The sequence below is a fragment of the Gymnodraco acuticeps genome, unplaced genomic scaffold, assembly GCF_902827175.1.
Source record: "Gymnodraco acuticeps unplaced genomic scaffold, fGymAcu1.1, whole genome shotgun sequence".
NCBI lineage: Eukaryota > Metazoa > Chordata > Actinopteri > Perciformes > Bathydraconidae > Gymnodraco > Gymnodraco acuticeps.
In genome coordinates this window covers 118,908-247,421 of record NW_022991861.1, presented here as the reverse complement: position 1 = coordinate 247,421, position 128,514 = coordinate 118,908, and the positions used below count along the sequence as shown (strand labels likewise).

The following is a 128,514-nucleotide window of genomic DNA, read 5'->3' as shown; positions in this document are numbered from 1 at the left end:
TTTAAAAAATTCTCGAAAAACGTGCCAACGGGTGAGGGGGTCAACCCTTTCGGCGCTTCGGGCGGAAGCCCCGGAGACATTTCCACTGACCCGTTGCACTTTTCACCGTTAGAGGGGAATTGAGACCTCCCCTCCTCCGTTACAATTTTCATTCATCTTTTCCAAGCTACCTTCTGCACGAAATCGGAAACCCGATTTTTGAGAGCACTTAGAAAAAAACGGCCTATTTCTCATGATGGGGAAATCATGGAGGAATGCGTCCGATGAGTGAGCACTTTGGATCGGACACAATTGTTGCCCGGAGGACCCCCAATCACGGGTCTTACAAAACTTTACGTTTTTTGAACTGGCCTCTGGAGGAATGCAAGGGAGTTGCGAACGGAATAACGAGACCACTATTTTCGGACACATTTTCACCATTTAACCCCTTTCTCTGGTTCTTCCAAAAGTTAACTTTAACTTTTTCTGACTCTGGAGGAATGCAAGGGGAGTTTCCAGGGGACTCTACCTGCATTATGAGGCACTATTTCCGGACACATTTTCACCCCTTTTCTGCGGTTCTTCCAAAAGTTAACTTTAACTTTTTCTGACTCTGGAGGAATGCAAGGGGAGTTGCCAGGGGACTCTACCTGCATTATGAGGCACTATTTCCGGACACCTTTTCACCAATTTCACCCCTTTCTCTGGTTCTTCCAAAAGTTAACTTTAACTTTTTCTGACTCTGGAGGAATGCAAGGGGAGTTGCCAGGGGACTCTACCTGCATTATGAGGCACTATTTCCGGACACATTTTCACCATTTTCACCCCTTTTCTGCGGTTCTTCCAAAAGTTAACTTTAACTTTTTCTGACTCTGGAGGAATGCAAGGGGAGTTGCCAGGGGACTCTACCTGCATTATGAGGCACTATTTCCGGACACATTTTCACCATTTTCAACCCTTTCTCTGGTTCTTCCAAAAGTTCACTTATACTTATTTAGCCTGTGGAGGAATGCAAGGGGAGTTGCCAGGGGACTCTACCTGCATTATGAGGCACTATTTCCGGACACCTTTTCACCAATTTCACCCCTTTTCTGCGGTTCTTCCAAAAGTTAACTTTAACTTTTTCTGACTCTGGAGGAATGCAAGGGGAGTTGCCAGGGGACTCTACCTGCATTATGAGGCACTATTTCCGGACACATTTTCACCCCTTTTCTGCGGTTCTTCCAAAAGTTAACTTTAACTTTTTCTGACTCTGGAGGAATGCAAGGGGAGTTGCCAGGGGACTCTACCTGCATTATGAGGCACTATTTCCGGACACATTTTCAACATTTTCACCCCTTTTCTGCGGTTCTTCCAAAAGTTAACTTTAACTTTTTCTGACTCTGGAGGAATGTAGGGTGAGTTGTCAGGGGACTCTACCCGCCTTAGGAGGCACTATTCCCGGATACATTTTATCCATTTTAACCTCTTTCTCTGGTTCTCTGGTTGCATCCGTCTCTGGATCATGTAAGAATGCATCCGCTGCATGAGGACTTTGGATCGGATACAATTGTTGCCTGGATGACCCCCAATCATGGTTCTTACCAAACTTAACGTTTTGAACTGGTCTCCGGAAGAAAGTAAGGGGAGTTGCCAGGGGACTCGACCCGCCTTAGGAGGCACTATTTCACCCAGTTTTGGCTCCCGCCTTGCCTGGATGATAGGACCGATAGATGACAGGGATCTCTGCCCGCCTAACGAGTGCCTAAATGGGACACCTTTCGCACGATGATGCAAATGGGTTATTTATTGAAAATAAACCGGAGAGATTTGACATGGGGTCTTTCTAGTTCGCTGAGTGCAACTTTCTTATTTTCACCTATCCTTCTTTGTCCCCCCCGGTTCTATACATTATACTGGTGACACTTCCCGGTACCGAAAAGCTCAGGCATACAAAAATGATGGCGATCGGTTGTCCTATCTGTAATAGTCCCTACCGTGCCCTGAGCAAGCACCTGCTGAGGAACCATAGTGTGCGTAATTTAGTGGAAAGAAGAATTCTGCTGTTGTTGGTGAAAGGACGGATAAACATTAGGCTCCATCCCTGCATTATTGCAGGATGCGAGTACAACTGGACAAGGCTGGACCGCCACTTGTACAGAAACCATGTTGAGCTGTCCCGGCAGGAATTACATGTGGTTTTAACTAAACTAAAAATGAAAGTGGCCACGAAGAAGATTTATTAACTCAGTTTGACAAACCCCACAGTAGCAATGATTACCTCTTGGGATGTGGACACTGTGGGTGATGATGTCCTGTCACAACCTCCACCCTTGTCCCCAGTGATTAAATGTGACAACCCGGACTGTAAGGAATGGAGGATGGATGCAAACAGAATGAAGGCTCAGAGGGACATATATGCTGCTGAGGTGAAATCCCTGCGCTGCATGCTGCAGCAGAGGATTAAACGTAACCGAAAGAGGATGAACCAGAGGGCCGAGGACCAAGAGCGGGTGTTTCTAAGGAAACGATCCCGAACAGAGTCAACACCAAAGAGGCTGTCCAAGTCCAAAGGTCCCTCCTGCAGGAAGTCCCCCATTGCCTCTCACACACCTGTATCCAGCTCCTCAGAACCTGCATCCATAGATACCGAGGCCTCGTCATCTTCCCCTCCCATACATTCCCCCTGGTTCAGCGGCAGGGGCCGGGGGAATCGAATGCGGGACATTACATTCCCACGCATCATGGAGAAGTATCTGCAAGGCTAGCCGGGACCATTATGAGGGCATCGATCCAACAGTGAGGCTCCAAGAAAACGCAGTCTCCAAAATAAGCAGAGTCAAATCATTGCTAAGCTTCATGGCACACGGTTTCAATCGCCTGTCTGACTGGCTCTTTTTGAGGGATCTGAAGAGGATACGTGGGTGGTCCCGGAGCCTGATAAAGTCAAGCCTACAGGTCACGACATCTGACTTCTATATCAAAAATATATCACACTTTCTCAAATACATGAATGAAACACCATGCAAGGGGAGCAGGCTCAACCAGAATGACATGATTTTAATCACACGGGAAGTTGCTGCCATCCTGAAGTCCATGAGAAAGAAGGTGTTTATCCACCAGATGCAGGTGAAGCGGGACAAGATGGAAGGTCTGCCAAGCCATAAAGACATCATGGCATGTTTGACTGCGGCCAAAACTCGCATCCCTCAGCTCCTGGACGTGATGACCAGCAATCCGACTCACGCAACCCGGAGCCTGCTCTATGGGTACATGACCCTCAATTGGAGCTGCATTTATGGGCACCGTCCGGGGGTCTACTCCAACATGACCAACACGGAGGTCCTAAAGGCGGAGATAACTGGCACTGCCTTTGGCCACCTCATCCACGTGAGTGAGCTATTAAAATATGTGTTTATTCTGGCAGTGATACAAATGTTGTGGATGATTGATACTTGTATTGACGCTCTCTAACTCTGTCATAACAGGTAAGCAACCACAAGACGGCCAACGCGTTCGGGGAAGCGCAGATGTACCTCACCATAGAAGAATTTGGATGGATGAAGAGATGGCTGGAAATCAAGGGGACGCTGACCGGCACCAACAACCGCTACTTCCTCTGCATAGCGGGGAAGAACCCATAGAGGAACCTTGCCACCTTCCTGAGGTTGGCATGGGCTGATGTTGGACTAAAAGGTCCCATTAACTTCACCGACCTCCGCACAGTCCACGCCGATAATGCGAAGAGGTTTCAGGACATAAGCAACCGCCAAAGAGTGAGTGATTTCATGTGTCACAACACTGCAACTGCAGACACATTTTATGCCAAGAATCCTTCTTTGAAGGAGGCTGCGGACATACGAATGCTCTTCACAGAGTCACTGCAAGCAGCGGCCGCAGCAGCATCAGGGGTGAGTGAAGACAATTTGGGGGACATTGACATCCACAGTGACCGTGACAGCTCTGGAGAGGAGCATAGCCCTACTCCCTACCAAGACTCCACCGATACCGAGACGTCAGATGAATTATACAAAGACTTCAACGCTTGGAGAGCGGCGAAGAGGGAACAGTCAATGGCCGAACACAGTCCCTCAGACACGGGTGAAGAGAGGGTGCCAGCCTCTGCACCAACTTCACCCGATACGGACAATGTTGCCAGGGACCAACTTGTAAATATGCAATGTTTTGTTGTACTCAGTCCGCTTGTGCTGGATGAGTTAATAATGTTATAATGTTATAAAGTGTCAATGTATATATTTCTGTAAATAAAGTTTGTTAAAATTACTTAATTTGTCCTCTTTTTTATAACCCAATATGGGTGTTTCCCCATTAAGATCCCCAGGGGCACGAGGTTCTGGTGGTGTGCATGAAGGGGTTTAGTCCACGTGAGGAGTGCTCAAATGTGGGAGGATGTGTAAGGCAGCGGAGGGTAAAACAAGTTAAAGTGTGAACCTCCAGCAGGGCAGGTGGTGCTGCTGTGAATAAGGCCGACTATGGAGTCCGATGGGCGGACTGTAAAGCACCGCGAAATAGACCCCCTGATAGGTAACCAGGGCCATGAGAACATCCTCCATAGGAGGGTGGGTGCTGCTGCTGTGAATAAGTCCGACTATGGAGTCCGATGGGCGGACTGTAAAGCACCGCAAAATAGACCCCCTGATAGGTAACCAGGGCCATGAGAACATCCTCCATAGGAGGGAGGGTGCTGCTGCTGTGAATAAGTCCGACTATGGAGTCCGATGGGCGGACTGTAAAGCACCGTAAAATAGACCCCCTTATAGATTACCAGGGCCATGAGAACATCCTCCATAGGAGGGTGGGTGGTGCTGCTGTGAATAAGTCCGACTATGGTGTCCGATGGGCGGACTGTAAAGCACCGCAAAATAGACCCCCTTATAGGTTACCAGGGGCACGAGTTTCTTGAGGGTGTAATCATCTGGGTTTAGTCCGTGGGGGAGTGCTTAAGTTCGGGGGCCCGGGGTCCCAAGGTGCGCGAGGTTATGGAAGTACGCATGTCAGGTAGATATGCTGGAGGTCTGTAGTCCGTGTTTTGGGTCTCTGTGAGCGGCCAAAGTGAGGTGGTTTTCCCGGTGTATGTCATGGAAGTCTGACATAGCCTGTGTCCTGTGAAATAGCCTGTTTGCCCATGTCAAATCTTATTATGAGGCACTATTTTGGGATACATTTTATCCATTTTAACCCCTTTCTCTGGTTCTTCCAAAAGTTAACTTTAACTTATTTAGCCTCTGGAGGAATGCAAGGGGAGTTGCCAGGGGAGTCTACCTGCATTATGATGCACTATTCCCGGGTACATTTTATCCATTTTAACCCCTTTCTCTGGTTCTTCCAAAAGTGAACTTTAACTTATTTAGCCTGTGGAGGAATGCAAGGGTAGTTATCATGGGACTCTACCTGCATTATGAGGCACTATTTTGGGATACATTTTATCCATTCTGTACATTTGGCTTACCGCGACTGGTAGTTAATGTCGCTACGGGGGACGCGTATATCCCTAAGGTATGTAAGGGAAATTGTGTGTGCGTTCATTACAGCTGCTATATATGATGTGAAAGACTTGTACTCGTTGGAGCATTACCACTATTGACTGCTTGTGTGCAAGGTAATGTTTCCTCATTATTATTGATTGTTGTACAACAAAATAGTAATTAATCAACTATATCTGTGTTTTATTGATTCCTCTCCGTTTTATTATTTCCTTCTGTGAGTGCTGAATTGCCACAACAACACAGTCAGAACAAATTGTCTAATTATGTTGGCTCAATTCACCTCATGTAGCCCAGCCCCTTTCCACTTACCGTTAAAAATGAAAAAGGGTTTTTTCTTCCGGTTTAGCACTAGCCGCAATGTAAACAATGAATTGTATTTGGGATTGTTCACAGATACACTACGCCAGGGCTATTCAATTAGTTTGGAATGGGGACCGGTTGATGAAAAAGATCCAAAGCAAGGGGCCGGGGAAAAGATGGCTTAAAATATGAGCAATCATTTTTTCTGACTCTGGAGGAATGCAAGGGGAGTTGCCAGGGGACTCTACCTGCATTATGAGGCACTATTTCCGGACACCTTTTCACCAATTTCACCCCTTTCTCTGGTTCTTCCAAAAGTTAACTTTAACTTTTTCTGACTCTGGAGGAATGCAAGGGGAGTTGCCAGGGGACTCTACCTGCATTATGAGGCACTATTTCCGGACACATTTTCAACATTTTCACCCCTTTTCTGCGGTTCTTCCAAAAGTTAACTTTAACTTTTTCTGACTCTGGAGGAATGTAGGGTGAGTTGTCAGGGGACTCTACCCGCCTTAGGAGGCACTATTCCCGGATACATTTTATCCATTTTAACCTCTTTCTCTGGTTCTCTGGTTGCATCCGTCTCTGGATCATGTAAGAATGCATCCGCTGCATGAGGACTTTGGATCGGATACAATTGTTGCCTGGATGACCCCCAATCATGGTTCTTACCAAACTTAACGTTTTGAACTGGTCTCCGGAAGAAAGTAAGGGGAGTTGCCAGGGGACTCGACCCGCCTTAGGAGGCACTATTTCACCCAGTTTTGGCTCCCGCCTTGCCTGGATGATAGGACCGATAGATGACAGGGATCTCTGCCCGCCTAACGAGTGCCTAAATGGGACACCTTTCGCACGATGATGCAAATGGGTTATTTATTGAAAATAAACCGGAGAGATTTGACATGGGGTCTTTCTAGTTCGCTGAGTGCAACTTTCTTATTTTCACCTATCCTTCTTTGTCCCCCCCGGTTCTATACATTATACTGGTGACACTTCCCGGTACCGAAAAGCTCAGGCATACAAAAATGATGGCGATCGGTTGTCCTATCTGTAATAGTCCCTACCGTGCCCTGAGCAAGCACCTGCTGAGGAACCATAGTGTGCGTAATTTAGTGGAAAGAAGAATTCTGCTGTTGTTGGCGAAAGGACGGATAAACATTAGGCTCCATCCCTGCATTATTGCAGGATGCGAGTACAACGGGACAAGGCTGGACCGCCACTTGTACAGAAACCATGTTGAGCTGTCCCGGCAGGAATTACATGTGGTTTTAACTAAACTAAAAATGAAAGTGGCCACGAAGAAGATTTATTAACTCAGTTTGACAAACCCCACAGTAGCAATGATTACCTCTTGGGATGTGGACACTGTGGGTGATGATGTCCTGTCACAACCTCCACCCTTGTCCCCAGTGATTAAATGTGACAACCCGGACTGTAAGGAATGGAGGATGGATGCAAACAGAATGAAGGCTCAGAGGGACATATATGCTGCTGAGGTGAAATCCCTGCGCTGCATGCTGCAGCAGAGGATTAAACGTAACCGAAAGAGGATGAACCAGAGGGCCGAGGACCAAGAGCGGGTGTTTCTAAGGAAACGATCCCGAACAGAGTCAACACCAAAGAGGCTGTCCAAGTCCAAAGGTCCCTCCTGCAGGAAGTCCCCCATTGCCTCTCACACACCTGTATCCAGCTCCTCAGAACCTGCATCCATAGATACCGAGGCCTCGTCATCTTCCCCTCCCATACATTCCCCCTGGTTCAGCGGCAGGGGCCGGGGGAATCGAATGCGGGACATTACATTCCCACGCATCATGGAGAAGTATCTGCAAGGCTACCGGGACCATTATGAGGGCATCGATCCAACAGTGAGGCTCCAAGAAAACGCAGTCTCCAAAATAAGCAGAGTCAAATCATTCCTAAGCTTCATGGCACACGGTTTCAATCGCCTGTCTGACTGGCTCTTTTTGAGGGATCTGAAGAGGATACGTGGGTGGTCCCGGAGCCTGATAAAGTCAAGCCTACAGGTCACGACATCTGACTTCTATATCAAAAATATATCACACTTTCTCAAATACATGAATGAAACACCATGCAAGGGGAGCAGGCTCAACCAGAATGACATGATTTTAATCACACGGGAAGTTGCTGCCATCCTGAAGTCCATGAGAAAGAAGGTGTTTATCCACCAGATGCAGGTGAAGCGGGACAAGATGGAAGGTCTGCCAAGCCATAAAGACATCATGGCATGTTTGACTGCGGCCAAAACTCGCATCCCTCAGCTCCTGGACGTGATGACCAGCAATCCGACTCACGCAACCCGGAGCCTGCTCTATGGGTACATGACCCTCAATTGGAGCTGCATTTATGGGCACCGTCCGGGGGTCTACTCCAACATGACCAACACGGAGGTCCTAAAGGCGGAGATAACTGGCACTGCCTTTGGCCACCTCATCCACGTGAGTGAGCTATTAAAATATGTGTTTATTCTGGCAGTGATACACATGTTGTGGATGATTGATACTTGTATTGACGCTCTCTAACTCTGTCATAACAGGTAAGCAACCACAAGACGGCCAACGCGTTCGGGGAAGCGCAGATGTACCTCACCATAGAAGAATTTGGATGGATGAAGAGATGGCTGGAAATCAAGGGGACGCTGACCGGCACCAACAACCGCTACTTCCTCTGCATAGCGGGGAAGAACCCATAGAGGAACCTTGCCACCTTCCTGAGGTTGGCATGGGCTGATGTTGGACTAAAAGGTCCCATTAACTTCACCGACCTCCGCACAGTCCACGCCGATAATGCGAAGAGGTTTCAGGACATAAGCAACCGCCAAAGAGTGAGTGATTTCATGTGTCACAACACTACAACTGCAGACACATTTTATGCCAAGAATCCTTCTTTGAAGGAGGCTGCGGACATACGAATGCTCTTCACAGAGTCACTGCAAGCAGCGGCCGCAGCAGCATCAGGGGTGAGTGAAGACAATTTGGGGGACATTGACATCCACAGTGACCGTGACAGCTCTGGAGAGGAGCATAGCCCTACTCCCTACCAAGACTCCACCGATACCGAGACGTCAGATGAATTATACAAAGACTTCAACGCTTGGAGAGCGGCGAAGAGGGAACAGTCAATGGCCGAACACAGTCCCTCAGACACGGGTGAAGAGAGGGTGCCAGCCTCTGCACCAACTTCACCCGATACGGACAATGTTGCCAGGGACCAACTTGTAAATATGCAATGTTTTGTTGTACTCAGTCCGCTTGTGCTGGATGAGTTAATAATGTTATAATGTTATAAAGTGTCAATGTATATATTTCTGTAAATAAAGTTTGTTAAAATTACTTAATTTGTCCTCTTTTTTATAACCCAATATGGGTGTTTCCCCATTAAGATCCCCAGGGGCACGAGGTTCTGGTGGTGTGCATGAAGGGGTTTAGTCCACGTGAGGAGTGCTCAAATGTGGGAGGATGTGTAAGGCAGCGGAGGGTAAAACAAGTTAAAGTGTGAACCTCCAGCAGGGCAGGTGGTGCTGCTGTGAATAAGGCCGACTATGGAGTCCGATGGGCGGACTGTAAAGCACCGCGAAATAGACCCCCTGATAGGTAACCAGGGCCATGAGAACATCCTCCATAGGAGGGTGGGTGCTGCTGCTGTGAATAAGTCCGACTATGGAGTCCGATGGGCGGACTGTAAAGCACCGCAAAATAGACCCCCTGATAGGTAACCAGGGCCATGAGAACATCCTCCATAGGAGGGAGGGTGCTGCTGCTGTGAATAAGTCCGACTATGGAGTCCGATGGGCGGACTGTAAAGCACCGCAAAATAGACCCCCTGATAGGTAACCAGGGCCATGAGAACATCCTCCATAGGAGGGTGGGTGCTGCTGCTGTGAATAAGTCCGACTATGGAGTCCGATGGGCGGACTGTAAAGCACCGCAAAATAGACCCCCTTATAGGTTACCAGGGCCATGAGAACATCCTCCATAGGAGGGTGGGTGCTGCTGCTGTGAATAAGTCCGACTATGGTGTCCGATGGGCGGACTGTAAAGCACCGCAAAATAGACCCCCTTATAGGTTACCAGGGGCACGAGTTTCTTGAGGGTGTAATCATCTGGGTTTAGTCCGTGGGGGAGTGCTTAAGTTCGGGGGCCCGGGGTCCCAAGGTGCGCGAGGTTATGGAAGTACGCATGTCAGGTAGATATGCTGGAGGTCTGTAGTCCGTGTTTTGGGTCTCTGTGAGCGGCCAAAGTGAGGTGGTTTTCCCGGTGTATGTCATGGAAGTCTGACATAGCCTGTGTCCTGTGAAATAGCCTGTTTGCCCATGTCAAATCTTATTATGAGGCACTATTTTGGGATACATTTTATCCATTTTAACCCCTTTCTCTGGTTCTTCCAAAAGTTAACTTTAACTTATTTAGCCTCTGGAGGAATGCAAGGGGAGTTGCCAGGGGAGTCTACCTGCATTATGATGCACTATTCCCGGGTACATTTTATCCATTTTAACCCCTTTCTCTGGTTCTTCCAAAAGTGAACTTTAACTTATTTAGCCTGTGGAGGAATGCAAGGGTAGTTATCATGGGACTCTACCTGCATTATGAGGCACTATTTTGGGATACATTTTATCCATTCTGTACATTTGGCTTACCGCGACTGGTAGTTAATGTCGCTACGGGGGACGCGTATATCCCTAAGGTATGTAAGGGAAATTTCCTCTCCGTTTTATTATTTCCTTCTGTGAGTGCTGAATTGCCACAACAACACAGTCAGAACAAATTGTCTAATTATGTTGGCTCAATTCACCTCATGTAGCCCAGCCCCTTTCCACTTACCGTTGAAAATGAAAAAGGGTTTTTTCTTCCGGTTTAGCACTAGCCGCAATGTAAACAATGAATTGTATTTGGGATTGTTCACAGATACACTACGCCAGGGCTATTCAATTAGTTTGGAATGGGGACCGGTTGATGAAAATGATCCAAAGCAAGGGGCCGGGAAAAAGATGGCTTAAAATATGAGCAATCATATTAAGATCTTCAGATACAGTACAACAGCTTAGTGGAGTGCATATATTGTGTTTAATTCAATCAAACAACATAGCCCCAAGGCCTTTGTTGATCTAAATGCTAAGTTGTGTAACGCAAGACACATTGAGAGCATCATTGCGAAAGGGAATGCAGCAAAATAATCGTTTTTTTTCCAATTACATTGTTTTCATAATCGTTGCAAGCCAAAATCGTAATAGAGATTAAAATACGATTAATTGCACAGCCCTAATTCAAACCTTATTTAAGTAAAAGTATGCAAGTATTATCAGAACATTTTATGGCACCCTCTTATGTCATAGTAATGATGGTGCTGTTGAGATCTTCATAGTATCAAGTGAATACTTAAAACGAAAGTTAGTTATAATCAAATATGATCAATCACATTCTTGTATAAACCCATAATGAAAATGCTTCTTGATGGCTTTTGAATATGCATGTATGTTTACGATTTTATCTGTTGCTGTGTTGATAACTTTGCATTTTAAAAAGAGGGTGTTGAGATCTTCATAGTATCAAGTGAATACTTAAAACGAAAGTTAGTTATAATCAAATATAATCAATTATATTCTTATATAACCCACGATGAAAATGCTTCATATTTTATGATTTTCTATATTTACAGTATAAACAAAAAACAAGTAGTTTGTTAAGTTGAGTGTGTAAGGCCTATAATGGTTTCACTGATAAGGGAGAGACAGTTTCTTCCCTCTTCCCTCACAGCAGTACACAGGGAGGGGGGCTCCTGACTTAAGGAGAAAAAGACAGAGGCCCCAAAAAGGCGGTTATGTCATAGCCATAGAACAGGGGTCGGCAACCTTTTTGATATGAAGTGCCATTCAAAAAAATACATTTTATCAGCGTGCTGACGATCGTGAATTATCAAGGGGGGGGGGGGGGGCGGGGGCGAAGAGCTCGGCGCTCGTGAACTGTCAACAGGAGGGCGGGGGGAGCCTCGCTGCGAGGAAGCAGTGTGTGGACCTGTCAGGGATGCTCTGATCGGATCGAGTGGGCGGGCCTATGGGGATCTTCCATTTAAAGTTATGTTTAAAACTCAGTTAATGGGGCTCATTCATCACTGGCGCTTCCACCAACAACAACCAACATAATTGTTACATTCAAATGAAGTACATCATTCAAGTTTACATTAACTTTGGATAATAACATGGGAGAAATGAGCGGAAGCGCTCTCTTTTCCTCTCTCCCCCTCTCTCTCCTGACAGCCTATCAGTATCTCATGCAGCTCACTGATCCAGTAATGAGTGACCCGAAATTGAAGAATAAATATATGTATAACTAGTTTAGCTTGTTCCAGAGGTAGATCAAATAGCCAAGTGTGTTAGGTCTAACGGCCCCTACACACGGCGGCGTGCGTTGCCGCTTCAACGCTTCTGCCCATCCACTTTGAATGGGGTAACGTCACGATTCACCGAACTGCATTGTGGGAGCAAAGCGTAGCTTCTCTCGCGGTGCTCGCTGCAAAAGTAGAGCAATGTTCTACTTTTGACGCCTCGACGGAGGCGTCAGCCAATCAAATCATATGCCAGTATAAGCTCTAGCCAATCAAACCGCGGGCTTGTGTGTCTGGGGTGGGAGATTCATGTGTTTGGTTGTTGGTCGAGTTTCAGCCTCCCCCGCCGGTAAGCGACAACGCACGCCACCGTGTGTAGGGGCCGATACTCTTGTGCGTTTTGCTCCGCTCACCGGTCCGTCACAGCGGGTGGAGCTGCTGGATTTCTGCTTCACACACATTGCATTCCGCTATTTTATTGTCATTTTCGGACACTTTAAAATACTGCCAGACCGGTGAAGCCATTTTGGAGAGAATGTTTTGCCGCACACAGAGAAAAGTGTCATGTATTTTACGTCATGCGATCGGCTCTCGCGATCTGCATTTTCAGAGAGCACCGATCGATCGGCAGAGAGTGAGTATCGGTCGATATCGTTCGGTGGCCGATCGATCGGAGCATCCTTAACTTACATGATGCCGAATTTAACAAACAAATTTAAATAATTTGTTTAAACAGCATAATAATAAGGACGATCGTCCGTTCTGTGATTCTCCAGAACACACATGGCCAGTCCGCCCCTTTGTAGCATATTATTTCAATGAGAGATGAGCAGATCGCCACTGGGCTTTCAACTAAAGACACAGCCACGCAAAAACTGCGGAATTTGTACAGCTCCTTATGGGTACTGCAATTTGTGAAGTGCTTTCCTCTGTGGTGAAACGATCAGCACTGCACCACGGAAGAAAGCGGCAGAAAGTCACCTGGAGTTAAAGAGAGCGGGCTGCGTTGCGTGCATGGCTTCCTTCTGCAGGTAACGGGGAGACGCACTCTGGCGGCGGTCTCGTTCAGGATCCGAAAATAAAATGTTAATGTTTTGCACACTTATTTAACTTATTCCTAGTGTGCAACTGGTTACGGTGCCGCGTGCCAGGGGTTGCCGACCCCTGCCACAGAATATGTCTGGTCATGTCCAGTCCTGTACATCAGAGGCCATGCCCAGTTTCCACAAATATGGGTGTGGAGGAGTTGTCTTATGTTCTATCCTGTTTTTGACCATAAAGACACTGGCGGATGGGGAGGAACTTTTTTTTTTGGAGCGAGCGAGAGAGAGGAGGGGGGGGGGGTTCCCCTGGTATGCTCTGTCCCTCAGAGCTGGGTCTTTGCTCTCGGTAAGGTTCTCTCAAACTTGGTAAATATCTCTCAAATGTATTGGTTGAATGCTGAGTGAATTACTTTGTTTAATGAGTGGAATGAATTGAGATGTGTTTGTGAGTATTAGTAACCGCCACCTATGATGATCTTCCTCCGAATACCTGCGGGAGATAGGTATGTGTTTGTGAATGTTAGTACCCGCCATCTGTGTCGGAGAGGAGTGTGTTTGTGAGTTATTAGTAACTGCTACCTGTGAGGATCTTCCTCCGAATACCTGCGGGAGATAGGTATGTGTTTGTGGATATTAGTACCAGCCATCTGTGTCTGATAGGAGTGTGCTTGTGAGTATTAGTAACCACTACCTGTGAGGATCTTCCTCCAAATACATGCGGGAGATAGGTATGTGTTTGTGGATGTTAGTACCCGCCATCTGTGTCGGATAGGAGTGTGTTTGTGAGTTATTAGTAACTGCTACCTGTGAGGATCTGAAAAAAGGTATGGAATTGATGTGAATTGATTTGGTGAATGAAAAGTTGAATGTGCTTTTTATTATCACCGGTCTTTTATGAGGAAATGTCTCTAAATTCTATTGGGAGATTTAAAAATCACAACTGAATTGGGCAGTTGAAATTACAATTTTGGTAATAAATGTAAAACTGTGAATAAAAGTTTCATATTTGAACATGATCACAGCATGATAGGTTTAGTATGATTATAATGTTGTAACGAGAGAAGGTAAAAACCCTGTATTAGTTTGGACCTATTTTTCTTCAAATAAACTGATCCCACCTTTTGGACTGGGACAACTTAAAAGACATCTGCGCTCTCCTCTCCTGCTTCAAAGGTAAGATTGCACCCTGCCACACTCACACTTAGGTAGGGCCACACCTCATTTACTGATATCAAAATCCTTCGGGATCGCTTAAACAGATTTAAGAGAGTCGTCTGAATTGAAACAGAAGTTAATGGAACCTGGTTCTTCAGGAGTTAATAGAGGTGAGATCTTGCTGAAGTTGGTGGATCTGAGCCAAGCAGTAAACGTACATAGACTCAATAACTTCGGTTAGGTTAATTAGTAGGTCTGAGTAATTTGCTGGAATAAATTATCAGCTCCGCACCAACCCTGTCAGTGTTTCATTTATGATGTTTCTTGATTATTTTGTATGTTGCATTTTACTGCAGTAAATGTTTAAAGTTGCGCTTGTATAGATGATTATAGATGAGGGAACCTGCTAAATATTAAAATATGTGTGTTCTTTATATACAGTACCAGTCAAAAGTTTAGACACACCTTCTCATTCAATGGTTTTTGTTTATTTTTTATTTGTTTCTACTTTGTAGATTAATACTGAAGACCTCAAAACTATGAAAGAACACATATGGAATTATCTAGTTAACAAAAAAGTGTGATTTTTATTCTAGATTCTTCAAAGCAGCCCCCTTTTGCTTTGCACACAGCTAGTGCAATTAATGGCTCACCAACATTAACATTAACACAGATATGGTTGAGATTAATCAATATTCAGTTGCACAACAACAAATAATAATATTGGAATACATCACCTTGCTTCAACAGCAACCAATCGCGGAAATGCCCCAACGAGTAGCAGTTTTACACAGGCATATATAGCTACTGTAATGAACACACACACACACATTTTCCCCTATGGAAGCCATACTTGTATATGTTTCAGATGTGGAAATGTCACTATCTCATGACGTCTTTAACTAACAAAGACTTAACTGTATTATAACCTGAGGCTCTACCGACTGAGCTATGGAGCCTCTTTGTACTTCCGCTCACCCCTAATAATTACGGGGGAGACGATGGGGCCTCTTCTCTGGAAATGTAACTCAATAAACACATTTGTCTTAACTAACCATGTGACTAGGCATACGACTGATATAACAAGACGATGGGGCCTCTCTGACCTGTGTGACCTTAATGAATAAGCAAGAAATACGCTGTAATAAGGAATCTCCCATAACAAGGTCGTCACCTGGAATGGTTTTCCATTAACACATGTGCCTTGTCAAGAGTCGATTTGTGGAATTACTTGCTTTCTTAATGTGTTTGAGGTAGGGTTAGTGCACAGTGGAGAGCCCTATTTGACTACTGTTGAAATCCATATTATGGCAAGACCCACTCAACTCAGTGAAGAGAAACTACCGTCCATCATCACTTAAAGAAATGAAGGCCAGTCGATCCGGAACATTTCAACAACTTTGAATGTATCCTCAAGTGCACTCACAAAAACCACAGAACGCTATAATAATTCCATATGTGTTGTTTTATAGTTTTGATGTCTTCAGTATTAATCTACAATGTAGAACCAATTTAAATAAATAAAAAACTTCGAATGAGAAGATGTGTCCAAGCTTTTGACTGCATCTAATACTAGTGTATATACGGAGCCACAAAGGTTCATGGAGAGAGAAAAAAAGACGCTGTCAGCACGCTTCTCCATGTTTGTGATTGGTCAAATGTTGCTAACCCCGTCCCTTTCACATGAACGCGCTCTCAGCCGGACAGAGAAACCCTGGTTGATTTACTGAGTTGATCACACAGATGTGAGCCACCTAGAAGGCCCAGGCAACTATATAAGGATGCTGTTTGTTGATTTTAGCTCAGCTTTTAACACCATCATACCTGACATACTCGTGGAAAAACTGTCACGCCTAGGTTTCCCATCCATCTTATGCGCCTGGATAAATCATTTCCTTACAGACCGTCCTCAGACAGTAAAAATAGGCCCTTATTGCTCCTCCACCCGCACCCTCAGCACTGGCTCCCCGCAGGACTGCGTGCTGAGCCCTCTACACACTCTACACACACGACTGGTCTCCCATTCACCCCTCCAACTCCATTATAAAATGTGCAGATGACACCACTATGGTCAGCCAAATATATAAGGGAGACGACGAGTCGGCATACAGAGACGAGATCCTGAAGCTGTTTGCGTGGTGTTCAGCTAACAACATACATCTGAACACAAGCAAAACAAAATAAATCATCATAGACTTCAGAAAGCACCGTCCAGAACCCACCCCCCTTCACCTCAATGGAGAGAGAGTGGAGAGGGTCTCCACCTTTAAGTTCCTGGGGGTTCACATTTCAGAGAGCCTCAGCTGGACAGCACAAACCACTGCAGCAGTTAAGAAGGACCAGCAGCGACTACACTTCCTGAGAGTGCTACGGAGGAACCGACTGAACAAGAAGCTGCTGGTGTCCTTCTACCGAGCGACCATCAAGAGCGGGCTGTCATACTCCATCTCGGGGTGGTATGCAGGATGTTCAGCTGCGGACAAGAAAGCCCTGCAGAGAGTTATACGGATGGCAGAGAAAACCATCGGCTGCCCCCTGCCCTCTCTGGAACACATCTCCACCTCCCGCTGCCGCAGCAGAGCTAACACAATCATAAAGGACAGCTCTCACCCAGGTCACAGACTGTTCTCTCTCTCCTGCCTTCTGGGAGGAGAGACAGGAGCTTCAAGTCACGGACAAACAGACTCAAAAACAGTTTCTACCCCTGGGCCATCAGGCTGCTCAACCACCACACATAATGCAATAACCGTAACCATTCTCACACATACACACACTTTGAATGCACTTTATTTACTGTTTTTATATCAATATTTTAAACTATTTATCCCCCCGTATGATTGTTTATGTTGTCTGTCCTATTGCCGTGTTTTTTAGTGTTATGTACGTGTTTGTATTTGTTGCACTCCGGGACAGAGTTGCACTCTGAATCTCGTTATACTCTGTGTATAATGACAATAAAAGGCTTTAACTTAACTTTAACTTTGATAACCAGCTTCGTAGGAATCTGAGAAGAGCAGCAACAGCTGCAAAGAGAGAGAGATTCCGGAGCTAAGAGGCGGCGTCGCTTACGTCTCTCTTACGTCGAGGCGTGCAGGAAACTAAACCCACATCCCCTGAACATGGGTCGACTGAAGAGTCTCGTCATGCCTGCCTACAAGCAGTAGTGCTGAGCAAAGTGACTAGAAGTCAACCACACACTTATAATATTGTATATAATATTATAAGGCATAATGCCCCTTTCACAGATTCTGCGTCATCATGCCCTGCCCCTGCATCTTCTATTTCAATCTTTTTTGCAGATTTAGCGTTTTTAGTGAGAAAGAATTCCGAGATACTTTGTTGTGCCGATGTAACAGAGTTATAACGGTTGGTGTAAAATCCTGGTTAAATTGGAGAATTACGCCATCTGGTGTTACAAACGTGGGCCTGCATTACTGTAGCTTTGTTACCGCAATGGATTGTGGGAGATTCTCATACCACGTGAGTATCTCTTGAGAGTAAGGTGCATGGATGCATAATAAGAACTGGATACAGCGTGGGAGGCGGGGCCTCATTAATTCCTATGAGAGTTGCTCATTGGCACATGATGATAAAATGGCCCAACTTTTGAGAGAGCGAAACGTCACAGATTTTCATTTCAAACCTTTATTTATACAGATAAATCCCATTGAGATCATTGATCTCTTTTTCAAGGGAGACCTGCTCAAGTAGTTCCACATGAAACATAAAAACATAAATAGAACAACAAAAGGACATCATACAGCATCATTTACATAATTATCCACATAAACAGGTACCAATAGCTTCCGATTGACTAGCATCCAACCGAGCTTTAAAAACATTTAGTGGCACCAGATTGCTCAGTTTCCATTTAATTTGCAGACTATTCAAAGACAGAGGAGCTGCGCATCGAAAAGCTGTCTTCCCTAAGACAGTCCTAGCAGTTGGCACATTTAATAAAACCACAGCATTCGATCTCAGGCAGTAGCCACTTACAATTTTCCGTGAGATCAGGGAGCAGATATAAGATGGAAGTTTCCCTAACATGGCTTTGTATATACAAATGTACCAGTGACTGAGCCTCCGTACAGTTAGTGAAAGCAAACCAGCACTTGCATACAGGGTACAGTGATGGGTTAATGCTTTACAGTGTGTCACAAATCTCAGTGCGCTGTGATACGCAGCATCTAACTTGACCAGGCAATTGGCAGGTGCATTCATATACATCAAATAACCATAGTCCAGCACAGGTCAAAAGGTCACAGTGACTAGCCTTTTCCTGGCTTCAAGCAAGAAACAGGACTTGTTCCTGTAGAAGAAACCTAGCCTAACCCTGCTTTCTGAAGCCTGACTGATGTTTAGACAGGATGTCATTTGTACATAAAAACACCTTTACCTGTTCACTCACTAAGCGTTCAAGAACCTTAGCCAGAACTGACAACTTAGAGATTGGCCTATAGTTATTTAATAAGGTGGCCTCCCCTCCTTTTAGCAAAGGCAGGACATACGCTGACTTCCACAATTTTGGAATTGTGTTAGTGCTGACGGAGAGGTTAAAAAGAGTAGTGAGAGGTGGATCAATACAATCTGCAGCTATCTTTAAAAAGAAAGGTTCTACGTTGTCCGGGCCGGCCGGTTTCTTAGGATCTAACTTGGTTAAAGCTTCACGAACAACATCAACAGTAAAAGGGGTAAAACTAAAAGGGTTTTCCAACACACGTTTTTCAGAATCACAGACTGTGGTGTTCACAGAAGCAGAGTTAGTGACAGAATCAAATAGAGAACCACAGGACACAAAATGCTCATTAAAGCAATTTAGCATAGTGAGCCTGTCCGATATAGAGCCAGATGCTGTGGTAATGCACGGAGGTAGCTCATTACGGATATCGCCGGTGGATAACGATTTAATGGCTTTCCAAAATGTTCCAGGATTATTCAGATTCTTTGTGGTTACTGACAGATAGTACTTTGATTTACATTACATTACCTTACATTGCATTTAGATGACGCTTTTATCCAAAGCGACTCACAATAAGTGCATTCGACCAGGAAGACACAACCTTGAAGAAAACAGAATCATATAAGTACATCAGGTTTCATAGAGCCAAACATTTCAAGTGCTACTCAACTGGCTTTAGATAAGCCAGTCCTTTATTAGTATATAAGTGCTTAATTAATAGTTCTATCGCTCGAAGTGGAGTCGAAAGAGATGAGTTTTCAGTTTGCGCCGGAAGATGTGCAAGCTATCTGCCGTCCTGATGTCAATGGGGAGCTCATTCCACCATCCTGGAGCCAGGACAGCAAACCCACGTGTTTTCGCCGATGGGAACTTGGGTCCCCCTCGCAGCGAGGGTGCAGCGAGTCGTTTGGCTGATGCAGAGCGTAGTGCACGCGCTGGGGTGTACGGTTTAACCATGTCCTGGATGTAGGAAGGGCCAGATCCATTCGCAGCATGGTAAGCAAGTACCAGTGTCTTGAAGTGGATTCTAGCAGTTACCGGAAGCCAGTGAAGGGAGCGGAGGAGCGGAGTGGTGTGGGAGAATTTAGGAAGGTTGAAGACCAGATGAGCCGCTGCATTCTGGATGAGCTGCAGAGGTCGGATGGCACATGCAGGTAGACCAGCCAGGAGGGAGTTGCAGTAGTCTAGGCGTGAGATGACGAGAGCCTGGACCAGAACCTGAGTCGCTTTCTGTGTCAGCTGGGGACGTATCTTCCTGATGTTGTAAAGCGTGTATCTGCAGCAACGGGATTTAGCACTTTTGATTTGCGATGTGAAGCTATTCCTTAGCTGCCTAAAATGCAGCCATTCTACCTCTGAGCCTGATTTCCTAGCCTTTGCCCAGGCCTTGTTTCTCTCATGAAGGAGACTGGACAGATTAGCAGAAAACCAAGGATTGTCTCGTCCCTTTACTCTAAATGTACGCAGGGGTGCATGTCTATCAATGATCTCCATAAAACCAAGATAAAAATAAGACCATGCGGTTTCTACATCAGCACACAGATCGATGTTACCCCAATCAAAATCAAACAGGTCATGCACAAAACCCTGCTCCACAAAATGTTTTTTGTCTCTCTTAATGATAATGCGAGGTTTAACCTTTTGGACCTTAGTGTCCCTAATTGTGGCTACAGCACAGTGGTCACTCACATCATTTGCAAATACTGCCACAGATGAATATTTATGGGGAACATTAGTTCAAATGAGATCAATTAGCGAGTATCTATTAGGGGACTTAATGTTAGGGAGAGTAGGACTGTCCACAATCTGAGTAACATTTAAAGAGATACAAAGGTTTTTAAAATCCTCTGACTGCAGTTAACCAGTCCCAGTTAAAATCTCCAAGTAGCACTATTTCCTTGTAGTCTTTGTGATAAAAGATTTGCTAGTGAAGACAAGGAGTCTTTGACAGCTGAAACAACTCACTACCATGACCTGTTGACCCTTTGCCACTTCTATATTTATAGCTAAAAATTCAAATTGCTTACTGATCGATTTGGAAACTAATGTGGTTACACTGAACTTATTCTTAACATAAATGGCAACGCCAGCACCTTTATTAGGCCGGTCGGTACGATACACATTAAAACCATTTAAGGCAATGTCAGAGGCCAACATAGATTTGTTTAGCCATGTTTCTGATAAAACAATGACGTCAGCGTCAGTTGAGCTCACCCAGATACGGACAAAATCTAGTTTACATAACAGACTGCGCACATTCAAGTGGATGAAACCCAACCCAGACCTAGCTTTAAAATCAGCAGGAGTAGCGATCTGACTACTACTACTGGGCGGACCAGGGTTAGGTTGTACATTTCCTGACAGTAATAACAACAACAAAAAACAGGCATCTTTTCCTCTTAAACGACACAAATACATTGTCATCTAATTTAGAAACACCGGAAAAGTCTGCGAGAGTGTGATTTGAGCTTAAGAAGCAGTCCTGAAGAACCATCATCGCAGGAAAACAAAAAAGACAAACATATTTTGTCGAGCAGATTGTCTGTGACAAGGCAACCGGTAATTGTTTGAGCAACACATCCGAACCTTTGCAGGGGATGCCCACTGCGGGTGGCAGAACAGACCTGAATCCAGTAGACTTCTCAGAATGACTAGAGATCTTCTCATAGTCCAAAACAGTTAACAGGCACAGCAGAATCCCGATATGGGCCATTTTCCCAGACCAGCACACAGTATCCGCGATGTTCCTGGAGCAAAATCAGCACAGCAGCAAAGGACAGGCGAAAGCAGCAGCGTGGAAGTGCTCCGGTCCCTCCATGATATCCCCGACTGAAAGCAGGCCTCTGCAACAGCAGAACCAGGACCGGTGGAAAGCAGGCCCCAGCGGTGGTAAAATCCTCCTCCGTACAGCAGCACACGCCCGGTGGAAGCAGGCCAAGCCCGAAGCGTGGATCCTCTCCGTCTCTCCGCAACGACTCCGGGGTAAAAACCTCTCCAGTACAGCCGTATTCTACAGGTGGGATCAGGCCTCCGTAGATCGCAGATCGCAGGCAGCAACAGGTGGAGCCGCTCCGTCTCTTCGCGACGTCTCCGGAGGAAAAAACACCTCAATACAGCCGTACTCGACAGGTGGGAGTAGGCCTCGGCAGATCGCAGACTAGTGATGGCAGTTTGACACTGAAGCTTCGAACGGAGCTTCAACCCTGGACTTCCTATTCCATAGAATTACCCAGCATGCCTGAGAAGTACTTTAACCAAAATGCTCGTTCACATCAAGCACGTCAATTTGCGTACACGTAACAGCACCGCGCGTTCATGACAGCATGGTAATGATTTGTTATTATGATGAATTTGATATTAACGAGGCGGCAGTTAGCAGCTAGCGGCTAGCTAGTAATTATGCTAATGTGAACATCAATCGTTATGTACTTATATTACGCTGTAACAGGATCTAGTGATATCCAACAGAGCTTCATTTAGCATGAAATAATTATTACACTGTGTATATATATATACAAAGTGCAATAAGCTTCTTAGTGCAATAAGAAGCTACAGGGACGTTAATCTAACGTCGGTAATATTAACTTTATTTAATACTACATTTACGGTAGAAGATTTAAATCATACAGCCCATGTAGTATAATAATGAATTACAGCAAACATGTGCAATATATCCATTATTACAGCTCCGTGGGCAGTAAGGCGATATGGGTCCGTTCTTATTGTGCATCCATGGGTAAAGATAAACACATGTAGTGCTGCACACGTAACTTGAACGTGCCGGGCAGCGCGGTACCGTGGGATAGATGCACGTTCATAATGCAGAGGGAAATAACTCTTAGAATAACGTTATTAGCACATTTCTACAACTTGAGGAAGGAATGTTTTTAATAAGGGCTATACAAGTGTTCATACTGGGTAGTTTATTTAGTTTAAAAAAAAGTATCCAACGATTTACAGACCACTCTTTCCCCACGTAAGTCAATGGGATAAAGTGTGTCCGGGCCTGGCAACCAAACGGAAGTGTAGTACCGCCGTTTGGCCACCACGAATATTTTCATCTGAGTCCAGCGCACTTCCTGGGGGCTTGGTAAGGTGCTATTGTATTATGTCAGTGGACAAAATGTATGCTATTATTTTATTAGGACAATAACGTTCTGTTGTGTTTGTTTAGTTTAATGATAGTCGTTTAATGCTCACAGCAACATGTTTGTTGTGTGATTGGCTATTTGTGTTATATGATTTATTAATGTGACCATGAATAGAGAACCGCAGTGACGCATCCTAAAACCCGGAAGTAAACTCCTACCGGTTCCTTCTTCAAAAACGCAATGCAATGTCTCCATAGGATTTAGGAAAATAGCTGGAAATAAGGTCTGTGGTTGAAACACATTTAAGAGACGGGTCACGTTTTGTTCAGCCGGATAATATCCACATGTCTACCCTACTTTTATCAATAAATCTAGTTGCCAGAAGCAAAATGCTAACGTTATGCTATGAACAGTTTGCAGGAGGCAGGGACTTGCTTTCAAGCAGAACAGGGCAAACAAACTTACCGGGAGTGTTTTACGTGTTCGGTTTAATGACGTAAAACGGCCTGGACAACTTCTGTAGTCCTATTCAGCCACTTGGTAACAACCATCGTTTTTCAGACACGTAAACTCTTCAAAAATCACCAGCGGGGTCACTGCTGATGGATTTAATGTCGTAGAATAAAACGTGATGTGTCTCTTCAATTTGTGTCAAACACAGACCTTATTTGGAGCTATTTTCCAAAATCCTATGGAGAAATTGCATTGCTTTTTATCGAAGGAACCCGAAGTGGTAAAAATGCTAACTTACTTCCGGGTTTTAGGACGCGTCCCTGCGGTTCTCTATAGCTAATTTGAGCTAATAGGCTAACGTGAGCGTGGTGCTATCTCTCCAACATAACGCAGCTCAGGTGTCCATTTTATGTTGTCCATTGAAATGCAGGTATGTGAGTTTTGTACACCAGTTTGTTTATGTTTAATGTTTCACATGTTTTATACTACCACTATACGATCATTGTTGTGTTGTTGATTATTGGACACTTATTTTGTAAAGGAGATTTTCATACCGCGTGAGGATCTCTTGAGAAACGCAGCTCACGTGTCCAACTAAAAAAACATTTTTAATTTTTCTTCCCTGAAGCTAAATAATTTATTTTATAGTTTAAAAGTATCATTTGAATAATAATATATAATATAAAATATATCTCAGGCACAATGAAATGTAATCAAAAAATATATATCAAAAACATTTACAAATTCAAATGTGCAGGCAGAGGAGCTCCGCCTGCCTGACGCTAGGGGGTGCTGAAGCGCCCTCAGCACCCCCCTTCCAGCGCCCCTGGTCTAAAGTGTTATTAATGTGATAATAAAGTGTTACTGAAGAGTTTAAAGTGTTAATGAGTCCATTCAGAGGTTTATCCAGACACACGGATGATGGATCAGTAGAGCTGGAGCTCACACACACTTTCTCAGGAACACAAGAGAGAACCGGAGCGACGAGACGCCACATGCAGGGCTCGAGTTAAGTGTGAGCCAATGGAAGCTGAGCTCCCACAAGGAGGGGCAGGGCTCGAGTTATGTGTGAGCCAATGGGAGCTGAGCTCCGACAAGGAGGTATGATGTCACTGCTTCCGTGGGAGCTCAGACCTTTAGGCGCATTCACACTGCCTCCAACGAGACAGACATGGAGTTGGCAGGACCCCCAGCGGAACCTCCAACGGACCAGGACATTGGGTAGGGACTTGAGACGTGACTCAAGTAGGGACTCGAGAGGAGACTCGAGGGGAACTCGAGAGGGGAACCAAGGGGGAACTCGAGAGGGGACTCGAGAGGAGACCCGAGAGGGGAACTAGAGAGGGGACTCCAGAGGGGACTAGAGGAGAGAGGAGGGACTAGAGGAGGGACTAGAGGAGGGGACTCGAGAGGGGACTGGAGAGGGGACTCCAGAGGGGACTAGAGGAGAGACTAGAGGAGGGGCTAGAGGAGGGGCTAGAGGAGGGACTCGAGAGGGGACTGTGGCGGCTGGGGCCGGGACCATGGCTGCTCGCGCCAGAACTGGGGCTGAAACCATGGCCGGAAATATGGCTGTATGATCCAGTTCTGAAGCCGGAAACATCGCTGTATGGGCCGGTTCTGAAGCCGGAAACATGGCTGTAAGGTCCGGTTCTGGATCCGGAAACATGGCTGTAAGATCCCGTTCTGAAGCCGGAAACATGGCTGTAAGGTCCGGTTCTGGAGCCGGAAACATGGCTGTAAGATCCCGTTCTGAAGCCGGAAACATGGCTGTATGGGCCGGCTCTGGAGCCGGAACCCTGGCTGCTAGGACCGGTACCTGAGTACGAGCTGGCTTCCTGACCTTGCGTCTTTTAGAAGTCTTTTGGAGGCTCCGTGGACCTCCAAACGCCAGGCGGGATCCCAAGAAAGGGTCAGAGAATGGAGACTGGCACTCAGGGCTGAATGAGAAAACTCTGAGAAACTCAGGCAATGAGCCTCTCAACAATAGGCGCATTCACACTGCGGTACTTTTCCCACAAAGGTTCATGTGAACTTAGTTCATGTGAACTCTTTAGTTCGCATGAACTAAGTACAGATCGCGTTCACACTGGAAAAAGTCCGTGGGGGTGGATTAGGCAAATGAAGCCGCTGACGTCACTTCTTCTTCTTCTGCTTTGGGTTTACTGGCAGGCCGCAAACCACTTCACGGCGTATACTGCCGCCCAAAGTCCCCGGCCGGAAGTCCCCGGAGTTGGGGACTGGCTTCAGTAGAAGCTGCTGGGAGTCCCAGCAGCTTCTACTGAAGCCTTCCGAGTAAATCGCCAGAACGCCGACACCTCCACATCTCCACCATTCCCATGTTTTATTTTGTGTTGCCATAAGTTAGTCTCTCTGCGTTTCTGCGCTGGGCTAATGCTAATGCTAATAATGCTAATGCGAGGATAATAAAATGGCGGCTTCACAAAACTTTTTGGGAGTTTTACGGGGCGTGGTTTGCAATCCTTCCAGCCAATCAGAAATTGTGCTCTTTTCTCACAAGAGAGCCGCTCGAAAGTCCCTGCTCTCTAGCAGTGACTTTTGAGGGGGTAAAAAGGTTCACATGAACTAATTTTAGTACCGGCTCTTTTTGGTGTGAACGCGATAAAATAGTTCACATGAACTAAGTTCACATGAACCTTTGTGGGAAAAGTACAGCAGTGTGAATGCGCCGATTGATATATATAAACACTAGATGACTCACCCGCGCTGCTGGCCAATGGAGAACGACGTTGCCACTTGGCCGCCATCTTGCCACAGGCAGTTCTCTCATTCATAACATTATGGTTTACTATTTAAATAACCATAGCTTGCTCAATTTTCAACCAATTTTGAAACCGTTTGGTTTTTTATAAACATCAAAGATGTAGTTATGATACTGCATACTTATAATCATGGACTTTCATATGAAAATAACATTAATCAGATAAAGCAATAGCTATACACACACACAATGTATTTATATTACATATTTGCCGGTGTATACATTTCCATTTATTTTATTATATTGTTAATATTTAAAATAAATTATCAAATTAAAATACATTTATATTTGTCACGATCTGTCTTTATGGTGTTTTGTCTTGTCTTGTTTCATGTTTTATTTTTAAGGTCTTCACCTCCTGTCTCCTGACCCCCTCCACCCACCCTGGTGGCCTAGTGATACGCCCCTCCTCCGGACCCCCTCCACCCACCCTGCTTGAGGACTTTTGTGTTTTTTTTTTGGGACGTCTGGGATCCGTCCCTTGAGGGGGGGTACTGTCACGATCTGTCTTTATGGTGTCTTGTCTTGTCTTGTTTCATGTTTTATTTTTAAGGTCTTCACCTCCTGTCTTGCCTGTTTCTGTCTGCGTTGTGTCTTGTTTGGATTTGTCTGTGGTTCCCTGTCGTTAGTTCCCTGGTGTGTCTGATTACCCAATTGTGTTCACCTGTGTTTTCTCCTCCCTCCTCACCTGTGTCTTGTTTGTGTAATTAGTCTTGTGTGTATTTAAGTTCTGGTTTTTCTGTCTGTCTTTGTCGGTTCGTCTTTTGTCATGACTAGTTTGTCGGTGAGTGTTCTGTTCTGTCTGTTATCACCTAGCCTTGAAATAAAGGAACTTTCACTTTAATCTGCATTTGGGTCCTACCTGCTTCACACACCGTGACAGTACGAACCGACCAAACAAATGGACCCAGCAGATGATCCATGGGAGGTAGAATTACAGCATTTTACCTTCTATCTGGCTTGCTGCTTCGATTGGTGGAAGGAAGCGTCCAGTGTTCGGCAGAAGAGGGCCGCTCTGGTAGAGGCGCACCGGTTGGCAGCAGAGAAACTATGTTTTGTTGAGTTCTTACCCGACTGGATTTTGGACTTCCTTGAAACATGTGATTCCCGGCCTGCTAGCCCCAGGCATGCTAACTCCATTTCTCCCAATTCCCAACCTGGCACCATACGCCTTGGTGGGTTCCGCCTGAAGTCAACCCGTGCTTCTGCCCCAGTTCCTGCTCCTGTCCAGGAGTCGTATTCCGGAACTCGTCAGGCTTATGGAGGTCCACGGAGTATTCAGGAGGCTGCTAAGAGGAGTCGTCGCAGGGCCAGGCTGGCAGCCCGAGCCCCAGTGGCCGTTGTTCCGGCTCCAGTGCAGGCCCCAACAGCCATGGTTCCGGCTCCAGTGCCGGCCCCAGCAGCCATGTTTCCGGCTCCAAAACAAGCCCACACAGCCATGATCCAGGCTCCAGTACAGGCCCCAACAGCCATGGTCCCTGCACCAGAGCTGGCCCATACAGCCATGGTTCCGGCCCCAGTTCCAGCCATGGTTCCGGCTCAAGTACCGGCTCCAGTAGTCATGGTCCAGCACCTCGTCTCCTGCTGGCTCCCCAGCCGACGCCAGCTCCCGAGTCTTGTCGGCGTACCGGCCGACTCCAGCACCTCGTCTCCTGTTGGCTCTCCAGCCAACACCAGCTCCCCGAGTCTTGTCGGCGTACCGGCCGACTCCAGCACCTCGTCTCCTGCTGGCTCCCCAGCCGACGTCAGCTCCCCGAGTCTTGTCGGTGTACCGGCCGACTCCAGCACCTCGTCTCCTGCTGGCTCCCCAGACGACGCCAGCTCCCCGTGTCCTGTCGGCGTACCGACCGACACAAGTTCCCTCTCAAGTCCCCTCTCAAGTTCCTACCCGAGTCCCCTCTCCAGTTCCTACCCGAGTCCCCTCTCCAGTTCCTACCCGAGTTCCCTCTCGGGTCACCTCTCGAGTCACCTCTCAAGTCACCCTTCAAGTCTCCTCTCGAGTTCCCTCTCAGGTCCCCTCTCGATTCTCTTCTCAAGATCCCTCTCAAGTCCCCTCTCAGGTCCCATCTCGAGTCTCTTCTCAAGGCCCCTCTCAGGTCCCATCTCGAGTCCTCTCTCGAGACCCCTCTCAAGTTCCCTCTCGAGTCCCATCTCAAGTCACCTCTCGAGTCACCTCTCGAGTTCCCTCTCGAGTCACCTCTCGAGTCCCCTCTCCAGTTTCTTCTCAGGTCCCCTCTCCAGTTCCCTCCAGAGTCCCCTCACCAGTTTCCTCTCAAGTTCCTTCTCAAGTCCCCTCTCCAGTTTCCTCTCAAGTTCCTTCTCGAGTCCCCTCTCGAGTCACCTCTCAAGTCCCCTCTCGAGTCACCTCTCGAGTTCCATCTCTAGTCTCTTCTCGAGTCACCTCTCGAGTTCCATCTCTAGTCCCTTCTCAAGTCCCTCCTCTAGTCACTTCTCTAGTCCCCTCTCTGGTCCCTTCCCGAGTCCCTCCTCTAGTCCCATCTCTAGTCCCTACTCAAGTCCCTCCTCTAGTCAATTCTCTAGTCCCTCCTCTAGTCCCCTCTCCAGTCCCCTCTCGAGTTCCCTCCTCTAGTCCCTCCTCTAGTCCCTCCTTTAGTCCCTCCTCTAGTCCCTCTTCGAGTCCCCTCTCTAGTTCCCCTCTCGAGTTCCCTTCTCTAGTCCTTTCCCTAGTCCCTCCTCAGGTCACTTCTCTAGTCCCATCTCCAGTTCCCTCTCGAGTTCCCTCTCGAGTCCCCTCTCCAGTTCCCTCTCGAGTCCCTTCTCGAGTCCCCTCTCGAGTCCCCTCTCCAGTTCCCTCTCGAGTTCCCTCTCGAGTTCCCTCTCGAGTTCCCTCCTCTAGTCCCTCCTTTAGTCCCCTCTCTAGTCCCCTTTCTAGTCCCTCCTCTAGTTCCCCTCGCGAGTCCCCTCTCGAGTTCCCTTCTCTAGTCCCTCCTCTAGTCCCTCCTTTAGTCCCTCCTCTAGTCCCCTCTCTAGTCCCCTCTCAAGTCCCCTCTCTAGTTCCCCTCTCGAGTCCCCTCTCGAGTTCCCCCTTAGTTCTCCTCTCGGTTCCCCTCTCGAGTCCCCTCTCGAGTCACGTCTCAAGTCCCTACCCAATGTCCTGGGCCGTTGGAGGTTCTGCTGGGGGTCCTGCCAACTCCATGTCCTGTCCCGTTGGAGGCCCCGTCGACTACTCCTCTGCCGGGGGTCCTACCAATCGTATGTCTGTCCCGTTGGAGGTCCCGCCGTCTACTCTCCTGCCGGGGGTCCTGCCAGCTCCTTGTCCTGTCTCGTTGGAGGCCCGCCGACTACTCTCCTGCCAACCCTTTGTCCTGTGCCGTTGGAGGCCCAGCCGACTAGTCTCCTGCCGGGGGTCCTGCCAACCCTTTGTCCTGTCCCGTTGGAGGTCCCGCCGTCTACTCTCCTGCCGGGGGTCCTGCCAACCCTTTGTCCTGTGCCGTTGGAGGCCCCCGCCGACTACTCTCCTGCCGGGGGTCTTGCCAACCCTTTGTCCTGTGCCATTGGAGGCCCCGCCGACTACTCTCCTGCCGGGGGTCCTACCAACTCCTTGTCCTGTTCCGTTGGAGGCCCCGCCATCCTCTGTCTTGCCGGGGGTCCTGCCAATCCCGTGTCCTGGTCCTCTTCCGTGGGGGATCCTGCCGAGGCCTGTCCCACCAGCTCCGGTTCCTGTCCGGCCGACACCGGGTCCTGCCCGGCCTCCGGAGCTCTCTGGTCTTCGCCCTCGAGCCCGGCCCCCTGAGAGCCGTGGTCTTCGCCCTCGATCCCGGCCCTCTGTGAGCCGTGGTCTTCGCCCGCGATCCCGGCCCTCTGTGAGCCGTGGTCTTCGCCCGCGATCCCGGCCCCCTGACTCTTCCTGCCGCTGCCCTCGTCCTCGAGCCCGGCCCCCGGGCCGTCCGCCCGAATACCCCTTTTTGAACTCTGCCTTGCCCCCGGGCCGTCCGCCCGAGAACCCCTCCTTGAACTCTGCCTTGCCCACGGGCCGTCCGCCCGAGATCCCTTCCTGGTCCTCTGCTGTGCTCCTGGGCGGTCAGCTCAGTCCCGTCCTCCTGACCCCCTCCACCCACCCTGGTGGCCTAGTGATACGCCCCTCCTCCGGACCCCCTCCACCCACCCTGCTTGAGGACTTTTGTGTTTTTTTTTTGGGACGTCTGGGATCCGTCCCTTGAGGGGGGGTACTGTCACGATCTGTCTTTATGGTGTCTTGTCTTGTCTTGTTTCATGTTTTATTTTGAAGGTCTTCACCTCCTGTCTTGCCTGTTTCTGTCTGCGTTGTGTCTTGTTTGGATTTGTCTGTGGTTCCCTGTCGTTAGTTCCCTGGTGTGTCTGATTACCCAATTGTGTTCACCTGTGTTTTCTCCTCCCTCCTCACCTGTGTCTTGTTTGTGTGATTAGTCTTGTGTGTATTTAAGTTCTGGTTTTTCTGTCTGTCTTTGTCGGTTCGTCTTTTGTCATGACTAGTTCGTCGGTGAGTGTTCTGTTCTGTCTGTTATCACCTAGCCTTGAAATAAAGGAACTTTCACTTTAATCTACATTTGGGTCCTACCTGCTTCACACACCGTGACAATATTTTATATATAAAAATCGGTCTCATGTTACCACTCTGTAAGCCAAGAGTTGTTAATTTAGCAATGCCTTAGCTTGAAGAACAGGGACACAACTAATGACAATAGCATATGTTGGTATATTATTTAGATATTCACACCTTTATCAGAAGAACCAAACCAACATAAAATGAGCTCACAGACAGGCCAGTTCTGTCTAATTTATCACAATTATTTTTGACATGAGATCTTCATATCATCCTAGTTTTGTATTTAGTTTCTAGATTTGTAAACAAATCCAGAACCTTTGAAATATGTTATTAAAAAAAGACCAAGAATAATATAAACTGTACCATGTGTCCTTTTGTGTCCTTCTGTAGTCCATTTGTGGTTTGTCTTGTCTCACCCCGGCTGATATATCACAAAATCCACTGTTTAAATTATTCCCTATATTGCCCCTATGCCCCTATGTAAGGTGTCCTTGGGTGTTATGAAAGGCGGCCCCCCAAAATAAATGTATTATTATTAAGAAGAACAACTTGGTGTGGTGTGGAGGGGATGTAGGAAGCAGGAGCAGGTGGGGAGAGATGGGGCTTCAAGGTTCAAGGTTATTTGTTTTAAATGTGTCTTGGAGATAAGGACCAGCTGCACACAATAAAATACAGTATAACACAAAACCAATAAGACACACGGTGACACATGGCACACCAACAATCAATCATCGTCCAGCCTCAGCTTTGGTATTCTTTCACAACCATGTTATGGGTTTATTAGACTGAGAAAACATAAACATATGTGGGGAACATAGTGCTGCGTCTCATGGAACATGAAGATTTAATAAATACATAATACAAAACCGTGCCTTCTGAGGGCGAGTTCCCACTGCCTCCTCCTCTCTTCGGTTTTGGGAAACCTTAAACACATGAGAAAGGTAGCCAGATATATAAATTATTGTCAACATTTTCCTCCCTTCTTTCCTTTAACATTAAGGGTAGGACAAAAATACACACCGAAATTATCATATTTTTGTATGTATGTATGTATGTATGTATGTATGTATGTATGTATGTATGTATACTTTAAGAATAAGACAACCACACTAAGGGTGCATTCACACCTAATAGTCCGCTCTCTGGTGCGCACCAGACCACAGTTTGTTACATTGTTTCAGGGTTAGGGTTAACCCTAACCCTAAAATGCACATATAAACTGCAATAGACATACCCCAATGATTTCAAAGCATAATACAAAGTTGACCTACCTCCTGCTGAACAGTCCCTGCTTGTTTAAGTGCATCAATGGACTGCTCAGGTTCATCGTGTTGGCTCCTCTGTAAAGATAAATAGCATAGCTTGTGTTAATCAAATGGGTACTCTTCCACCATTATCAAGGCAAACTGCTCAGGGAATATCACTCTTATTGAAAGATGTCAACCACACAATTACCTTCCTGCCCTGGCCGATAACGGTCCACTTCGAAGGATCCAGTTGCGGTGATTTGGCAACCTCTCCTTTGACAATCACCCTTGGAGTGACTCTCCTCGCAGGCGGTGATCTTCTGTGGACAACAGGAGATGGCGTCGGCTCGGCTGGAACAAGTTGCATGTATGCTGCGTTCCAGATCGAACCGACCAGGATTGGAATTCCCGCACTGTCACTCAAGTGCACCTGCAAAAACCAGCAAATAAAAATACATTTACAAATAGCACATAACATTCAATATGTTTTTTCAAGAACGGAACTTGGAATTTCAACTACAAAGAAGTTGAAACATGAGTGAGAAAACAGAGAAAACGTTTCCATTTGCCATGTCACTCACTCCATCTCTGCTCCACAGGTCAAGTTATTTCGAAGGGAAGTACTCTGCAATTGGTGTGTACTTCACGCCTAAAAAAAACAACAAGATCAATTACTAACATATCCACACAGATATTATATTTTGCTCTTTTAAAAAAATAAATAATGAAAAACAGGAAAATTATAAAAATGATTTACGGTACTTGAACCTAAATATTTGTTAAACATACCCATACGTGCCGCAACACGACGAAATTCCTGACGCATCATGTCTTGGTAGTCAGGGTCAACGGTAAGGCGCGGGGGGAAGTCCAAGGCAAAAACCTAATCAAAGTTACAGTTGTCAACTACAAAGGTACGCTATTTTTCACAATTTCTTGATAAAAATGTACATTTTTCAGAAATACATAAACATACAACCACATGGATAAGAATACAAAATGTAATATTATAAGAACTATAATAAATACAATAAAAAATAAGCTTACGTTAGGTCAGCGACTGCAGGCAGTCGCAAGGAGCTTTGCAAAATCCTCTCCTGCTTCAGTGATGGTCCTGCTGGATGTCAGGTTGTTGCTGAGAGCCATCACACAGACTGCATCTGGTGTCCTAGGCAGCACAGCATTGGCTGCCTCGGTTCGCAGCTGGGTTGCGCATGCCCCCGGTGTGGACATGGCACCAAAGGAAAACATTCCCTCTGGCATCTTCACAATTCCATCGACGATGGAACGGAGATGTGAAGCTCCAACAAGGGGGACAAACTGTAACAACAGAAGACATTATTTCAAATGAAAATCACTAATGATTACCCAGACTCTGTTAACAAAATCTGAAAATAATTCATACTTCCTTGTCTGGAGACTCAGCTGGTACGACCAATTTGTGTTGTCGTCCGGTCAGGGACGAAATTGGCCATTTCTGCACTCTATGGCGGTCATTCTATTTAAAAACAGAGAAAATTACACCGACATTAAACTTCATGAACCTTTACAATTCTTAAATTATGTCAGCAATAATAACACACCTTCCTACAGTAACACCTGTAAACGGACACGTGCAGAGGATTTTAGAAGGGAAAGGGCTCAAATGTATAAAGGGTCACACCGGTGATTGCATTTTAAAATGTATATATTTAAAACAAATCCATGTTTCAAACACTGCTTCATGACAGTTATCTAAAAATGAATGCAAAGAAATTAAGGTTATTTCAGTAAATTATCCTCATCATAACTGGCTCGCTTACCTACAGAGGGGTGTATCTGTACACGAAAAAAATGCACATGCAAACACATTTTACAATGATACAACAAAAATGGACACCCTAAACATATACAAAATTGAATGACAAAATCCTCCACTACTTACGTGCGAAACTGGCTTTGCCAGGCTGCTGATGTCGCACACGTCTCCCAGCCACGCGTAGCTTTGAAGCCTGGGAACGGCGTGCCGATTTAAGACGTGGCATCTGAAAGTATGTAGTCATTGTTATAATTAATAAAGACATTAGCAGACCCCTTAACTAGTACAAATAATTACACGAGGAGAAGACTGACGGACGTCTTCTTCACGACGAGAGGAGGACGAGGAGAAGACTGACGGACGTGTTCTTCACGAAGAGAGGAGGACGAGGAGAAGACTGACGGACGTGTTCTTCATCAAGAGAGGACGACGAGGAGAAGACTGACGGACGTGTTCTTCAAGAAGAGAGGAGGACGAGGAGAAGACTGACGGACGTGTTCTTCATCAAGAGAGGACGACGAGGAGAAGACTGACGGACGTGTTCTTTATCAAGAGAGGAGGACGAGGAGAAGACTGACGGACGTGTTCTTCATGAAGAGAGGAGGACGAGGAGAAGACTGACGGACGTGTTCTTCAAGAAGAGAGGAGGACGAGGAGAAGACTGACAGACGTGTTCTTCATCAAGAGAGGACGAGGAGGAGAAGACTGACGGAAGTGTTCTTCATCAAGAGAGGAGGACGAGGAGAAGACTGACGGACGTGTTCTTCACGAAGAGAGGAGGACGAGGAGAAGACTGACGGAAGTGTTCTTCATCAAGATAGGAGGACGAGGAGAAGACTGACGGACGTGTTCTTCACGAAGAGAGGAGGACGAGGAGAAGACTGACGGACGTGTTCTTCATCAAGAGAGGAGGACGAGAGTTCATCACATGAACCTTGTTATGTAATATGAAGTCATTATTCAGTCCTGATGTATCTCAGCCCCTGCTGTGGTGAAAGTAGAGTGATTGACAGCTGTTTTACTCAGAATTCGAATTTATTAAATTTCATTTTAGACATGAATAACACATTTATATACAGTGTAATTCAAATATTTAACTACTTTTGTAATCCTAATACTTTGGTAACCAAATCTAAAACACCAAAACAATTCGATCACATGAGTACATTTGTGTTTTCACAAGAGTTTTGAAGATTTTCTGAAAATCGGATGTCAAATTGTAAGCTTTTGAGCTACTTATCACATCAAACAGTGCTCTAAGGTGAGTAATTTGCATATATAGCAATACTAGAGATTGTCCTGAACATTTTGATATGTAACACATGGGTGCCATGTTAGAAGAAATACATTTAAAAGGTGATTTAAGAAAACATCTAAAAATCGAGAAAATACCCTTAGACTCCAGAGGGTTAAACAGCATAATAATAAGGACGATCGTCCGTTCTGTGATTCTCCAGAACACACATGGCCAGTCCGCCCCTGTGTAGCATATTATTTCAATGAGAGATGAGCAGATCGCCACTGGGCTTTCAACTAAAGACACAGCCACACAAAAACTGCGGCATTTGTACAGCTCCTTTTGGGTACTGCAATTTGTGAAGTGCTTTCCTCTGTGGTGAAACGATCAGCACGGCACCACGGAGGAAAGCGGCAGAAAGTCACCTGGAGTTAAAGAAAGCGGGCTGCGTTGCGTGCATGGCTTCCTTCTGCAGGTAACGGGGAGACGCGCTGTGGCGGCGGTCTCGTTCAGGATCCGAAAAGAAAATGCTAATGTTTTGCACACTTATTTAACTTATTCCTAGTGTGCCACTGGTTACGGTGCCGCGTGCCAGGGGTTGCCGACCCCTGCCATAGAATATGTCTGGTCATGTCCAGTCGTGTACATCAGAGGCCATGCCCAGTTTCCACAGATATGGGTGTGGAGGAGTTGTCTTTTTTTCTATCCTGTTTTTGAGCATAAAGACACTGGCGGATGGGGAGGAACTTTTTTTTTTGGAGGAGAGCGAGAGAGAGAGGGGGGGGGGGGGGGGGGGGGGGGGGGGGGTCCCCTGGTATGCTCTCTCTTGGTAAGCTCTGTCCCTCAGAGCTGGGTTTTTGCTCTCGGTAAGGTTCTCTCAAACTTGGTAAATATCTCTCAAATTTCTTGGTTGAATGCTGAGTGAATTACTTTGTTGAATGAGTGGAATGAATTGAGATGCGTTTGTGAGTATTAGTACCCGCCACCTGTGTCGGATAGGAGTGTGTTTGTGAATGTTAGTGTTACGGTGTGCAGGAAGCAGGACCCAAATGCCGATTTAAGTGACAAAATAATTCCTTTATTTCAATGCTACAATATTCAGAGACAGAACAGAACACTCACCACAGTTTACTCACAACACAAGACGAACCGACACTGAACACAGGAAGAGACAAGACTAAATACAGGAAGGGGTAATCACAAGACGAGATACAGCCGGGCAGGGGAGGAGAAACACAAGGGCCACCAGGGTGGGTGGAGGGGGACCGGAGGAGGGACACAAAACTAGGGCCAACAGGGTGGGTGGAGGGGGTCTGGATGACGGGCTTGGGCTGACAGCCCAGGGGCAAGGCAGAGCTTGAAAAGAGGGTTATGGAGGGGCGAAGGCAGTGGCAGGAAGAGTCAGGGGGCCGGGCCCGAGGGCGAGGACCGCGGCACTCAGGGCGCAGGGCTCGAGGGCGAAGACCGCGGCTCTCAGGGGCCCGGGCTCGAGGGCGAAGACCGCGGCTCTCAGGGGGCCGGGCTCGAGGGCGAAGACCGCGGCTCTCAGGAGGCCGGGCAGAACCCGGTGTCGGCCGGACAGGAACCGGCGCTGGTGGGACAGGCCTCGGCAGGATCCCCCACGGAAGAGGACCAGGAGTTGGCAGGACCCCCGCCAGGAGGGCAGTCGGCGGGACCCCCAACGGGACAGGACACAGGATTGGCAGGACCCCCGGCAGGAGAGCAGTCGGCAGAACCTCCAACAGGACTGGACATGGAGCCGGAAGGACCCCCAGTGGAACCTCCATCGGCATAGGACATGGGATTGGCAGGACCCCCGGCAGGAGAGTAGACGGCGGGACCTCCAACAGGACAGGACACAGGGTTGGCAGGACCCCCGGCAGGAGAGAAGTTCGCGGGACCTCCAACAGGACAGGACACAGGGTTGGCAGGACCCCCGGCAGAAGGGGGGCCCAAATGCAGATTTAAGTGACAAAATAATTCCTTTATTTCAAGGCTACAATATTCAGAGACAGAACAGAACACTCACCGCAGTTTACTCACAACACAAGACGAACCGACACTGAACACAGGAAGAGACTAAATACAGGAAGGGGTAATCACAAGACGAGACACAGCCGGGCAGGGGAGGAGAAACACAAGGGCCACAGGTGAAAACAATCAGACAACTAGACACACCAGGGAAACTAACGACGGGAGGAAAAACACAGGAAGAAGGACCAGACAATATACAAGGATGAAAATACCCATAACCAGACATAAAAAACTACAACACAGACAGATCCTAACAGTTAGTACCCGCCACCTGTGTCGGATAGGAGTGTGTTTGTGAGTTATTAGTAACCGCTACCTATGAGGATCTTCCTCCGAATATCTGCGGGAGATAGGTATGTGTTTGTGGATGTTAGTACCCGCCATCTGTTTGCATCGTTTGGACAACAAAAACAAAGTGAAGCTCTCATACCATAAACAATCTTTGAGTACAGACACCGTCTTGCAGAGAGCACACAACCCAACAGCCCGATTTTGGTCTAGCATCATTTTACAAAACGTTTCCATTAAGACACTAAGACTAGCTGGTCCATTGTAAAGGTCAGTCCACCTTAAATGAGCAGTGGGTGATCAGCAGGTGAAAGGCAGGACATGGGAACTTGGTTCTGAGGAGATGTAACGATTATTAAATAAGAAATAGTCGAATCAAGGGGTCAAATAAATGAACATTTGTGATTATTAGCGAATCGGTTGCAGATGGGTGAAAACAGGCTTAGGGAGTAACGTATTACATGTAACGGCATTAGGTCATCAGGACACAAAATAGGAAAATGTATTCCCTTACAGTTACAGAAGTAAAAACACTCCGATAACAGGTACATGTATGTAAAACAGGGCTCATTAACAGGATAGCAATGATACAAAACGTTTAGAAATAAAGAATAATACATTAAATCATCCTATACCTGGATATGGAAACTTGGAGCCCTCAATCCAAATAAAATGGTTCATCAACAGTCAGTGGTTAACGTATACATCAGAATGACAAAAACATTAAACATATTGTCCACTTATGTTGATAAAGATGGAGTTCATTTAAGTCTTATATGGATGTTGTCCAACAATGTTAATCCAGTCAGACAGATTTCTCTCACGTGTGAACTGTCATAAGACTTATTCATTGTCCTCTCCATCAGCTTCTGTTTCCATGTGTTCAGCTGAGCTGCTGATTGGAGGCTCTGCCTCTCCGTTATCCTCAGTTTGAATTTCATTAAGCTGTGAGGACTGACGACCAACACACTTGTGCCTTTTGAAATGATTACGCAATTTAAATATTTTGTCACAAACATTGCAGCTGTATATTTCCTCTCCTGTATGGACTCTCAAGTGTGTCTTTAAATTTCCATTCTGTGAAAAAGCTTTCTTACAGACTGAGCAGATGTGTGCTTTCTCTCCTGTGTGGATTCTCATGTGTGTCTTTAAATGTGTATTCAGTGAAAAAGCTCTCTCACAAACTGAGCATTTGAATGGTTTCTCTCCTGTGTGGATTGTCATGTGTTCCTTTAAATTTCCACTCTGTGAAAAATCTTTCTCACAAACTGAGCAGCGAAAGGGTTTCTCTCCTGTGTGGACTCTCATGTGTGTCTTTAAATGTGTATTCAGTGAAAAAGCTTTCTCACAAACTGAGCATTTGAATGGTTTCTCTCCTGTGTGGACTCTCATGTGTTCCTTTAAATTTCCACTCTGTGAAAAAGCTTTCTTACAGACTGAGCAGGGAAAGAGTTCCTCTCCTGTGTGGACTCTCATGTGTTTATTTAGATCTCTTCTATGTCTAAAAGCTTTCTTGCAGACTGAACAGCTGAATGGTTTCTTTTCAGCACTACGTCGGGGATCACTGACAGATTCTTGTCTATTTTTCAGTGAGTTTGAGCCTGAGGCAGGTTCTCTGGTCTCCTTCCAATCAGCACTGTCTTCAGTGTCAGGTTCAGAAGAGTCCTCAGTGTCTTCAGAAGAGTCTCCAGTGTGGTCCTCAGTCTTTGGTTGTAAACTGGTCTCTGGATCTGAGTTCCTGGCTGGTTCTGGTCCTCGACAGACCTCTCCATCAGCTTCTGTTTCCATGTGATCAGTTTGTCTTAGATGAGGCTGCGAGGACTGAGGTTTCTCTTTATCATCTTCACTCTTCACAGGGTCAGGAGTGAAAGTGGACTTGGTGATATCAGCCTCCTCCAGCTCCTGAAGCTGCTCTCCCTCCTGACTGATCCTGAGTTCCTCCTGTTCCTGCTTAATGTGTGGGGGGGGCTCTGGGTCCTCCTGGTCCAGACAGGTGCTCCACTCCTGCTGGTCAGGGAGAGGCTCTTCTTTAACCACCACCAGCTGCTGGACATCTGCAGGAAACAGGAAACACACGGTTATATCAGTCTTGGACCTAGTCAATATAATTAGGTATGTTATTGAATTACAGTCTCCAGAGAAGAGAGGCCCATCGTCTCTTCCGCAATTATTAGGGGTGAGCGGAAGTGCAAAGCGGCCCTCCTCAGGATAATACAGTTAAGTCTTGTTAGTTAGGTGGTTCATATCCTGACAGGGTATGAATTACACCTAAAGAGGTCATGAGATAATGACCTTTCGACATCTGGAACATATGTGGGTGTGTTGGCTAATGTAAGGGAAATTGTGTGTGCGTTCATTAGAGCTGCAATATGTGATGTGAAAGACTTGTACTCATTGGAGCATTACCACTATTGACTGCTTGTGTGCAAGGTAATGTTTCCTCATTATTATTGATTGTTGTACAACGAAATAATAATTAATCAACTATATCTGTGTTTGTGTTTTATTGATTCCTCCGTTTTTATTCTTTCCTGTTGTGAGTGCTGAATTGCCACAACAACACAGTCAGAAAAAATGGTCTAATTATGTTGGCTCAACATATGTTCAGCTCGACGCTCGTGAACTGTCAACAGGAGGGCGGGGGGAGCCTCGCTGCGAGGAAGCAGTGTGTGGACCGGTCAGGGATGCTCTGATCGGATCGAGTGGGCGGGGCCTATGGGGATCTTCCATTTAAAGTTATGTTTAAAACTCAGTTAATGGGGCTCATTCATCACTGGCGCTTCCACCAACAACAACCAACATAATTATTACATTCAAATGAAGTACATTATTCAAGTTTACATTAACTTTGGATGATAACCCGGGAGAAATGAGCGGAAGCGCTCTCTTTTCCTCTCTCACCTTCTCTCTCCTGACAGCCTGTCAGTATCTCATGCAGCTCACTGATCCAGTAATGAGTGACCCGACAGTGAAGAATAAATATATGTATAACTAGTGTAGCTTGTTCCAGAGGAAGATCAAATAGCTAAGTGTGTTAGGTCTAACTCTTGTGCGTTTTGCTCCGCTCACCGGTCCGTCACGGCGGGCGGAGCTGCAGGATTTCTGCTTCACAGACGTTGCATTCCGCTATTTTATTGTCATTTTCGGACACTTTAAAATACTGCCAGACCGGTGAAACCATTTTGGAGAGCTTGTCATGTATTTTACGTCATGCGATCGGCTCTCGCGATCGGCATTTTTAGAGAGCACCGATCGATCGGCAGAGAGTGAGTATCGGTCGATATCGATCGGCGGCCGATCGATCGGAGCATTCCTAACTTACATGATGCCGAATTTAACAAACAAATTTAAATAATTGGTTTAAACAGCATAATAATAAGGACGATCGTCCGTTCTGTGATTCTCCAGAACACACATGGCCAGTCCGCCCCTGTGTAGCATATTATTTCAATGAGAGATTAGCAGATCGCCACTGGGATTTTAACTAAAAGACACAGCCACGCATAAACTGCGACATTTGAACAGCTCCTTTTGGGTACTGCTATTTGTGAAGTGCTTTACTCTGTGGTGAAACTTTCAGCACTGCACCACGGAGGAAAGCGGCAGAAAGTCACCTGGAGTTAAAGAGAGCGGGGCTGCGTTGCGTGCATGGCTTCCTTCTGCAGGTAACATGTATGTGTTTGTGGATGTTAGTACCCGCCATCTGTGTCGGAAAAAAAGAATGGAATTGATGTGAATTGATTTGGTGAATGAAAAGTTGAATGTACTTTTTATTATCACCGGTCTTTTATGAGGAAATGCCTCTAAATCATATCGGGAGATTTAAAAATCACAACTGAATTGGGCAGTTGAAATTACAATTTTGGTAATAAATGTAAAACTGTGAATAAAAGTTTCATATTAGAACATGATCACAGCATGATAGGTTTAGTATGATTATAATGTTGTAACGAGAGAAGGTAAAAACCCTGTATAAGTTTAGACCTATTTTTCTTCAAATAAACTGATCCCACCTTTTGGACTGGGATAACTTAAAAGACATCTGCGCCCTCCTCTCCTCCTTAATGACTAATAATAATAAATGCCTTTTTCTTAATGTCTTTCATTTTTTGTAAAGCACTTTGAATTGCCCTGTGTTGAAAAGTGCTATATAAATAAACTTGCCTTGCCTTGCCTTCAAAAGGTAAGATTGCACCCTGCCACACTCACACTTAGGTAGGGCCACACCTCATTACTGATATCAAAATCCTTCGGGATCGCTTAAACAGATTTAAGAGAGTCGTCTGAATTGAAACAGCAGTTAATTGAACCTGGTTCTTCTGGGAGTTAATAGAGGTGAGATCTTGCTGACGTTGGTGGAACTGAGCCAAGCAGTAAACTTACATAGACTCAATAACTTCGGTTAGGTTAATTAGTAGGTCTGAGTAATTTGCCGGAAAAAATTATCAGCTCCGCACCAACCCTGTCAGTGTTTCATTTATGATGTTTATTGATTATTTTGTATGTTGCATTTTACTGCTGTAAATGTTTAAAGTTGCGCTTGTATAGATGATTATAGATGAGGGAACCTGCTAAATATTAAAATATGTGTTTTTTTATATACAGTACCAGTCAAAAGTTTGGACACACCTTCTCATTTAATGGTTTTTGTTTAATTTCAATTTGTTTCTACTTTGTAGATTAATACTGAAGACATCAAAACTATGAAAGAACACATATGGAATTATCTAGTTAACAAAAAAGTGTGATTTTGATTCTAGATTCTTCAAAGCAGCCCCCTTTTGCTTTGCACACAGCTAGTGCAATGAATGGCTCACTAACTTTAACATAAACACAGATATGGTTGAGATGAATCAATATTCAGTTGCACAACAACAAATAATGATATTGGAGTATATCAGCTTGCTTTATATATATACATATATATTTATAAATATATATATATATTAGGGCTGTCAGTCGATTAAAATATTTAATCGCATGATTGTCCATAGTTAATCGCGATTAATCGCAAATTAATCGCCCATTTTTTATCTGTTCTAAATGTACCTTAGAGGAATATTTTTCAAGTTTTTAATACTCTTATCAACATATGATTACATTACATTGCATTTAGCTGACGCTTTTATCCAAAGCGATTTACAATAAGTACATTCGACCAGGAAGACACAACCTTGAAGAAAACAGAATCATATAAGTACATCAGGTTTCATAGAGCCAAACATTTCAAGTGCTACTCAACTGGCTTTAGGTAAGCCAGTCCTTTATTAGTATAAAAGTGCTTCGTTAATAGTTCTAACGCTCGAAGTGGAGTCGAAAGAGATGAGTTTTCAGTTTGCGCCGGAAGATGTGCAAGCTGTCTGCCGTCCTGATGTCAATGGGGAGCTCATTCCACCATCTTGGAGCCAGGACAGCAAACCCACGTGTTTTTGCCGATGGGAACTTGGGTCCCCCTCGCAGCGAGGGCGCAGCGAGTCGTTTGGCTGATGCAGAGCGTAGTGCACGCGCTGGGGTGTACGGTTTATCCATGTCCTGGATGTAGGAAGGGCCAGATCCATTCGCAGCACGGTAAGCAAGTACCAGTGTCTTGAAGTGGATTCTAGCAGTTACCGGAAGCCAGTGAAGGGAGCGGAGGAGCGGAGTGGTGTGGGAAAATTTAGGAAGGTTGAAGACCAGACGAGCCGCTGCATTCTGGATGAGCTGCAGAGGTCGGATGGCACATGCAGGTAGACCAGCCAGGAGGGAGTTGCAGTAGTCTAGGCGTGAGATGACGAGAGCCTGGACCAGAACCTGAGTCTCTTTCTGTGTCAGCTGGGGACGTATCTTCCTGATGTTGTAAAGCGTGTATCTGCAGCAACGGGTTGTAGCAGCGATGTTTGCAGTGAAGGACAGGTTGTTATCTAGGGTCACACCCAGATTCCTTGCAGTCTGAGTCGGGGAAACAACTGAGGTGCCGATGTTGATTGTTAGGTCAAGAGTGGGACAATCTTTTCCCGGGAGGAAGAGCAGCTCAGTCTTGTCAAGGTTGAGCTTGAGGTGGTGAGCAGACATCCACTGAGAGATGTCAGCTAGACAAGCAGAGATGCGTGCAACGACCTGGGTCTCTGAGCGGGGAAAGGACAGAATTAATTGGGTGTCATCAGCGTAGCAGTGGTAAGAAAAACCATGCGGGCTAATGACTGATCCGAGCGAGTTTGTGTACAGGGAGAAGAGGAGGGGACCAAGAACAGAGCCCTGAGGGACCCCTGTAGTTAATTGACAAGGGTCGGACTCAGACCCTCTCCAAGTCACCCTGTAGGTACGGTCTTTCAGGTATGAGGTGAGGAGGGAAAGAGCAGAGCCTGAAACTCCATGTTTTTGGAGAGTGCGAAGGAGGATCTGATGATTCACCGTGTCGAATGCAGCAGACAGGTCCAACAGGATGATGACAGAGGAGAGGGATGCAGTTTTGGCAGTGTGCAGTTCCTCCGTGACAGCAATGAGAGCAGTTTCTGTGGAGTGACCTGCCTTGAAACCAGACTGGTGCGGATCCAGAAGGTTGTTCTGATTGAGATAACAGGAGAGTTGTTTAAAGACAGCGCGTTCAAGTGATTTAGACAGGAACGGGAGGAGAGAGACAGGCCTGTAGTTTATAACAACAGACGGGTTGAGAGTGGGTTTCTTTAGGAGAGGGTTTACTCTTGCCTCCTTGAGACTGTTTGGAAAGTGACCAGAAGTTAGAGAAGTGTTGATGAAATGGGTGAGAAACGGTAGAATATCAGGAGCGATAGTCTGAAGGAGGTTTGAAGGGATAGGGTCCAGAGGACAGGTGGTAGGGCGGGCAGAAGTAATGAGGGTAACGGTGTGTCCACACAGCAGCTTTGACCAAATCTTGAAAATCCTGGAGCTGGGCGTGTCTGACAGCTTGGGGATTTCGCGACCAACAACCAATCACATGAATATCACATGAATATCCCGCCCCCGACATACAAAGCAAAAAAACCCGGTTCTTCTACACTATTGTCACATAGGAAGGGCTATGATGAACATTTATTTTTTTAACATTTTGAACATTTATGAGATTAATGTCTATGGTGCTATTTTATGCTACATTCCATGCTGGCTAATGATACTGTCTGTGCTTGCTAGCAACGAAGTAAACTAGCAACCAAGTAAACTGGATATAAAATCCCCAAACAAGCGAAAACCTACCAATTTCACCCACTGTCTCTGCCACCTCCCTCCATGCCTGGTTCCTCCGGTTTGTATCCCGGTAAGTAAATAGGGACTGGTCATAAAGAACCGGGTGATTTGCTACCGCAATAACTAACTTCTCCTCCATTTTTGTTAGGAATATAGAATGAACTGCGGTCTGGCTCTCCCAGCTTGCACGTGGTTTGATTGGCTAGCGCTTGAACTGTCAGATTTGCATAAACGGATCTGATTGGCTGTCGCTTCCAGCTCAGCCTCAAAAGTTGAACATTGTTCAACATTGGAATCCTGAACATCCTGGAAAATCCTGGAAATCTTCGCCTCGCCCCCCCACAATGCAGTTCGGCGACAAGCGAGGGAAAGTGACGTCATCCCCATTCAAAGTCAATGGGCGGAGACGCGCTGGAAGCGGTGGACAAATCGCCAAAAGCTGCTGTGTGTACGGGCCGTAAGAACCTCACTTGGAGAGAGAGGGGAAAAGGAGGTTAGTGTGTTGGTGGAAGGAGGGTCTGGTGACCCAGCGGTGAGTAAAGGTGAGTCAGAAAAAGAAGAGCGAATATCATCAACCTTTTTTTCAAAGTGGGTAACAAAGTCGCTTGACAGAAGTGAGGAGGGGGGAGGGGCTTTTGGAGGGTCCAAGAGGGGGAGAAGATGGAAAATAGTTTTTTAGGATTGGAATAGGAAGATTGGATCTTATCTTGAAAGAAAGTGCTTTTTGCCTGAGAGATCGAAGCAGAGAAAGAGGAGAGGAGAGCCTGATAGGTTAGGAGGTCGTCACGGTGTTTGGATTTCCACCATTTCCGCTCTGCTGCCGTAAGGACGGTTCTATTAGCATGCAGCGCATCATTTAGCCAGGGAGCAGGAGGGGACTGACGAGCCTGCCGAGATGTGAGAGGACAGAGAGAGTCCAGAGAGGATGAGAGAGTAGAGAGGAGAGTTTCTGCAGCAGAGTTTGGTGGCAGGAGTTGGAACGAGTCAGAGGAATATGAGTGGACAAATATGCTTTATGCTAATGTTTATTATCATTTAAATATTCTCATGAATATTAAACACAACAACCTCTGAACATTACAAATATTCGCCTTAATTCAACCTGGAACCTCTCTCATACAATACAAATGGTGTGTGTGTGTGTGTGTGTGTGTGTGTGTGTGTGTGTGTGTGTGTGTGTGTGTGTGTGTGTGTGTGTGTGTGTGTGTGTGATGGATCGTTGGAGCTATGTGCAACTCAAGGCATATGCTCGAACGGGAGATGCCTGGACGCTGCAATCATGTTGCGCACTATCCGTGCTGAGTGTGCTGACTTCTCGGACAATGTCCCACTGTCTGGCTTCCTGCATAAAGTCAAGTGCTCTGCGCAGTTGTGGCGAAATGTCGCTCCTCTGTTTTCATTTAAACAGCTCCTTATATCCGTTAGCGCAGCAAGCTAGCACCAGATGCTAACAACAACAATGCACGTAAGGTCTCTCTCTCGCTCGCTCGGGCCTCCCGGTCCTCCCAATAGCCAGTCGGTGCCTGCCGGTGAGCGTGGAAGTGTGGTCTGCCGCAAGCAGGCAGCAGGAGCGGGGCTGTTAGCATCAGCTTGTAGATGGTATTTTAAACTCGATGCGCTCTGAAACTACGGGACGGCCGAGGAAAAAAAATACACATGCGTTAATCGCGTTAAAATAATTAGTGGCATTAAAAAAAGGGTGCGTTAACGCGTTATTAACGCGTTGACTTGACAGCCCTAATATATATATATATATATATATATATATATATATATATATATATATATATATATATATATATACATACATATACACACACAGTGCAATAAGCTTCTTAGTGCAATTAGAAGCTACAGGGACGTTAATCTAACGTCGGTAATATTAACTTTATTTAATCCAACATTTACGGTAGAAGATTTTAATCATACAGCCCATGTAGTATAATAATGAATTACAGCAAACATGTGCAATATATCCATTATTACAGCTCCGTGGGCAGTAAGGCGATATGGGTCCGTTCTTATTGTGCATCCATGGGTAAAGATAAACGCATGTAGTGCTGAACACGTAACATGAACGTGCCGGGCAGCGCGGTCCTGTGGGTTAGATGCGCGTTCATAATGCAGAGGGAAATAACTCTTAGAATAACGTTATTAGCACATTTTTACAACTTGAGGAACGAATGTTTTTAATAAGGGCTATACAAGTGTTCATACTGGGTAGTTTATTTAGTTTAAAAAAAATTATCCAACGATTTACAGACCACTCTTTCCCCGTGTAAGTCAATGGGAAAAAGTGTTTCCGGGCCTGGCAACCAAACGGAAGTGTAGTACCGCCGTTTGGCAACCACGAATATTTTCATCTGAGTCCAGCGCACTTCCTGGGGGCTTGGTAAGGTGCTATTGTATTATGTCAGTGGACAAAATGTATGCTATTATTTTATTAGGACAATAACGTTCTGTTGTGTTTGTTTAGTTTAATGATAGTCGTTTAATGCTCACAGAGGAACCGGAAGTGGTAAAAATGCTAACTTACTTCCGGATGTTGTCCATTGAAATGCAGGTATGTGAGTTTTGTACACCAGTTTGTTTATGTTTAATGTTTCACATGTGTTATACTACCACTATACGATCATTGTTGTGTTGTTGATTATTGGACACTTATTTTGTAAAGGAGATTTTCATACCGCGTGAGGATCTCTTGAGAAACGCAGCTCACGTGTCCAACTAAAAAAACATTTTTAATTTTTCTTCCCTGAAGCTAAATCATGTATGTTATAGTTTAAAAGTATCATTTGAATAATAATATATAATATAACATATATCTCAGGCACAATGAAATGTAATAAAAAATATATATATCAAAATGTAAAAATGCTCCGCCTGCCTGACGCTAGGGGGTGCTGCAGCGCCCTCAGCACCCCCCTTCCAGCGCCCCTGGTCTAAAGTGTTATTAATGTGATAATAAAGTGTTACTGAAGAGTTTAAAGTGTTAATGAAGAGTAAAGGGAACATACCTGCTCTGTGTATCCGAAGCTGAGGCTGTAAAACAGCGTCCAGTAGTTTCTGGAGTCTCTTGTTCTCCTCTTTGGAAAGAAACAGCTCCTCCTCGAGCTCTGCTATTGTTTGTTCAAACAGAGCAAATATCTCTTCAGAAGCAGCAGTGAGTCGCTGCTTCTTCAACGACAGCAGCATTTGGACTTTACTCATGTTTCCTAGATCACCTTTCCCTGCAGACTCCGTTAAACACACCGTTTCTCTCTCCGTCAAACTCTCAATCTGACTAGTGTTGCTAACGTGTTTCCAGCTAGCATGCTAAGCTAGCTCCTATAGTCCGAGGTAAACACTCCAGAAAAAAGAGCAGAGAGTCCATTCAGAGGTTTATCCAGACACACGGATGATGGATCAGTAGAGCTGGAGCTCACACACACTTTCTCAGGAACACAAGAGAGAACCGTAGCGACGAGACGCCACATGCAGGGCTCGAGTTAAGTGTGAGCCAATGGAAGCTGATGTCACTGCATCCGTGGGAGCTCAGACCCCTCGCTAATACATTACCAACAACAACCATTATTTTTATTTTTTATTGAGTCAGGCACAATTACTTTACATTTATACAGTCAATATTTGTCCCTTTCCCCCCTCCCGGTCCTAGCTAAGTAAATAAATAGATACATATATAGGTAAAAATAAAGTAATGTAACAGATAATATTAAAAGAAAAGGAAAATTAATAGATAAGGAAATAAAGAATAATAACAATAATACATGTAGGCCTACCCATATACTGTGGTGACACCATATTGTGGACCATAATTCACCTGTTGTATTGTGTTGCCACACGGACCCTTTAGTGGGAACACTGAGCTGTGGCTATTCATTCCTGCTAGCTCGTCAGACAGAGCAGTTCATGCATTATCCTCCGACAGTTTAATGAATAATAAAGTGTGGAAGTCAATTCTGAATACACCGCCTCCGCCTCCCTTTTCACGGCACTACAATACTCACATATGTACAGGGGCGGTTCATTGGGGGGCTAGTGCCCCCTAACACTGACCTCTGACCCCCGTAACAATGCAATTTTTTTTTTTTTAAATGTATATTTTCTGGTACTCGGTTTGCCAAAAAACGCAGGATTTTGTTGCTGTAATGCAGCGTTTCTCAAAGTGTGGGGCGCAGAGATGTGATGCGATGAACGGGAGATTATTTGTTTTTATTTGTTTTATGTTTTAAAATGTTTTGGACCTCAGGCCGGAATCGAACCTGGGTCCTCGCGGGCGGTAGTGGATTGTTACAGCCGGAGACTCGCAACGGCGGTGGACTTTCACAGCACCGCTGCGCCGGCCCTGCCGGAGCCGCCATAGCCTCGCAACGGCGGGTGTTTACGGTGGCGGATGCGGCGGCAGATGCGGTACCGGCGCAGCAGCGCTTTGAAAGCCCACGGCCCGCCAGAGCAAGCGGCCCACCGAAGGCAGCGGCCCACCGAAGGCAGCAGCCCACCGGGAAAAGTCCCGAATCTCCCGATGGCCAATCCGAGCCTGCTCACACACACACAACTGAAACCAAAATAATTTACAGATTACGTAAAAATCGCTCTCACACTCACACACACAACAGCGTTACAGTCGGGAAGAAAAGCAATGTGGAGCGGCACCTCACCACTTCGTAAGGAGTTTAACCGTGACACTTTTCGAAATCCCGTTTGTGTCCCCCCACTTTACAAATAGGCCTATGTTTATTATTATCTTTTAACGCAAGCCATCATCGCCGAGGAAGAGCACACAGCCTCTGTGAGCGAGTGAGAGAGCTAGAGAGAGCACACCTTTATCTATTTAATATAGTTGTAGTGGCTATTTGTCAACAACACCAAAGTTTCAAAAGGCCACTGAGGCACCAGTTAGCAGATCTTACGCAGATCAGGAGCCGGTAATTAATCCATTGTCCAGACAAGGCATCGACGTTTTTGTGGTATTTATTAGTTTCACCTTGCGGGAACAATACAGCAAAAGATGTTTAAATGTTTGCTGACACTGGTAAAAAACCATATACCTTCCCGGTGCCCACTGCCTGCTGCTGTGCCCTGATTGCCTTAAATAAACCCAGCTGTGTGCCCAAATTGACCCATCACCTTCAAAATAAAAGCATTTCAGCTGGAACACAACTTAAAGGGATAGTGGAAATCCGCGAATTTTGGGTTTAACTTATGTATTTTTATTAAAAATAAGCATAATAAACAATTTTTTTTAATTTCATGCGCCTAGTTTCATTTTATTTTCAATTTTACTGCGCCCTCTCAATGAAACGAAATACTTCGGGAATCGTCGGGAATCTTCGGGTGATGACGAGAGCATAGGAAGACGGGCACAAACAATGGCGGACATTCAATAGCATTTGCATGTGAATAGCCGACCTTTATTATGGTACCGAGTATATTGCCATAAATATGATGATTGATTATCAGTAAAAAATTCTACGTGACACAACGACATTGGATTAACCTTGAGATGCGTTTTTATTCCGTTGAACACAACTTTTGATCACAAATCAAAAAAGGTAAGACGTAATTATTGTAATATTTTTGGAACCGGATGTTGTTTACTTTCTCTTTTCTGGCTGATAGATCCAGGAATTTGAGGTCGGACAGTGATGACATTACATGTGTGGAATCTGTGGAGTCTCAGCTTTAAATCGTATATCTTGTTTGTGCAGTTAAGATAGTAATAAGGGCATTTCTACCGTGTGTTGTGTGTAAAAAAGCGTTAGCATTAGTTAGCATTGTTTCGCTCAATGCTAATTCAAAGGCTTGGTATTACTCGTGTTTTTTCTAGCTAACAATTGTTCTTATTGTCAGTTAGCGGAGTTTCTTACCTTTAAAAGGGTATGAAACATTAATAGTTTTATAAATGTTAAGAAGCCCTGAGACATGTGAGAGAAAAAAAACTGTGGGAGGGGTCCACTGGGGGGACCTTCGGGCTTAACTGGTTAACAATGATTAATATTTGTAAAGGCTACAGGTGATCTTAAGATGCGTGAGCTATGCTTAGGGACCTACCAGTCAAGATTATTTGTGCGTAGGGGTGCATCATCTGGCGCCTGGTCCTGGTCATCCTCGCCATTGCCCATGCCGTGAACCATCACCTCGGGCTCGGGCTCGGGCTCGAACAAATAAGGACGTAATGGTCCATCGTCTGGCTCAATATTGTCACCATCGTCGCTTACTGAACCGGATTCAGATTCAGTTCCTAAAACGACATTTTCGTAGGAAAGCCGAGAGGATGTTTCTGACTCTCTATCATCACTGGATACCTCGTACAATCCTTCTTCTTTGTCTGGTATATTTGCCCTTCCACGTTCATTCTGCATAGACGCCATGGTTTGTTATCGTATCGTCTTCCTAAGTTTTCGTCACTTCCGGTTTGGCTGAGTCGAACATTTCGTTTCTAAAAAACTTCGGGGAAGCTGCAATAAAGTGCTTCTAACATGCGTAAGGCAATTATTATATATTTTTAATCAGGTGTGATTGTTTTGGTACGTAATTATGCTTGTATATAAGTTAAAACGAAACTATTTGAGGTTCCATTTCCACTATCCCTTTAACTTAAATAATATGGCTGTAAATCAATTAAGTCTACAAAACAAAATAATAACAAATAAATACATTAAATAAATGTGAAAATACTGAATAGCTTCCACAATAGTTGTACAAAATAAAGTAAGAAATCATTCCAATGTGTACTATAGGACAGTAAACTGTTCAAAAGGGGAGTGATTAGTAAAATATGCATAAATAAAAAGAAAGAATGCTAACTAGGTAACATAAGATAAGAATAAACAAGTTTAAATGATTTGTTATTGGTTGTGATCATATTCTAAAGATGTTTGGATTATTGAAACGTATAGCTCCCTTTGTGCTGAGAGCTGTATCCATACATTCATGTTGTGCTCAAAGTGCACCAGATTGATGCATTTCACTTCAACATTTAAAACAAAATCATACATTTTCTTTTAGTAAACACTGCAAACGGGTCCCACAGACCCAAACAGCACACAAAGGTTAAAGGTCAGCATATCATAATGTTAAAATGTGCTAAATATATACACTGCAAAAAACAAAAAAAAAGAGGAGTAAAAGTAGCTCACGACTTGTTTAATTTTTTGAAAGTAGCTCTCATCCTAAAAAAGGTTGGAGACCCCTGTTATAGAACGATACATTAGACCATGTTAAGCTTGGCCTACCATTTTATTGGAGCGATGAGGAACAGGTGGGGCTTGAAAAGGCCATCTGTTCAAAGCGGGGAATGACAGAAAAAGTTTGAGAACCACTGCTTTAATGTGAGATTGTGCAGACACCCTTATGTAAAGTAGAGATGGAACTGTTCATTGCCTTTATTTTTATATAAATATGGTGTGAGTGCAAACATTGCACTATAACTTAAGCTGAAGCTAACAGTAATAACTATAAGATCTATCTGAAATAAATAAGTGTACTGAAACAAATACCAATAACTGTATTGCATTGTTTTCTTATGCGCAATTACTTCATACTGTCTAGTTCTCTTTTTCGTCCTGCATTTATTGTGCCCCCCTCAGAAAATAACTGGCCCCCCAGTGGCCCCCCCAGTCAAATTGGTTTAGAACCGCCACTGCATATGTATACCCACATATACATGATACACATATATATATGTACATACATGTATATAAAGACAGAAACAAAAACAAAACAAACAAACAAAAAAGCACATACATTCATAGTTCCCCCCTTTCTTCTTAATTTAGTGTCTTAAGTGCAGCTATGTAGGCTATCATAGAGCCGAATAGTTTTGAAGAGCCCCTCAGGTTATATTTAATCTTCTCCAAGTTCAGGTACATCATTAGATATTTAAGCCATAGAGATGCTTTAGGTCAGTGGCTTAGAGCAGAAGTGTCCCACATTAGGCTTAGAGCCAAAGTGTCCCATATTAGGCTTAGAGCAGAAGTGTCCCACATTAGGCTTAGAGCAGAAGTGTCCCACATTAGGCTTAGAGCCAAAGTGTCCCACATTAGGGGAATGACAGAAAAAGTTTGAGAACCACTGCTTCCTTGGCCCCAATATACATTCACTGACTGCTGTTACATCTTTTCCAGATACTTTTTAAGCCTTTTGGTGGGTGCAGACGCGTAGCTGTGGGTGGGCCTCGGCCCCAGGCCCACCCGGGCCCACCCACAGCTACGCCTATGCCTACAGGTGTTGTCAGGGAATCCTTTCGCCCTCTGACGCAGCTGACCAGCCGTATCGCCCTCACGGAGGGGCTGCTCTAGCAACTTGTTGTTGCCAGTTTATGACCGAGCAGCTCTCGGTCAGAGATAGTTATTGTTGAGGGACACCAGAGGCCTGTACTACGAAGCCGGTTCAACATAACCTGGATATGTTTGAGTTAGCTGGTTTACCTAATCCAAAACAACGCGCTCTCGCTAACGGTCCTACGACGCGGGTTATCAACTCACTCAAGCCAGGGTTTCTCTGTCCAGCTGAGTGCGCGTTCACATGAAAGGGATGGTATTTGGAACATTTGACCAATCACAAACATGGAGAAGCGTACTGACAGCGCAGCGTCATACTTCCTGAATGAAGAGTGAATTATAATATTAGACATATGAAGAAGTTAAACTTTAAACATCCATGACTTAAACACTTGATCCAGGATAAAAGCCACATAGGCCTAGCTGCGCCTAAGCCTAATGTGGGACACTTTGGCTCTAAGCCTAATGTGGGACACTTCTGCTTTAAGCCTAATGTGGGACACTTTGGCTTTAAACCTGATGTGGGACACTTTAGCTCTAAGCCTGATATGGGACACTTCTGATCTAAGCCTAATGTGGGACACTTTAGCTCTAAGCCTAATGTGGGACACTTTGGCTCTAAGCCTGATGTGGGACACTTCTGCTCTAAGCCTAATGTGGGACACTTCTGCTCTAAGCCTGATGTGGGACACTTTGGCTCTAAGCCTGATGTGGGACACTTTAGCTGTAAGCCTAATGTGGGACACTTTAGCTCTAAGCCTAATGTTGGACACTTTGGCTCTAAGCCTAATGTGGGACACTTTGGCTCTAAGCCTAATGTGGGACACTTCTGCTCTAAGCCTAATGTGGGACACTTTGAATCTAAGCCTAATGTGGGACACTTTGGCTCTAAGTCTGATGTGGGGCACTTCTGCTCTAAGCCTAATGTGGGACCCTTTGGCTCTAAGCCTAATGTGGGACACTTCTGCTCTAAGCCTAATGTGGGACACTTTGAATCTAAGCCTAATGTGGGACACTTTGGCTCTAAGTCTGATGTGGGGCACTTCTGCTCTAAGCCTAATGTGGGACACTTCTGCTCTAAGCCTGATGTGGGACACTTTGGCTCTAAGCCTGATGTGGGACACTTTAGCTCTAAGCCTAATGTTGGACACTTTGGCTCTAAGCCTAATGTGGGACCCTTTGGCTCTAAGCCTAATGTGGGACACTTCTGCTCTAAGCCTAATGTGGGACACTTCTGCTCTAAGCCTAATGTTGGACACTTTGGCTCTAAGCCTAATGTGGGACCCTTTGGCGCTAAGCCTAATGTGGGACACTTCTGCTCTAAGCCTAATGTGGGACACTTTGGCTCTAAGCCTAATGTGGGACACTTTGTCTCTAAGCGTAATGTGGGACACTTCGGCTCAGAAGAAGAGCGCCTAGCATAAGAATATCATATTATTTATACACACAGGTAGGAAGGAGTTGTGTTGGTTGCTCCTCCCTAGCTATTTGTTATTGGCGATTTCACTTCTGGGCGAACCCTAGACAGTGAGTTGGTAGTTCCCCATTGGCCGGTTTCACTCCTGGGCGGGACCCCAGGCAATGAATCAGCAGTCGTTGGCTCCATCTGGTTCGCTCCATCTCCTTACAGTGTGTGTGTGTGTGTGTGTGTGTGTGTGTGTGTGTGTGTGTGTGTGTGTGTGTGTGTGTGTGTGTGTGTGTGTGTGTGTGTGTGTGTGTGTGTGCGTGTGTGTGTGTGTGTGTGTGTGTGTGTGTCTGTCTATGTCCCTGAGTGTTAAGAAGAACCAATGTCTTTATAGGGATGTTTCACTATATGTTGTGGACATTTTTATTATATCCTTATATGCTTAAACCAAATGCTTCTCAACACATTGTAAAACACCTATATCATTTCCTGAGATGTGCTGTTTTCTTCTCATACTCCACTGTGGGTTTATTCCCAAGCACTTCAAGGCCACAGAGCTGATTTGGCTACTAGGTTGAGACTCACACAAAGTCACACAAGAACTTCCCTTTCCTGAGAACCGTTATACTATCTACAGCTCAAGGACAGGTGTCTAATAACAATATGACCGCGTGAAGACAGATTTCTGAACTTCCCACTCTTTCTTGTATATAAGCTTTGCTATTTTTTATATCTGCGCACACTCACGCAGACTATGCTATACTCTGTGAGACCTGTGTCTATGTATTGTATCTTATGTATTTGAAGCTTCAAATAAATAACCAGAAATACAACTCTGTCTGATTCACCATTTATTTGTTTTGATCACTCTGACTTGTACTCTCTGTAGAGGAAACTTCTGTGTAGCTATGCAGTGGGAGTCACCGACTCAGGAAGGAGACACGGGAAGAGCAGTAGCTTTGATGTCAAACACATGATGCTTTATTTGGAGTTAACGGCCGGAGGATTCACATCACAAGTCCAAGAGTCAGAGGTTCTGACTTCACGGTAGAGTTGCCACGTCAATTCTGGAGAGCCTCTCTCTTGCCAGCCCATCTAACTGGTTTCACAGAGAGTAAACAACATATTTGAGAAGATAGCCTAAACAATGTGGGAACACTGAGCTACTTGCCTCGGACACCTATGACCTCGAAGATTTCACCTTGGAGTCCACAAATACAGAGAAGGAAGTGTCCCAGTGTACCCACAACACAGACCATCTGTGACCCAGTATTGACCGGTCACAGAATGGGAATAATAACATTATTGGCTAAGCAGCCTGTGTCCTTAAAGAAGGTAAACAGACATCAAGGTTTGTCCTGTATGTTACATCTTGGCGTCTATGACAATTATTTCCATAACAGTCCTCTCTTTTTATCATTTATGATAACCTAAAAACATTAGTCTAATAATAATTTGGTCAATAATTAACTCAATAGGCGTCTCCAGATTCGAGTGTGGTCTCACCTTACATTAATTACATCACAAAGTAGAATAAGATTGAAACATTCAATCACAATGATTGATACAGCCAATCATAATAGGAAAAATCATCTCTCATCAGTGTTTGATCATCTTTTGTCAAAAGCATAATAATGAACACACATAAAACACAGGTGCACAATGGCTAAATATTTGTTTTTAAACTAATATATTTGATCATTTACCATTAGTTAATTTCATTCATCAAACTATAAAATCAAAACCAGCTTGCCGCTTTAAAGATTTACTTGAAGGCAATCACTAGTCAAAAGCATTTTAAAACTCAGGATCGTAAGAGATCCAGCTAAAAATGTACAGTTAGAGTATAGAATTCACAATGGTGATTTGATCAATCTGTAATCTGCAAAAGTGCAGTGTCCTCAATTTTAGGATTACTTTTACGTTTACTTAAATACGCTTTAGTCAAGAGTAAGGCACTTAGTGAAATCAATACATTCATTTTAGTCAAGTACATTGTTCAAAATCTGAAAAGGAAAAGTTAGGCAAATATTCAAAGACTTTTGTAAAAACCTGGAAAGGAAGGATTAAACATTCTTAAACCTTGAATTATTACATTTGTAAATGCTACCACTGATCTGTACCAAATTAAGTCTATCAAGTATTCCTATTAGCCATACTTGCCTGAGCTACTTATGGTACTTGGAAAGGATTCTTCTGTGTTTATCTAATGTTGAGAATATCAATTTCTTTAAATTATACTTCTCTAATTTGAGGATCAAATATGCTACATAATTGTTATATGAAATATTCTAAATATTTGTTTTGGGCCAAAACTGAAATTAATCCAGTACTTGAAACATCATTGTAGGTATTTCTATGCATGGATAATACATTAAAGAGTAGTGTTGTTAAGCCTGATTGCTGGATTCAAATCCACTAGAGTGCATGTACCTATCCAGAGGGGAGCCAGAACTTGATAGAGCTTGTCGCCGCACAACCAAACGTAATCTTGTGGCGAGCTAAACCCCACATCACTGGGCCAGGCCAGTTGTATTGCTCACGGTTGCGTTGTCGTTTTCCCAGGCGAGCCGTCATCACGAGGTGGGAATGCTCCATGGGGTGTGTGTGTGTATTCCTTCGGTCGATGTTGTGACACGGACAGTCAGACTCCGCACACCGGTAACACAAACGAGGAACCAGAGAGCATATGGAACCGCTCAGCTGGCACTCGCTCGTGATACCTTGTGTGTAGTGTGTTTTGGTGTATGTAGTGCAAGTGTGGTGCAAGTTGGTGATTAGGACACATCACTTGTTGTCATCTACTTCTGTTGGTGATTAGGACACATCACTTGTTGTCATCTACTTTTGTTGGTGACTAGGACACATCACTTGTTGTCATCTACTTCTGTTGGTGATTAGGACACATCACTTGTTGTCATCTACTTTTGTTGGTGACTAGGACACATCACTTGTTGTCATCTACTTTTGTTGGTGATTAGGACACATCACTTGTTGTCATCTACTTTTGTTGGTGACTAGGACACATCACTTGTTGTCATCTACTTTTGTTGGTGACTAGGACCTTGCAGTGGCTGGCGTGGACCCACGTAGCTCTCTCTCTGACCCTTGGCCTTCAGAGCTGTCCTACTGTAGTTATTGGGTTAACACTTGATAGGGATGTTTTCCTGAGTGCAGACAACTCAAGGTAATGGATTAGCACATTATCATTTAAATACAAAAATAGGATAGGCCCCTCAGAATTATTTGGGAGCCTTCCTGAGACATGCACATGCATAAATGTAAGGTTTGTGTTAGTCATTTAACATGCAAGAATCATAAACTCATCAGTCCAAAGCAGAGAAATGTTATTGTAATTTAAAGGTGAGCTAGTCCCTGCGGATATCACCCCTTCTCAATGATTCTAAATGTTATATTAATTCACCATTTACCGTTTGATAACATATTACTTTATCAGAAATATTTTCCTCTTCCATAAAACAGGTTTGAGAAATAAATGTTCCAATATAAAATCAATTACTCAATATAATTGACTCTTCCCTCCCTTTTCTTACATATGTCTCATATGAAATAATAACTTAGGAGTCTATTTAAGCATGGTGTAATCTATTACTCGAGAAGAGTCAGTATCACCTGTGTGCAGCTTACAAAAAAACAAACAATTGTGAGAAACATATATTATGCAGGAACTGTATACCTTTGTTGAAAAACAAAGCATATCTGATTTGGGAGGAAAAGCTTCTTCCCCCTTACATCTGAGTCACTACTGAAAGCATAGCATAAATGATAGTGGGTGTCTGAGGGTGTTTTTACTGAGAAATGTCAAACACATTCAAAACCTTACATTTGAAAACTGGTTTGCATTCCTTCTCTTAAAATGACGTTATCATTGGAAACAATAAAAGCTAATTGTTTTGATGTAGAATCTATCAATTGAATTGTTAGAGCAGAACAGAATGGTCGTATTGTAGCCTGAGTACCGTGCAGCCTTTAGTTTCACCAGGTGGAAACATTGTCCATATAATGTGAATACATGTAGAACTAGACATTAAGAGGCCCCTGACATTTAGGCCTATTTTAAAAAATAGTAGGGGCTTTTAACAGCTTGCCAACCTACAGGCATCCTCTGCATAGTAGTATGAATAGCCTTAAAAAAACAACCCACTCTGCGGTAACGAGAGTCATATTTCTGAACCAAATGCCCTAAGTTAAGCCGTTAGTCCCATCTGACTGACCCAGGGGTTGGTGCTGGTGTGACCGGGAGGCTTCCAGGTGTTCTTTCAGATGTCAAGGCTTGGTGGGGGGAGTGGCCCACGTGAGACAGTATTGTTCAGTCTGAGGAGCGGCATTGTCTCTGGAAGCAGGTAATGGTGTCCATTCTCAGACCAGACCATTAATGTCATTTCATGTAGAGCAGCCATAGCATCTCTGTGACTGCACTCAGCCGGACTGTGTCAGAACTGGGTGACTCTTAGTGAAGCCGTCCAAGGCCATAGACAGAATGGAACCACGTACCAACAAAAGGGACACAAGGTCATCAATGTCTCTCTTTACCATTGGCCTAATTGCACAACAAATTAGTGGGAAAAATGTGGAGCACTAATCCATCATCATGTGAAATGTTGAGTTAATCTAAATAATTACTTATGGGTTGAAATCAAATTAACATTAAAACTAAAGTCAGTCAAAATTGGACTTTGCACGGGTCAGAATCTAAGCAATACACCATTTCCCCAGCTCTGTAATGAAAAGGATAACAAGATTAGGTACTTTACAGGAGTGTTCCACACCCAAACATGCACACTTATCTTATTCTAGTAGAGATTAGAGGACAAGGTCTAATGTCGTGAACAAAATGATCAAGTCAAAGTTATTTTGTTTATTGTTATGTACCTAATTTAATTTAATAATTAATCTTGAATTACTAATAACTTTAAAGAAGGCAACAATTTACAATTTGGATGAAGTGATTACTCATCCAAAGTGTGTGTGTGCTTGTCTGCCCAAGGTTTCAAACATTTGGGACAGCACAGCAGTGAGAATGTTATGAGAACCAATCTGTTGTTTATATTAAACTCGAAGGAAGCTAGACTGGAACATTTTAAATAAATCAAAACACTTGCACATTAATTAAATACATTTCACATTTAGCTCGAGCTGGGTTCAATACTTTTCTTTATGGTATTTAAAATTGGGCTCGAGTAGAACCCCTGGATTTGGCTTGCAACACAAAGTGATACTGATCTCTGTAGGACTTGGAAGTGTTATGATTCAAAGTGTGGGCCTGTGAAAGAGAGGCCCTTGGAAAACAACACCTATTTTGTAACTGTAATTACTTATTTTAAAGAAATTGCAACATTATACTTTTAAAGAATTGCTCAATTAATTTAACACATTTATTATGCACACAATAAAAACTTCAACAAATATATTGATCCTAGCTTAACCAGCGACCTTTACTCTGTTGTTCATAAGCTCGCTTTCAGAAAACTTGTCAGTAGTTTAACAACTATTTTAATTTTAGTAATGTCTATAGAGACCAATTGGTTGATACTAGAAATATTTTCAAGCAGTTTAATAAATAATGTTAAACTATTTTTAAAACTGTAATTGAACTTCAACTTATATTAATCACCTGATTCCAGTGGCCAGTTGGAACAGAATAATTAACACAGTTTCCATTTTGCTGCAACAGCGCAAAAGGTTTCAACAACAATTAGTATTATGTCTGAGTCTAGTTCTGTCTTATCTGCTTTGTTTCGGAATGTGTTCAATACATTACGTTTTTATTCATTATTACTATACAATACATAGATTAAGAATAAATGAAACAAATAATACAACATTGACCTAAAACCAGATTTTGCAACCCTGATCTCCTCAGGCAAGTCTCTGAGGGTCTCGGGGCGCAGGACGGGCATAGGGTTTATACAAGGTCACAAAGATATCTTAACATACCAGCAATACCATCTAAGAATGGATTCTTAAAGCAATATAATCTTATTTTCTTCTTACACCTAGCGCTCACCCTGAACAGTGTGCTTCTTGTTTACATTTTCCCCTGCACTTTTTATTTTTCTCAGGTCATTTACTTTTGGTGAGATAATTAAAGTTTAGTTCATTTTACCCTGTCTATGGACTGATTCATTATTAGTTACAAAACATACACAAGACGGCGGGACAAACCAATATAGACCCCCATACAAACAATCAGACAAACAAAACATGAACTCTTAATAAACACCAGCGCGACAGCAAAGCTCATCCAGCTCAATTTAGTCCGGATTTTAGAGATCTTAGAGGGGGTGGGGAATTATCTCCAGTGCGGCGTCTTCTCACGCCTCACCCTTGCATACAAGTGATTTATCGGTGCCTGAAAGCCGTCCAAGAACGATAACTAGCTTATCCTCTTGCGACAACCACTAGGCTATTTGTTTCTAGTGGCGCTGTGCCCCCCCGATCGGAGCCCACAGACTTTTTCCCCTGCCCTTTCTCTCCAAACAACAGCTCAGTTGACTGTAGTCCGTACGACCAGCCTATATCTACTCGCCATCGAGTTCACCTCAAGGTGAAACACAGTTTGCCTATGCTTGCTTGCCACTACACACCTCTGATCAATTAGCCTATAATTTTATGTATGCACTCCTGACCGCCACCTGCTCCAGAGAGCCGTAGCGCATCGGGTGATGCACGCACTTCGCGCTGGCCCGTCTAACCATGAGAAAAGCGGTCCTAAACAACGAGTGCTTTTAGACCGTCCCGTTTGAAGGACGGCGGTGCCGTGAGTTAAAACCTATAGGCAATAAGCTGTGACTTTCTTCCTCTCAGCCTGCACTGCTCCAGCCCCACACACACACGGTGAGGTTTCTTTTACACACACACACACAAGCCTGCAGCTGGAGCCGTGTTTTTACAGAGAGGTGATAGCAGCAAATATCTTTGGCTGCTTATTTTCAACTGCTGTGCTTAGCCACTAAGACCCTCAAAATCCGGCGATTTGTCCAATACAAATCTTTTACATTGCTTTCAATTCACACAGAAGCTCCACTTCACTGATGCCCTTTCTTTAAGGTATCTCTAAACATGAGCTGTGTATGCCTGTATGGCACTTCCGTCCCGAGCAGCACACACAGAGGAAATAAGCCAGGACTGAGTCCCCAGACACTGATTCCCTGGGTTTATCATCCCCAAATGTTCATTAACCAAAAGGAAACGCAGCCGATCAGTTTCACAGGTAATTTTAGGATACCGTCAATCACAGATTCTGATAAGGCAATGTCCAAAGTAGATTTGAAAATCACACTTACCACAATCTGAAGATCTGTTGGCATCCTGCCGACAACGCCAATTTGTAGAGGAAACTTCTGTGTAGCTATGCAGTGGGAGTCACCGACTCAGGAAGGAGACACGGGAAGAGCAGTAGCTTTGATGTCAAACACAATGATGGTTTATTTGGAGTTAACGGCCGGAGGATTCACATCACAAGTCCAAGAGTCAGAGGTTCTGACTTCACGGTAGAGTTGCCACGTCAATTCTGGAGAGCCTCTCTCTTGCCAGCCCATCTAACTGGTTTCGCAGAGAGTAAACAACATATTTGAGGAGATAGCCTAAACAGTGTGGGAACACAGAGCTACTTGCCTCGGACACTTATGACCTCGAAGATTTCACCTTGGAGTCCACAAATACAGAGAAGGAAGTGTCCCAGTGTACCCACAACACAGACCATCTGTGACCCAGTATTGACCGGTCACAGAATGGGAATAATAACATTATTGGCTAAGCAGCCTGTGTCCTTAAAGAAGGTAAACAGACATCAAGGTTTGTCCTGTATGTTACATCTTGGCGTCTATGACAATTATTTCCATAACACTCTCCACAGTATTGGGTCTCAGATTTCCATAACAATTGGCGTTGTCGGCAGGATCTCTGCAAGTTCGATTGGGGACACCTACGGACGCTGGTGATGGCCGGCTCCAGGATCCTCGGATCCTCCTCTACCTCGACAGAAACCGTACGGGACGAGAGGACCAGCGCCGGGGATGGAACCGATTGACTTCACGAGATCCAACGAACTCAAAAGGCTTTCAATACTCGGTGAGATGTACAGTGTCTAAATTGTTTAAAGTTAAACGTAATTAAACTCCATGGCATTTATGAGAGGGACTGCTCGAAAGTAGGATATTTGGGATATCCGTCGTGATTTGGGATTACGATTAGTTTTTGTGTGATTTGTACTGTGAAACAAATATCACATCATCGACGGATGAAAAAATAGTGTTTTGGTAACACGGGGTGTTTTGGTAACACTTAAAGACTTTGTTATGGGAGCAAAGCAAGTGTTTTGGTAACACTTAAAGACTTTGTTTTGGGAGCAAAGCAAGTGTTTTGGTAACACTTAAATACTTTGTTTTGGGAGCAAAGCAGGTAGGGGACGAGTACACTCTCCTGAGGGTCCGATTGTAGATGTCATGCGAGCAGAAACATGGTGAAAACAGTCTGTCTAAATTAAATATCTGGACGGAAATGTTCGGATTTCCAAAGGGAGGTTTCTTGAGTAAATTAAAAATCAAGAACCTAAAGAATAAATTACAAGAACATGAAGATGGATTGAAGGGTAAAAATAAAGTTAAAGTAAAAGACTTATAGAAAACTGGACAGTCACAGAAAGTGTTTATAATACTGGGGAGTAAAAGAAGGCAGTTGGCCTTGGGCATTAAAGAAAATATTAAGGTTGAAGATGAATGTGAAGAAAAGAAGGAAAATAAATTATTTCCAAAACCATGTAAACCCCAGACATCTCTGTGTCCTTCCATTGCAGGCCTGAATGACCTCTCCTCGACTGGGTATCCTTTCCCTCCCCCGGGGTACAACCCTGGCAATCCGGCTGGCCCACCTCAACCACCTCCACCGCCACTACAATTACGTGTCAGTGTCTGCTCGCAACTCGGACGTGAGAGGACGCTGGCGTTGCTTGTTCGCCGCTTCTCCGTCTGCGTTTTAACTTCTCTTGCCTTGAAAAAAAGTGTTCGATTTGACTGCTGGATCATATATAGCCTACTGTTCTGTCATAACTGTGTGATGATCGCGTTGTTCAGTTTTTCATCCGGCTACTCACCATTTCTGTGGATCAGCTGTCTGGGGCTAGCTACCTGTCAGCTGTTAGCATCGACAGCCGCCGAATCCCGTTTTCCCCTGGGTTTTTGGCTCGGACTTCCACCTCTCTCGCCACCTGGATTATCCCTAAACCGGATTGACTGTTGCCTCGAGGGCCGAACTGTCCGTGAGTTAGCTCCAATCATTGCACCGCGGAGTGCTGTTGCCCGAGGCTCGGTAGCTAGCCGGTTAGCTGCTGTGGATATGGTGCTTCAATACTCCGCTCTCCAACTTCGGAGTTTTTTCAGCTCTGCTGCACCAGTCTGCCTGGATGCCATCAGATCATCAGGACTCTTGCAGCGCCCCCGCTACATACACAGATCATCCCGCTACAAATTTATTCACACAAATTCTAGTATTCCTGTGGTACAATCGGCTCTGTACTTCCGTGTTGCCTGTCGACGTCATCTAAACACACGTCACGTGCGCACCAGCTGTCTGAAGCCCCTGGCCTGCTCTGACAGTAGCACTCCTCCTGTCTCCTCTGCAGCCACCTTCATGCTGCTCAATACCCGCTCCCTCAATAATAAAGCATTACTCATCCATGACATCATCATTGATAAGAAACTTGATTTCTTATGTTTAACGGAGACATGGCAGAACCAGCAGGATTTCTTCGCTCTCAACCAAGCTACTCCCCCAGGCTATATTTACCTCCATAAACCTCGCTCCACGGGCCGCGGCGGCGGGCTGGCTGTTATCCACCGAGCAGGTATCCGGGTCAGGGAGATTCCCTCTCCCAATATCACATCATTTGAGTGTATTACATTCTCGCTCTCCGGATCACCTCTACTCCAGGTTGCCCTGATTTACCGCCCCCCCCAAAGCTTCCACCACCTTCATGTCCGAGCTGAGTGAGCTTCTGTCCTCTCTCTGCTCTAAATCACCTTCCACCTATCTGCTGGGAGATTTTAACATCCACGTCGACTCCTCCAGCTGTAGCTTTGCCAAAGAATTTCTGTCACTTCTGGACTGCCTCAACATAACACAGCATGTCCAGGGCCCCACCCACTCCAAAGGTCACACGCTGGATCTAGTCTGCTCCACTGGTGCCCCCCCCCTCTCATCTGCAGCGCCTAGACCTGGCAGTATCAGACCACCATGCCATCATCTTCACCATCCCCATCCCCCTGCCCAAGCAGCGCCCCAGGCGCACAATCACCTTCAGAGACACCAAATCAGTGAGTGCATCAGCCCTATCAGACCTCCTCATAACCCACATGGCCCCGGCTCTCTCCGACACCTCGCCGGACGTGTTGGTGGCCCGCTACAACACTGCCCTCTCTCTCAGCCTGGACTCTCTGGCTCCCCTCAGAAGCCGGACGGTGTCTTTTCTCCGCCCGGCACCATGGTTCACCTCTGATCTTCGCACAATGAAGCAAACTGGTCGTCGGTTGGAGCGGCTTTCCAGACGAACTGGCCTCACCGTCCACCGTATGGCCCTGGTGGACCATGTAAGGTCCTACAAGGAGGCTCTCTCCAAGACCAAGACCGCCTACTACTCCTCCCTCATCACCTCACAACAAAATCACCCCAGATCCTTATTCTCCACCATCAACCGACTGCTCCGCCCCCTCCCTGCCACGCACACTGCTGAAGCTCCTGACCTCTGCTCCAAATTCCTCAACTTTTTTCAGGCTAAGGTGATCTCCATTCATCAACAACTCCTGGTGCCCGCCCCCTCCCCCTCTCTGCACTGGCCCCTGACACAGAAATGCACACTCCCGGCTCAACCCCTCAATCCCCAATGCTCTCTCTCCTCCTTCTCCCCAGTGGATGTTCCACTGGTCTCGAAGCTGGTGACCAATGCTAAGGCCTCCACCTGCTCCCTTGACCCCATGCCCACGGTGCTGGTCAAGGCCTGCCTTCCCACCCTCTGCCCCATCATAACAGACATCATCAACTCCTCTCTGTCATCTGGTATAGTTCCCTCCTGCTTCAAAACCGCCTCCATCACTCCCATCCTCAAGAAGCCTGGTTTGGACCCTGAGGAGCTGAACAACTACCGACCGATCTCCAACCTTCCTTTCCTTAGCAAAACTTTGGAAAGAGCAGTCGCCGCCCAGCTTCATCAACATCTGTCCAACCATGAGCTCTACGAACCCCTACAGTCAGCCTACAGAGCACATCACAGCACAGAGACCGCCCTCCTCAAGATCACTAATGACCTCCTTCTCGCTGCTGACTCCGGAAAAATCAGTATTCTCATCCTCCTCGACCTCTCTGCTGCTTTTGACACTGTTTCTCATACAGTCCTCCTGAAATGCCTCTCTAACAACCTTGGCATCACTGGCACAGCTCTGTCATGGTTTCAGTCCTATCTATCAACCAGGTCTCAGTTTGTTAGCATCAGCGGCTCATCCTCCCCCTCGGCCCCAGTCAACCATGGTGTCCCCCAAGGCTCCGTGCTTGGTCCCCTACTTTTCACCATTTACATGCTCCCCCTTGGCCAGATCATACGTCAATTCGGTCTCAATTTCCACTGCTACGCTGACGACACTCAGCTCTATCTCAGCACCTCACCATCCGCCCAGCTCCCTCCACAGTCTTTGGTCAACTGTCTCCACGCCATAAAAACCTGGATGACAGCAAATCTACTCAAACTCAACAGTAAGAAGACTGAGCTCATGGTTGTGGCCCCCAAAGCACTGCTCCGGAAGGTTGGGGATCTCCTCCTCCACATTGACGGCTGTTCCATCTCCCCGTCTCCCGAAGTCCGTAACCTGGGTGTCATCCTTGACTCCACTCTCTCATTTCAGTCACACATCAAATCCGTCACTAAGTCTGCCTTCTATCACCTCAGGAACATCTCCCGTCTACGACCATCACTCTCTGATTCCGTGGCCGAGACCCTCATTCATGCATTCGTCTCCTCCCGGTTGGATTACTGCAACGGAGTCCTGTTCGGGGTTACCAGTAAAGCCCTGGACAGGCTCCAGTATGTGCAGAACTCGGCTGCCAGGGTGCTCACTCACACCAAGCCCTGGCAGCACATCACCCCCACCCTGATCCACCTACACTGGCTCCCAGTCAAGCACCGTATCACCTATAAACTCCTTCTTCTGACTTACAAATCCCTCCATGCCCTCGCCCCCCAATACCTGTCTGACCTTCTCCGCTACCACACTCCATCCCGGAAGCTAAGATCATCTGGACAGGATCTCCTCTCCACCCCCCGCACCAGGTTGCGGACTTTTGGTGACAGAGCCTTCAGTGTGGCATCCCCCACCCTCTGGAACTCTCTCCCCCCCGAAATCCGCAGCGCCCCAACCCTGGACATTTTCAAAAAAGCCCTCAAAACGCACCTTTTTACCAAGGCTTTCGCCACTGTATAGTTAGTTTAATAGGTTTATTTTTCCGCTACTTCCCCCCCCCCCCCACCCCCTTAACCTGTCTGCCTTTTTTCCCCTACTCCCCCCCCCCCCTACCCGACTTGTAAAGCGACCTTGGGTTTCCTGAAAGGCGCTATAAAAATATTATTTATTATTATTATTATTACAAGCCCCAGCCATGCAGTCCGTCAACTCCAAGCTCGCCACCCCCATCAGCCCCAAGTAGATGGGGACAACAGCGGGATAAACAAACCCGATGCCCAAGCAGGTGTTTGGGGGACACACCTCAGTAATGCCTTTCTCAACGGACTCACAGACACAGCCCAAGCTACGCAGAATACTGGCCGCTCACAATACCGAGGGAGAGGCAGAAGAGGTTTTCCGAGGCAGAAGACGAGAAGCAAGACCTTCATTTGACGAAAGATGTTTCAAGTGTGGCAGTGTTGAACATTGGATTATGGGACTGCTCACAGAACACTGGCAGTGGAGGCAGAGGGGGACAGCAATCATCATTCACAATCAGATGAGAGGAAGGGGCCCGATCGAGCGAGACAGAAAGCAGCACCAGGGAAGTGACACACACAAACACATCATGCTATTGAGTAATTGGAAAATGTAGAAGACATGTCTGTGGTTAAAGAGGGTATATATTTGAAATATGACAGTGAAACAGAATTTGAGAAATGTCCCACACTGACTTTGGCTGTCATGGGTGTTGATTTTCCATTTTTTTGGTTGATTCTGGGGCTACACATTCTGTGGTAAAAAGGGCAGATTTGCCTGATTGCAAATTTAGTGGTAGATTTATTCACTCAATAGGAGCGGCTGGGGTAATTGTAAAGGAGAAGTTTTTGTATCACTTCAGAGTAGAGATAACGGTGATGATAGTCATCCATTTGCCACATCAGTCAAAAACAGTTTCCTTTTATCATCTGTCTGCCCAATACATTTACTGGGCAGAGATCTGATTCTCCGGTTCGGCTTAGACCTAATTTTTCCACAAATGAGGGTCTTAAAGTCCGGCAGCCATCTCCTACGATCGTTCAAAAACTGGCATTTGATGATAAAGAACTGGTGAATGTGTATCAAATTGCTGCTGACATATCCTGATACTCAGGCGTTGTTGCGTTTGACTGATCAACGTGGTTTTCCACCTGCTGTGTTCATGGAGGCTTCTCATTTGCATTGTACTGCTAACGTTGTTGATGATCCGTATGATGAGAGTTTCCTGTTAGAATGTGTGAATGATGAGCTCATGATTAAAACTATGTATTGGAGTTTGCTGCGCAGCGCTGGTTCCTGTTGCACTCACACCCACACAACACAAACTGTGTCAAATCCCAGGGGCGGTCCACACATTTCACTAGCCAGGGGCCCCACTGATAGATGGAGGGATTTGTGTCCAATCGTTAAAGATTGGGAGTCAGTCACTGATTGGGCACCTACACACACAGAATATGTCATGTATTCTATGTCACGTGATGTGTATTATGATGAAAATGTGCACAAACGTAGCCGTTCTGCACACATTGCTGTTGGTTGAGGATGATGAGGTAATTCTCATATCTCTGAGCTTCCTGCCGCGCTTTCAGATGTACCATACTCACTCTGGGCAGCTCACAGATATGAGGTAGTGTTAATGTCCACGTTCCGTCCAAATCAACCCCCGTACCCATTGAAACGTGAAGCTGTTGATGGCATTCGGCCAGTGTTTACCTCTCTGCTTAAACAAGGGGTCATTATTCCGTGTAACGATTCCGGTACGCACTCCAGTGTTTCCTGTCAAAAAGATCAGAGACAAAACCTCCTGACGAGTGGAGATTTGTCCAGGATTTACGAGCTGTAAATGCAGCTGTGCATGCACGCTCGTCCCGAATCCTTATCTGATTATTTCCCAAGTTCCAGCCTCTGCAACATTTTTTACTGTCATAAGATCTCTCAAATGCATTTTTCAGTTTTCCTGTACACAAAGACAGTCAATTTTTGTTCACATTTGAATATAATGGTAAACCTTACACATTCACACGTTTGTGTCAAGGCTACTGTGAATCTCCTACTGTGTACAACCAGGCATTGTGTACAAGGTTGGTCTCTCTCCAAGTTTCTAAAGGCACTGCTCTCATACAAAGAGAGAGTTGATGACCTCAACTAGCTGATACCATTTCCTTGGTCACAAGGCCAGTTTGTCAAAACTCCAATATGTACAAAGAACAGTTACATTTTTGGGTCATGTCATTTCAGGAGAGGGGAAAAGCGCTTTCAGATAAGCGTATTGCATCATTGGCTGCTCTGTCAAAACCTGTCACTAAGCGACAGATGATGTCATTCTTGCATATGTGTTCATAACACACGGCTGTTGTTATGCTTGCTGTGATGTTACATTAGTCCGTTCTCTGCTTGTAATTATGCCGTTACAAGATTTCAAGTTGTATTTATCATCTGAATTTGCCGAAACAAGTTTAATATTCTGAAAGCCAATACTTTGTTTATTCGAAAACAGATGAAAACAAACTGTCTTTTATACAAAATGGAAGTATTATACAAGTAAAACTACATGTTGCTTTAATCCCATGTAATTGTAGAATGAACACAGTCTTCCTTTGTATAAGTCAGGTGTCTTGAGTAGTCAAAATTACCTACAAATCATTGTACACATTTGTAAATATTATTTTCCACTTGTTACCATTGTGAGTCTATTTTTATGCAGCTCTGCGTGATTTTGTAGCTACAATTCAGACTAATACACTACCAGAGGTGGAATAAGTACTCAGATATTGTACTTGAGTAAAAGTACAAGTACTCAGATCTTGTACTTGAGTAAAAGTAGAAGTACCAGAGTGTTACAGTAAAAGTCCTGCATTCAAAATGTTCCTCAAGTAAAAGTAGAAAAGTATTCTCATCAAAATATAGTGAAAGACAGTAAAAGTAGTCGTTGTGCAGATTGGTCCATTTCAGAATAATATATATGATATGTTTTATAATGATTGATCATGAAAGTGTTCTCAAAGCTGGTAAAGGTGCAGCTAGTTTGAATGACTTTGTATACTGCAGGGTAGCTGGTGGATTTACTCCAGGTGGAACTAAAGTCTGATTTAACACTTGATTGGATTTCATATCGTTCATCCAGATATGTGAAGTAGCTAAAGGTATTAAATACATGTAGTGGAGGAAAAGTACACCATGTACCTCTGACTTATGTTCACTGCCAACCTAAAAGTACCTACAAAATAGTAATCAATAATGTATTGAAAAGTTATTTGGCTGATTGTTTTTATATCGGCTCAGCCAGGTTATATGGGAGGCCCAGTCTACGTACACTCTAAAAACAAATGCCTTGGCTTAACAAAGAGAATCAAGGCAATAGGTTGCATCGATGGTTATTGAGTTAAGACAACTTCTAATGACATTTTGTTAAAGCAACAAAGTTATCTGAGTTAGGGGAAAGGCGTTTCCTCTACAATCAGGTGTTTTCAATTACCACTTACTTAATCATTGGTAGCATAAACACAAGTTTTTAAGTTGATTACTCCAAAAGTTCCAACTTGTTTTACCGTATGATTTAAATGTAATCTTAAGTTGTATGTACTTAATTACCACATGTTGAACATGGACAGATGTTTTTAAGTTGACAACCATTTGTAAATTAAGTTGCTCCAAATAATATTGTATTCAATAGTTTTTTTCTCTTAGCTTGTTCATGTTTTGCCTTTAAAGAAAGAAATTAATTGATTCCACAACAAAAATATTAAGCAATTCACTTTTTATTTTTGAACTACAGTTGTTTATTTCAACACATGATGTTTCAATCAGGAGAGTTTGAATTTCAAGTTGTATTTGAATGACAAAAGATGACACTCACCTTAAAATGTCCTTTGTATATTTCTATTTGTCTTAACTGTGGGAACTTGTCCAGGCATCTTAAGTGGGAGTGGACTTGAAATCCTTAACTCAAGGTGTAGAACAATAAGTTATCAAGCCAATTGCATTACTTACTTCAACTTGAATTTAGGTTGAAGTAAATTAACAACTTATAAATTAATGTTTGCAACTTAAAATGTTTATCTAAATCAATTAACTCACATTTTTATCTTGCAGCCATGCTTTTAATTAAGAGGAGGGAAACAAAAAAAAAAAGGTGAAAGGTCGCCTGAATTCGGTTTTTAGACGTACAGATCACTCATTTTGAAATATTAAACTTAGTTTTCTTTTCTTTAATTTTTCATCCTCGTGTAGAATGCTATCACGAAACACACATTTGGTTGTTTATAGCAAAAATAACATCTGAGTTAATGTGAGGTAGGGAAATAATCATTTGAGTATGTGCATATAAATATGTAATTTACAACAGCTGTAAGATACTTGAAAAGCTTGAAAATGCACCTTGAAAATTCTTGAAAAGTGCTTGAATTTGACTTTGGAAAAGGTGTAAGAACCCTCTTATGCCTTTGCCTGAAGGTGACGAACACGACTGTGTTGCCGAACTTCGCATTGTGTGCACACCTAGACCGGACTTAAAAGACGTTCCTCTGACCAACGCTGACCTCATTTTATATGTTGATGGGTCTGCCTTTCGCGACCAAGGGGTCACTAATCGGGTGGGTTTTTCTGTTGTTTCAGATTCTGCTGTACTCCATTCTGGACCAATCCCATCACCTCTCAGCACAAGCAGCAGAGCTCATCGCACTAACTGAAGCCTGCACGTTTGCAGAAGGCAAAACCGTGACTATTTACACTGACTCACGCTATGCTTTTGGGTATAGTACACGATTTTGGGGCTATTTGGAAGTGTAGAAATGTCTGAAATCTGATGGCAAACCAGTACTTAACCATGTACTGGTTGCAGGCTTACTAGACGCCATTCTGCTCCCATCTGAAGTTGCAGTCTGTAAATGTGCCGCACACGCAAGCAGCACAGACCCAGTTTCCCTAAGAAATTGGGTCCGCTAATTTACCTGCTGACTCAGCCGCAAAGGCAGCCGCTCTGATTCCTCTCGCACCTCATGCACAATCATTTGTTAAAATCCCTGTCTCCTCCTTCACTGACTAAATGTCATCACTGACTTCCATGCAGCAGCTAGCTACACCAGTTGAGAAGGCTCAGTGGAAGGCTGTTGGGGCTGCTTTTGACCCAACCTCCAGCATCTGGGTTGGTCCAAATTCCAATCCATGTCTCCCAAGACATTTCTTCCCTCATTTTGCTAAGTTGACACATGGGTTGGATCATGTGTCAAAAGGGGGGATGTTAGAGGCTATAAATCAGGAGTGGTTCACAAGAGGGTTCACAATAACAGCTCAAAAGCACTGTGAAGCATGCCTAATTTGCATTATGCAAAATTCTGGTAGACCAGTAAAGGTTACAGGACCCGGAGCACATCCACCTCCCACCAGGCCATTTGAGCACCTAATGCTGGATTTCATTGAGCTTAGCCCATCAGAGGGTAAGAAGCACTGTCTGGTGGTGGTTGACATGTGGTCCAAATGGGTTGAAGCTTTCCCAGTAAAAGCACAGACAGCAAATGCTGTGGCAAAGGCACTACTGAGGGAAATCATCCCTAGATGGGGACTACCAGACAAAATTTCTAGCGACAACGGTTCACATTTTGCTAATGAGGCCATTACGCAGATAGGAGAATACATGGGCATGGACATCCGAAAGCATTGTGCTTATCATCCACAGAGTGGGGGTGGGGTGGAAAGAGAGAACGGCACAATAAAAAACAAACTAGCAAAATGCTGTGCAGACACAGGTCTGTCATGGACACAAGCTCTGCCCATTGTGCTGATGTACATGCGGATGTGGGAAAGAACACGGAGCCAACTCAGCGATTTGAAATCCTTTTTGGGGCTCCTCCACAGATTGGACTCAAGGCTCCAGGATGTCCTCTTCCCTCCACAACTTTGTGTGAGGATGCTATGTTGTCATATTGTGTTAACCTGTCATCCACTTTAGCGACTGCCACTGGTCCACTTCACCATCTCCAACCCGGCAACTTCGTGCTGGTCAAGGATTTCCGGAGAAAGAGCTGGAAATCCAATCGTTGGCAAGGTCCCTACCAGGTGCTTCTCGTCACCCAGACAGCGGTCAAGGTCGCCGGGAGAGCTACGTGGGTCCACGCCAGCCACTGCAAGGTCCTAGTCACCAACGGAAGCAGACGACAACAAGTGACGTGTCCTAGTCACCAACGGAAGCAGACGACAACAAGTGACATGTCCTAGTCACCAACGGAAGACGACAACAAGTGACGTGTCCTAGTCACCAACGGAAGACGACAACAAGTGACGTGTCCAAGTCACCACCAGCACCACACTTGCACTACATACACCAAAACACACTACACACAAGGTGTCACGAGTGAGTGCCAGCTGAGCGGTTCCCTATGCTCTCTGGTTCCTCGTTTGTGTTACCGGTGTGCGGAGTCTGACTGTCCGTGTCGCAAAATCGACCGAGGGAATACACACACACACCCCATGGAGCATTTCCCCCTCGTGATGAGGACTCGCCTGGAAAGGCGACAACGCAACCGTGAGCAATGTGGATACTACTGGAGAGCCTGGACAATCATAAAATGGTTCCTCTGCATACTTGCCATGATAGTTGTGTTAGGACTAGTCCTATATTTTATGTATCCATGGTCAGCACACAGCATGTCAGCCAAAATCGAGGTATCTAAGAGGTACATGGGGAAAGCAGGGTGAAAAGTAGGGCGAACCACATGGGCAGAGGGGCTGGTCAAGACAGGGATTGGTAACATTACTCTAAGAGATGGGGAAGATAGCACAGTGCAGTTAGACCCGTGCAACTACATGCATTGCCCCGACCCTAAGAAACTGGGGTGGGCAGACGCCTACATATGCTATGTCGAGAGTGACAGTCACACGGCCACTCACTGCTCGGGGGACTGGACTTTTGTTTTATGGACCACCGCGTACACCGATTGGGGTTATACCCTATGGGACGACAAAACAAACATCAAAGAGAGATTGTCTATCTCCAAGGTCAATTCATCGAGCCCCGTTATCTTGTTGCAACTACAGGCTGCCCAGATATCAGACAAGGGTTATTATGTTGTCTGTATGTATGTATCCGGCATGTATCCGGCGTGTGGCACATTTTACATAGACATCGCGCCCAAAACTCAGACCCCCGAAAAGGGTAAGCAGCCTTTGACGCAACTGTTGACATCCATAGGTACATCTACATTTCTAAAACGTAACCTATACATAGGCAATAACGACCATAGCAACATTGATGTGGTTCAGACCAGTAATGGGATCACCGGTAACATCTGGTGGCACACCCTGACGATCATTCTCGGCCTATTAATCAGTTGTACCTGTTTGATTATCCCAATACTGAAGAAGTGCGTTTCCAGCATGGTATCCTCTGCTTTCGTTCAGTATGCTGCTATTCCATTACACGACAATCCTTTGCGCCACAGTGAGATAGACCAGCTAGAATCAGAAGAGTCTGATTTCGACACTACAATATAATCATGTGAATCGAGTTTACCCTCCTCTTATGCTTACATTATATTGGAGTCTGTCCTCCACAAAAACAGCCAGTTTTCTATGATATATTTGTGATGTGTTTACTTAAACCAGCGATGGAGTGTATTCATTGATGTGTTATATCAGTCTATCCTGTCATTTGTTTTTGTATTGATCAAGTATGATCAAAAGGGGAGAATGTAGTGGACATTTTTATTATATCCTTATATGCTTAAACCAAATGCTTCTCAACACATTGCAAAACACCTATATCATTTCCTGAGATGTGCTGTTTTCTTCTCATACTCCACTGTGGGTTTATTCCCAAGCACTTCAAGGCCACAGAGCTGATTTGGCTACTAGGTTGAGACTCACACAAAGTCACACAATAACTTCCCTTTTCTGAGAACCGTTATACTATCTACAGCTCAAGGACAGGTGTCTAATAACAATATGACCGTGTGAAGACAGATTTCTGAACTTCCCATTCTTTATTGTATATAATCTTTGCTATTTTTTATATCTGCGCACACTCACGCAGACTATGCTATACTCTGTGAGACCTGTGTCTATGTATTGTATCTTATGTATTTGAAGCTTCAAATAAATAACCAGAAAGACAACTCTGTCTGATTCACCATTTATTTGTTTTGATCACTCTGACTTGTACTCTCCACAGTATTGGGTCTCAGATTTCCATAACTGTGTGTGTGTGTGTGTGTGTGTGTGTGTGTGTGTGTGTGTGTGTGTGTGTGTGTGTGTGTGTGTGTGTGTGTGTGTGTGTGTGTGTGTGTGTGTGTGTGTGTGTGTGGTGTGTGTGTGTGTGTGTGTGTGTGTGTGTGTGTGTGTGTGTGTGTGTGTGTGTGTGTGTGTGTGTGTGTGTGTGTGTGTGTGTGTGTGTGTGTGTGTGTGTGTGTGTGTGTGTGTGTGTGTGTGTGTGTGTGTGTGTGTGTGTGTGTGTGTGTGTGTGTGTGTGTGTGTGTGTGTGTGTCTATGTCCCTGCGTGTTAAGAAGAACCAATGTCTTTATAGGGATGTTTCACTATATGTTGCACATAAAAGGTATAGTTGATCAATGATTATTTCGTTGTACAACAATCAATAGTAATGAGTAAAACATTACCTCTGCTCTCAAGCAGTCCTACAGCAATGCTTTGGAGAAGTAGAATCTTACAGACAGAGGACTCTTTGACAGAACGCACACCCATTCCCCTTAAACATCTTTAACACACACATTTCATCTTTAACATCATGCAGCCCACCACACGAATGTCACATGTTCTTCCCTCTGAAAGCTATACTTGTATATGTTTAAACTTCATCATCTCATGACATCCATAGGAGTAATAAACTAACAAAGGTTAACTGTTCTTATACCCTAAGGCCTTCTCTGAACTTCCTCCAACCTCCGAAGTCAGCTCACAATAACATGAATACATCTATTGATAAGTCAGACCGACCATTGTCTCTCTAACTGTGTGTGACTCAATCGTCTCATGCTCTTTTAAGAGTCTTGCAGGATATGAATTATCCCATTTACAAACAATATATACGTCTGCATATGAGCACACATACATTTCCTCCTTTTATTCATTTAAGTTTCCAGATCATACAAAAAACTCTTACAGATAACCTACTGAGTTCCGCCCTTGAAAGCCCAAAATGACTTTCTGAAAAATACTTATCAACGGGTAATGATTTTACTCAAGGCAGAAATCACAGGTTGTACTGTACCTTACCTACTCACAAATAGCCACAAAACCACCTTTTGATTATAACACAAACGTGGAAGAAAAGACCATTTGCGCTAATCTACTTCTACTTAAAATGGGACATCATTTTGGGAATATATATAAAAAACCTCTCTATAATTAAGAGGAAAAAATAGACACGTTAAACACACATCCTATATATCAGGTGACATTAAAATGAATATACCAGAAATATGCTGTATTACATTTTCTGCTATAACACGTACTTTACTATCCACCGCTGTTCATTGTTCAAGATTGAAATGTAAATGTCCAAGACGGTTTTCTGCCCCTCTATTCACATGTTCCTTTCATACGTGATGGTTTCTTCATTCTCGAAATGTTGTGGAGCAGAAGTATAAAGCTGCAGGATTAGTCTCAAGTACCTCAAGATTGTCCTTAAGTACCGTGCCTTGTAAATGAGCTACTGTCTACCACTGTTCATTGTTCATTGACCTATTGTGAGTCGCCTGGGATAAAAGCCTCACATGGAAATGTACATTTAGCAAGAAGTGGCCATTATTCAGATGGTGTTTCTGCCCCTCTGTTCATTCTCCCATTATCCTCCACAATCTGCCTAGAAGTATTTTCATGTTGTAGCTGTTCAACATGGTCATTTTAAAATGTGTTAACGATATACTGTACATGAAAGACTGTTCATTTGTTTGGAAGTTGTTTTGATTAAGAACAAGGTGTACACATGTTTACAGTCAAAGCAAATAAAACACCTTGGCTAGCAAACAAAGAATAATAAAAAAATATTCAAACTGTGAAATAAAAAAGGAAAGTGAAACTTCTGCTCGTCACCCTCTCCCTCCGGTCCACATGAATACAAATGATCCCAATACGTATGATTGATGAAAAGATCTTAAAATCAATACAGATGTATTTATTATAAACGTTAGTCCTTAACATCTATCACTGTGTATATCACCATTCAAACATATTTTAAAAGTTGAACAAACCCCACACAGCTCAGTAAAGACTGTGAGATGTTGACTTTATTTGATCATTTCAGTAAAAACTAACGTTCCTATTTCTCTTTTTGATTATAATACTGATGAACGTTCAAAACAAAGCACTTTGGCAATTTACCACATACGTTTAATCTGTTGTGCTCCCTATCTGTTTCTTATCCTATATCTAATAGAACTGCTCGGGTCTTGATAGATTGAGTGGGGAAGTTCATGAGATCTTTCTAGAGGGTTATCAAGAATAACTTTTATCCAATGACCTTTCCCCTCTCTGTCTGTGTCTGTGTATTCTCTTGTTCCGATTAACCCAGCCAAATCTTTTTTTTCTTGTTTTGTATCTATATCTACGCCGGGATCCGGAGTCGAGGCTGATCCTCTTGCTGTAGTCCTGTGTCTTGGATCCTCTATCCCGAGTCCTGGATTAAGTCGTGGACGTTCGGGTCGTGGCTGAACCTGTCTCTGCTGTCCTGCCTTGGGTCTCGCCATGCTGCTTCCCTGATGGCTTCCACAGGATTGTAGCTGACATCCTCGTGGATTCATCTTCTTATTACAGACACTTGCATTTCCTAACATTCGGTCTATATGCTGTGAAATGTATTATCTCTTCGATTTACACACAGCATCTATTGCACGTCTGTCCGTCCTGGTAGAGGGATCCCTCCTCTGTTGCTCTCCCTGAGGTTTCTCCCATTTCCCCTTTAAACTGTGGGTTTTTCTCTGGAAGTTTTTCCTTGTACGATGTGAGGGTCTAAGGATAGAGGGTGAAGTTTTTCTCATACTGATATTCTGAACAATCTGTGCTGTTGTATTTGCTGTAAAGTGTCTCTACTGTACGCTATTTTTATTATATGTACAGCACTTTGGCTCGACCAAAAATCGTTTATAAATGTGCTATATAAATAAAACTTGATTTGATTTGATTGCAGCTGTATATTTCCTCTCCTGTGTGGACTCTCATGTGTTTCTTTAAACTTCCACTATGTGAACAAGCTTTCTCACAAACTGAGCATTTGAATGGTTTCTCTCCTGTGTGGACTCTCATGTGTTCCTTTAAACTTCTACTGTGTGAAAAAGCTTTCTTACAGACTGAGCAGCTGTGTGCTTTCTCTCCTGTGTGGACTCTCATGTGTTCCTTTAAACTTCCACTCTGTGTACAAGCTTTCTCACAAACTGAGCATTTGAATGGTTTCTCTCCTGTGTGGACTCTCATGTGTGCCTTTAAACTTCTACTGTGTGAAAAAGCTTTCTTACAGACTGAGCAGCGAAAGGGTTTCTCTCCTGTGTGGACTCTCATGTGTTCCTTTAAACTTCCACTCTGTGAAAAAGCTTTCTCACAAACTGAGCTTTTGAATGGTTTCTCTCCTGTGTGGATTCTCATGTGTCGATTTAGAACTTGTCTATATCTAAAAGCTTTCTTACAAACTGAGCAGCTGAATGGTTTCTTTTCAGCACTACGTCGGGGATCACTGAATGATTCTTGTATATTTTTCAGTGAGTTTGAGCCTGAGGCAGGTTCTCTTGTCTCCTTCCAATCAGCACTGTGTTCAGCGTCAGGTTCAGAAGAGTCATCAGTGTCTTCAGAAGAGTCTCCAGTGTGGTCCTCAGTCTTTGGTTGTAAACTGCTCTCTGGATCTGAGTTCCTGGCTGGTTCTGGTCCTCGACAGTCATCTCCATCAGCTTCTGTTTCCATGTGTTCAGTTGGTCTTTGATGAGGCTGTGAGGACTGAGGTTTCTCTGTATCATCTTCACTCTTCACAGGGTCAGGAGTGAAAGAGGACTTGGTGATATCAGCCTCCTCCAGCTCCTGAAGCTGCTCTCCCTCCTGACTGATCCTGAGTTCCTCCTGTTCCAGCTTAATGTGTGGGGGGGGGCTCTGGGTCCTCCTGGTCCAGACTGGAGCTCCACTCCTGCTGGTCAGGGAGAGGCTCTTCTTTAACCACCACCAGCTGCTGGACATCTGCAGGAAACAGGAAACACACTGTTATATCAGTCTTGGACCTAGTCAATATAATTAGGTATGTTATTGAATTACAGTTTCCAGAAAAAGAGAGGCCCATCGTCTCTTCCGCAATTATTAGGGGTGAGCGGAAGTGCAAAGAGATCCTCCTCAGGATAATACAGTTAAGTATTGTTAGTTAGGTGGTTAATATCCTGACAGGGTATGAATTACACCTAAAGAGGTCACGAGATAATGACCTTTCGACATCTGGAACAATATGTGATGTGAAAGACTTGTACTCGTTGGAGCATTACCACTATTGACTGCTTGTTTGCAAGGTAATGTTTCCTCATTATTATTGATTGTTGTACAATGAAATAATAATGAATCAACTATATCTGTGTTTGTGTTTTATTGATTCCTCTCCGTTTTATTCTTTCCTTCTGTGAGTGCTGAATTGCCACAACAACACAGTCAGAAAAAAAAAGGGTCTAATTATGTTGGCTCAATTCACCTCATGTAGCCCAGCCCCTTTCCACTTACCGTTAAAAATGAAAAAGGGTTTTTTCTTCTGGTTTAGCACTAACCGCAATGTAAACAATGAATTGTATTTGGGATTGTTCACAGATACACTACGCCAGGGCTATTCAATTAGTTTGGAATGGGGGCCGGTTGATGAAAATGATCCAAAGCAAGGGGCCGGGAAAAAGATGGCTTAAAATATGAGCAATCATATTAAGATCTTCAGATACAGTACAACAGCATAGTGGAGTGCATATATTGTGTTTAATTCAATCAAACAAGCCCCAAGGCCTTTATTAATCTAAATGCTAAGTTGTGTAACGCAAGACACATTGAGAGCATCATTGCGAAAGGGAATGCAGCAAAATAATCGTTTTTTTCCCGATTACGTTGTTTTCATCATAGTTGCAAGCCAAAATCGTAATAGAGATTAAAATACGATTAATTGCACAGCCCTAATTCAAACCTTATTTAAGTAAAAGTATGCAAGTATTATCAGAACATTTTATGGCACCCTCTTATGTCATAGTAGTGCTGTTGAGATCTTCATAGTATCAAGTGAATACTTAAAACGAAAGTTAGTTATAATCAAATATGATCAATCATATTCTTATATAAACCCATAATGAAAATGCTTCTTGATGGCTTTTTAATATGCATGTATGTTTACGATTTTATCTGTTGCTGTGTTGATAACTTTGCGTTTTAAAAAGAGGGTGTTGAGATCTTCATAGTATCAAGTGAATACTTAAAACGAAAGTTAGTTATAATCAAATATAATCAATTATATTCTTATATAACCCACAATGAAAATGCTTCATATTTTATGATTTTCTATATTTACAGTATAAACAAAACACAAGTAGTTTGTTAAGTTGAGTGTGTAAGGACTATAATGGTTTCACTGAACAGGGGTCGGCAACCTTTTTGATATGAAGTGCCATTAAAAAAAAAAAAATGTTATCAACGTGCTGACGATCGTGAATTATCAAGGGGGGGGGGGGGGCGAAGAGCTCGACGCTCGTGAACTGTCAACAGGAAGGCGGGGGGAGCCTAGCTGCAGGGAAGCAGTGTGTGGACCTGTCAGGGATGCTCTGATCGGATCGAGTGGGCGGGGCCTATGGGGATCTTCCATTTAAAGTTATGTTTAAAACTCAGTTAATGCGGCTCATTCATCACTGGCGCTTCTACCAACAACCAACATAATTGTTACATTCAAATGAAGTACATTATTCAAGTTTACATTAACTTTGGAAACATGGGAGAAATGAGCGGAAGCGCTCTCTTTTCCTCTCTCAGTCAGTATCTCATGCAGCTCACTGATCCAGTCATGAGTGACCCGACATTGAAGAATAAATATATGTATAACTAGTGTAGCTTGTTCCAGAGGTAGATCAAATAGCTAAGTGTGTTAGGTCTAACTCTTGTGCGTTTTGCGCCGCTCACCGGTCTGTCACAGAGGGCGGAGCTGCAGGATTTCTGCTTCACACACGTTGCATTCCGCTATTTTATTGTCATTTTCGGACACTGTATTTTACGTCATGCAATCGGCTCTCGCGATCTGCATTTTTAGAGAGCACCGATCGATCGGCAGAGAGTGAGTATCGGTCGATGTCGATCGGCGGCCGATTGATCGGACCATTCCTAACTTACATGATGCCGAATTTAACAAACAAATTTAAATAATTGGTTTAAACAGCATAATAATAAGGACGATCGTCCGTTCTGTGATTCTCCAGAATACACATGGCCAGTCCGCCCCTGTGTAGCATATTATTTCAATGAGAGATGAGCAGATCGCCACTGGGATTTTAACTAAAGACACAGCCACGCAAAAACTGCGGCATTTGTACAGCTCCTTTTGGGTACTGCAATTTGTGAAGTGCTTTCCTCTGTGGTGAAACGATCAGCACTGCACCACGGAGGAAAGTGGCAGAAAGTCACCTGGAGTTAAAGAGAGCGGTGCTGCGTTGCGTGCTTGGCTTCCTTCTGCAGGTAACATGTATGTGTTTGTGGATGTTAGTACCCGCCATCTGTGTCTGATAGGAGTGTGTTTGTGAGTATTAGTAACCGCCACCTGTGAGGATCTTCCTCCGAATACCTGCGGGAGATAGGTATGTGTTTGTGGATGTTAGTACCCGCCATCTGTGTCGGATAGGAGTGTGTTTGTGAGTTATTAATAACCGCCACCTGTGAGGATCTTCCTCCGAATACCTGCGGGAGATAGGTATGTGTTTGTGAATGTTAGTACCCGCCATCTGTGTCGGAAAAAAGGTATGGAATTGATGTGAATTGATTTGGTGAATGAAAAGTTGAATGTGCTTTTTATTATCACCGGTCTTTTTATGAGGAAATGTCTCTAAATTATATCGGGAGATTTAAAATGTCACAACTGAATTGGGCAGTTGAAGTTAAACATTTTGGTAATAAATGTAAAACTGTGAATAAAAGTTTCATATTAGAACATGATCACAGCATGATAGGTTTAGTATGATTATAATGTTGTAACGAGAGAAGGTAAAAACCCTGTATTAGTTTGGACCTATTTTTCTTCAAATAAACTGATCCCACCTTTTGGACTGGGACAACCTAAAAAGACATCTGCGCTCTCCTCTCCTGCTTCAAAAAGGTAAGATTGCACCCTGCCACACTCACACTTAGGTAGGGCCACGCCTCATTTACTGATATCAAAATCCTTAGGGATCGCTTAAACAGATTTAAGAGAGTCGTCTGAATTGAAACAGCAGTTAATTGAACCTGGTTCTGCAGGAGTTAATAGAGGTGAGATCTTGCTGACGTTGGTGGATCTGAGCCAAGCAGTAAACGTACATAGACTCAATAACTTCGGTTAGGTTAATTAGTAGGTCTGAGTAATTTGCCGGAATAAATTATCAGGACCTCACCGACTCTAAACAAAGGACAAACATGAACTGGAGGAAGAGGAGGAGCAAATTAGGAGCAAACTTCAGATGGAGGAGGAACGAATAAGGAGCACACTTCAGATGGAGGAGGAACGAATTAGGAGGAGAAAGGAGCAACTTCAGATGGAGGAGGATATTGCAGTACATGTGGCTAAATTAGATGTGTTGCAAACAGGGAGCATCCTAAGTGGGAAAAGTTCAAAAACAAGGCATTCGGACGGAATGAACTCTTACATTGAACAAAGAAACATTAAACCACAGGTCCTCTACACTGCTAAGGACAATATAAATGCTCCACAGATGTTGCTAAACCAAAGGGAGGCTAGCAATAACTTCTTGGAGCCAACAACACGGCCTAATAAGAACATTTCACCTTGGTTCCTTTCCTCAGAGCCAGTATCCCAGAAAAAATCCACTTTGAAAACACAAATGAATTATGGAGATAGCTTGAACGCAAGTGAAGATCAAAACAACATACTGGGCATTATGAGAAAACAAAATGGAATAACCACCCTGTTAATACAACAGCAATGCCTTTCATCCTTGCCAAAGAGAGAGATTCCAGTTTTTGATGGTGACCCGTTAAAATATCACACATTTATGAAGGCTTTTGAGAATGGTGTTGAGAAAAACACAAACAGCTACAGTGACCGACTCTACTTTCTGGAGCAGTACACTCAGGATCATCCCAAAGGAATTGTTCTAAGTTGCCAGCACATGGATCCAGAGAGGGGATACATCAAGGCTAAAGCTCAAATGCAGGAGCAGTTTGGAAATGAGCAGAAAGTGGCATCTGCTTATCTGCAAAAGGCTCTTTCCATGATCGCTGTTGATTGGTTGGCTTGGGTCACATGGGTGGCACTCATTATAAACCTGTTCACCTGTGTGAGGTGTGAGTGTGTGGAAGAGAGGGTGACATGGGGCCGTTGTACTTTTTTGTTGACCGCAAGATTACAATTGCTTCGATTATAACAATGTATATGTCTGAGAACAGAGTTTTTTCATTAAACTATCATACTACGAAACAGAGCTTTGGATATCAGCAAGTACTTTTTTAGCGTGTCATACAACAGCAAAAAGGCCCGGCCTCAGCCTCTCAGCGACTTAGTTTGTTTCCTGCTGTCGCTACAACTATATTAAATAGAGAAAGGTGTGCTCTCTCTAGCTCTCTCGCTCGCTCACAGAGGCTGTGTGCTCTTCCGTGGCGATGATGGCTTGCGTTAAAAGATAATAATAAACATAGGCCTATTTGTAAAGTGGGGGGACACAAACGGGATTTCGAAAAGTGTCACGGTTAAACTCCTTACGAAGTGGTGAGGTGCCGCTCCACATTGCTTTTCTTCCCGACTGTAACGCTGTTGTGTGTGTGAGTGTGAGAGCGATTTTTACATAATCTGTAAATTATTTTGGTTTTAGTTGTGTGTGTGTGAGCAGGCTCGGATTGGCCATCGGGAGATTCGGGACTTTTCCCGGTGGGCCGCTGCCATTGGTGGGCTGCTTTCTTCGGTGGGCTGCTTGCTCTGGCGGGCCGTGGACTTTCAAAGCGCTGCTGCGCCGGTACTGCATCTGCCGCCGCATCCGCCGCCGCAAACACCCGCCGTTGCGAGGCTCTGGCGGCTCCGGCATGTCCGGCGCAGCGGTGCTGTGAAAGTCCACCGCCGTTGCGAGTCTCCGGCTGTAACAATCCACTACCGCCCGCGAGGACCCAGGTTCGATTCCGACCTGAGGTCCAAAACATTTTAAAACATAAAACAAATAAAAACAAATAATCTCACGTTCATCGCGTCCATTCGCGACCCACCTATCACATCTCTGCGCCCCACCAGTGGGGCGCGCCCCACACTTTGAGAAACGCTGCATTACAGCAACAAAATCCTGTGGTTTTTGGCAAACCGAGTACCAGAAAATATACATTTAAAAAAAAAAAAAAACTTTCCATTGTTAGGGGGGCCACAGGGGGGTCAGAGGTCAGTGTTAGGGGGGCACGAGCCCCCCCTAGAACCACCCCTGTACATATGTGAGTATTGTAGTGCCGTGAAAAGGGAGGCGGAGGCGGTGTATTCAGAATTGACTTCCACACTTTATTATTCATTAAACTCTCGGAGGATAATGCATGAACTGCTCTGACGAGCTAGCAGGAATGAATAGCCACAGCTCAGTGTTCCCACTAAAGGGTCCGTGTGGCAACACAATACAACAGGTGAATTATGGTCCACAATATGGTGTCACCACAGTATATGGGTAGGCCTACATGTATTATTGTTATTTTTCCTTATTTCCTTATCTATTAATTTTCCTTTTCTTTTAATATTATCTGTTACATTACTTTATTTGTATCTATATATGTATCTATTTATTGACTTAGCTAGGACCGGGAGGGGGGGAAAGGGACAAATATTGACTGTATAAATGTAAAGTCATTGTGCCTGACTCAATACAAAATAAAAATAAATAAAAATAATGGTTGTTGTTGGTAATGTATTAGGGAGGGGTCTGAGCTCCCACGGATGCAGTGACATCAGCTCCCATTGGCTCACACATAACTCGAGCCCTGCCCCTCCTTGTGGGAGCTCAGCTTCCATTGGCTCACACTTAACTCTAGCCCTGCATGTGGCGTCTCGTCGCTCCAGTTCTCTCTTGTGTTCCTGAGAAAGTGTGTGTGAGCTCCAGCTCTACTGATCCATCATCCGTGTGTCTGGATAAACCTCTGAATGGACTCTGTGCTCTTTTTTCTGGAGTGTTTACCTCGGACTATAGGAGCTAGCTTAGCATGCTAGCTGGAAACACGTTAGCAACACTAGTCAGATTGAGAGTTTGACGGAGAGAGAAACGGTGTGTTTAACGGAGTCTGCAGGGAAAGGTGATCTAGGAAACATGAGTAAAGTCCAAATGCTGCTGTCGTTGAAGAAGCAGCGACTCACTGCTGCTGCTGAAGAGATATTTGCTCTGTTTGAACAAACAATAGCAGAGCTCGAGGAGGAGCTGTTTCTTTCCAAAGAGGAGAACAAGAGACTCCAGAAACTACTGGACGCTGTTTTACAGCCTCAGCTTCGGATACACAGAGCAGGTCTGTTCCCTTTACTCTTCATTAACACTTTAAACTCTTCAGTAACACTTTATTATCACATTAATAACACTTTAGACCAGGGGCGCTGGAAGGGGGGTGCTGAGGGCGCTGCAGCACCCCCTAGCGTCAGGCAGGCGGAGCTCCTCTGCCTGCACATTTTAATTTTTTAATTTTTTGATATATATTTTTTTATTACATTAAATTGTGCCTGAGATATATTTTATATATTATTCAAATGATACTTTTAAACTATAAAATAAATTATTTACCTTCAGGGAAGAAAAATTAAAAATGTTTTTTTAGTTGGACACGTGAGCTGCGTTTCTCAAGAGATCCTCACGCGGTATGAAAATCTCCTTTACAAAATAAGTGTCCAATAATCAACAACACAACAATGATCGTAGTGGTAGTATAACACATGTGAAACATTAAACAAACTGGTTTACAAAACTCACATACCTGCATTTCAATGGACAACATAAAATGGACACCTGAGCTGCGTTATGTTGGAGAGATAGCACCAGGCTTACTCTCCCTTATCAGTGAAACCATTATAGGCCTTACACACTCAACTTAACAAACCACTTGTGTTTTGTTTATACTGTAAATATAGAAAATCATAAAATATGAAGCATTTTCATTGTGGGTTATATAAGAATATAATTGATTATATTTGATTATAACTAACTTTCGTTTTAAGTATTCACTTGATACTATGAAGATCTCAACACCCTCTTTTTAAAACGCAAAGTTATCAACACAGCAACAGATACAATCGTAAACATACATATTCAAAAACCATCAAGAAGCATTTTCATTATGGGTTTATACAAGAATATGATTGATCATATTTGATTATAATTAACTTTCGTTTTAAGTATTCACTTGATACTATGAAGATCTCAACAGCACCATCATTACTATGACATAAGAGGGTGCCATAAAATGTTCTGATAATACTTGCATACTTTTACTTAAATAAGGTTTGAATTAGGGCTGTGCAATTAATCGTATTTTAATCTCTATTACGATTTTGGCTTGCAACGATTATGAAACCAACGTAATCGAAAAAAAAAACGATTATTTTGCTGCATTCCCTTTCGCAATGATGCTCTCAATGTGTCTTGCGTTACACAACTTAGCATTTAGATCAATAAAGGCCTTGGGGCTATGCTGTTTGATTGAATTAAACACAATATATGCACTCCACTATGCTGTTGTACTGTATCTGAAGATCTTAATATGATTGCTCATATTTTAAGCCATCTTTTTCCCGGCCCCTTGCTTTGGATCATTTTCATCAACCGGCCCCCATTCCAAATTAATTGAATAGCCCTGGTGTAGTGTATCTATGAACAATCCCAAATACAATTCATTGATTACATTGCGGCTAGTGCTAAACCAGAAGAAAAAAACCCTTTTTCATTTTTAACGGTATGTGGAAAGGGGCTGGGCTACATGAGGTGAATTGAGCCAACATAATTAGACAATTTTTAACTAACAAGACTTAACTGTATTATCCTGAGGAGGGCCTCTTTGCACTTCCGCTCACCCCTAATAATTGCGGAAGAGACGATGGGCCTCTCTTCTCTGGAAACTGTATTTCAATAACATACCTAATTATATTGACTAGGTCCAAGACTGACATAACAGTGTGTTTCCTGTTTCCTGCAGATGTCCAGCAGCTGGTGGTGGTTAAAGAAGAGCCTCTCTCTGACCAGCAGGAGTGGAGCTCCAGTCTGGACCAGGAGGACCCAGAGCCCCCCCCACACATTAAGCAGGAACAGGACGAACTCAGGATCAGTCAGGAGGGAGAGTAGCTTCAGGAGCTGGAGGAGGCTGATATCACCAAGTCCACTTTCACTCCTGACCCTGTGAAGAGTGAAGATGATAAAGAGAAACCTCAGTCCTCGCAGCCTCATCAAAGACAAACTGAACACATGGAAACAGAAGCTGATGGAGATGACTGTCGAGGACCAGAACCAGCCAGGAACTCAGATCCAGAGAGCAGTTTACAACCAAAGACTGAGGACGACACTGGAGACTCTTCTGAAGACACTGATGACTCTTCTGAACCTGACACTGAACACAGTGCTGATTGGAAGGAGACCAGAGAACCTGCCTCAGGCTCAAACTCACTGAAAAATAGAAAATAATCTGTCAGTGATCCCCGACGTAGTGCTGAAAAGAAACCATTCAGCTGCTCAGTCTGTAAGAAAGCTTTTAGATATAGACAAGTTCTAAATCGACACATGAGAATCCACACAGGAGAGAAACCCTTTCGCTGCTCAGTTTGTGAGAAAGCTTTTTCACAGAGTGGAAGTTTAAAGGAACACATGAGAGTCCACACAGGAGCGAAAGCACACAGCTGCTCAGTCTGTAAGAAAGCTTTTTCACACAGTCGAAGTTTAAAGGCACACATGAGAGTCCACACATTAGAGGAAATATACAGCTGCAATGTGTGTGACAAAAGATTTAAATGGCGTAATCATTTCCAAAGGCACAAGTGTGTTGGTCGTCAGTCCTCACAGCTTAATGAAATTCAAACTGAGGATAACGGAGAGGCAGAGCCTCCAATCAGCAGCTCAGCTGAACACATGGAAACAGAAGCTGATGGAGAGGACAATGAATAAGTCTTATGACAGTTCACACGTGAGAGAAATCTGTCTGACTGGATTAATAGTGTTGTTCAACATCCATATAAGACTTAAATGAACTCCATCTTTATCAACAGAAGTGGACAATATGTTTAATGTTTTTGTCATTCTGATATATACGTTAACCACTGACTGTTGATGAACCATTTTATTTGGATTGAGGGCTCCAAGATTCCATATAGGATGATTTGATGTATTGTTCTTTATTTCTAAATGTTTTGTATCATTGCTATCCTGTTAATGAGCCCTGTTTTACATAAATGTACCTGTTATCGGAGTGTTTTTGCTTCTGTAACTGTAAGGGATTACATGTTCCTATTTTGTATCCTGATGACCTAATGCCGTTACATGTAATACGTTACTCCCTAAGCCTGTTTTCACCCATCTGCAACCGATTCACTAATAATCACAAATGTTCATTTCTTTGATCCCTTGACTCGACTATTTCTTGTTTAATAATCGTTACATCTCCTCAGGACCAAGTTCCCGTGTCCTGCCTTTCACCTGCTGATCACCCACTGCTCATTTAAGGTGGACTGACCTTTACAATGGACCAGCTAGTCTTAGTGTCTTAATGCAAACGTTTTGTAAAATGACGCGAGACCAAAAACGGGCTGTTGGGCTGTGTGCTCTCTGCAGGACGGTGTCTGTACTCAAAGATTGTTTATGGTATGAAAGCTTCACTCTGTTTTTGTTGTCCAAACGACGCCAACAGATGGCGGGTACTAACATTCACAAACACATACCTATCTCCCGCAGATATTCCGAGGAAGATCCTCATAGGTAGCGGTTACTAATACTCACAAACACATCTCAATTAATTCCACTCATTCAACAAAGTAATTCACTCAGCATTCAACCAAGACATTTGAGAGATATTTACCAAGTTTGAGAGAACCTTACAGAGAGCAAAGACCCAGCTCTGAGGGACAGAGCTTACCGAGAGAGAGCATACCAGGGGAACCCCCCCCCCCCCCCCCCTCTCTCGCTCTCTCCAAAAAAAAAAGTTCCTCCCCATCCGCCAGTGTCTTTATGCTCCAAAACAGGATAGAAAAACCTAAGACGACACCTCCACACCCATATTTGTGGAAACTGGGCATGGCCTCTGATGTACAGGACTGGACATGACCAGACATATTCTATGGCAGGGGTCGGCAACCCCTGGCACGCAGTATTTGTGTGCCATTGACATCAGGACAGCAGATAGCTTGCACATCTTCCGGCGCAGACTGAAAACTCATCTCTTTCGACTCCACTTCGAGCGATAGAACTATTAACAAAGCACTTATATACTAATAAAGGACTGGCTTATCTAAAGCCAGTTGAGTAGCACTTGAAATGTTTGGCTCTATGAAACCTGATGTACTTTATGATTCTTTTTTCTTCAAGGTTGTGTCTTCCTGGTCGAATGTACTTATTGTAAGTCGCTTTGGATAAAAGCGTCAGCTAAATGCAATGTAATGTAATGTGTGGCTGTGTCTTTAGTTGAAAGCCCAGTGGCGATCTGCTCATCTCTCATTGAAATAATATGCTACACAGGGGCGGACTGGCCATGTGTGTTCTGGAGAATCACAGAACGTACGATTGTCCTTATTATTATGCTGTTTAACCCTCTGGAGTCTAAGGGTATTTTCTCGATTTTTAGATGTTTTCTTAAATCACCTTTTAAATGTATTTCTTCTAACATGGCACCCATGTGTTACATATCAAAATGTTCAGGACAATCTCTAGTATTGCTATATATGCAAATTACTCACCTTAGAGCACTGTGTGATGTGATAAGTAGCTCAAAAGCTTACAATTTGACATCCGATTTTCAGAAAATCTTCAAAACTCTTGTGAAAACACAAATGTACTCATGTGATCGAATTGTTTTGGTGTTTTAGATTTGGTTACCAAAGTCTTAGGATTACAAAAGTAGTTAAATATTTGAATTACACTGTATATAAATGTGTTATTCATGTCTAAAATGAAATTTAATAAATTCGAATTCTGAGTAAAACAGCTGTCAATCACTCTACTTTCAGCACAGCAGGGGCTGAGATACATCAGGACTGAATAATGACTTCATATCACATAACAAGGTTCATGTGATGAACTCTCGTCCTCCTCTCTTGATGAAGAACACGTCTGTCAATCACTCTACTTCCACCACAGCAGGTGCTGAGATACATCAGGACTGAATAATGACTTCATATCACATAACAAGGTTCATGTGATGAACTCTCGTCCTCCTCTCTTGATGAAGAACACGTCCGTCAGTCTTCTCCTCGTCCTCCTCTCTTCATGAAGAACACGTCCGTCAGTCTTCTCCTCGTCCTCCTCTCTTGATGAAGAACACGTCCGTCAGTCTTCTCCTCGTCCTCCTCTCTTGATGAAGAACACGTCCGTCAGTCTTCTCCTCGTCCTCCTCTCTTGATGAAGAACACGTCCGTCAGTCTTCTCCTCGTCCTCCTCTCTTGATGAAGAACACGTCCGTCAGTCTTCTCCTCGTCCTCCTGTCTTCATGACAGCGCTCTGAGTGTCTGCTGTAAAGCATCCTGGTACTGTAGATTCAGCCTGAGGTGCTGGTGGATTCAAACTCTTCTTCATAAGATATTAAGCCATATTTTAACCCCTTCATATTGCTCTGCTTTTGTGTTGCCCATTCAGTGAGCTCTGTAATCCTCCTGTGAAACAGAGGCTCATCACCCTGAAGACCCCCTGTGGATCTTTAGTGTTGAGCAGGGCCCACCTGGGGGGGCCTGAGCCTACAGACAGGTGTGAAAAGCTGTCATCCAATCAGATCACACACACACACACACACCAGGGACAAGTGGGGGAGGCCGAGCCTCATCACAGAGTTGAATCTGTGGTGGAACCCCCCCCCTCAATCCCGGCCGATCTACCTCCAGCCTCCCGCGTCCCCCGACCCCTTCTTTGCTGTGCAACACCCTGTGGGAGCAGCACTCAGACGCCTGGATGCGGAGAGCGATCCAGTACCTCGGCGTGTGCGAGCAGTTCCTGGCCTTGTGCAGCGTGAGGGGGCAGTTTCCACCACCGCCCCAAATGCCCACTCTGCCCTCACCCATCTGGCTGCTGACAGTGTACGGCTACAACGAACTTATTCCACCAAGAAGGTCAGTATAGTTTGTCACAATTTCATTTTTTTCTTACAGTCGCCGTGTGTTTATGCACTCACCTTTGAAATCTCTCTCTCTCTCTCTCTCTCTCTCTCTCTCTCTCTCTCTCTCTCTCTCTCTCTCTCTCTCTCTGACCAGGTGACGAAGAAGCTCGCCGGTATTGCTTACGGCACGGCCGCCTTGGTTACCAATGTATGTAACGAGTACAGGTAGGTCCTCATCAGCGTCCTCACCTGCTCCGAGGGCTCAGAGGGCCTGTACAGCATGGCGGCCGGATTGATGAGGCGGTACCGACTCGCCGGGGTACCACCCCCCCAGCTGATCTACGTGGATCGGGACTGCTGCAACAGAGGCCTTGTTTCAGGTCTGGCCTGTCAATACTAGTACTGATAGTCACAGTAGAATGATAGCAATATTATTTATCTTACACAAAATGATTATTGACCAAAGCCACGCTAGGTTTTGTTCAAGATGATTACAACATCATAAAAACAGTATTTGAGAAAAATTGTTCTCCAATAATCAGACAGACTTTCGTTTCCTTATCACAGGAGTGGGGACAGCTTGACTGGACATCTGGCACCTGATGCGAAACGTCGCAGGAGGTGTCACCACAGAGAGCCACGAGCTGTACCCCGCCTTCAGGAGGCAGCTGTCTCTGTGCATCTTCGAGGTGGACTCCGGAGATGCCCGCCGTACGTGTATGTGTATATGTGTGTAGGTATGCACATTTATATATATATGTGTGTATGTGTATATGAGGGTATACATATGCAGTGGCGGTTCTAGACCAATTTGACTGGGGGGGCCACTGGGGGGCCAGTTATTTTCTGAGGGGGGCACAATAAATGCAGGACGAAAAAGAGAACTAGACAGTATGAAGTAATTGCGCATAAGAAAACAATGCAATACAGTTATTGGTATTTGTTTCAGTACACTTATTTATTTCAGATAGATCTTATAGTTATTACTGTTAGCTTCAGCTTAAGTTATAGTGCAATGTTTGCACTCACACCATATTTATAAAAAAATAAAGGCAATGAACAGTTACATCTCTACTTTACATAAGGGTGTCTGCACAATCTCACATTACAGCAGTGGTTCTCAAACTTTTTCTGTCATTCCCCGCTTTGAACAGATGGCCTTTTCAAGCCCCACCTGTTCCTCATCGCTCCAATAAAATGGTAGGCCAAGCTTAAAATGGTCTAATGTATCGTTCTATAACAGGGGTCTCCAACCTTTTTTAGGATGAGAGCTACTTTCAAAAAATAAAACAAGTCGTGAGCTACTTTTACTCCTCTTTTTTTTGTTTTTTTGCAGTGTATATATTTAGCACATTTTAACATTATGATATGCTGACCTTTAACCTTTGTGTGCTGTTTGGGTCTGTGGGACCCGTTTGCAGTGTTTACTAAAAGAACATGTATGATTTTGTTTTAAATGTTGAAGTGAAATGCATCAATCTGGTGCACTTTGAGCACAACATGAATGTATGGATACAGCTCTCAGCACAAAGGGAGCTATACGTTTCAATAATCCAAACATCTTTAGAATATGATCACAACAAATAACAAATCATTTAAACTTGTTTATTCTTATCTTATGTTACCTAGTTAGCATTCTTTCTTTTTATTTATGCATATTTTACTAATCACTCCCCTTTTGAACAGTTTACTGTCCTATAGTACACATTGGAATGATTTCTTACTTTATTTTGTACAACTATTGTGGAAGCTATTCAGTATTTTCACATTTATTTAATGTATTTATTTGTTATTATTTTTGTTTTGTAGACTTAATTGATTTACAGCCATATTATTTAAGTTAAGTTGTGTTCCAGCTGAAATGCTTTTATTTTGAAGGTGATGGGTCAATTTGGCTGGGTTTATTTAAGGCAATCAGGGCACAGCAGCAGGCAGTGGGCACCGGGAAGGTATATGGTTTTTTACCAGTGTCAGCAAACATTTAAACATCTTTTGCTGTATTGTTCCCGCAAGGTGAAACTAATAAATACCACGAAAACGTCGATGCCTTGTCTGGACAATGGATTAATTACCGGCTCCTGATCTGCGTAAGATCTGCTAACTGGTGCCTCAGTGGCCTTTTGAAACTTTGGTGTTGTTGACAAATAGCCACTACAACTATATTAAATAGATAAAGGTGTGCTCTCTCTAGCTCTCTCGCTCGCTCACAGAGGCTGTGTGCTCTTCCTCGGCGATGATGGCTTGCGTTAAAAGATAATAATAAACATAGGCCTATTTGTAAAGTGGGGGGACACAAACGGGATTTCGAAAAGTGTCACGGTTAAACTCCTTACGAAGTGGTGAGGTGCCGCTCCACATTGCTTTTCTTCCCGACTGTAACGCTGTTGTGTGTGTGAGTGTGAGAGCGATTTTTACGTAATCTGTAAATTATTTTGGTTTCAGTTGTGTGTGTGTGAGCAGGCTCGGATTGGCCATCGGGAGATTCGGGACTTTTCCCGGTGGGCTGCTGCTTTCGGTGGGCCGCTGCCTTCGGTGGGCCGCTTGCTCTGGCGGGCCGTGGACTTTCAAAGCGCTGCTGCGCCGGTACCGCATCTGCCGCCGCATCCGCCACCGTAAACACCCGCCGTTGCGAGGCTATGGCGGCTCCGGCAGGTCCAGCGCAGTGGTGCTGTGTGCTGTGAAAGTCCACCGCCGTTGCGAGTCTCTGGCTGTAACAATCCACTACCGCCCGCGAGGACACAGGTTCGATTCCGGCCTGAGGTCCAAAACATTTTAAAACATAAAACAAATAAACTCCCGTTCATCGCGTCCATTCGCGACCCACCTATCACATCTCTGCGCCCCACCAGTGGGGCGTGCCCCACACTTTGAGAAACACTAGCCCCCCCTAGAACCGCCCCTGTACATATGTGAGTATTGTAGTGCTGTGAAAAGGGAGGCGGAGGCGGTGTATTCAGAATTGACTTCCACACTTTATTATTCATTAAACTGTCGGAGGATAATGCATGAACTGCTCTGTCTGACGAGCTAGCAGGAATGAATAGCCACAGCTCAGTGTTCCCACTAAAGGGTCCGTGTGGCAACACAATACAACAGGTGAATTATGGTCCACAATATGGTGTCACCACAGTATATGGGTAGGCCTACATGTTTTATTGTTATTATTCCTTATTTCCTTATCTATTAATTTTCCTTTTCTTTTAATATTATCTGTTACATTACTTTATTTGTACCTATATATGTATCTATATATTTACTTAGCTAGGACCGGGAGGGGGGGAAAGGGACACATATTGACTGTATAAATGTAAAGTCATTGTGCCTGACTCAATACAAAATAAAAATAAATAAAAATAATGGTTGTTGGTAATGTATTAGCGAGGGGTCTGAGCTCCCACGGATGCAGTGACATCATACCTCCTTGTGGGAGCTCAGCTCCCATTGGCTCACACTTAACTCAAGCACTGCCCCTCCTTGTGGGAGCTCAGCTTCCATTGGCTCACACTTAACTCGAGCCCTGCATGTGGCGTCTCGTCGCTCCAGTTCTCTCTTGTGTTCCTGAGAAAGTGTGTGTGAGCTCCAGCTCTACTGATCCATCATCTGTGTGTCTGGATAAACCTCTGAATGGACTCTGTGCTCTTTTTTCTGGAGCGTTTACCTCGGACTATAGGAGCTAGCTTAGCATGCTAGCTGGAAACACGTTAGCAACACTAGTCAGATTGAGAGTTTGACGGAGAGAGAAACGGTGTGTTTAACGGAGTCTGCAGGGAAAGGTGATCTAGGAAACATGAGTAAAGTCCAAATGCTGCTGTCGTTGAAGCAGCAGCGAGTCACTGCTTCTTCTGAAGAAAAATTTGCTCTGTTTGAACAAACAATAGCAGAGCTCGAGGAGGAGCTGTTTCTTTCCAAAGAGGAGAACAAGAGACTCCAGAAACTACTGGACGCTGTTTTACAGCCTCAGCTTCGGATACACAGAGCAGGTCTGTTCCCTTTACTCTTCATTAACACTTTAAACTCTTCAGTAACACTTTATTATCACATTAATAACACTTTAGACCAGGGGCGCTGGAAGGGGGGTGCTGAGGGCGCTGCAGCACCCCCTAGCGTCAGGCAGGCGGAGCTCCTCTGCCTGCACATTTAATTGTTTTGATATATATTTTTTGATTACATTTCATTGTGCCTGAGATATATTTTATATTATATTATTATTCAAATGATACTTTTAAACTATAAAATAAATTATTTAGCTTCAGGGAAGAAAAATTAAAAATGTTTTTTTAGTTGGACACGTGAGCTGCGTTTCTCAAGAGATCCTCACGCGGTATGAAAATCTCCTTTACAAAATAAGTGTCCAATAATCAACAACACAACAATGATCGTATAGTGGTAGTATAACACATGTTAAACATAAACAAACTGGTGTACAAAACTCACATACCTGCATTTCAATGGACATCATAAAATGGACACCTGAGCTGCGTTATGTTGGAGAGATAGCACCACGCTCACGTTAGCCTATTAGCTCAAATTAGCTATAGAGGCCCGCAGTGACGCATCCTAAAACCCGGAAGGAAGTTAGCATTTTTACCACTTCCGGTTCCTTCGATAAAATAGCTCCAAATAAGGTCTGTGTTTGACACAAATTGAAGAGACAGATCACGTTTTGTTCTACGACATTAAATCCATCAGCAGTGACCCCGCTGGTGATTTTTGAAGAGTTTACGTGTCTGAAAAACGATGGTTGTTACCAAGTGGCTGAATAGGACTACAGAAGTTGTCCGTTTTACGTCATTACAGCGAACACGTAAAACACTCCCGCTAAGTTTGTTTGCCCTGTTCTGCTTGAAAGCAAGTCCCTGCCTCCTGCAAACTGTTCAAACAAACGCTTCAACTCGTACCATTTAGAGTCTGTATGTTTGAATATGGATCTTAAGTCGGCGTGACGTTGAAGCAGCGACCCTGCTGTAGTTCCTTTATAGCATAACGTTAGCATTTTGCTTCTGGCGACTAGATTTATGATTCGAAAATGATAAAAGTAGGGTAGACATGTGGAGATTATCCGGCTGAACAAAACGTGATCCGTCTCTTAAATGTGTTTCAACCACAGACCTTATTTCCAGCTATTTTCCTAAACCCTATGGAGACATTGCATTGCGTTTTTGATGAAGGAACCGGATGGAGTTTACTTCCGGGTTTTAGGATGCGTCACTGCGGTTCTCTATTGATGGTCACATTAATAAATCATATAACACAAATAGCCAATCACACAAAAACATGTTGCTGTGAGCATTAAACGACTATCATTAAACTAAACAAACACAACAGAACGTTATTGTCCTAATAAAATAATAGCATACATTTTGTCTACTGACATAATACAATAGCACCTTACCAAGCCCCCAGGAAGTGCGCTGGACTCAGATGAAAATATTCGTGGTGGCCAAACGGCGGTACTACACTTCCGTTTGGTTGCCAGGCCCGGAAACACTTTTTCCCATTGACTTACACGGGGAAAGAGTGGTCTGTAAATCGTTGGATAATTTTTTTTAAACTAAATAAACTACCCAGTATGAACACTTGTATAGCCCTTATTAAAAACATTCGTTCCTCAAGTTGTAGAAAGTGCTAATAACGTTATTCTAATAGTTCTTTCCCTTGGCATTATGAACGCGCATCTATCCCACGGTACCGCGCCGCCCGGCACGTTCAAGTTACGTGTTCAGCACTACATGCGTTTATCTTTACCTATGGATGCACAATAAGAATGGACCCATATCGCCTTACTGCCCATGGAGCTGTAATAATGGATATATTGCACATGTTTGCTGTAATTCATTATTATACTACATGGGCTATATGATTTAAATCTTCTACCGTAAATGTTGGATTAAATAAAGTTAATATTACCGACGTTAGATTAACGTCCCTGTAGCTTCTTATTGCACTAAGAAGCTTATTGTATTGTGTATATATTAGGGATGCACGATATTGGTTTTTTGAAACCGATACCGATAACTTCCTGCTTCTCAAGACCGATACCGATAACCGATAATAATATAATATATATATATATTATGTGCAAAAACTACAGGTACATATATATATATATATATATATATATGTACCTGTAGTTTTTGCACACAGGTGGTAAAAAAAAGACTAGTAGTGAGCAAATGACATGAGCATTACTACTATGAACAAAACAAAGCCAAGAACAGTTTTGACTCTTCAAAGTGACCATATTTATTTTCCCAAATAAAGTGCCTTTTTCAAAAGCCTCGTCGATAGTTAAAAGCCCCGGTGCCTTTGCAGCTGGCTTTGGATTCGCCGCTAGTTTAGCAGCGCAGGCGTCTTCGTACGCTTTTAACACACCATCGTAGCGATGGCGATGTTTCAGGTGACTAATCAGGTTGGAAGTATTATAGCTCGTTGCCTTTTTCCTTCCTCGTGGAACTTCTGCATTTGTTAATACAAATAGCAAGTGAACTATCTAACTCTGAAACTTTGAAATAGTCCCATACTACCGGCGACATGTTTGTTTACTGTCCTGGCTTCACGGCCGCACACCATTTACGCCACAGCCAGGCATGAGTTAGGGAGCGCTGGATTTGTGAAAAACTCCCCTCTTCCTAAACCACTAATACCACAGTACTGGCAAAACGGGAGGAGCCGAGTGAAAAACAAGCGCCCCTCATCCCAATCCACCCACACCGCAGTATTTTTTTCTTTTTTTTTACCCAAAAAATATATTGTATATTATCGGGGCTATTAATACTTTTATCGGGTTTATCGGGATGACGTCATAATTCCTAATATCGGACCGATAATTATTGGGCCGATAATTATCGTGCACCACTATTATATATATATATATATATATGTATATGTATATGTATATGTATATATATATATATATATATATATATCACACACCGTGCAATAATTATTTCATGCTAAATGAAGCTCTGTTGCTTGGATATCACTAGATCCTGTTACAGCGTAATATAAGTACATAACGATTGATGTTTACATTAGCATAATTACTAGCTAGCTAGCTAGCTGCTAACTGCCGCCTCGTTAATATCAAATCCATCATAATAACAAATCATTACCATGCTGTCATGAACGCGCGGTGCTGTTACGTGTACGCAAATTGACGTGCTTGATGTGAACGAGCATTTTGGTTAAAGTACTTCTCATGCATGCTGGGTAATCTGTGACGTTTCGCTCTCTCAAAAGTTGGGCCATTTTATCATCATGCGCCAATGAGCAACTCTCATAGGAATGAATGAGGCCCCGCCTCCCACGCTGTATCCAGTTCTTATTATGCATCCATGCACCTTACTCTCAACACGTTGTTTCAACACGGACCACTATTGCGGTAAGCATGTTGTAACTTCCGGTTGTTGTCATCTCTGGGTATCCCGTGTGCCTGTTCTGGTGCTGATAGCTTATTATCTTAACTTAATCGATCGTTTTAAAACTCTTGATCACGGCATCTGCCTGACGTTGTAATCACACGTTACTATTGCTTAAGCACTCACAACTCTCCTTCTCTTAGCGACTGTAACTCCACAGTTGCCTACACTCTTTTCGGGTTTGCTAACGGTAGCTACTTTAGCATGATAGCTAGCCATGGCTCTTTCCCCACCCTCGGGTGCTATTTCCTGCTCTAACTGTCTCATGTTTGGTTACTTCCCTGCCTCCTTTACTGGTACTGGTACATGTGTTAAATGTAGTATAGTTGTTAGGTTGGAGGCGGGAATCATAGCCATAGAAGCCCGGCTACGCATCTTAGAAAGTAACTCAGCTACAGTAAAGCCCATGTTAGCCGGTGCGGACCGGCAAAAGGTAGCTCCTATTAGCCGTCCTCCGGCAACTCCCGAGCAGCAGGGAGACTGGGTGACTGTTCAGAAGGGGCATAACGCGAAACCCGCAGGTCCCCACCAACCCGTTCACGTATCTAACAGATATTCCCCACTCAGCGAGACACCCGCTGAGAAGCCAACTCTGGTTATTGGTAGCTCTATTATGAGACACGTGAAATTAGAGACCGAAGCCTCCACAGTCACATGCATTCCGGGGGCCAGAGCGGGCGACGTTGAGGCGCATCTTAAACTGCTGGCTAAAAATAAACGTAAATACAGTAGGATTGTTATTCACGTCGGTGGTAATGATGTTCGTATACGCCAATCAGAATGCACCAAACTTAATGTGGGTAGTTATGCTAAAACAATGTCGGACACCGTAATCTTCTCTGGTCCCCTCCCCAATCTGATCAATGATGACATGTATAGCTGCATGTCATCATTTCAGCGCTGGTTGTCTTGGTGGTGCCCAGCAAACAATGTGGGCTTCGTAAATAATTGGACAGCCTTCTGGGGAAAACCAATACCCAATATTAGCGGTGTGTGTGTCTGCCCAAGGACAAGTTAAGGTAAAACCTAATAGAGGTGTCATACATAATAACCTAATAAAAGTAAATGTAACAACTACTACAGTGCAACAAAACAGGAATATTAAATGTGGTCTCTTAAACATAAGATCTCTAGCATCTAAAGCAATATTGGTAAATGATTTAATATCAGATTATAATATTGATATATGCTGTCTCACTGAAACTTGGTTGAGACATGAAGAATATGTCAGCATAAATGAGGCCACTCCACCCAGCCATATCAATACTCATATTGCCCGAGGCACGGGCCGAGGAGGTGGAGTTGCAGCAATCTTTGACTCAAGTTTACTTATCAATACTAAACCAAAATTAAATTATACCTCCTTTGAAAGTCTCGTTTTTAGTCTTACGCATCCGACCTGGAAAACTTTGCAGCCAATCTTATTTGTTACAGTGTACCGTGCACCAGGTCCTTATTCAGAATTCTTATCTGAATTCTCTGAGTTTTTATCAACTTTGGTTCTTAAAACAGATAAAGTAATTATCGTAGGTGACTTTAATATTCATGTTGACGATGATAAAAATAGCCTTACTGTTGCATTTAACTCTATATTAGATTCTGTTGGTTTTTGTCAGAGTGTAAATAAACCAACCCACTGCTATAATCACACTCTCGACCTTGTTCTGACTTATGGTATTGAAATTGAGCAACTATTAGTCGAACCGCATAATCCTGCTTTATCCGACCATTTCTTAGTAACTTTTGAAGTACTGTTACGGGACTACAAAGCATTAGTCAAAAGCTCCTGCAGCAGAAACCTATCTGTTAGTGCTATAGCCAAATTTAAGGAAGAGATTCCACCAATACTTAACTCGATAGCATGTCTGCATGTAAGGGAGGAAACTTATACAAAATGTACACCACCCCAAATTGATCATGTTGTTGATAGTGCTACAGATGCGCTGCGAATAAAATTAGACTCTGTTGCTCCTTTTGAAAAAGAAGAAAATAAAACAACATAGCATAGCTCCATGGCATAATGCCCAAACCCGCAAAATAAAGCAAAAGTCGAGACAACTTGAAAGGATATGGCGTTCCACTAAACTTGAAGAATCTCGTTTAATTTGGCATATTACTCTCAATGAATATAAGAAAGCACTCCGTAAAGCGAGAGCAGCCTACTACTCTTCATTAATAGATGAGAATAAGAATAATGCAAGATTTCTTTTCAGTGCTGTAGCCAGGCTGACAGAAAGCCACAGCTCGATTGAGCCTTCTATTCCCATAGCACTCAGTAGTAATGATTTTATGTGCTTTTTTTTAACGATAAAATTGTTACTCTTAGAAACAAAATTAATGACCTCTTGCCTTTGACCAGTATAGTGTTATCAACGGCTCCCGGAAAAGTAAGTTCTAATATTACACTAGATAGTAAACTAGAATGCTTTTCAGCCATAAACCTTGAACAATTAAATTCAATGATTCTCTCTTCTAAACCATCAACGTGTATGTTAGACCCAATTCCAACTAAGCTGTTGAAGGAAGTTTTTCCATTAATTAGCACTTATTTATTAAGTATTATGAATATGTCTTTATTATCAGGCTATGTTCCACAATAATTCAAAGTAGCAGTGATAAAACCGCTTCTTAAAAAGCACAACCTCGATCCAGAGGTTTTAGCCAACTATAGACCTATTTCTAATCTTCCGTTCCTCTCAAAGATTCTTGAGAAAGCGGTCGCAAAACAGCTGTGTGATTACTTAAAAAACAATGATTTATTTGAAGATTTTCAGTCTGGCTTTAGAACACATCATAGCACAGAGACAGCTCTGGTTAAAGTCACAAATGACATTCTAATAGCCTCTGACAAGGGACTTGTCTCTATTCTTGTCTTGCTCGATCTCAGTGCTGCATTTGATACTATCGACCATGATATCTTATTGCAAAGACTGGAGCACTTAGTTGGCGTACAGGGAACTGCTTTAGGCTGGTTTAGGTCCTATCTATCTGAACGCTCTCAGTTTGTACGTGTCAATGATGAATCTTCCACGCAAACCAAAGTTAGCCATGGAGTGCCACAGGGCTCCGTTAGGCAATATTATAAGGAATCATTCTGTACATTTTCATTGTTATGCGGATGATACTCAACTATATTTATCAATCAAGCCTGATGAAATTAATCATCTAAATAAAATTCAAGACTGCCTCAAGGACTTAAAAACGTGGATGACCTTAAACTTTTTGATGTTAAACACGACCAAAACTGAAGTTATTGTACTTGGCCCGAAGAATCTACGAAACAAATTATCTAAGGATATACTAACTATGGATGGCATTAATTTGGCCTCCAGTGAGACTGTAAGGAATCTTGGTGTTATATTTGATCAGGATTTATCCTTTAACGCCCACATAAAATCAATTTCAAGGACCGCCTACTTCCATCTACCTAACATTGCAAAAATCAGGCATATCTTGCCTCAAAACGATGCAGAGAAACTAGACCATGCATTTGTTACTTCAAGGCTAGATTATTGTAACTCTTTATTATCAGGGTGTACCAAGAAGTCAGTCAAGTCGCTTCAGCTGATTCAAAATGCTGCAGCTCGTGTACTAACCAGAGTTAGGAAAAGGGACCACATTAGTCCTGTTCTGGCTGCCTTACACTGGCTCCCTATAGAACACAGGATATAATTTAAAATTCTTCTTCTCGCCTACAAAGCCCTTAATGGGCAGGTGCCATCTTACCTTAAAGAACTCATTATACCCTACTGTCCTACTAGGGCATTGCGTTCCAAGAATGCAGGGTTGTTGGTTGTTCCTAGAGTCTCTAAAAGTACAATGGGAGCCAGAGCCTTTTCTTATCAAGCTCCACATTTGTGGAATCAGCTTCCAGTTTGTGTTCGGGCGGCAGACACCCTATCCGTTTTTAAGAGTGCGCTTAAGACCTTCCTTTTTGATAAAGCTTATAGTTAGGGCTGATTAGAGTCAGCCCCTAGTTTTGCTGATATAGGCTTAGTTTGTCGGGGGACATCTTACTTCTTCCTTCTCTCTGTCTATACCTGTGTACTCTCATGTTCCAATTAACCCAGCTTCCCCAAATGTCTTTCTTTTTGGTGTCTATATACACCGGGATCTGGAGTCATGGATGATCCTGCGCTCCTCTGTCCTGGATCGCGAGCCCTGGATCTTGAGTCGTGGCTGTGGTCCTGGATCATAGGTCCTGGATGGATATCCTCGTGGCTTCATCTTCCTATTATACACACATGCATTTCCAAACATTTGGACTACCTATGTTGCAAATGTATTATCTTTTCAATTTACACACGGCATCTATTGCACGTCTGTCCGTCCTGGGAGAGGGATCCCTCCTCTGTTGCTCTCCCTGAGGTTTCTCCCATTTTTCCCTTTAAACTGTGGGTTTTCTTCAGAAGTTTTTCCTTGTACGATGTGAGGGTCTAAGGATAGAGGGTGTCGTATTGTCATACTGATATTTTGTACAAACTGTAAAGTCCACTGAGACAAATGTAACATTTGTGATATTGGGCTATATATATAAACATTGATTGATTGAAGAGATCCTCACGTGGTATGAGAATCTCCCACAATCCATTGCGGTAACAAAGCTACAGTAATGCAGGCACACGTTTGTAACACCAGATGGCGTAATTCTACAATTTAACCAGGATTTTACACCAACCGTTATAACTCTGTTACATCGGCACAACAAAGTATCTCGGAAATCTCTCACTAAAAACGCTAAATCTGCAAAAAAGATTGAAGTAGAAGATGCAGGACATGATGACGCAGAATCTGTGAAAGGGGTATTATGCCTTATAATATTATAAGTGTGTGGTTGCCTTCTAGTCACTTTGCTCAGCACTACTGCTTGTAGGCAGGCATGACGAGACTCTTCAGTCGACCCATGTTCTGGGGATGTGGGTTTAGTTTCCTGCACGCCTCGACGTAAGAGAGACGTAAGCGACGCCACCTCTTAGCTCCGGAATCTCTCTCTCTTTGCAAGAAGCTGGTTATCAAAGTTATGTTAAAGCCTTTTATTGTCATTATACACAGAGTATAACGAGATTCAGAGTGCAACTCTGTCCCGGAGTGCAACAAATACAAACACGTACATAACACTAAAAAACACGGCAATAGGACAGACAACATAAACAATCATACGGGGGGATAAATAGTTTAAAATATTGATATAAAAATAGTAAATAAAGTGCATTAAAAGTGTGTGTATGTGTGAGAATGGTTACGGTTATTGCATTATGTGTGGTGGTTGAGCAGCCTGACGGCCCAGGGGTAGAAACTGTTTTTGAGTCTGTTTGTCCGTGACTTGAAGCTCCTGTCTCTCCTCCCAGAAGGCAGGAGAGAGAACAGTCTGTGACCTGGGTGAGAGCTGTCCTTTATGATTTAGTTAGCTCTGCTGCGGCAGCGGGAGGTGGAGATGTGTTCCAGAGAGGGCAGGGGGCAGCCGATGGTTTTCTCTGCCATCCGTATCACTCTCTGCAGGGCTTTCTTGTCCGCAGCTGAACATCCTGCATACCACCCCGAGATGGACTATGACAGCACGCTCTCGATGGTCGCCCGGTAGAAGGACACCAGCAGCTTCTTGTTCAGTCGGTTCCTTCGTAGCACCCTCAGGAAGTGTAGTCACTGCTGGGCCTTCTTAACTGCTGCAGTGGTGTGTGTCGTCCAGCTGAGGCTCTCCGAAATGTGAATCCCAGGAACTTAAAGGTGGAGACCCTCTCCACTCTCTCTCCATTGAGGTGAAGGGGGTTGGGTTCTGGATGGTGCTTTCTGAAGTCTATGATGATTTATTTTGTTTTGCTTGTGTTCAGATGTAGGTTGTTAGCTGAACACCACGCAGACAGCTTCAGGATCTCGTCTCTGTATGCCCACTCGTCGTCTCCCTTATATATTTGGCCAACCATAGTGGTGTCATCTGCACATTTTATAATGGAGTTGGAGGGGTGAATGGGAGAGCAGTTGAGTGTGTAGAGTAGCAGACTCAGCACGCAGCCCTGCGGGGAGCCAGTGCTGAGGGTGGAGGAGCAATAAGGGCCTATTTTCACTGTCTGAGGACGGTCTGTAAGGAAATTATTTATCCAGGCGCATAAGATGGAGGGGAAACCTAGGCGTGACAGTTTTTCCACGAGTATGTCAGGTATGATGGTGTTAAAAGCTGAGCTCAAAAATGTAGGAGCGGGGCTAGTCCTGGTGGGCTACCCAGGCTGAGTGACAAGGTGGCATCCAGGAAACTGAAATGTGCAGGTCACTGCCATCGACACCAGGAACTTCCAGCTGGCAAGTTAGTACTCTGGGAGCCAACACACAGGCACCGACCAAGAGGGCGCCCCACGCCAACATACGTGGAGGTGCTGAGGAAGGATGTGGGGGTGGAAAGCTCCACAGAGCTGGCCGGGTGTATGGAGGACCGTGAGGATTGGCGAACCCGTTGGCAAACTCGTCTAAGGAGAACCTAGTAGTAGTAGTCCTTGATTGGCTCAAGTTCACACCTTTTTAGGGGCGGGGCTAGTGATGTTGTCCCGGGGATACTTAGGAGTTGATAAAGGAGATAATCCCACTGACGTCATCATTTGATTCCAAAAGTGGGTCTGGACTCGCGCCCATAGAGGCTGTTTACCAGTATAATGGCTCCCCCCAAAGTATAATTTATGGGTGGCTCCCCCCAAAGTATAATTTATGGGTGGCTCCCCCCAAAGTATAATTTATGGTTTTTTAAGTTTGTTTTACTCACTGAGCACTCATTGCCACCAATGCAAATGCAAATGAGTGCTCACTGAGTAAAAAAAAACAAAAACACACAAATTATACTTTGGGGGGAGCCATTATACTTTGGGGGCCCCCCAAAGTATTAACATGCAGTGGGAATCACTGGTGTGTTCATTACAGTAGCTATATATGCCTGTGTAAAACTGCTACTCGTTGGGGCATTTCCGCGATTGGTTGCTTTTGAAGCAAGGTGATGTACTCCAATATTATTATTTACTACATTGTAGATTAATACTGAAGACATCAAAACTATAAAACAACATATATGGAATTATTATAGCGTTCGGTGGGTTTTGTGAGTGCACTTGAGGATACATTCAAAGTTCTTGAAATGTTCCGGATTGACTGGCCTTCATTTCTTAAAGTGATGATGGACGGTCGTTTCTCTTCACTGAGTTGAGTGGCTCTTGCCATAATATGGAGTACAACAGTAGTGAAATAGGGCTCTCCACTGTGCACTAACCCTACCTCAAACACATTAAGAAGGCAAGTAATTCCACAAATTGACTCTTGACAAGGCACATGTGTTAATGGAAAACCATTCCAGGTGACGACCTTGTTATGGGAGATTTCTTATTACAGCGTATTTCTTGCTTATTCATTAAGGTCACACAGGTCAGAGAGGCCTTTTGTTAGGGGCATTTCCGCGATTGGTTGCTGTTGAAGCAAGGTGATGTACTCCAATATTATTATTTGTTGTTGTGCAACTGAATATTGATTAATCTCAACCATATCTGTGTTTATGTTAAAGTTGGTGAGCCATTAATTGCACTAGCTGTGTGCAAAGCAAAAGGGGGCTGCTTTGAAGAATCTAGAATAAAAATCACACTTTTTTGTTAAAAGATAATTCCATATGTGTTAAGTAGAAACAAATTAAAAATAAACAAAAACCATTGAATGAGAAGGTGTGTCCAAACTTTTGACTGGTACTGTATATAAAAAACACACATATTTTAATATTTAGCAGGTTCCCTCATCTATAATCATCTATACAAGCGCAACTTTAAACATTTACAGCAGTAAAATGCAACATACAAAATAATCAAGAAACATCATAAATGAAACACTGACAGGGTTGGTGCGGAGCTGATAATTTATTCCGGCAAATTACTTAGACCTACTAATTAACCTCACCGAAGTTATTGAGTCTATGTAAGTTTACTGCTTGGCTCAGATCCACCAACGTCAGCAAGATCTCACCTCTATTAACTCCTGAAGAACCAGGTTCAATTAACTGCTGTTTCAATTGAAACAACTCTCTTAAATCTGTTTAAGCGATCCCGAAGGATTTTGATATCAGTAAATGAGGTGTGGCCCTACCTAAGTGTGAGTGTGGCAGGGTGCAATCTTACCTTTGAAGCAGGAGAGGAGGGCGCAGATGTCTTTTAAGTTGTCCCAGTCCAAAAGGTGGGATCAGTTTATTTGAAGAAAAATAGGTCCAAACTAATACAGGGTTTTTACCTTCTCTCGTTTTAACTTTTATTCACAGTTTTACATTTATTACCACAATTGTAATTTCAACTGCCCAATTCAGTTGTGATTTTTAAATCTCCCGATATAATTTAGAGGCATTTCCTCATAAAAGACCGGTGATAATAAAAAGCACATTCAACTTTTCATTCACCAAATCAATTGAGATCAATTCCATACCTTTTTTCAGATCCTCACAGGTAGCGGTTACTAATACTCACAAACACACTCCTATCAGACACAGATGGCGGGTACTAACAACCACAAACACATACCTATCTCCCGCAGGTATTCGGAGGAAGATCCTCACAGGTAGCGGTTACTAATAACTCACAAACACACTCCTATCCGACACAGATGGCGGGTACTAACATTCACAAACACATACCTATCTCCCGCAGGTATTCGGAGGAAGATCCTCATAGGTGGCGGTTACTAATACTCACAAACACATCTCAATTCATTCCACTCATTCAACAAAGTAATTCACTCAGCATTCAACCAAGAAATTTGAGAGATATTTACCAAGTTTGAGAGAACCTTACCGAGAGCAAAGACCCAGCTCTGAGGGACAGAGCTTACCGAGAGAGAGCATACCAGGGGAACCCCCCCCCCCTCTCTCTCTCTCCAAATAAAAAGGTTCCTCCCCATCCGCCAGTGTCTTTATGCTCAAAAACAAGATAGAAAAACCTAAGACAACTCCTCCACACCCATATTTGTGGAAACTGGGCATGGCCTCTGATGTACAGGACTGGACATGACCAGACATATTCTGTGGCAGGGGTCGGCAACCCCTGGCACGCGGCACGGTAACCAGTGGCACACTAGGAATAAGTGTGCAAAACATTAACATTTTTGGATCCTGAACGAGACCGCCACCAGACCGCGTCTCCCCGTTACCTGCAGAAGGAAGCCAAGCACGCAACGCAGCCCCGCTCTCTTTAACTCCAGGCGACTTACTGCCGCTTTCCTCCGTGGTGCAGTGCTGATCGTTTCACCACAGAGGAAAGCACTTCACAAATTGCAGTACCCAAAAGGAGCTGTACAAATGCCGAAGTTTTTGCGTGGCTGTGTCTTTAGTTGAAAGCCCAGTGGCGATCTGCTCATCTCTCATTGAAATAATATGCTACACAGGGGCAGACTGGCCATGTGTGTTCTGGAGAATCACAGAACGGACGATCGTCCTTATCATGGGCGTCGCCTGGGGTAGGCTGTTTTTTACATTATTGAAAAGTTTACATCAACTTTGAATAATAACACGGGAGAAACGGATCCTCTCTTTTCCCCTCTCCCTCCCTCTCTCTCCTGACAGCCCGTCAGTTTATCATGCAGCTCCTGCAGCTCGCTAAACAGAGGCGGGGCTTCAGGTGATTATGCAGATCTGCGTGTCTCGGTCTGACTCAGCAGCTGATCTGATCTCTCTCTCGCATCCGGTTATACCTCACTCGCGTTTATGTCCATATCGATCAGATCCAGCTCTCCTGATCGGCACCGATCAAACTATTAAGGGTGAATATTGGCCGATTTTTTGACATTTTGACCGGCAGGTTTTGAATTTACCGGTTTTGAATAAATGTTACCAACTAAAAACCGGTAATTACCGGCTAACGGAAACCCTGGTACGTACCTCTCCTCTGTGACAGTGTTTAAACTTTCAACTTTCAGCCGTGGACGCGGAGTTTCTGAAGAAGATGGACATTAGAATTTTTTTTAATAAAAAAGATGGCAATTCTCAAGTGGTGGCTCACACAACAACCCCAGAGCCACCACCTGAGTCAGGTGAACAAGGTATGTAAATGTCAGTAAACTTACAAGTTATGTCAACATGTAAGCAAAGCATAAATTATAGCTACGTTGACGTTACTTTGAGTCGCGCGGGTAAGCTAAACCGTTAGCAAGTAGCTTTAGCTAGCCACATATATTAAATAAACACTTTGTCATACAATCTAAATGTTGTGTTTTTTAGCGCTACCTGGTGATTTCAAAGAAATCTCTCTGGGAAATGTTGACTTACTGTTCGACATTAAGCTAGAAGCTACCTACATTACACAGTTAATCCTGAGTCCTGTCAGTTAAAGTGTTTCATAGTTAGCTTAGCTAAGCATCAACCTAGCACTGAAATATATGGTTGTTATATGACAGTATTTCTGAGAAAGAGTCAGCTGAAATGGTGGCATAGTTGCCACTGCTTTACGTGTGGACAGCATGTTTGAACGTATTTGCAGCAGTAAATATGGCTGTTTGGCCACTGACGTTGCCATAACAACACCTGCATTAACTGAGTTTTAAACATAACTTTAAATGGAAGATCCCCATAGGCCCCGCCCACTCAATCCGATCAAAGCATCCCTGACAGGTCCACACACTGCTTCCCCGCAGCGAGGCTCCCCCTGCCCTCCTGTTGACAGTTCACAAGCGTCAAGCTCTTCACCCCCCCCCCCTTGATAATTCACGATCGTCAGCACGTTGATAAAATATATTTTTTAAATGGCACTTCATATCAAAAAGGTTGCCGACCCCTGTTCTATGGCTATGACATAACCACCTTTTTGGGGCCTCTGTCTTTTTCTCCTTAAGTCAGGAGCCCCCCTCCCTGTGTATTGCTGTGAGGGAAGAGGGAAGAAACTGTCTCTCCCTTATCAGTGAAACCATTATAGGCCTTACACACTCAACTTAACAAACCACTTGTGTTTATTTATACTGTAAATATAGAAAATCATAAAATATGAAGCATTTTCATTGTGGGTTATATAAGAATATAATTGATTATATTTGATTATAACTAACTTTCGTTTTAAGTATTCACTTGATACTATGAAGATCTCAACACCCTCTTTTTAAAACGCAAAGTTATCAACACAGCAACAGATAAAATCGTAAACATACATACATATTCAAAAACCATCAAGAAGCATTTTCATTATGGGTTTATACAAGAATATGATTGATCATATTTGATTATAACTAACTTTCGTTTTAAGTATTCACTTGATACTATGAAGATCTCAACAGCACCATCATTACTATGACATAAGAGGGTGCCATAAAATGTTCTGATAATACTTGCATACTTTTACTTAAATAAGGTTTGAATTAGGGCTGTGCAATTAATCGTATTTTAATCTCTATTACGATTTTGGCTTGCAACGATTATGAAAACAACGTAATCGGAGAAAAACGATTATTTTGCTGCATTCCCTTTCGCAATGATGCTCTCAATGTGTCTTGCATTACACAACTTAGCATTTAGATCAATAAAGGCCTTGGGGCTATGTTGTTTGATTGAATTAAACACAATATATGCACTCCACTATGCTGTTGTACTGTATCTGAAGATCTTAATATGATTGCTCATATTTCAAGCCATCTTTTTCCCGGCCCCTTGCTTTGGATCATTTTCCTATAACCGGCCCCCATTCCAAACTAATTGAATAGCCCTGGCGTAGTGTATCTGTGAACAATCCCAAATACAATTAATTGTTTACATTGCGGCTAGTGCTAAACCAGAAGAAAAAACCCTTTTTCATTTTTAACGGTAAGTGGAAAGGGGCTGGGCTACATGAGGTGAATTGAGCCAACATAATTAGACCATTTTTTTTTCTGACTGTGTTGTTGTGGCAATTCAGCACTCACAGAAGGAAATAATAAAACAGAGGAATCAATTAAACACAAACACAGATATAGTTGATTAATTATTATTTCGTTGTACAACAATCAATAATAATGAGGAAACATTACCTTGCACACAAGCAGTCAATAGTGGTAATGCTCCAACGAGTACAAGTCTTTCACATCATATATAGCAGCTGTAATGAACGCACACACAATTTCCCTTACATTAGCCAACACACCCACATATGTTCCAGATGTGGAAAGGTCATTATCTCATGACCTCTTTAGGTGTAATTCATACCCTGTCAGGCTATGAACCACCTAACTAACAAGACTTAACTGTATTATCTCGAGGAGGGCCTCTTTGCACTTCCGCTCACCCCTAATAATTGCGGAAGAGACAATGGGCCTCTCTTCTCTGGAAACTGTAATTCAATAACATACCTAATTATATTGACTAGGTCCAAGACTGATATAACAGTGTGTTTCCTGTTTCCTTCAGATGTCCAGCAGCTGGTGGTGGTTAAAGAAGAGCCTCTCCCTGACCAGCAGGAGTGGAGCTCCAGTCTGGACCAGGAGGACCCAGAGCCCCCCCCACACATTAAGCAGGAACTAGAGGAACTCAGGATCAGTCAGGAGGGAGAGCAGCTTCAGGAGCTGGAGGAGGCTGATATCACCAAGTCCACTTTCACTCCTGACCCTGTGAAGAGTGAAGATGATAAAGAGAAACCTCAGTCCTCACAGCCTGATCAAAGACCAACTGAACACATGGAAACAGAACCTGATGGAGAGGACTGTCGAGGACCAGAACCAGCCAGGAACTCAGAACCAGAGAGCAGTTTACAACCAAAGACTGAGGACCACACTGGAGACTCTTCTGAAGACACTGATGACTCTTCTGAACCTGACGCTGAACACAGTGCTGATTGGAAGGAGACCAGAGAACCTGCCTCAGGCTCAAACTCACTGAAAAATATACAAGAATCATTCAGTGATCCCCGACGTAGTGCTGAAAAGAAACCATTCAGCTGCTCAGTCTGTAAGAAAGCTTTTAGATATACACAAGTTCTAAATAAACACAGGAGAATCCACACAGGAGAGAAACCCTTTTGCTGCTCAGTTTGTGAGAAAGCTTTTTCAGAGAGTGGAAATTTAAAGACACACATGAGAGTCCACACAGGAGAGAAAGCACACAGCTGCTCAGTCTGTAAGAAAGCTTTTTCACTGAGTGGAAATTTAAAGACACACATGAGAGTCCACACAGGAGAGAAAGCACACATATGCGCAGTCTGTAAGAAAGCTTTTTCACGGTGTGGAAGATTAAAGGAACACATGAGAGTCCACACAGGAGAGAAAGCACACATCTGCTCAGTCTGTAAGAAAGATTTTTCACAGAGTGGAAGTTTAAAGAGACACATGAGAGTCCACACATGAGAGTCCACACAGGAGAGGAAATATACAGCTGTAATGTGTGTGACAAAATATCTAAATGGCATAATCATTTCAAAAGGCACAAGTGTGTTGGTCGTCAGTCCTCACAGCTTAATGAAATTCAAACTGAGGATAACGGAGAGGCAGAGCCTCCAATAAGCAGCTCAGCTGAACACATGGAAACAGAAGCTGATGGAGAGGACAATGAATAAGTCTTATGACAGTTCACACGTGAGATAAATCTGTCTGACTGGATTAACATTGTTGTACAACATCCATATAAGACTTAAATGAACTCCATCTTTATCAACATAAGTGGACAATATGTTTAATGTTTTTGTCATTCTGATATATACGTTAACCACTGACTGTTGATGAACCATTTTATTTGGATTGAGGGCTCCAAGTTTCCATATAGGATGATTTGATGTATTGTTTCTTTATTTCTAAATGTTTTGTATCATTGCTATCCTGTTAATGAGCCCTGTTTTACATAAATGTACCTGTTATCGGAGTTTTTTTGCTTCTGTAACTGTAAGGGAATACATTTTCCTATTTTGTATCCTGATGACCTAATGCCGTTACATGTAATACGTTACTCCCTAAGCCTGTTTTCACCCATCTGCAACCGATTCGCTAATAATCACAAATGTTCATTTCTTTGACCCCTTGACTCGACTATTTCTTTTTTAATAATCGTTACATCTCCTCAGGACCAAGTTCCCGTGTCCTGCCTTTCACCTGCTGATCACCCACTGCTCATTTAAGGTGGACTGACCTTTACAATGGACCAGCTAGTCTTAATGCAAACGTTTTGTTAAATGATGCTAGACCAAAAACGTGCTGTTGGGCTGTGTGCTCTCTGCAGGACGGTGTCTGTGCTCAAAGATTGTTTATGGTATGAGAGCTTCACTCTGTTTTTGTTGTCCAAACGACGCCAACAGAGGGCGGGTACTAACATTCACAAACACATACCTATCTCCCGCAGGTATTCGGAGGAAGATCCTCACAGGTAGCGGTTACTAATACTCACAAACACATCTCAATTCATTCCACTCATTCAACAAAGTAATTCACTCAGCATTCAATCAAGACATTTGAGAGATATTTACCAAGTTTGAGAGAACCTTACAGAGAGCAAAGACCCAGCTCTGAGGGACAGAGCTTTCCAAGAGAGAGCATACCAGGGGAACCCCCCCCCCCCCTCTCTCTCGCTCTCTCCAAAAAAAAAAAGGTTCCTCCCCATCCGCCAGTCTTTATGCTCAAAAACAGGATAGAACATAAGACAACTCCTCCACACCCATATTTGTGGAAACTGGGCATGACCAGACATATTCTGTGGCAGGGGTCGGCAACCCCTGGCACGCGGCACGGTAACCAGTGGCACACTAGGAATAAGTGGAATAAGTGTTCAAAACATTAACATTTTATTTTCGGATCCTGAACGAGACCGCCGCCAGAGCGCGTCTCCCCGTTACCTGCAGAAGGAAGCTATGCACGCAACGCAGCCCCGCTCTCTTTAACTCCAGGCGACTTTCTGTCGCTTTTCTCCGTGGTGCAGTGCTGATCGTTTCACCACAGAGGAAAGCACTTCACAAATTGCAGTACCCATAAGGAGCTGTACAAATGCCGCAGTTTTTGCGTGGCTGTGTCTTTAGTTGAAAGCCCAGTGGCGATCTGCTCATCTCTCATTGAAATAACATTCTACACAGGGGCGGACTGGCCATGTGTGTTCTGGAGAATCACAGAACGGACGATCGTCCTTATTATTATGCTTTTTAAACCAATTATTTTAATTTGTTTGTTAAATTCGGCATCATGTAAGTTAAGGATGCTCCGATCGATCGGCCGCCGATCGATATCGACCGATACTCACTCTCTGCCGATCGATCGGTGCTCTCTAAAAATGCCGATCGCGAGAGCCGATCGCATGACATAAAATACATGACACTTTTCTCTCTGTGCATGGCAAAACATGCTCTCCAAAATGGCTTCACCGGTCTGGCAGTATTTTAAAGTGTCGGACCGGTGAGCGGAGCAAAACGCACAAGAGTAACGGCCCCTACACACAGCGGCGTGCGTTGTCGCTTGCCGGCGGGGGGGGGCTGAAACTCGACCAACAACCAATCACATGAATCTCCCGACCCAGACACACAAGCACGCGGTTTGATTGGCTAGAGCTTGTACTGGCATATGATTCGATTGGCTGACGCCTCCGTCGAGGCGTCAAAAGTAGAACATTGCTCTACTTTTGCAGCGAGCACCGCGAGAGAAGCTACGCTTTGCTCCCACAATGCAGTTCGGCGAATCGTGACGTCACCCCATTCAAAGTGAATGGGCAGAAGCGTTGAAGCGGCAACGCACGCCGCCGTGTGTAGGGGCCGTTAGACCTTACACACTTAGCTATTTGATCTACCTCTGGAACAAGCTAAACTAGTTATACATATAGTTATTCTTCAATTTCGGGTCACTCATTACTGGATCAGTGAGCTGCATGAGATACTGACAGAATGTAAGGGGAGAGAGGAAAAGAGAGCGCTTCCGTTCATTTCTCCCGTGTTATTATCCAAAGTTAATGTAAACTTGAATAATGTACTTCATTTGAATGTAACAATTATGTTGGTTGTTGTTGGTGGAAGCACCAGTGATGAATGAGCCCCATTAACTGAGTTTTAAACATAACTTTAAATGGAAGATCCCCATAGGCCCCGCCCACTCGATCCGATCAGAGCATCCCTGACAGGTCCACACACTGCTTCCCCGCAGCGAGGCTCCCCCCGCCCTCCTGTTGACAGTTCACGAGCGTCGATCTCTTCGCCCGCCCCCCCCCCCTTGATAATTCACGATCGTCAGCACACTGATATATATTTTTTTTAATGGCACTTCATATCAAAAAGGTTGCCGACCCCTGTTCTATGGCTATGACATAACAACCTTTTTGGGGCCTCTGTCTTTTTCTCCTTAAGTCAGGAGCCCCCCTCCCTGTGTACTGCTGTGAGGGAAGAGGGAAGAAACTGTCTCTCCCTTATCAGTGAAACCATTATAGGCCTTACACACTCAACTTAACAAACCACTTGTGTTTTGTTTATACTGTAAATATAGAAAATCATAAAATATGAAGCATTTTCATTGTGGGTTATATAAGAATATAATTGATTATATTTCATTATAACTAACTTTCGTTTTAAGTATTCACTTGATACTATGAAGATCTCAACAGCACCATCATTACTATGACATAAGAGGGTGCCATACAATGTTCTGATAATACTTGCATACTTTTACTTAAATAAGGTTTGAATTAGGGCTGTGCAATTAATCGTATTTTATTCTCTATTACGATTTTGGCTTGCAACGATTATGAAAACAACGTAATCGGAAAAAAACGATTAATAATGAGGAAACATTACCTTGCACACAAGCAGTCAATAGTGGTAATGCTCCAACGAGTACAAGTCTTTCACATCATATATAGCAGCTGTAATGAACGCACACACAATTTCCCTTACATACCTTAGGGATATACGCGTCCCCCGTAGCGACATTAACTACCAGTCGCGGTAAGCCAAATGTACAGAATGGATAAAATGGATAAAATGTACCCGGGAATAGTGCCTCATAATGCAGGTAGACTCCCCTGATAACTACCCTTGCATTCCTCCACAGGCTAAATAAGTATAAGTGAACTTTTGGAAGAACCAGAGAAAGGGGTTAAAATGGATAAAATGTATCCCAAAATAGTGCATCATAATGCAGGTAGACTCCCCTGATAACTACCCTTGCATTCCTCCACAGGCTAAATAAGTATAAGTGAACTTTTGGAAGAACCAGAGAAAGGGGTTAAAATGGATAAAATGTATCCCAAAATAGTGCATCATAATGCAGGTAGAGTCCTCTGATAACTACCCTTGCATTCCTCCACAGGCTAAATAAGTATAAGTGAACTTTTGGAAGAACCAGAGAAAGGGGTTAAAATGGATAAAATGTATCCCAAAAAAGTGCCTCATAATGCAGGTAGAGTCCCCTGGCAACTCCCCTTGCATTCCTCCAGAGGCTAAATAAGTTAAAGTTCACTTTTGGAAGAACCAGAGAAAGGGGTTAAAATGGATAAAATGTATCCCAAAATAGTGCCTCATAATAAGATTTGACATGGGCAAACAGGCTATCTCAGACTTCCATGACATACACCGGGAAAACCACCTCACTTTGGCCGCTCACAGAGACCCAAAACACGGACTACAGACCTCCAGCATATCTACCTGACATGCGTACTTCCATAACCTCGCGCACCTTGGGACCCCGGGCCCCCGAACTTAAGCACTCCCCCACGGACTAAACCCAGATGATTACACCCTCAAGAAACTCGTGCCCCTGGTAACCTATAAGGGGGTCTATTTTGCGGTGCTTTACAGTCCGCCCATCGGACACCATAGTCGGACTTATTCACAGCAGCAGCACCCACCCTCCTATGGAGGATGTTCTCATGGCCCTGGTTACCTATCAGGGGGTCTATTTTGCGGTGCTTTACAGTCCGCCCATCGGACTCCATAGTCGGACTTATTCACAGCAGCAGCACCCACCCTCCTATGGAGGATGTTCTCATGGCCCTGGTTACCTATCAGGGGGTCTATTTCGCGGTGCTTTACAGTCCGCCCATCGGACTCCATAGTCGGCCTTATTCACAGCAGCACCACCTGCCCTGCTGGAGGTTCACACTTTAACTTGTTTTACCCTCCGCTGCCTTACACATCCTCCCACATTTGAGCACTCCTCACGTGGACTAAACCCCTTCATGCACACCACCAGAACCTCGTGCCCCTGGGGATCTTAATGGGGAAACACCCATATTGGGTTATAAAAAAGAGGACAAATTAAGTAATTTTAACAAACTTTATTTACAGAAATATATACATTGACACTTTATAACATTATAACATTATTAACTCATCCAGCACAAGCGGACTGAGTACAACAAAACATTGCATATTTACAAGTTGGTCCCTGGCAACATTGTCCGTATCGGGTGAAGTTGGTGCAGAGGCTGGCACCCTCTCTTCACCCGTGTCTGAGGGACTGTGTTCGGCCATTGACTGTTCCCTCTTCGCCGCTCTCCAAGCGTTGAAGTCTTTGTATAATTCATCTGACGTCTCGGTATCGGTGGAGTCTTGGTAGGGAGTAGGGCTATGCTCCTCTCCAGAGCTGTCACGGTCACTGTGGATGTCAATGTCCCCCAAATTGTCTTCACTCACCCCTGATGCTGCTGCGGCCGCTGCTTGCAGTGACTCTGTGAAGAGCATTCGTATGTCCGCAGCCTCCTTCAAAGAAGGATTCTTGGCATAAAATGTGTCTGCAGTTGCAGTGTTGTGACACATGAAATCACTCACTCTTTGGCGGTTGCTTATGTCCTGAAACCTCTTCGCATTATCGGCGTGGACTGTGCGGAGGTCGGTGAAGTTAATGGGACCTTTTAGTCCAACATCAGCCCATGCCAACCTCAGGAAGGTGGCAAGGTTCCTCTATGGGTTCTTCCCCGCTATGCAGAGGAAGTAGCGGTTGTTGGTGCCGGTCAGCGTCCCCTTGATTTCCAGCCATCTCTTCATCCATCCAAATTCTTCTATGGTGAGGTACATCTGCGCTTCCCCGAACGCGTTGGCCGTCTTGTGGTTGCTTACCTGTTATGACAGAGTTAGAGAGCGTCAATACAAGTATCAATCATCCACAACATGTGTATCACTGCCAGAATAAACACATATTTTAATAGCTCACTCACGTGGATGAGGTGGCCAAAGGCAGTGCCAGTTATCTCCGCCTTTAGGACCTCCGTGTTGGTCATGTTGGAGTAGACCCCCGGACGGTGCCCATAAATGCAGCTCCAATTGAGGGTCATGTACCCATAGAGCAGGCTCCGGGTTGCGTGAGTCGGATTGCTGGTCATCACGTCCAGGAGCTGAGGGATGCGAGTTTTGGCCGCAGTCAAACATGCCATGATGTCTTTATGGCTTGGCAGACCTTCCATCTTGTCCCGCTTCACCTGCATCTGGTGGATAAACACCTTCTTTCTCATGGACTTCTGGATGGCAGCAACTTCCCGTGTGATTAAAATCATGTCATTCTGGTTGAGCCTGCTCCCCTTGCATGGTGTTTCATTCATGTACTTGAGAAAGTGTGATATATTTTTGATATAGAAGTCAGATGTCGTGACCTGTAGGCTTGACTTTATCAGGCTCCGGGACCACCCACGTATCCTCTTCAGATCCCTCAAAAAGAGCCAGTCAGACAGGCGATTGAAACCGTGTGCCATGAAGCTTAGGAATGATTTGACTCTGCTTATTTTGGAGACTGCGTTTTCTTGGAGCCTCACTGTTGGATCGATGCCCTCATAATGGTCCCGGTAGCCTTGCAGATACTTCTCCATGATGCGTGGGAATGTAATGTCCCGCATTCGATTCCCCCGGCCCCTGCCGCTGAACCAGGGGGAATGTATGGGAGGGGAGGATGACGAGGCCTCGGTATCTATGGATGCAGGTTCTGAGGAGCTGGATACAGGTGTGTGAGAGGCAATGGGGGACTTCCTGCAGGAGGGACCTTTGGACTTGGACAGCCTCTTTGGTGTTGACTCTGTTCGGGATCGTTTCCTTAGAAACACCCGCTCTTGGTCCTCGGCCCTCTGGTTCATCCTCTTTCGGTTACGTTTAATCCTCTGCTGCAGCATGCAGCGCAGGGATTTCACCTCAGCAGCATATATGTCCCTCTGAGCCTTCATTCTGTTTGCATCCATCCTCCATTCCTTACAGTCCGGGTTGTCACATTTAATCACTGGGGACAAGGGTGGAGGTTGTGACAGGACATCATCACCCACAGTGTCCACATCCCAAGAGGTAATCATTGCTACTGTGGGGTTTGTCAAACTGAGTTAATAAATCTTCTTCGTGGCCACTTTCATTTTTAGTTTAGTTAAAACCACATGTAATTCCTGCCGGGACAGCTCAACATGGTTTCTGTACAAGTGGCGGTCCAGCCTTGTCCCGTTGTACTCGCATCCTGCAATAATGCAGGGATGGAGCCTAATGTTTATCCGTCCTTTCGCCAACAACAGCAGAATTCTTCTTTCCACTAAATTACGCACACTATGGTTCCTCAGCAGGTGCTTGCTCAGGGCACGGTAGGGACTATTACAGATAGGACAACCGATCGCCATCATTTTTGTATGCCTGAGCTTTTCGGTACCGGGAAGTGTCACCAGTATAATGTATAGAACCGGGGGGGACAAAGAAGGATAGGTGAAAATAAGAAAGTTGCACTCAGCGAACTAGAAAGACCCCATGTCAAATCTCTCCGGTTTATTTTCAATAAATAACCCATTTGCATCATCGTGCGAAAGGTGTCCCATTTAGGCACTCGTTAGGCGGGCAGAGATCCCTGTCATCTATCGGTCCTATCATCCAGGCAAGGCGGGAGCCAAAACTGGGTGAAATAGTGCCTCCTAAGGCGGGTCGAGTCCCCTGGCAACTCCCCTTACTTTCTTCCGGAGACCAGTTCAAAACGTTAAGTTTGGTAAGAACCATGATTGGGGGTCATCCAGGCAACAATTGTATCCGATCCAAAGTCCTCATGCAGCGGATGCATTCTTACATGATCCAGAGACGGATGCAACCAGAGAACCAGAGAAAGAGGTTAAAATGGATAAAATGTATCCGGGAATAGTGCCTCCTAAGGCGGGTAGAGTCCCCTGACAACTCACCCTACATTCCTCCAGAGTCAGAAAAAGTTAAAGTTAACTTTTGGAAGAACCGCAGAAAAGGGGTGAAAATGTTGAAAATGTGTCCGGAAATAGTGCCTCATAATGCAGGTAGAGTCCCCTGGCAACTCCCCTTGCATTCCTCCAGAGTCAGAAAAAGTTAAAGTTAACTTTTGGAAGAACCAGAGAAAGGGGTTAAAATGGTGAAAATGTGTCCGGAAATAGTGCCTCATAATGCAGGTAGAGTCCCTTGGCAACTCTCCTTGCATTCCTCCAGAGTCAGAAAAAGTTAAAGTTAACTTTTGGAAGAACCGCAGAAAAGGGGTGAAAATGGTGAAAATGTGTCCGGAAATAGTGCCTCATAATGCAGGTAGAGTCCCCTGGCAACTCCCCTTGCATTCCTCCAGAGTCAGAAAAAGTGAAAGTTAACTTTAGGAAGAACCAGAGAAAGGGGTTAAAATGGATAAAATGTGTCCGAAAATAGTGTCTCGTTATTCCGTCGAAACTCCCCTTGCATTCCTCCAGAGGCCAGTTCAAAAACGTAAAGTTTTGTAAGAACCGTGATTGGGGGTTCTCCGGGCAACAATTGTATCCGATCCAAAGTGCTCACTCATCGTACGCATTCCTCCATGATTTCCCCATCATGAGAAATAGGCCGTTTTTTTCTAAGTGCTCTCAAAAACCGGGTTTCCGATTTCGTGCAGAAGGTAGCTTGGAAAAGATGAATGAAAATTGTTAACGGAGGAGGGGAGGTCTGAATTCCCCTCTACGTTGAAAAGTGCAACGGGTCAGTGGAAATGTCTCCGGGGCTTCCGCCCGAAGCGCCGAAGGGTTGACCCCCTCACCCGTTGGCACTTAGCCGTTTTTCGAGAATTTTTAAAAACGTAGTTTTTGATGAATTTAAGATATAATTGACCGTTTTATTTACTTTTTTTTGCTTTCCACGGGTGGGGGTGCACGGCAGGCCGCATATGAGCTCCCAAATTCGGCCCGGAACCTCCGGGAATCGGGTCCATTTCATCCACATGTGACTCCCCCATCAAATGTACATGAAATGGACACGAGGAAATGTACATGAAATGGACACGAGGAAATGTACATGAAATGGACACGAGGAAATGTACATGAAATGGACACGAGGAAATGTACATGAAATGGACACCAGGAGAGAAGAACCAGGGGTCAACATGGATACAGTTTACCCCGAAATAGTGTCTCTTAAGGCGGGTACCAGTCATGGGAAGATGTCCAGACCCTGACTGGACTTAAGCCGATTTGCATTGGAACTCCACATTGCATTCTTCCAGGGACACCAACATACATCCAGGGTACAAGGATAAAGAACCAGGGGTCAACATGGATACAGTTTACCCCGAAATAGTGTCTCTTAAGGCGGGTAACAGTCATGGGAAGATGTCCAGACCCTGACTGGACTTAAGCCGATTTGCATTGGAACTCCACATTGCATTCTTCCAGGGACACCAACATACATCCAGGGTACAAGGAACAAGAACCAGGGGGCAACATGGATACAGTTTACCCCGAAATAGTGTCTCTTTAGCAGGGTAACAGTCATGGGAAGATGGCCAGATCCTGACTGGACTTAAGCCGATTTGCATTGGAACTCCACATTGCATTCTTCCAGGGACACCAACATACATCCAGGGTACAAGGATGAAGAACCAGGGGTCAACATGGATACAGTTTACCCCGAAATAGTGTCTCTTAAGGCGGGTACCAGTCATGGGAAGATGTCCAGACCCTGACTGGACTTAAGCCGATTTGCATTGGAACTCCACATTGCATTATTCCAGGGACACCAACATACATCCAGGGTATGAGGATGAAGAACCAGGGGTAAACATGGATACAGTTTAACCCGAAATAGTGTCTCTTAAGGCGGGTACCAGTCATGGCAACATGTCCAGACCCTGACTGGACTTAAGCCGATTTGCATTGGAACTCCACATTGCATTCTTCCAGGCCCATCTACATGCATCCAGGGTACAAGGAACAAGAACCAGGGGTCAACATGGATACAGTTTACCCCTAAATAGTGTCTCTTTAGCAGGGTAACAGTCATGGCAACATGTCCAGACCCTGACTGGACTTAAGCCGATTTGCATTGGAACTCCACATTGCATTCTTCCAGACCCATCTACATGCATCCAGGGTACAAGGAACAAGAACCAGGCGTCAACATGGATACAGTTTACCCCGAAATAGTGTCTCTTTAGCAGGGTAACAGTCATGGGAAGATGTCCAGACCCTGACTGGACTTAAGCCGATTTGCATTGGAACTCCACATTGCATTCTTCCAGGGACACCAACATACATCCAGGTTACAAGGATGAAGAACCAGGGGTCAACATGGATACAGTTTACCCCGAAATAGTGTCTCTTAAGGCGGGTACCAGTCATGGGAAGATGTCCAGACCCTGACTGGACTTAAGCCGATTTGCATTGGAACTCCACATTGCATTCTTCCAGGGACACCAACATACATCCAGGGTACAAGGAACAAGAACCAGGGGGCAACATGGATACAGTTTACCCCGAAATAGTGTCTCTTTAGCAGGGTAACAGTCATGGCAACATGTCCAGACCCTGACTGGACTTAAGCCGATTTGCATTGGAACTCCACATTGCATTATTCCAGGGACACCAACATACATCCAGGGTACAAGGATGAAGAACCAGGGGTCAACATGGAAACAGTTTACCCCGAAATAGTGTCTCTTTAGCAGGGTAACAGTCATGGGAAGATGTCCAGACCCTGACTGGACTTAAGCCGATTTGCATTGGAACTCCACATTGCATTCTTCCAGGGACACCAACATACATCCAGGGTACAAGGATGAAGAACCAGGGGTCAACATGGATACAGTTTACCCCGAAATAGTGTCTCTTTAGCAGGGTAACAGTCATGGCAACATGTCCAGACCCTGACTGGACTTAAGCCGATTTGCATTGGAACTCCACATTGCATTCTTCCAGGGACACCAACATACATCCAGGGTATAAGGATGAAGAACCAGGGGTCAACATGGATACAGTTTACCCCAAAATAGTGTCTCTTTAGCAGGGTAACAGTCATGGCAACATGTCCAGACCCTGACTGGACTTAAGCCGATTTGCATTGGAACTCCACATTGCATGCTTCCAGACCCATCTACATGCATCCAGGGTACAAGGAACAAGAACCAGGCGTCAACATGGATACAGTTTACCCCAAAATAGTGTCTCTTTAGCAGGGTAACAGTCATGGGAAGATGTCCAGACCCTGACTGGACTTAAGCCGATTTGCATTGGAACTCCACATTGCATTCTTCCAGGGACACCAACATACATCCAGGGTACAAGGATGAAGAACCAGGGGTCAACATGGATACAGTTTACCCCGAAATAGTGTCTCTTAAGGCGGGTACCAGTCATGGGAAGATGTCCAGACCCTGACTGGACTTAAGCCGATTTGCATTGGAACTCCACATTGCATTCTTCCAGGGACACCAACATACATCCAGGGTACAAGGAACAAGAACCAGGGGGCAACATGGATACAGTTTACCCCGAAATAGTGTCTCTTTAGCAGGGTAACAGTCATGGCAACATGTCCAGACCCTGACTGGACTTAAGCCGATTTGCATTGGAACTCCACATTGCATTATTCCAGGGACACCAACATACATCCAGGGTACAAGGATGAAGAACCAGGGGTCAACATGGATACAGTTTACCCCGAAATAGTGTCTCTTTAGCAGGGTAACAGTCATGGGAAGATGTCCAGACCCTGACTGGACTTAAGCCGATTTGCATTGGAACTCCACATTGCATTCTTCCAGGGACACCAACATACATCCAGGGTACAAGGATGAAGAACCAGGGGTCAACATGGATACAGTTTACCCCGAAATAGTGTCTCTTTAGCAGGGTAACAGTCATGGCAACATGTCCAGACCCTGACTGGACTTAAGCCGATTTGCATTGGAACTCCACATTGCATTCTTCCAGGGACACCAACATACATCCAGGGTATAAGGATGAAGAACCAGGGGTCAACATGGATACAGTTTACCCCAAAATAGTGTCTCTTTAGCAGGGTAACAGTCATGGCAACATGTCCAGACCCTGACTGGACTTAAGCCGATTTGCATTGGAACTCCACATTGCATTCTTCCAGGGACACCAACATACATCCAGGGTACAAGGAACAAGAACCAGGGGGCAACATGGATACAGTTTACCCCGAAATAGTGTCTATTTAGCAGGGTAACAGTCATGGCAACATGTCCAGACCCTGACTGGACTTAAGCCGATTTGCATTGGAACTCCACATTGCATTATTCCAGGGACACCAACATACATCCAGGGTACAAGGATGAAGAACCAGGGGTCAACATGGATACAGTTTACCCCGAAATAGTGTCTCTTTAGCAGGGTAACAGTCATGGGAAGATGTCCAGACCCTGACTGGACTTAAGCCGATTTGCATTGGAACTCCACATTGCATTCTTCCAGGGACACCAACATACATCCAGGGTATAAGGATGAAGAACCAGGGGTCAACATGGATACAGTTTACCCCGAAATAGTGTCTCTTTAGCAGGGTAACAGTCATGGCACCATGTCCAGACCCTGACTGGACTTAAGCCGATTTGCATTGGAACTCCACATTGCATTCTTCCAGGGACACCAACATACATCCAGGGTACAAGGAACAAGAACCAGGGGGCAACATTGATACAGTTTACCCCAAAATAGTGTCTCTTTAGCAGGGTAACAGTCATGGCAACATGTCCAGACCCTGACTGGACTTAAGCCGATTTGCATTGGAACTCCACATTGCATTATTCCAGGGACACCAACATACATCCAGGGTACAAGGATGAAGAACCAGGGGTCAACATGGATACAGTTTACCCCGAAATAGTGTCTCTTTAGCAGGGTAACAGTCATGGGAAGATGTCCAGACCCTGACTGGACTTAAGCCGATTTGCATTGGAACTCCACATTGCATTCTTCCAGGGACACCAACATACATCCACGGTACAAGGATGAAGAACCAGGGGTCAACATGGATACAGTTTACCCCGAAATAGTGTCTCTTTAGCAGGGTAACAGTCATGGCAACATGTCCAGACCCTGACTGGACTTAAGCCGATTTGCATTGGAACTCCACATTGTATTCTTCCAGGGACACCAACATACATCCAGGGTACAAGGATGAAGAACCAGGGGTCAACATGGATACAGTTTACCCCAAAATAGTGTCTCTTTAGCAGGGTAACAGTCATGGGAAGATGTCCAGACCCTGACTGGACTTAAGCCGATTTGCATTGGAACTCCACATTGCATTCTTCCAGGGACACCAACATACATCCAGGGTACAAGGATGAAGAACCAGGGGTCAACATGGATACAGTTTACCCCGAAATAGTGTATCTTTAGCAGGGCAACAGTCATGGCAACATGTCCAGACCCTGACTGGACTTAAGCCGATTTGCATTGGAACTCCACATTGCATTCTTCCAGGGACACCAACATACATCCAGGGTATAAGGATGAAGAACCAGGGGTCAACATGGATATAGTTTACCCCGAAATAGTGTCTCTTTAGCAGGGTAACAGTCATGGCAACATGTCCAGACCCTGACTGGACTTAAGCCGATTTGCATTGGAACTCCACATTGCATTCTTCCAGGCCCATCTACATGCATCCAGGGTACAAGGAACAAGAACCAGGGGTCAACATGGATACAGTTTACCCCGAAATAGTGTCTCTTTAGCAGGGTAACAGTCATGGCAACATGTCCAGACCCTGACTGGACTTAAGCCGATTTGCATTGTAACTCCACATTGCATTCTTCCAGGCCCATCTACATGCATCCAGGGTACAAGGAACAAGAACCAGGGGTCAACATGGATACAGTTTACCCCGAAATAGTGTCTCTTTAGCAGGGTAACAGTCATGGCAACATGTCCAGACCCTGACTGGACTTAAGCCGATTTGCATTGGAACTCCACATTGCATTCTTCCAGGCCCATCTACATGCATCCAGGGTATAAGGATGAAGAACCAGGGGTCAACATGGATACAGTTTACCCCGAAATAGTGTCTCTTTAGCAGGGTACCAGTCATGGGAACATGGGGTGATGTATATGGGCACTTGAGCACCAGCAAGACCCCCACCTCCATAACCTTGTGCACCAGGTGAACATGTGTACCCACACTTAAGCACTCCCCCACGGACTAAACCAAGAGGGAACACCGGTCAGAAGTTCGTGCCCCTGGTAACACTGAATAACAACAAAATAGAACCCCCAAGGGTTGCATAATTAATAATAATTCCTTACATTTATTATAGCGCTTTATCAATGACTCGAAGCGCTTTACATATACACACATTACACATATATGATACATGCAATGGTCAGATACTGTGGACAATACCCACAGGAGCAAGTTCAGGTGAAGTGTCTTGCCCAAGGACACACCGGCTTTACAGACGCAGCAGCAGCGGGTTTCACCCCTTGATCTGATGATCATTGCACAGCGCACTGCGCCACACCGTCCATCTTCACGCCTCGAAGACATCGAGGCGCTTTTACAGGTACACATTGGTATTATACATGTACTGTGGACAATACCCACAGGAGCAAATCCGGGTGAAGTGTCTTGCCCAAGGACACAACGGCCTGACGCAGTGGCGGCAGGAGCGGGTTTCGAACTGGAGTTCCCCAGCACTCCCCCTTGATCTGATGATCGGATGCACAGACCACTGCGCCACCCGTCCCATAATGTGTGTAGGCATAGTTGGTAACATTTGTCTTGCCCTTGGCAGGGAATTTGCATTGGTAGTTGACATCACATTTACATTGTGCGGACTTCAGTACATTTTAAGGAAAAGTCCCATGTTAACTATGTCCATAAGACAGACATGTTCCTTACATTAGCCAACACACCCACATATGTTCCAGATGTCGAAAAGTCATTATCTCATGACCTCTTTAGGTGTAATTCATACCCTGTCAGGATATGAACCACCTAACTAACAAGACTTAACTGTATTATCCTGAGGAGGGCCTCTTTGCACTTCCGCTCACCCCTAATAATTGCGGAAGAGACGATGGGCCTCTCTTCTCTGGAAACAGTAATTCAATAACATAACTAATTATATTGACTAGGTCCAAGACTGATATAACAGTGTGTTTCCTGTTTCCTGCAGATGTCCAGCAGCTGGTGGTGGTTAAAGAAGAGCCTCTCCCTGACCAGCAGGAGTGGAGCTCCAGTCTGGACCAGGAGGACCCAGAGCCCCCCCCCACACATTAAGCAGGAACAGGAGGAACTCAGGATCAGTCAGGAGGGAGAGCAGCTTCAGGAGCTGGAGGAGGCTGATATCACCAAGTCCATTTTCACTCCTGACCCTGTGAAGAGTGAAGATGATAAAGAGAAACCTCAGTCCTCACAGCCTCATCAAAGACAAACTGAACACATGGAAACAGAAGCTGATGGAGATGACTGTCGAGGACCAGAACCAGCCAGGAACTCAGATCCAGAGAGCAGTTTACAACCAAAGACTGAGCACCATACTGGAGACTCTTCTGAAGACACTGATGACTCTTCTGTACCTCACACTGAAGACAGTGCTGATTGGAAGGAGACAAGAGAACCTGCCTCAGGCTCAAACTCACTGAAAAATAGACAAGAATCTGTCAATGATCCCCGACGTAGTGCTGAAAAGAAACCATTCGGCTGCTCAGTTTGTAAGAAAGCTTTTAGATATAGACAAGTTCTAAATCGACACATGAGAATCCACACAGGAGAGAAACCCTTTCGCTGCTCAGTTTGTGAGAAAGCTTTTTCACGGAGTGGAAGTTTAAAGAGACACATGATATTCCACCCAGGAGAGAAACCATTCAAATGCTCAGTTTGTGAGAAAGCTTTTTCAAAGAGTGGAAATTTAAAGACACACATGGCAGTCCACACAGGAGAGAAAGCACACAGCTGCTCAGTCTGTAAGAAAGCTCTTTCACAGAGTGGAAATTTAAAGACACACATGAGAATCCACACAGGAGAGAAAGCACACATCTGCTCAGTCTGTAAGAAAGCTTTTTCACAGAGTGGAAGTTTAAAGGAACACATGAGAGTCCAAACAAGAGAGGAAATATACAGCTGCAATGTGTGTGACAAAATATTTAAATGGCGTAGTGATTTCAAAAGGCACAAGTGTGTTGGTCGTCAGTCCTCACAGCTTAATGAAATTCAAACTGAGGATAACGGAGAGAAAGAGCCTCCAATCAGCAGCTCAGCTGAACACATGGAAACAGAAGCTGATGGCGAGGACAATGAATAAGTCTTATGACAGTTCACACGTGAGAGAAATCTGTCTGACTGGATTAACGTTGTTGTACAACATCCATATAAGACTTAAATGAACTCCATCTTTATCAACATAAGTGGACAATATGTTTAATGTTTTTGTCATTCTGATTTATACGTTAACCACTGACTGTTGATGAACCATGTTTTTGCTTCTGTAACTGTAAGGGAATACATTTTCCTATTTTGTATCCTGATGACCTAATGCCGTTACATGTAATACGTTACTCCCTAAGCCTGATTTCACCAATCTGCAACCGATTTGCTAATAATCACAAATGTTCATTTCTTTGACCCCTTGACTCGACTATTTCTTGTTTAATAAGTGCTTTGTTTTGAACGTTCATCAGTATTATAATCAAAGAGAGAAATATGAACGTTAGTTTTTACTGAAATGATCAAATAAAGTCAACATCTCTCAGTCTTTACTGAGCTGTGTGGAGTTTGTTCAACTTTTAAAATATGTTTGAATGGTGACATACACAGTGATAGATGTTAAGGACTAACGTTTATAATAACTACATCTGTATTGATAGTGTATTTCTGGTATATTCATTTTAATGTCACCTGATATATAGGATGTGTGTTAAACGTGTCTATTTTTTCCTCTTAATTATAGAGAGGTTTTTTATATATATTCCTAAAATGAAGTCCCATTTTAAGTTGA

General features: G+C 44.2%; 4 protein-coding genes across 4 annotated transcripts; 2 read left to right on the top strand and 2 right to left on the bottom strand.

Moving 5' to 3' along the window:
- Positions 1-2,814: 2,814 nt before the first annotated feature.
- On the top strand, positions 2,815-4,242 carry LOC117535446. Its single transcript, XM_034199902.1, has 2 exons — positions 2,815-3,348; positions 3,447-4,242. The coding sequence occupies exons 1-2, from the start codon at positions 2,818-2,820 to the stop codon at positions 3,600-3,602; spliced, it is 687 nt and encodes a 228-aa protein (XP_034055793.1). The 5' UTR covers positions 2,815-2,817; the 3' UTR covers positions 3,603-4,242.
- A 2,823-nt stretch (positions 4,243-7,065) lies between these two features.
- On the top strand, positions 7,066-9,115 carry LOC117535444. Its single transcript, XM_034199899.1, has 2 exons — positions 7,066-8,221; positions 8,320-9,115. The coding sequence occupies exons 1-2, from the start codon at positions 7,106-7,108 to the stop codon at positions 8,473-8,475; spliced, it is 1,272 nt and encodes a 423-aa protein (XP_034055790.1). The 5' UTR covers positions 7,066-7,105; the 3' UTR covers positions 8,476-9,115.
- A 22,650-nt stretch (positions 9,116-31,765) lies between these two features.
- On the bottom strand, positions 31,766-63,759 carry LOC117535445 (the record flags this gene model as incomplete). The annotated part of the gene is made up of 6 exons (XM_034199900.1): positions 63,683-63,759; positions 33,805-33,904; positions 33,286-33,378; positions 32,967-33,200; positions 32,676-32,763; positions 31,766-31,773 (listed from the first exon to the last, which is right to left on the bottom strand). Coding segments are annotated over exons 1-6 (600 nt in total), but the record flags the coding sequence as incomplete, so codon positions are not given.
- A 52,846-nt stretch (positions 63,760-116,605) lies between these two features.
- LOC117535447 lies at positions 116,606-118,656 on the bottom strand. Its single transcript, XM_034199903.1, has 2 exons — positions 117,500-118,656; positions 116,606-117,401 (listed from the first exon to the last, which is right to left on the bottom strand). The coding sequence occupies exons 1-2, from the start codon at positions 118,613-118,615 to the stop codon at positions 117,246-117,248; spliced, it is 1,272 nt and encodes a 423-aa protein (XP_034055794.1). The 5' UTR covers positions 118,616-118,656; the 3' UTR covers positions 116,606-117,245.
- Between the last annotated feature and the right edge of the window lie 9,858 nt (positions 118,657-128,514).

Coding starts and splice junctions, on each gene's coding strand:
- LOC117535444 (XM_034199899.1), top strand. CDS start 7,106: ATGATTACCTCTTGGGATGTGGACACTGTGGGTGATGATGTCCTGTCA. Junction 8,222..8,319: donor CCTTTGGCCACCTCATCCAC/GTGAGTGAGCTA, acceptor CTGTCATAACAG/GTAAGCAACCACAAGACGGC.
- LOC117535446 (XM_034199902.1), top strand. CDS start 2,818: ATGGCACACGGTTTCAATCGCCTGTCTGACTGGCTCTTTTTGAGGGAT. Junction 3,349..3,446: donor CCTTTGGCCACCTCATCCAC/GTGAGTGAGCTA, acceptor CTGTCATAACAG/GTAAGCAACCACAAGACGGC.
- LOC117535447 (XM_034199903.1), bottom strand. CDS start 118,615: ATGATTACCTCTTGGGATGTGGACACTGTGGGTGATGATGTCCTGTCA. Junction 117,402..117,499: donor CCTTTGGCCACCTCATCCAC/GTGAGTGAGCTA, acceptor CTGTCATAACAG/GTAAGCAACCACAAGACGGC.